This window comes from Giraffa tippelskirchi, chromosome 1 (genome assembly GCF_054371585.1).
Source record: "Giraffa tippelskirchi isolate mGirTip1 chromosome 1, T2T-mGirTip1v1.2.pri, whole genome shotgun sequence".
Taxonomy (NCBI): Eukaryota; Metazoa; Chordata; class Mammalia; order Artiodactyla; family Giraffidae; genus Giraffa; species Giraffa tippelskirchi.
In genome coordinates, this window is record NC_137275.1 from 116,692,526 (window position 1) to 116,836,704 (window position 144,179).

The 144,179-nt window shown below is 39.5% G+C and overlaps 2 protein-coding genes and 1 long non-coding RNA gene across 3 annotated transcripts; 2 read left to right on the plus strand and 1 right to left on the minus strand.

The window, feature by feature from the left end:
- Nucleotides 1-15,361: 15,361 nt before the first annotated feature.
- Nucleotides 15,362-48,173, plus strand: ANXA5 (annexin A5). The gene is made up of 13 exons (XM_081565906.1): nt 15,362-15,452; nt 15,629-15,676; nt 29,226-29,310; nt 30,598-30,692; nt 32,033-32,146; nt 33,707-33,797; nt 36,813-36,892; nt 37,333-37,389; nt 42,539-42,632; nt 43,513-43,608; nt 45,462-45,520; nt 45,730-45,852; nt 47,028-48,173. The coding sequence occupies exons 2-13, from the start codon at nt 15,668-15,670 to the stop codon at nt 47,088-47,090; spliced, it is 966 nt and encodes a 321-aa protein (XP_081422032.1). The 5' UTR covers nt 15,362-15,452; nt 15,629-15,667; the 3' UTR covers nt 47,091-48,173.
- A 25,088-nt stretch (nt 48,174-73,261) lies between these two features.
- Nucleotides 73,262-74,183, minus strand: LOC145521388 (serine/arginine-rich splicing factor 12-like). The gene is made up of 2 exons (XM_081529924.1): nt 74,119-74,183; nt 73,262-74,062 (listed from the first exon to the last, which is right to left on the minus strand). Exons 1-2 carry the CDS (start codon nt 74,181-74,183, stop codon nt 73,342-73,344), a joined length of 786 nt encoding a protein of 261 aa, XP_081386050.1. The 3' UTR covers nt 73,262-73,341.
- Nucleotides 73,417-86,061, plus strand: LOC145521394 (uncharacterized). The gene is made up of 5 exons (XR_014065368.1): nt 73,417-74,060; nt 74,655-74,761; nt 76,426-76,529; nt 77,126-77,333; nt 82,884-86,061. It is a non-coding gene; the product is annotated as an uncharacterized LOC145521394 (long non-coding RNA).
- Nucleotides 86,062-144,179: the final 58,118 nt, after the last annotated feature.

Sequence of the window (144,179 nt, forward strand, 5' to 3'; positions counted from 1 at the left end):
CCAGGTGCACAGGTTTCAGTAGCTGCAGCACGCGGGCTCAGTAGTTGCAGTTCCCGGGCTCTGGAGCACAGACGCAATTGTTGTGGTCCACAGGCTTAGTTGCGCTTCCCTAATAGCTCAGTTGGTAAAGAATCCACCTGCAATGCAAGAGATCCTGGTTCGATTCCTGGGTCAGGAAGATCTGCTTGAGAAGGGATAGGCTACCCAGTATTCTTGGGCTTCCCTTGTGGCTCAGCAAGTAAAAAATCTGCCCACAATGCGGGAGACCTGGGTTCGATCCCTGAGTTGGGAAGATCCCCTGGAGAAGAGAAAGGCTACCCACTCCAGTATTCTGGCCCGGAGAATTCCATGGACAGTATAGTCCACGGGGTCGCAAAGATTCAGATTCGACTTTCACTTTCACTGGCTTAGTTGCTCCATGACGTGTGGGGTCTTCCCAATCAGGGATCAAACCCGTGTCTCCTGCATTGACAGGTGGATTCTTTACCACTGAGCCACCAGGGAAGCCCCTAAAAAGAGTCTTAGGAGAAAAAAATTGAGAAGATGCTGAACAGAGGGCCCTAAGGAGGAATATGAACTCACCAGGAGAAGTAACAGAATGTAAGGGAGTGTGTTTTAACCAGGCAGAGGAGGTAAATACAAAAGATGGAGTTTTAAGTAGTTCATTAGCAAAAAAGTAGAGAGTATCACTAAAGTTGGAGGAAAATTTCTGGAAGGCCTTTGTACTTCTTGCTAGAGAATTTGGAATATTTCCTACAAGGAATTTGGATTTGCAAAGAAACTATTGATTTTAGGCATGGAGTAACACAATCAGATTTGCATTTAGAAGACAAATTACAGAGAAGAGAAACTAAGTTCAGTTCAGTTCAGTCGCTCAGTCGTGTCCGACTCTTTGCGACCCCATGAATCGCAGCACACCAGGCCTCCCTGTCCATCACCAACTCCCGAGTCCACCCAAACCCATGTCCATCGAGTCAGTGATGCCATCCAACCATCTCATCCTCTGTCATCCCCTTCTCCTCTTGCCCCCAATCCTTCCCAGCATCAGGGTCTTTTCCAATGAGTCAACCCTTCGCATGAGGTGGCCAAAGTATTGGAGTCTCAGCTTCAACATCAGTCCTTCCAACGAACACCCAGGATTGATCTCTTTAGGATGGATTGATTGGATCTCCTTGCAGTCCAAGGGACTCTCAAGAGTCTTCTCCAACACCACAGTTCAAAAGCATCAATTCTTCGGTGCTCAGCTTTCTTCACCATCCAACTCTCACATCCATACATGACCACTGGAAAAAACATAGCCTTGACTAGATGGACCGTTGTTGGAAAAGTATTGTCTCTGCTTTTAAATATGCTATCTAGGTTGGCCATAACCTTCCTTCCAAGGAGTAAGCGTCTTTTAATTTCATGGCTGCAGTCACCATCAGCAGTGATTCTGGAGCCCAAAAAAATAAAGTCTGATACTGTTTCCCCATTTATTTCCCATGAAGTGATGGGACCAGATGCCATGATCTTAGTTTTCTGAACGTTGAGCTTTAAGCCAACTTTTTCACTCTCCTCTTTCACTTTCATCAAGAGGCTCTTTAGTTCTTCTTCACTTTCTGCCATAAGGGTGGTGTCATCCACATATCTGAGGTTGTTGATATTTCTCCCAGCAATCTTGATTCCAGCTTGTGTTTCTTCCAGCCCAGCGTTTCTCATGATGTACTCTGCATATAAGTTAAATAAACAGGGTGACAATATACAGCCTTGACGTCCTCCTTTTCCTATTTGGAACCAGTCTGTTGTTCCGTGTCCAGTTCTAACTGTTGCTTCCTGACCTGCATACAGGTTTCTCAAGAGACAGGTCAGATGGTCTGGTATTCCCATCTCTTTCAGAATTTTCCACAGTTTATTGTGATCCACACAGTCAAAGGCTTTGGCATAGTCAATAAAGCAGAAATAGATGTTTTTCTGGAACTCTCTTGCTTTTTCGATGATCCAGCGGATATTGGCAATTTGATCTTTGGTTCCTCTGCCTTTTCTAAAACCAGCTTGAACATCTGGAAGTTCACGGTTCACGTATTGCTGGAGCCTGGCTTGGAGAATTTTGAGCATTACTTTACTAGCATGTGAAACTAAGAGGCCAGTAGAAAATGATTGCTGTAGCAAATGAGTAGAAGTGAGCCAGGACAAGACAAGGAAGGGTATTGTTAGACTCTACCACTTTAAATGTGGTGGTGGCATGGGCTGGTAAGGGAAAGTGAAAAATCCAGAAGCATTGCCTGGATTCATCATGAGTGACTGGTTAACAGTGATTCTTTAACCAGAACAGGGAATATGAAAAAATCTGGTCTTGAAGGAAAAATGATGAATTTGGTTTGGACGTGTTGGTTTTATCTGTGGCCCACCCTGGCTGAAACGTGACAAGCAAGCAGGTAGCTATGTGAGCCTAGAGCACAGGAGAGAGGTCTGAGCTGCAGATGAAGATGCGGAAGTGTACTTTGCTATGGCTAGTATTCCTGACAGAGGAGCCTAGTCGCACAGAACTGTGTGGCTGAGCAGGCTCACACGCACACACACAGCAAGTAAAGAGAACGCCGGCGATCTCTCCCAAAGCAGCGAAGCAGCGTTTCCTTGAACAGCAAGATTGGGGAAATTTTAAGCTAAGGGTACATGCATATTCATGAAGGGGCTTGAGCAGAGGAGAATGAAGCATAGAATTGGGGCATAGGTCAACAGAGGCCAAGCTTTAGTAGATTGAAGTCAGCAAAGGTCAGAAGCATCATTCCATCCTCTTGGGTGGGGCTTTATTTCTTGCAGATGCCAAAGATATGTAGCAGATTGTTGTGTGTTCCTTGAGGATGAGCTAGGGCTCTGTTTCATGCTGAACTATTATTTCTTGTAGCCATATTTTGCCACAAGAAGAAAGCTGGTCTCTGAGACAGGAAAATGAAACAGAGAGAGAGAGCTAAGAATGTGCGATCAGTCATACTTTCCCTTTATTGACATTTCTTCTTCATCTTTCTTTTTTTTTCTGTTTTAACTTCTATGAAATTGGTGTGAGAAGGAAGGAAAGATCCTGCTTCCATAAAGTTGAAACTAGCACTCACTTCCCCAAACCTTGAAGTATGACTGATGACAAATTTTTAGCTCTCTGCCTTTTTACCTAAACTAGCTTGAGTTGGATTTCTGTCAATTGCAACTAAGAGAGTCCTGATTTAAACAGCTTTGTTAATTTAGCCTGAGAAGAAGCTAATGAATGGAAAAGATTTAAATAGAGGTGGGAATAAGATCATGATCCTGGAGAATGAACCTTAAATCTTAGATCCAATAGGAAAAGGGTTTTCTCACCCTCTGAATGAGGAGGTAAGAATGGGTATGGGCCAGAATGAGTTTGTAGGTGTAGGGTCAGAATTCAGGGTAAGTAGACTTGATGAGTAGGAATTAAGATCATCTGCTGGGAGAAAGGATAAGGTGAAGATCTAAAGGAGAGCAGTGAAGATTCAATATGATACGGGATGGTAAGAGACCCAAGCAGGGACATGTTAAAGGGTTACTAAGGAATATTGAGGGCCCAGTTGAGACTGATGACTCCAAGCTGAGTTTCTGGCTGATCTGTCATGTGATTTTGTCGTGTCTAACTGTGCTCAGCAGCATGCATATAGTGATACCCTGTGGGGCTCCTGGGCGTATAGGCCTTCGTGTCTCCCATTTCTTTGATTATAGGAAACAGCCTTCCCGCAGTCTTCATGACCTTCCCTGAGTTCCAATGGGCAGATTCAAGCAGTTGTTCATTAGGGAAGGGAGAGAATGGGAGGGCAAGGAGAAACAGTCAAGAGCAACCTTGGGGCAAGGTCCTGTTTCCCCATCGATGGATACACACAATATCTATGAGCTATTTTGCAGATACAGAAACCCCCTCCAGGTAGGAGAAGTTAATGATTCATGATGCTACGCTGCCACAAGCATGTGAAACCCCAGACTAGCTGGACCTGAAGATTGACGATGTGGACTCCTACTTACCACCTCATTCTTCTGAAGAATGTTCACATGGGCTTCCCTGGTGGTCTAGTGGTTAAGATTCCGACTGCCCACTCAGGGGACATGGGTTCCATCCCTGATCCTCGAAGATCCCACATGCCACAGAGTGGCTATGCCTGTACTCCACAGCTACTGAGCCCAAGTATCCCGGAGCCTATGCCTGCAATGGGAGGGGCAGCCATAATTGGAAGACTGCCCTCTGCAACTAGATGGTAGTCCCTGCTCATGGCAACTAGAGAAAGCCCACAGGGAATAGTGAAGACTGAGCACAGCTAGATGTCAATACATTAAAAAAAAAGGTCCACAAGCTGATCATGCCCTCTTTGAACAATTACTATAAAACTTGTCACTATTTTCCCCAAACATGGTTTTGAGGACATGAGCCTGCTGTGTCCCCTTTGCCTCATGAGGCAATAGATCTATCCTTTTCTACTTCACCCAAATGTCCATCTAGTCAAAGCTATGGTTTTTCCAGTAGTCATGTATGGATGTGAGACTTGGACTATAAAGAAAGTTGAGCACCAAATAATTGATGCTTTTGAACTGTGGTGTTGGAGAAGACTCTTGAGCATCCCTTGGACTGCAAGGAGATCCAACCAGTTCATCCTAAAGAAGATCAGTCCTGGGTGTTCATTGGAAGGACTGATGCTAAAGCTGAAACTCCAATCCTTTGGCCACCTGATGTGAAGAACTGACTCATTAGGAAAGACCCTGACGCTGGGAAAGATTGAGGGCAGGAGGAGAAGGGGATTACAGAGGATGAGATGGCTGCATGGCATCATCGACTCGATGGATGTGAGTTTGAGTAAACTCCGGGAGTTGGTGATGGACAGGGAAGCCTGTCGCGCTAGTCTTTGGGGTTGCAAAGAGTTGGACACGACTGAGCAACTGAACTGAACTTCACCCAAAACTCTGTCTCTGAGATTTGATTTGGCACTGGTGTGCAGAGAAGCTGAGCTTTCAGCATCGATAGGGGCATATGACGGTGGGGTAGTGGTCAGCAGGATGTGTGAAAAGAGCAGGCAGACTGAAGGAAAGTGACAAGATGGTGGGGGAACTCTACAGGCCATAGGTAGGAGGGGGAAGAAACAAAGCAGGAGAAAGCATGGATGGTAGGCTAGGTGGGGAGAGAGGCTAGAGGTAGGTGAAGTCTGAGAATACTAGCAGATTTATGATTGGAATGGGAAGAAAACATGGAGGACAGGAGAGAGCCACTGGGGGTGAGAAATAGTTAGTAAGATACTAGAGGAGGAACCGTGTGGAGAACAGCAGTGTTCGGGGTATGACACATGAGCCCTCATGCCCATCTCATCCACATAGTCAGACTGCATAAAGGGGAATGAAGGAACACTGCTTCCATCCATCACGTGCCTTGACATCTCTGTTAGGCTGACTTCTGGGAAGGACAACACCCCTAGCCCCCCCAATCACATAAACATACCCACCATACAAAGCTTGCCTTGTTTAAGCCTACTTCCTGCTCTTGCCTCCTACCCTAAAGTTAACAAGATTCTGCTGTGTCATCTCATTTAATCTGTTAGACTGAGCACTATAATTAGATTCTTTTTTTTTAAATTGCTATATCCTTAGTGCCAATGACAGGATGTAACACACAATAAAGTCGCTGAATGAATGAAGATAAAGTTTAAATAAAGAAACCAGTGCTGAGAGGACTTAACACTGGCCCTAGAAGTGGGAGTGGGCTGGGTATAGGGGGCCAGTGCTGAGAAGCTGTCTGTTGATGGGTAAAGCCTGCCTCAATGGAGCAGTGGATTCACAGGGATTTAATTTGCGATTTTGAGGGAGACTGGTAGGGACTGAATCATCCGCATGGAATAGATGGGTGGGGTTTAGTGGTGAGAGGTTTTGGAAGGAGGAAGAGTAATGAGAAATTGAAGCCAGCCCTCCCGCTATCTTTAAACATTAAACACATGAGCTCATCTAATCCTAACCACCACTCCAAATTAGGAAAAATCAAATCATTGTCAGAGGTCACACATGAATAAGATCATGAAACAAAACTTCACCCACCCGGAGATGAGTCCTCTCCAGAATTCAGAATCCCAGTCTGACAATACATCTATTCCACTGGCAAAATTCTCACTTACAAGGTTTCCTTTTAGCTTTTTTCCATATCTCCCTCATCTTTCTGAATATCACCAGTTTGCAGTGATAACACCACAGTGGATCCATTCAGCTATTCACTCATCTATTCGAAACATTCACCAAACAGTCAGTACTAAGTGCGACTAAGAGCACTGTGCTAGGTGCTGGGGATTTAGCAACGAGCAAGAGGGACAGGATGCTTGTCCATTTATAAATATGCGGAGTACTTCTGTGATTCTGTTTACTAATTTCTCTGAAGATTTAACTAGGCTTAAACATTCTGCCTGAAAGATTCTTTTAAGAACCTTTTTTTACATAATTATTTACCTAAGACCTACATTCCAGTCTCCTGCTAGGTAAACAGACTTAGCTTTTACTGGATAAACACAAATATTATTTTGAATAAAAACAGTGGAGGGACTTCTAAAGCTAAAAATCTCCCGAGGAGTCTCTGCTTTTAGTTACTGGTGAGCATGTGGATCTCATAAAGTGGAAATGAAGGAGTCTCCTAAAAATTTCACACTGCTGGCTCAGGACGAGTTTCTCTAACCTGTTTCCCCAGGGGTCATTACAACCACTTCAAATACAAAGGGCAAGGTTGGGGAGCCACTAGAATGCTTGCTATGGTCCAGTATCACATCTGGGAGACAGAAATGATGGTGAAAATGGATGGGGCAGAATCTGCAGAACAATGTGGACTCACCTTCCCTCTCACTCAGAAGGTTCAGGAACAGACAAGATGAGGCCAGGTAGGGGGCTTGAATTCAGTTTGAGATGTTGCTTCTGATGCCTTTGGCCCCATCAGATGGGGATCGTGGGGGCCTGCATATTGAGAGGAGTGTGGAGAGTGGGAGTCTCGTTTACCTGTACTTGATGGAGGCCACTGATGGGAGACTCTAGTGAGGAAGGATAGGAGGGAACCAGGAAGCATCAGATTAGCCCTGGAGAGTTGGGGCCTGTCAGGTCTGAGCGATTGTCTGTGGATATAATGGGTCAGGCACAGTGGAGCAGTGGGACCATCAGAAATTCATTTGTTATAAATGTGAAGATGGGGTCTGAATCATCAGGTTAGGGGCTGAGAATTATCCAGCTTTTCAACGGAGAAACACCAATTCACTTATCATTGTTAGACATTTTTACAGATTCAGTTCAGTTCAGTTCACTTCAGTCACTCAGTCGTGTCCGACTCTTCGTGACCCCATGAATCGCAGCACGCCAGACCTCCCTGTCCATCACCAACTCCCGGAGTTTACCCAAACTCATGTCCATTGAGTCGGTGATGCCATCCAACCATCTCATCCTCTGTTGTCCCCTTCTCCTCCTGCCTTCAATCTTTCCCAGCATCAGGGTCTTTTCTAATGACTCAGCTCTTCGCATCAGGTGGCCAAAGGATTGGAGTTTCATCTTCAACATCAGTCCTTCCTATGAACACCCAGAACTGATCTCCTTTAGGATGCACTGGTTGGATCTCCTTGCAGTCCAAGGGACTCTCAAGAGTCTTCTCCAAAACCACAGTTCAAAAGCATCAATTCTTCGGTGCTCAGCTTTCTTTATAGTCCAGCTCTCACATTCATACGTGACCACTGGAAAACCATAGCCTTGACTAGACGGACCTTTGTTGGCAAAGTAATGTCTTTGCTTTTTAATATGCTATCTAGATTGGTCATAACTTTTCTTCCAAGGAGTAAGCATCTTTTAATTTCATGGCTGCAGTCACCATCTGCAGTGGTTTTGGGGCCCAGAAAAATAACATCAGCCACTGTTTCCCCATCTATTTGCCATGAAGTGATGGGACAAGATGCCATGATCTTAGTTTTCTGAATGTTGAGCTTTAAGCTAACTTTTTGACTCTCCTCTTTCACTTTCATCAAGAGGCTTTTTAGTTCCTCTTCACTTTCTGCCATAAGGATGGTGTCATCTGCGTAGCTGTGGTTGTTGATATTTCTCCCCGCAATCTTGATTCCAGTTTGTGCTTCATCCAGCCCAGAGTTTCTCATGATATACTCTGCATATACGTTAAATAAGCAGGGTGACAATTTACAGCCTTGATGTACTCCTCTTCCTATTTGGAACCAGTCTGTTGTTCCATGTCCACTTCTACTGCTGCTTCCTGACCTGCATACAGATTTCTTAAGAGGCAGGTCAGGTGGTCTGGTACTCCCATATCTTTAGGAATTTTCCACAGTTTATTGTGATCCACACAACCAAAGGCTTTGGCATAGTCAATAAAGCAGAAATGGATGTTTTTCTGGAACTTTCTTGCTTTTTTGATGATCCAGCGGATGTTGGCAATTTGATCTCTGGTTCCTCTGCCTTTTCTAAAACCAGCTTGAACATCTGGTAGTTCACAGTTCACGTATTGCTGAAGCCTGGCTTGGAGAATTTTGATTATTACTTTGCTAGCATGTGAGATGAGTGCAATTGTGCAGTAGATTGAGCATTCTTTGGCATTGCCTTTCTTTGTGATTGGAATGAAAACACCTTTTCCAGTCCCTTGGCCACTGCTGCGTTTTCCACATTTGCTGACATATTGAGTGCAGCACTTTCACAGCATCATCTTTTAGGATTTGAAATAGCTCAACTGGAATTCCATCACCTCCACTAGCTTTGTTCATAGTGATGCTTCCTAAGGCCCACTTGACTTCGCATTCCAGGATGTCTGGCTCTAGTTGAGCGATCACACCATCATGTGTGATTATCTGGGTCCTGAAGATCTTTTTTGTACACTTCTTCCGTGTATTCTTGCTACCTCTTCTTAATACTTCTGCTTCTGTTAGGTCCATACCATTTCTGTCCTGTATTGAGCCCATTTTTGCATGAAATGTTTGCTTGGTATCTCTAATTTTCCTGAAGAGACCTCTAGTCTTTCCCATTCTGTTGTTTTCCTCTATTTCTTTGCATTGATCACTGAGGAAGTCTTTCTTATCTCTCCTTGCTATTCTTTGTAACCCCGTATTCAAATGGGAACGTCTTTCCTTTTCCCCTTTGCCTTTTATTTCTCTTCTTTTTCACAGCTATTTGTAAGACCTCCTCAGACAGCCATTTTGCTTTTTTGCATTTCTTTTTCTTGGGGATGGTCTTGATCCCTGTCTCCTGTACAATGTCACAAACCTCCATCCATAGTTCATCAAACACTCTATCAGATCTAGTCCCTTAAATCTATTTCTCACTTCCACTGTATAATCAGAAGAAATTTGATTTAGGTCATACCTGAATGGGCCTAGTGGTTTTCCCTACTTTCTTCAATTTAAATCTGAATTTGGCAATAAGGAGTTCATGATCTGAGCCACAGTCAGCTCCCAGTCTTGTTTTGCTTCTCCATCTTTGGCTGCAAAGAATATAATCAATCTGATTTCGGTGTTGGCCATCTGGTGATGTCCATGTGTTGAGTCTTCTCTTGTGTTGTTGGAAGAGGGTGTTTGCTATGACTAGTGCATTCTCTATTAGATTAGCTTATTTAATTCTTAGCTTAATTAGCTTCTTTAATTCTTCTTACAATTCACTTTAATATTGCAAGTCTTCTTTTTTTCATAATTAGTATATACAAATAAAATTATTAAATGAAATCAATTTAAAAAGACTGGTTGAAAATTTTATATTCTGCAAAACAGGACTAACTCTTTTAGAATCAGGTTAATTTGTCTTGAACTTACTTATACAAAGCCTATTACTCATTTTTTTCCTCTTTATTGATCAGTATAGTTAAGGGAAACAGTAAGTTAATGAATATATGATGAAAATATTATTTTTGAAACATGTAGAAATTGCAACACAAAGAAGTTAGTGACCTATTTAGAATAAACAGGCTAGTTCCTGACTGATTGGGGTAAAGAGGGAAATCAGGAAAATCTCGAGTTTACAGGTAAACTTGAGGTTCAAAACTGTGTTTGTAAATCAATTATCTGACATTGGTATATTTCCCCAATGAAAAGAAAATTTTAGGTATGGCTGCCACCTGGTTATCTTATCAGAAAATAGATAAAGTCTATTATTTGTACCCAAGAAATACAGCAAACAAACCAAAATTGTTGCAAAATACTTAAAACTAACACAACATAAAGACAACACATGAGTAACTTTAATTTTAAATTCAAGAAAGAAAGTATAATTAGGAGAATGAAAGAATTAACTGAAAACATCTAGTGGAGAGTCTGAAGATGACTTCTGGACACTGATCAGGGCCTTTGGGATACATGGCAGACACTGTTTTTGAGTGTTAATAAGGATTTCCTGAGTGCACATCATTAACAACACTTAATAGTTATAAAAAATACCACTTACTCAAAATGCATTCATTGAATATACCATTCAAAGCAGAGTCTCTGCATACGTGTGTCCTCAGTCGCTTCAGCTGTGTCCCAACTCTTTGGGCCCCGTGGATTGTAGCCTGCCAGTCTGCTCTGTCCATGGAATTCTCCAGGCAAGAATACTGGAGTGGGTCGCCATGCACTTCTTCACAAAGCAGAATCTTTAAGTGGCAGTTTTTATGCCCTTTTCACTGCAGCCATTTTAGAAATTCAATTCATACACACACAAAGGAAATTTGCTGATTTTGGTTTTGCTATTCACTTAACCAGATCACCCTTTCTTCTCTTCATTGTCTGGCAAAATATCCTCCCACAAAGCCCAATTCAGATGACACATCAATTAATTTTTTAAATCCTTTGACAAAATATTAGCTCTCCCTCTTCTGACCTAACACAAGTAGAAGATATTAAGAAGAGGTGGCAAGAATACACAGAAGACCTATACAAAAGAGATTTTCACTATCCAGATAATCACGATGGTATGATCACTCACCAAGCCAGACATCCTGGAATGTGAAGTCAAGTGGGCCTTAGGAAGCATCACTACAAACAAAGCTACTGGAGGTAATGGAATTCCAGCTGAGCTATTTCAAATCCTAAAAGATGATGCTGTGAAAGTGTTGCACTCAATATGCCAGCAAATGTGGAAAACTCAGCAGTGGCCAAGAGACTGGAAAAGGTCAGTTTTCATTTCAATCCCAAAGAAAGGCAATGCCAAAGAATGCTCAAACTACCGCACAACTGCACGCATCTCACACGCTAGTAAGGTAATGCTCAAAATTCTCCAAACCAGGCTTCAACAGTACATGAACCGTGAACTTCCAGCTGTTCGAGCTGGTTTTAGAAAAGGCAGAGGAACCAGAGATCAAATTGCCAACATCTGCTGGATCATTGAAAAAGCAAGAGAGCTTCAGAAAAACATACACTTCTGCTTTATTAACTATGCCAAAGCCTTTGGTTGTGTGGATCACCAATTTCCTAAAGAGATGAGAATATCTGACCTGCCTCTTGAGAAATCTGTATCTAGGTCAGGAAGCAACAGTTAGAACTGGACATAGAACAACAGACTGGTTCCAAACAGGGAAAGGAGTACATCAAGGCTGTATATTGTCACCCTGCTTATTTAACTTATATGCAGAGTGTCGGGAGCCACGTTAGGCATTACTGACAAAATGGAGGCACGGCCCCAACCCCCTCTCCTCATCCCACAGGCACGGTCCTGGGATGAAGAAGTTAGGTCTTGTGATTCTGACTTGTTCTTTCCTTTCTTCGGTTGAGTTGCCTGGAAAAAATGTTAAGGTGCTTATTGTCCTTGAGAGGAGCATGAGAAAGCACAAAGCCTTCTGCAGTTGTGCCCAGAAAATAATCCATAAAGTTAACCATTGGCATTTGTTCAAGGATCTTTACAAAGAATGTTCCAGGATGAGCACTTAGGCCGCAGCTTGAGGCTATGGGAAGGATTGTTATCTGAGACCTGCTTGTGAGGGAAATGTTTAATGGCAAAAGAAGTTTGCTGAGTTTAGGGTTTAGGAATAATTAAGAATAGTTAGAAGTTAAAGTTTAAGGAATGTTGTAGTGTTAGCATATTTTACTATAGCTGATAGGGATTAGGAATTTTAGAGATACTAATAGCTAGAAGCCTTTTTAGGAGATAGTGAGCTTAGGATACTAGGGGCTAGCAGGATTTAGAAAGATAAGAAATAAACTGAGGAGTCTGGTATGCAGCCCAGATATAAGCAGGAGTTACAGTGTAATCACAAGTTAAATATAGGATACTTAAGAGAAAGTAGATAATAGATAGTAAACCTGATTCTGAGAGAATCGCTAAAGCAGGAACTCTGGTTGAAGGGAAACAATGATTTCTGGAGACAATAAATCTGGGTGAGGGGGAACTGAAGATGTCAAACCTCTGACCTAATGCCTTTGTCAAAGTATAAAAGAAAACCTGATGCTTGAAATAAACATGCACTCCCGCACCTTGAGTCAGAGGCTGCATCATTCTCCTCCAACACCGCTAATCCCTTCAGGTCAATTCCCTGGTTGCTGGAGCTGGACTCCAGCAGCAGAGTACATCATGAGAAATCCTGGGCTGGAGGAAGCACAAGCTGGAATCAAGATTGCCAGGAGAAATATCAATAACCTCAGATATGCAGATGACACCACCCTTATGGCAGAAAGCAAAGAAGACCTAAAGAGCCTCTTGATGAAAGTGAAAGAGGAGAGTGAAAAAGTGGCTTAAAGCTCAACATTCAGAAAACTAAGATCATGGCATCCAGTCCCATCATTTCATGGCAAATAGATGGGGAAACAGTAAAAACAGTGGCTGACTTTATTTTCTGGGGCTCCAAAATCACTGCAGATGGCGATTGCAGCCATGAAATTAAAAAATGCTTACTCCTTGGAAGAAAAGTTATGACCAACCTAGACAGCATATTAAAAAGCAAAGACATTACTTTGCCAACAAAGGTCCGTCTAGTCAAGCCTATGGTTTTTCCAGTGGTCATGTATGGATGTGAGAGTTGGACTATAAAGCTGAGCGCTGAAGAATCGATGCTTTTGAACTGTGGTGTTGGAGAAGACTCTTGAGAGTCCCTTGGATTGCAAGGAGATCCAACCAGTGCATCTTAAAAGAAATCAGTCCTGGGTGTTCATTGGAAGGACTGATGTTGAAGATGAAACTCCAGTCCTTTGGCCACCTGATGTGAAGAGCTGACTCATTAGAAAAGATGCGGATGCTGGGAAGTATTCAGGGCAGGAGGAGAAGGAGACGACAGCGGATGAGATGGTTGGATGGCATCAGCGACTCAGTGGACAAGAGTTTGAGCAAACTCCGGAAGTTGGTGATGGACAGGGAGGCCTGGCATGCTGCAGTCCATGCGGTCACAAAGAGGCGGACACGACAGAGTGACTGAACTGAACTTCTGACACCAACTGCATTTTGATTGTGTTTCATTTATCTCTTAAGATTTAGTTTGTTCTCCCATTGTAGTATCCGTATTCCTGCTCTGTCTATAATACTAAGGGCTAGACTCTTGTGTAGACCTTTTCCACAGGTGCCTAGTAAATTGTTGTCAAATATAATTAAATGATATCAATTCGGGTTTCTTGTCAAGTCTCTCAGAAACTCCTCAGACCACCTTTGCAAAACAATGCTCCCTTCAGCCTCATTCCCCAGCCCCACTTTATTTTCTTTACAGAAAACTTCATAATGGACATAAATATTATTTTATTGTCTGTCTCCTCCACAGAATGTATGACTTATGATGGCAAGCACTTTGTTTCATTTATTGCATTATCCTCCTACCCCCAGTGCCTAGGACTATCCCTGATCCAGAGTAGGAGTTGAATAGATCCACATGACCGAACGTGAAAGAAATACCAATTGAGTATGTATATCAAAATACTGTTTAATAATTCATTGACTTTATCTTTATTTAGCTGCAGGACACAGAGCAAGTTGTTAACCTACAACAGGCATCATTCTCCTATAAAATCAACAACATTGTTAAAAACAGAACCGCTGAGGTCTGGTGTCATTCCATTATTGTCAGAGTAGAAAATGAGAAAGACCATAAAGAAAAGAACTTTAAGTAAGTGGATGTGTGAGGAGAAAGAAATGCTCCAGGCCACGCTGAAGGAGCTCCTCTTGGTGAAGTTCAGTAAAATGAAAAGCCTTACTGAGTAGAAAAAGATGCAAAGGGCAGGGCTGCCTTCACACTCTTGTGCCTGTCTACAGTGCTCGGGGAGCGGTTTGAATTAGGTAGCATGAGGCCACTGGAGAGATGCTGGGCTGCCTGAGAAGAGGCTTCCAGGGAAGAGGAAAGGCAAGCTGAAAGAGGAGAGAGAGTGTATGTGTGTGTGTCTTCGTGTGTGGCAAGCTCCACATACTTCTTAATTTTGCCTCCATTTCCAGCAAGCAATCACTCTGTTGTGAATTTGTCAGGGACTGATTAAGCATGTGGCTCTTACGTGAGTGAAAGGAGAAGTTTTATCCCTACAAAGAACCACACTAGTTCTACATTTATTGATAATTTACGGGAAAAACCTCCTTATTCTGCAAAGCAGCCTAGCTTCTTATCTATCTTGTATCGCAACAGGACTTTGCTCTTCTGATCCTAGAATACATTACCGTGTCTAGAGTTGCAAGCTCTGTCCTCTTGCCTCCTGGAGCCCACTCCAGTGTCTCCCCTCCCCGAGGCCTGTGAGTCTGAGAAGGGCACTGTCTTTCCGTCTGCCTTCTCTGCATCAGCCTACTACAGTAGCCTTCCGTGTCTGTGTCTTTGTTTCTGTTCCCCCCACCCCCCCGCATACACACATATTCATATATTTTATGTTTAATTAATAATAGGAAATGGCCTCTAGTTGGTTCTGAATATAGCAACCGACCCCAGGCGGAGGTTTTGAAATTTCCTAAGTAAGTCACCAAAGAAAAAACATGGCTATCTAACAAGCAAGCAGTAACACTTTTTTTTTTAAACAAAAATAAACTTGGGAATTTTGGAGCGTGGTCAAAGACGCGCTGCCCTAGACGGCAGTGACTGTCTTGGTCTTCCAAAAAGATGCGCATGCACCGTGAAGTCCGAGCACTGGGTGAGGCCCACGTTCCTGCGGCCACGGAGCGGAGGAAGGTCCCCCACGCCAAACTGCTCCCCATGGCCTCCTCGCTGCGCGAAGGGCAGACTTTCCCCGGTGCCCTGGGGACCAGAGCACCCTCCGGGTTCCAAAGCAGCGGCGGCCAGGCTCCTCCCAGGCGCGAGTACCGGGAGCAGCCGCGCCCCACGCAGGCGCACTGAGGCCTGAGGCCGTCGGGGGCGCGCAGGCAGGACAGGGCGCGCAGGCAGGGTGGGCCAGGGTGAGCCGGGGCGGGCCGGGGCGGGGCCGGGGCGGGGCCGGGGCCGGGCCTGGGCGGACCGAGCCGCTGTGTTTCCGTTGCCTGGAGCCGTCCGCAAGCAGCGCCGTCCTCCGCTCACCGACGCCCGTTCTGTGCGCCCCGCCGCGCTCCCCGCAGTTCGGGTCTGGGTGAGTGAGCGCTCGCCGCGCCCGCAGAGGGAGCGGGGGCTCCGGGCGGGCGCGGCCGCTGGGCGGACAGCGGTCTCCGGTTGCGGGGAGGGCGGGTCTGCGGCGGGGCGCCGGGGAGTCGGGGGGCGGGGGGATGTCTGGCCCGCTGAAGCCGCGGTCTTTTTCTTGTCTTGCAGTCCTGCGTCGCTCACCTTCTCCTGACCTGGGCAGGCGCCATGGCACAGGTAAGGCCGTGCGCGTCCACGCAGCGCTCGGATTTACCAACTTTATAAACTGCTCAGTAGTTCCAGAATTTGTTGGAAAGTCAGAAAATTTAGGAGTAAACTGAATCTGCTTGCGGGAAATCTCATATTCCTGTTTCGTGTCCCCTTTGCTCTCCTGCCTGGGGAAAGGCCACCGGAACCTGCTCCCACCCGGCGCTGCAGCCCCGCGAGCGCGGCCGCCGGTGACGTGGCCGGATTTTTGTGCGCTTTTTTTTCGTGAGTAAATGTGTGAAAGGGAGCCTTCCAGAAAGCCCAGAGTTGCTGAAGTTAGAACCAAAGTAAATGCAGCTCACTGGTCATGTGAAGCAAATGCATTTCTTTTTTCTTTTGACTTTGTTTTATTTTCTGTAACTTTCTTGTACTTCAATACTAGGGGTGGGCGTTGGCTTTTTCTAGTAGAGTTGTAGTGGAGCTTTTTCCAGTTGCTCAACCCAGCCTCACCCAGAGGAACTGATTCCACCCGGCCCCATGCCAAAAGATGAAACCAAAGAGCTGCTTTTCCTAAGTAACGAACTCATGGAATGAGTTCTGAATTGAATCTGCCTTGGGACTGCTTCAGAACTTGATTACCTAATAATATTGCTTTCTTTGCTGTGCATACATTTATCAAAATTGTAGGGAAGAGAAAGTCTTCTAAATTATGTCGAACTCTGTAACAGTTGACCGTGTCATACAGTCTTCAACAGTGAATGAAAAATCGATACTTAAGACAGCTCCACCCCGAAACTAATTTTACAGATCTCATCGATCTAACTGGCTTGTTAGAGTCCAGAAACTTTTATTTAAACAGTGTTTAAACTGCTCAAACAATGCCCTCTTTCATGTATAGTTCACTTTAAAAAAAAATCAGATCTACTTACCAAAATTGAAAAAGGTTTCATAGTCTTCTCCCAAGAAAAAATGGGAGGATTAAGAGAAGTTGGTAATTTTATTAAATTTATACAGTACTTCCATTCTTACTTCCTCTTTTGCGCTTAAGAATTACAACAAACGAATTCTCATATTACTTCAAGTGGAAACTTTGGTTTAGATCCTTAACCGTGTAAAGGATACTTTTATATGGGATTAACTTCCCTGAGAATTATTTTTCCTATCTTGATAATGCTGGTGTGGGTGTAAATGATGATTTCGCAAGCATCAGAGAATAATTCTCTTTATTCTAGCTCATTGGGCTGTTTCTCTTATCTCTTTTGTAAGTTTACCCAGTGATTCCTGAAGTTTTCCGATCAGTTCCTTTAGTTATGTAGACTCTTTACTCCAAATAGCATAAATGAACACATTTTTCCAAATGTGGATACTAATAATTTCAAAAAATATTAATGTAATTACATTAATTAAAAATAATGTAAAAGCCTTTGTATATGCAAAACCTGGGAGATTGGTGACTTGTATTGTAGAATTTTGTATGTGATCTCTATTACAATATAACCAGGACTGTTTTCTAGCCAAGTCAGTTTTTAGTTATCATAAAAGTTACAAGTAATATTAAGAAAGATACAGTGTTGAATTTTACAGTAACTTTATTATCCTTGGAAACCATGGACGTGAAATAGTTTGTTAAAATATTTAATATTAAGATGGGAGTTTTGTTGGCTTTGTACTTAACATTTGATGGTGTACAGAATGCACACATTATGGAATTGCACTTTAACTGTATAAAATTTCCTTTGGGCTCTGATGTAATTGTAGGAAAGCTGAAGCACTTCAGTGTTAGGTTTCAAACAGTTTCCATGGTAGTTCCATTTGTTGACGTGTGGTTTGGGAACCAAAGGCCTCCACTCTGTGGCCATCTGTAGAGCAATGGAATCATGCCTGACTTGAAGAGGTGTACATTCTGGCAATTTAAAATGTATTGTTAAATGTGAGTGTCTCTTATTTACCCAAATGAAAATGCATTGTCCTGCAGTAGTAATGCTTCACGTTTATGAACTAAATCTTCCATACCGATGGTTTTCTCTTTTTACTTAATATTGAGACCACCCTGCAGATAACAGCAGATACCGAGGAATTAGTTATCACATATATAGATGTCATGACTGTTTTATTAAGAAAAACAGTATTGATGGATCTTTGACAGATAGTATTAATGAATCTTTGACAGATACCCTGGAGTTTCTTTTTTATGGAAACAAATACTAAGGATATTTTATACTCTTGTGCATATTTATATTAATAAAATTAATATAATCCATATCAATGCCACCTTTTTAGTTAAATTTTACCCTAATGATGTCAGTGTAGGGGGACAGAGCTGTAGCAAATGTTGGAAACTACATAAAAAATGACATGATGTATACACAGTGGAATACTACTCAGCCATGGAAAGAAACACATTTGAGTCAATTCTAATGAGGTGGATGAACCTAGAGCTTATTATACAGAGTGAAGTAAGTCAGCAAGAGAAAGATAAATATTGTATACTAATGCATATATATATGGAATCTAGAAAGATGGTACTGATGAATTTATTTACAGGGCAGCAGTGGATAAATAGACATAGAGAACAGACCTACAGACATGACAGGAGGGGAGGAGAGGGTGAGATGTATGGAGAGAGGAACATGGAAACTTACATTACCGTATGTAAGATAGATAGCCAACGGGAATTGCTATATGGCTCAGGAAACTCAAACAGGGGCTCTGTATCAACCTAGAGGGGTGGGATGGGGAGGGAGATTCAAGAGGGAGGGACATATGTATACCTATGGCTGATTCATGTTGATGTTTGACAGAAAACAACAAAATTCTGTAAAGCAATTATCTTTCAATAAAAAAACAAATAAATTTTTAAAAAGTGACATGATGTTAGATAAATACATGTGGAGTTAGAGGCATTTGTGGGGTGACCACTACTTGAGCTCTGACCTTCTCTTTCTGGTCCCAATCCTCGTCCATTAGTATTGAAATATGTGAGATTCAGCCATTTAACTGTTAGGGGAGAGAAGTGGCCTAACCTGGGGCTTCCCAGTTTTTCTCAGAGAGCACACTGGTTAATGTAAACTTCTCATGACAGACAAGAAGAATATAAATTACAAATGTGCCTGTGTGTAAACAGTTCCTGGGTAATATTTACTTTTTCTATGTTTGAAACTATTCATTTGGATGGTTTTATATGCATATGGTTTGAAACCACAGCATTCATGTTATTTTCACATAAAGTGCCAGATGAGGAGTAGATTATTATGATTATTGGATCAGTCACATACTCGACTATGGTAACTTGGGGTACAAGCTGGTTGAAGATATTTACTAAGGAAAAACCAAAGAGCTGTTAAAATTGCCTGAATTACTATAGATAGTAAATATTTTTTAATCTTTTCTCATCTTTTTTTCTCTTCTGATTATAAAAGTGAATTTTTCATTATGTTTTAGGGTCATCTCTTTAATCTGATATACCATATTTTGGGTTGAATTTCTTAAATAGAGTCCTGACCTATTTCTCTCCTATGGCTTTACTTGCTTACACAGGTTTTTTTTAAATCTCAGTATTTAGCTAGAACCAAATTACTTGATAGATAAATATAACTTATATAAGTACTTAAAAGTACATTATGTACTTCTGTGTTCTTTGGTTTGGAAAATCAAGAGTTGGCTCTATTTCATAGACAGATGATCCATATAATACATTTTAATTCAACTTAAGGTTTTTATGTCCTTTAGTTATCTTTTAAGATAATGAAACTTTAAAAAGTTAGATTTTCGACTGTCTAAACTTTGTTTTATTTATAGTATTGTTTACAAAGAGTTAATGTCTTCAGGGCATTAGGAATGTCATGAAGCAAAAGGAGGCTGCATAATTTTTGGCTAGAAGCTTCATGAAGATCATAGTTATCAGCCTGATTCATGTTTAAACTGTCTAAGATTTGAATAAGAAGTTGTTTTGGTTGGTTTGACATCTTTGCTCAATGTTAGTTGACAAAGGCCCTGTGCAGAGCAAGCAGTATCCATGGAAATGGAGAAATTTGAAATGACCTTCATTCCAGAGGAACTGGCTGGATTTTGAGTGCCTTTTTTCATGCCCTTCACTTTAAAGTCAAATCTCTCTGTAGTTACTCCCTTGGTGGTTCTGAGGTTAGGTTACCTGTGTACCCATAGCCTCTGCTGCTTTGGGTTAGTCTCTCTCTGTTCCTAATTCCTTTGACTCTGGTCTTCATTTTGGATGCTGAGAAAGAACTCGATCCCAAGCTGTTTGACAGCTTTGTAAGACACTAAGCAATTCATTGTTGTTCAGTTGCCATGTTACGTCTGACAGACTTTGTGACCCTATGGACTGCAGCATTCCAGGCCTCCCTGTCCTTCACTGTTTACTGGAGTTTAGTCAAACTCATGTCCATTAAGTTGGTGATGCCATCCAACCATCTCATTCTCTGTCACCCCTTCTCCTCCTGCCCTCAATCTTTCTCAGCATCAAGGTCTTTTCCAATGAGTCAGCTCTTTGCATCAGGTGGCCCAAGTATTGGAGCTTCAACTTCCATATCAGTCCTTCCAATGAATATTCAGAGTTTATTTCCTTTAGGATGGACTGGTTTGATCTCCTTGCTCTCCAAGGGACTCTCAAGAGTCTTCTCCAGCACCGCAGTTCAGAAGCATCACTTCTTCAGCGCTCAGCCTTCTTTCTGGTCCAACTCTCACATCCATATATGACTACTGGAAAAACCATAGCTTGACTATACCGACCTTTGTTGGCAAAGCGATTTGTTGTTGTTCAGTAAATCTAATTCTCTTATCTTGAGCTAGTGTCCCTTTGACACAGGTGGCAAGTTAGAGGTCTAGTTCTGACATAAAATTTGTTCGTATAACCTGTATACTACTCTAAAACTTCACAAATATATCAGTTGATTTTTTTAAGCAAAAATTAGTGCTCCTAACACCTTTGCTTTGTGTTTTATGGTTTGTAGAGTATGTTAATCTATAAGCAGTTGATTATTTGAAAGGAGTTCATATTCCAGTCAGTGTCGTTTCCTTTGGACTCCAGTTCCTAACTGTTCTCTTTACTTTGCCATTCATGCATATATTTGTGAATGTTTGAAGCTTTTGAGTTCCTCCACTTTGCCAGTATTCTTAGACTCGGGATATAAAAAGGAAGATGGAACTAAGATTTATTGATACAAAGTTGCCATTGTCCTTTGTTGCCAAGTCCTTTGTATGCATTATTTGGTGCTCAGGATACAGTTTTGGAAATAAGTATTACTATTTCGGTTTCACAGAAGAGGAAATGGAGGTTCCTTAGCTGGTGTTAGTCATACGGGACAAAAGAGGGAAGGCATGATAGCTTGAGGCGGTGAGAGCAAAAGCACACGCTCAGGGGTGTAGAGGAGTTTGAGAGGCAGGGACAAGCGATGTAGACAGTCTGGTACTGCTGGATTGAAGGGGCAGGCAGGTGGGGTGATGGAGCCTGCCTTGGGAAAGGGTGCTGGAGAGGCTGTCCAGGAGCCAGAGTTAACACAAACCATTCTGTAGGGAATGGGGAGCTACTGTAGAGTCAGAGGCTGGGCTGTGCCCCGGTCAGGTTGGAGGCCCGGTGGTGATGCGGGAGTTGAGGAGGGGCGGGGAGACTGGAAGGCTGCTTGGGAATCTGTTGCTGTAACCCCTGTGACATTTTAAGAGCTTAACCTACGCAGTAGCTGGGACTTTGTGTAGGAGGGGACTGTAGGAGAGAGCGGGCAAATGGGATACATGAGTGAATGCAAGTTAGTGAAGGGCCACCACCCTTCAGGATGAGTGGCTTGCTTGATGAAGTGGTAGATAATGTTTTTCTTTTGAGAAAGGAATGCAGGTTTGAGGTGAGAGAAAAACAGTTAGTAGATTTGTTGACCTTGTGTTCTTTATAAAACATTTAGGTTGTGTAGTGGGGTGTGTATAATTTTACCCCCTTTCATCTCTATATATCATCCTTTTGTTTATGTGTAAGGGCTTCCCTGATAGCTCAGCTGGTAAAGAATCCGCCTGCAGTGCAGGAGACCCTGGTTCGATTCCTGAGTCAGGAAGATCCCCCGGAGAAGGGATAGGCTACCCACTCCAGTATTCTTGGGCTTCCCTTGTACCTCAGCTGGTAGAGAATCCCGCCTGCAATGTGGGAGACCTGGGTACAATCCCTGGGTTGGAAAGATCCCCTGGAGAAGAGAAAAGCTACCCACTCAGTATTCTGGCCTGGAGAATTCCATGGACTATAATCTTCCATCTCTATAGGTCATCCCTTTGTTTATGTGTTATTTATCTCTTCTTGCAACTAAAGATTTGAAGCTTATTTTCTCCCTCTGTTTAGGACCAGCCATGTTCATTAGATTTCTGTCTCTTGTTTCGATGCAAAAGGAAGTTTTGAATCCATGTACACTCTTCTCTAATATGAGAAATCTATAAACTTGATTATTTTCTGAAGCTTTGGTGAGAATGAATTGGTTAGTAAAATAACTATTTATGTGCTGTGTGCAAAATGGCCAGTTGAACAACTAGATAAAATAGTCCCTTCATCAGAGGTCAGTGCATTTGCCCACTTAACTGATTCATAAGTATCACCATTATTCATAGACAGTTAAACTTTCCATTTTATTATTTGCCAAGGGAAGGCATTCTTATAATTAGCAGGGTGGTAGCCATAGGTGCATTAAAGAAATACAGCAAAAGTCTAACATATTGACAAAATCTTTATTAAGTTACTAAACCTTTTCTTCTACTGTATGTGCATGCGTGCCCAGTTCCTTCAGTCGTGTCTGACTCCTGGCAGTCCCATGGACTGTAGCCCGCCAGGCTCTTCTGTCCATGGGATTCTGCAGGCAAGAATACTGGAGTGGGTTGTCATGCCCGCCTCAGGGATCTTCCCTACCGAGGTATCGAACCCGCATCTCCTCCATTGCAGGCGGATTCTTTACCATTGAGTGTAAGCTGCTTTATAGAGATGCTTTTTTTACTTACACCTAACATTCAAAGCTCAAAGGTAGTTGAATAACTGAAGGAACCAAAAAGGAGCATGAAAGGGAAAGGAAGCTACGAGAAACTTAACAATAGTGATAGACAGTTTGAATTTAAGACTTTGAACTGTACTTTTTTACCTGTTTTGATGGCATTGCACAATGGCGAAGATAAGGGCTTGAGATCTTATTTCTGAGCCCTTGTGATAGATGTCTGTACTGTACCTCTCAGTACTCTTGAAAATTCTTTTTTCTGATATTAATTTACTTTGTGTCTCAAATCATAAGCATGTTGCCATAGCTTTTCCCTCTTTTCTTGCTTACCTCATTTCTTTCCTAGTACAGTAATTTTCAGGGTTTTTTCCCTCTGCTGATCTCTGAGTCCCATTATCGCAGGAAATATTAGTGGGCCTGTTCTGTACTTTGTCCGTTAGATGAGACCTAAGCTGCTCTGACTCGAGAGGAAGGGCAGGACTCTGCCCTTGGCCTTCCCACCTTGCCCCTTTCTTGGTGGCCTCCAGAAGGCTTTTTGCAAAACCTGAGCCTTGGACTGCAAGGAGATCCAATCAGTCCATCCTAAAGGAGATCAGTCCTGGGTGTTCATTGGAAGGACTGATGTTGAAGCTGAAACTCCAATACTTTGGCCACCTTATGTGAAGAGTTGACTCATTGGAAAAGACCCTAATGCTGGGAAGGATTGGGGACAGGAGGAGAAGGGGACAACAGAGGATGAGATGGTTGGATGGCATCACCGACTCGATGGACATGGGTTTGGGTAAACTCCGGGAGTTGGTGATGGACGGGGAGGCCTGGTGTGCTGCGGTTCATGGGGTCTCAAAGAGTCGGACACGACTGAGTGACTGAACTGAACTGAAATGAGCCTCAGAAGAACCATACTTAAAACCCGCTGTACAGCTGCTCAGCTACAGGGCTTTCTTTGCTTAGTGATTTCTGGCTCAATTAATACTACGTGGAATGGTTGGTAGGTGTTTAGGTATTGATTTCATAGAACTAGATGACAGACTTACACAGAGTTTAGTTCTCCTTTGTGCCTTCAGTTTAAAATGTTCCAGACCCAGGTGAATGTTTTCTCATCTTTAAATTTGAAGGGCTATTTTTGTACTATTTTCTTGTGTCTTAAATTCTAGAAAAGCAACCCTCCACTTGTGTTTTGGTTTAATTTTATTCATTTTATTTTGCGTACTTAGTCTTTGAAGGTAATGAACTTTTTCATTTAGAGCAAACAAACAAAAAAAGCCCACAAAATTATAGACCTAGAAGAATGGATAATTTTGAAGTTGAGAGTTAGCAGAGTGAATTACATGTTTTGGCCACCTGTTGTCTAAGCATATATGATAATTCCCTTGGTTATGGCATTGGTGGCAGAGAATCAAGGTGAATGAGGTGAACTGAGGACAGGTACAGGGAACAGTAGCTGCTTACCCTTGGAGTTCATCTGGGGAAGGTTTGCGTGTGGTACTTGAGGCTAGCAGCAATGCTAGGAAGCAGGGTAAGCCCTCTCTGAGTCACTCAGAGTCCCGTTGGCCCAACATAGATGGTTTGGTGTGGGTGTGGGTGGAGATGGAGCTGGACACGGCTGTCCAAAAAGGGTTCTGTCTGTGTGACTCACATCCTGTGATTCACATCTGGTCCCTTACTACCGCTGCGTGGCTTTGCAAGCTTTCACGATGACTGATCAATGGAAAGTAGCAAGAATGTTCCCCAGTTTCTAGAAAACTTTCAGAAATACAACCAGCAGTTATTTCTTCTTCACAGTAGCTAAGATGTGAGGAGACACCACTGTCTCTTTTTTCCATTCTTCACCTCATTTTCTTCAGGATCAAGGGTCAAATGTCTCTCTTTTTTAAGGCAAACCCCTCCTGTCTCCTGTTCTTAATCTCTTCCCTATTTTTAACTTCTCTTTCTACTGGCAGCTTCTTCAGAGCCTGTAAGCTGGATAAAATATTTTTTAAGGATGGGAGTCCACAGAGATGCTCCGCCTGTCAATTCAGTCGTTGGTGTCCTTCAAGCAGACTTTCACCACCACCAGAGACCTCCTGGTTGCCAGATCAAGTGGACCCTTTCCCCCCTTCTCTCTCACGTGACTCATGCCCTGTGGTTTGCTCACTGCCTTTTCTTCCTTTCCTTGGAATGTTTTTCTCCTTTGGCTTCTGTTCCGTCACCTTCTTTGGATTTTATCTTTTTGCCTTTGGGAGGCTGAGTAGCATCCTAGTCAAGAGCCCACAGTCCCGTGGCCTGTGTTCAGCCCCAGCTCTGCTGCTTGGTTGCTTGCTGGCCACTTGAGTGATCTGCCAAACCCTTCTAGGCCAGCGTGTTTCTTCACATGTGAAATGGGATTTCACTGAGAGGATCCCCGTGAAGCTCTGAGCTCATTGCCGCCCTAGCTGATACTATCTGCTCTTTTGATTGTAGATGACTTTCCCCTCTCCTCTGGCTCTTCTTTCCCTTCCATTAGTATTGTCTTTCGTGACAGGCTCCACGCACAGCTCCAGTTACCGCTGATGTGCCCCAGCAACTGACAAGCCTGCTGCCTGCTGTTCATTCATTTTGTGGAGAAAGGCAAAACCAGCCATCCTGTTCGCTTTCCAAAAAACAAATCATCCTAAATGGTTTCCTTTTGCCTTGGCCCTGTTCCAGGCTCCCTTTTCCTTTCCATTTCCCCTGTTCCTGACTTAGATCAGGTCTTTTTTAACCTTCTTATGTTTAGTAGTTTTTAAACCAGTCCTTCTGTCTCCACTCATGCACAGTTCTGTCCTGTTGTCCCCACTGCTGCCCTGCAGAGTCAACTTTGTTCTTCTGTGGTTGCTGAAATGCCCTCCAGCGGCTTCCCTCGCAGACCAGGGAAGTCTGGCTCAGTGGCTTCCAGCCTTCCTTTCCCCATGTGGTGACCTTTCCCCTCTTTGTTTTTTTCTCCAGTCTTCCTGCTTGTTCCAGTCTGTTGAAATGCTTAACCCATTGTCCAAAGTGCCACATTGGTTCCTTCTCTCCTGTTTGTATACCCCTTGAAATACCTGCCTGCCCTCTGCTTTCCTGAACCTTCCTGACAAAATCACAGGCATCTTTTCAGACACTGGGGGAAAGTTTTTTTTTCTTTCTTTCTTCTTTTTTTTTTTGACACATTTTAAACTCTTTATTTTATATTGGGATATAGCCATTTAACAATGTTGTCATAATTTCAGGTGAACAGTGAAAGGGCTAAGCCATACATATACATGTATCTGTTCTCTCCCAAATTCCCCTCCCATCCAGGCTGCCACATAAAATTGAGCCGAGTTCCCTGCGCTATATAGTAGGTTGATCCATTTTAAATATAGCAATGTGTACACATCTATCCCAAACTCCTTAGCTATCCCTTGCTATGGGGAAGTTTTTCTGATTTCTTTTCTTCCCAGTTTTTCCATCTTAGTCCCTCCTTTATGTGCTCATGTCACCCTGATGAAAGTTCTGTGTGAATATACTCTATTGCATTTGATTATTTACATGTCTGTCATTTTCTTTTAAGGGATCATGACTTTTTCCTAGTGATGAGTACAGTACTTGGCATGAGGAAGCCATTCAAAAAATGGCTTAAATAAAATAAATAAGCAGACAGGTGAACTAAGTCATTCAAGTTCTCACATTGAGAAAATCCATGGTATTTATTCGTTTTTGTGATGATATTGATGGCATCTTTCTCACCGATTTGAAGTGGTCTTACTAAACAGAAATTGCCACTGGACTTGAGACAAGTAATTTCCTAACCCATACTAATTTTGAAGGGTTGTTTCCTCAAATCTTACTAGTTTTTCTCCCAACCTAATGTTCTTTTTTTAATTACATTGAACCATTTGAAGCCTCCAGTATCCAGCCATTTCAGATGCTAGTTGCAAGTCCAGACTGTCACCTGTGCTTCTAACTGACTGCCTCTAGATTGGAGTTTCCAGTGACCACATCATTGGCTTATAGAACTCAGAGAAACATTTTACTTACTAGATGACTGGTTTATTATAAAAGGATACAACTTAGCAACAGCCAGATGAAGAGATACATAGGGCAAGGTATCTGGCAAAGAAAGCATCCTGTGTCATTTATGGGGTCTGAAGAGCTCGGGTACCATAGTCCTTTATGTCTCAGTGCAGAAAAGAATTCAGTGAGAGGTAAAGTGATAGATAAGAAGTGATTTATTAGAATAGGATGCTTGTGAGGCTTACAGGTGGATGGGGGAGAAATGCCATACCAAGAATTTACTGGGCTACAGTTTTATAACCAAAGGAAAAGTGGGGAGAGGGAGAAGACTTCTTTGGCTTTCTTGAGTGGGCATCATGTTTCAATCATCATCTCCTCCCGGTGGGCAGGGGAGTTTTCTCGTGCCTACATGGTCAACCTAGGTCCACAAATTATTGTTTTCCATGTGTGAGGAGAGGGTAGGGGTGGGGATGAAAGTTGCTACCAGTCAATACTCTGGGTTGGGAGATCAAACTGGGAAATATCTCTTCCATGGGATTATATACTTTTGGCCACATCATTATAGCACTAAGGTCTTCCTGTAGGTTCTCTCAAGGCTAACTCGGTTTAGAGGAAAGAAGAATCTTTCTTCTCTCCTTGAATGAGAGAAAACTACTGTTAAAAAATTATTCTCACACTTCTACTGAGATGGATGAAACTGGAGCCCATTATACAGAGTGAAGTAAGCCAGAAAGAAAAACAACAATACAGTATACTAATGCATATATATGGAATTTGAAAGATGGTAACGATAACCCTATATGCGAGACAGAATAAGAGACACAGATGCATGGAACAATTTTATGGACTCTGAGGGAGAAGGTGAGGGTGGGACGTTCTGGGAGAATAGCATTGAAACATGTATATTATCATATGTGAAACAGAACACCATTCCATGTTCGATGCATGAGACAAGGGCTCAGGGCCGGGGCAATGGGATGATCCAGAAGGATGGGATGGGGAGGGAGGTGGGTGGGGGGTCCAGGAGGGGGAACACATGTAAACCCATGGCTGATTCATGTCAATGTATGGCAAAAACTATTGCAATGTTGTGAAGTGATTGGCCCCCAACTAAAATAAATAAATTTATAAAAAAAAAAAAAAATCAAAAAAAAAAATTATTCTCACACTTGTTAAAATGTAAGGAAGACTTTCAAGACTATTGCAGTAAGGGTTATGACTATTTCAGTAGAAGAGAGAGATTGGGTTCAAGTCCAAATATAGCAACGGCAGCTGGGGATGTATAACCAATGAGCAGACTGAGGGTGCCAGTGGGTGGAAAGTTACTAAGAGGAGACGTCAAGGGTAGAGGGATTCTTTTTGAACTGGCCTAATAGGATTCTTGCTAAAGGCAGCTCACAGATCCATATATCAAAGATGGAAGATGAGGAACTTGAACAGTTACTAAGTATCAGGGGGGATTCTCTGTAAACTGACTCAGCAAGATTCTTGTGCAACTGGGCTTGGCAGGCTGATGCCAGCACCTGTCAAAAAGAAGGGTAACTCTCTAAAGTTTGGTCAAGGAGAGAATCTGTCTCCTGAATCTCAAGTGCTACTTCAGGACGTGTAATTCGCTCCACTGAAAAGAGGTCACTGAGCTGACCTCTGCTGCTGTGTCCCATGGGAGTTCTTCCCCAAGGATAGCTCTCTTTTTTGGTTTGTTTGGTTGGTTGGTGTTATCATATTGTTGGCAAATACAGCAATTGGATGTTAAGGTGGAAGAGAAATTTTTTTCCTTGTAGGAGATTGTGCTTCCATGCCTTCATAATAAAACACAAGTGATTGTAAACCAGACAAGTATTCTCAACCTCCACTCCTTGTAGCTGTTTATTTGTCAGTTTTAGATGGAACCTTGCCAGGAGTTGTAAGGTACTTCAGGAACATTTGTTGGTAAAAATAAATCCTGAGAGCCTCCTTTTCTCACAAGATAAAAATTTATGGCTCAGGATTAGTAAAGCGTTTGGATTCTAAAAATCTAATGATACTGTAATCATTTTTTTAAATATTAAAATACTTGGATGATTAAAAGTACTGTATATAATAAAATAGGAAATCTTATAAATAGAATATTCTAATAATTCTAATATATCTTTGTAAAACTCTAAATTCAGAAATTTGTATTCTTCGGGCACATGAGCAACTGAGTATCTTTTCAGGTTTTGCCGAATCTTCAAATCCCTAAGAGATAGGACTAGATGTATTAAGAGCATCATTTAGAGTTGAGTGCTTAGGGTAAGGCATCAAATCCTAATACAAGCTGAGCATGCATGCAGATCAAAGTGATGAGAGACTGAATGGGAAAGAGCCTGTAAGGAAGCGCCCTCCGTGAACCAGGAGGTGCTGGTGGGGCTTGATCACTGGGGCAGCGCCTGGAGGCGGGACACCAGCCTTCCCACTTCTGGTGTACAGGTGGGCCAGGAGAGCCTGTGCGCTGAATCAGTGCACTGCTCATCCACGTTGTAACAATATATTTCCCACTTCAAATGAAGCTATGTATCTTACCAAATTCATGTAAAGTCTGAACATGATACAGAGAAAGTTTATGCTGTTTGTGGTCTTAGTCACGCCATTAATAATAAAAAATGTTCCCGTGCCAGGTTCTCAGAGGCACTGTGACTGACTTCCCTGGATTCGACGAGCGGGCTGATGCAGAAACTCTCCGGAAGGCCATGAAAGGCCTGGGTAAGTTCAGCCTTCTTTTTGTTCTAACAAAAATGTGACACTTGTTTTTCTGAACAAAAAGTCTTGTTTTATAGTAAGACTAATTTTAGAATATTTTGAGCTGAATGTACATAGAAGGAATAGGTAATTAAGATAACAAAATAATGACTAACCATCCCTAGTATTCAGTCTCTAGAACTGGACAGGAGTTAAATTCAGACTCTTTATTTTTTTAGCTTTTCAGCTTTACCTGCACAGTAGCTGATTGAGTAGACAAGCAGACATTTCTGAGGGTGATGAGATGTGTAGCCTTTTGCTCTCAGTGTCCGGTCAGATATTTGGTTCTATAAGTGTCTTACGTCCCACTGTCTTGCTGTTTTTTGTTTTTCTTTTTTTGCCTTTTTGGAAACCTCTCACTGTGATATTTTCACAGGTAACTGCTCCCCTGGTCCTCAGGCTCCGTCCATACTAATGCCCTGAGAAGGGCTCCATCTTTCTCAGACTTGATGCTCTGACCCCAGCACTCTGCGTTCTGAACATCTTGTGAGGTTTCCTGCTGTAGCAGGATCAGATGCAGGCCTTCTGGCCTTGCAGGGCCTTCCCTGGTACTCCAGCCCACTTTCTCCGTCAGCTCACATTATCGCCTGATGTGTCCCCTCACCCACCTGCTCTCGTGATCAGTAAAGACCTGTATCTTCCTACTGCTGAGCTTTCCCCGAATTCTAAAAGCCAGTTTCCCTTCTTTATATCACTGCCTGTCAAAATATTTTCATCCTTTAAGACCCTTTTGGGTGGGATTTACCTTTTCTAAGAAGCTTTTCCCAAAACTGTCTTCCACTACTTGTCAGCTTAGAGAACCTCCTCTGAACCCCTGTGTAACACCTGGACCTCTCCTAAGGTCCTTGTCACATTCTACCTCAGCTCACGATTATTTGTATTTTGTTTTTCCTACATTGTAACTTGAAACCAGGATCTGTATCTTTTCTCCTTTCTCAATATCCTGTAACTCCCAACACATTGTGCCTTGTGAAGAAGTGTTACTTGAATAATTTTTGTTGCAAGAAAAACTAGGTGCATTAGTTTTTAAAAAGTAAGGAGAATTTTTGCATCTACTTTATCATGTTTAGGGGTAGTATGCGTTGTTGGAAATAATAACATTTTCACGTTGTAAATTTTGCAGTTTAATAAATGGTTTAATAAAATATATTTTATGAGGCAAGAAACTGAAGTGACTGGGGATCTGGTTACAAAGGTTTTTGAGAGAGAGGGCACGGGAGCCAAGGTGTAATGGTTCAAATGTAATTGCAGGCACGGATGAGGAGAGCATCCTGACTCTGTTGACATCCCGCAGTAATGCTCAGCGCCAGGAGATCGCTGTGGCTTTTAAAACTCTGTTTGGCAGGGTAAGACCATACTTCATCCCAAGGTAGAACTGTGAGAGCAGTTTTATCTTTTAAGACTGGTTTGAAAATCTACTGACATTCTTTTGTAAATATTATTTATTTTATGAACCTGACATCCTATTCCTCCTTTTTTCTTTTCTAGTTTCTTAGTTATGAGCTGTTGGTTAAGATGCTCACCCAGCTTACCTTCATATCATTGATTTTCCTTGCTTGACACCATATAGTTGCTAAAAAATATCTCATGGTGCTGCTGCTGCTGCTGCTGCTGCTAAGTCGCTTCAGTCGTGTCCGACTCTGTGCGACCCCATAGACGGCAGCCTACCAGGCTCCGCCGTCCCCGGGATTCTCCAGGCAAGAATACTGGAGTGGGTTGCCATCAGTCCTCTTCCCTTCTGTGTTTCACACTCAGGATTGTTGTATTATCTCCCAGGTGTAAACCTGTATTGCAGCATGTTTTGTTATGATGCAGTCACAGTCTGGTTCCGTTGGAGTTATGTTTTAGTAAATGAATTTTAATTCATTGGTTTAAATGTTCTTATTTGATTAACAACTCAAAAACTAAATTTGTTACTAAGTGAATTAGTACAGATATGAAAAAGTGAATGTACTTTTGTTATTCTGACAATTTTTGTTCATTATTTCAAGAAACAAATTAAAAGGGAAAAAAAAAGAAAGTATTTTAAACACAATTTCTGATTGCCTGTGTCCTGAAACTGAAATGGATGCGAAGTACTGCTTTTATCTTCGAAATTACATTGACAAGTTACCCATAATAGCAACTGTCCTGCAGTAGTCAGGGGCATAGTAATGAACATAATCTGTTATGTCCTCGAATACATAATCTGTTATGCATTAGAACATATTCTGTATTAGAACATAGTATGTTTTGTATTAGAATATTATTAGATATGGAGAGAAGAGAAAACATTGTTTTGTTTAGATTTGATAGGCCGAATTTTGTTCCTTGTAAAAATGCACTTATGATTTTTTGGGGGGGGGGAGTATTTTTTTGCAATAGACATTGGTTCTCAGAACAGTATTTTAAAAATATTTTTAGCTTACTTTAAAAACAGTCTTTTTAAAAAATCTCTGAAAGTAAGAAAAACATGTTAAAAACAAATAACTTGACATATGAGTGTCTTTACTTTGCTCAAGTGGTAGGTCAGATGTCAAAAGTACATCATGCAAAGCTATAGGGTATTGTTTAGCTCATGTATCTTACTTCTACTTGGAGATAGCAACGTAAAGAATTCATTAGCGCAAAGGGCTGTCGTCATATTTAAGAAGAATCTCCTTAAAGTTTCTACCTAGTTCACAACTTGATATTTTCTGTGTACTAGGACCTTCTGGATGACCTGAAATCAGAACTGACTGGAAAATTTGAAAAATTAATCGTGGCTCTGATGAAACCCTCTCGGCTTTATGATGCCTATGAACTGAAGCATGCTCTTAAGGTAAAAAGATGAGTGCAAGGAACATTCTCGTCATGTATAATATTATTTTGTGTTAGTAATTACTTGATCGTGTTTTTTTTATTAAAACAAATTGATTTCACTGAGGGTTTCTTGAAGGACAGAATTGTAGGAGGCAATAAGAAAAGAAGGGAAAAAAAATGACAAGTGTGTTATTTAACTCTTTTGTATAGTTAACTCGATAATAGTGGTTTTTTTTATTTTTAATATATTTTACAGGCTTTTATGTTTTACTTCATGCTTGTTTCCTAATTTTAAGATATGTTTTCAAAATGTTACAGATTAGTTATTCAGTCCTTTAGTTTGGAAAGTTACCATTAGGAAACAGTATTGTCAATTGTTTTAGCTTAAAAGATGAAGTTTTGAAGAGAACTTTGAGACTTTGAGATAAGAAGGATTTTCTAATACCCTTTTGTGCTTTCCTGTACTTCTGAATACTAAAATGAGGCAGCCTGTAAGCATGATATAACTTCATTGTAGCAAGTAACTTAAATGTATATTCCCTTGCCTGGTGTTTGGAATGTTGTATAAAATATGACTACATTGAATCATTTGGTTAGGTTTATGGGACTGGAAGTAACTCAGTCCTTAGTATTTAGGTTTTGAATGGGCAAACTGAAATTAATAACTAGATCATCATGTAGCTCAGGTGGAGGGAAGAGAGGGCTTGTCAAGTTAGAACATTTCTTTGCTTCTTCATTTTCTTACAGTGATTCTCTGGAATAAAGAAAATCTTTTTTCAGCCTTCTGAAATGTTAGTAGTAGCTAAAATTTTGCCAGAGCATAAACCTAGTTTTTTTTCAGTGTTTCATTTTTGGTAAAGAAACAGAAATATAAAGAAATCAGTCTTCAGTATGTTATCTTTTAAAATTAAGTTCAGCTGTGTCATTGCTTGTATCTTCTAGTTTAGCAGTGTAGATAAGACTTTTTATCAGAAAGGAAAAGAAACTACAATTATTCTTCAAAACTACAGAAAGCAAGTGCCAATTCCTTTATACTGATCTAATAACTGATTCCTAATAACTAATCCATGATACATTTATTGTTACCTTCATTATAGAGCTTCCCTGTGATCTATAGAGAACTTAATTTGAGGGCAGAGTTGTTTATGCTTTGAGGTACATATGATTTAAGTATTGGTGTTCATCTGTGTAAATTTATGTAAATTTTTCATTTTAATATTTTACCATTTTATTATTTCCTGTTTCATTAAAATATTTCATTTTTAAACTATTTAGAATTAAACTGATAAAATTACAAATTTATGTGATCTGTTAATATTATGTATACACATAACATACAATAAACATTTTTTATTAGACAAAAAATGATAAAATTGTCTTTAGAAAGAAAATTAAATTAATACAAAATATGATATTTTGTATTTCTATAATTAATAGAACCCATATACAAGAAGTGAATGTTACGTTGTATAATATTTCCATATTTTTGCAATTTGAATAACAGCTATTCTGGGAAAATCACTTTCTTTTTAATCTTATTAGCATGTTTTTTTTCTATAAAAAATAAATCTCCAAACAGGGAGCTGGGACAGATGAAAAAGTCCTGACAGAAATCATTGCTTCAAGGACACCTGAAGAACTGAGAGCCATAAAACAAGTTTATGAAGAAGGTAAATGTTTCAAATTATATTTCCCTCATTTCTACTGTCACTGTGTCATTTCTCTAAAGTGAATGCAGTTCTTTAGAGTTCCGGGAGGTAGGCCATACACAAATGGATGAGTGAATGAATGAGTAACTAAATAAGCAACAATTCAAAGTAGTTTCTTTTTCAGTAGGAAAAGACTGCCTTTTTTCTGTACCTGTAACTATTTTAGTATTTGTAAGAACCTTCTGATGAGGATGGAGCTTATTTTCACACAGGATTTACAGTCAGTGTAGTAATATACAGGTTGTCTCTTTTACACTAAATTTAAGATGTAAGTGGTCTTTCTTCCTTAAAGAAAATTGTTTTATGTTAGTAGAAGTTAAAAGTTACTGAAAAGGAAAAGGAAACCTTGCCCAAATCAGAGGTGATAATGTCTGAGTACATGTATGTTGTTTTAGCTAAGGACAGTACTTGAGTACTCTGCATTTTGACTTTTCTTTCTGGTGTATTTTGGTTTTTTTTTTTAAATAAATTTTTGTGTGTGTGTGGAAAAAAAATCTTTGATTTGATCTGAAGCATATCCTGTTAATGGAACCAAAAGAATGTAATGAGAAGTAGAAGTAGAGAGTTCTTTTCTCATCGGATTTTCTGTAGAAGATTTTGCCCTCTGCCTGACTGAGGAGGATCAGACCATCCAGGTTGTCGGCTCAGTCAGCAGGCCTCCAAGCCTAGTGCCCGCAGCTTGGAAAACAGGTCCCTGTCTTGGCGTTAGTTTGTTCATCTTAGAAATGACACTGGAACCCAGCTGATTAGAACTGTGAAATCTGTGGCAACTAAATAATGAGCTTTTGAAGTGCTGGATCTTCCTTTCCTGCTCCTATTTTTATAGTTGGACAGGTCCAAACCACTAAAGCAAAGGGGATATATGTACCTCAGCTGCAGCTGATCACTGTTGATTCTTACCTGATATAATATGCAGATCTCTCTTTGCGGGGCTGTTGACACTGATGAATGAGCCTTTGTACTGCTGGATGGCAGATGCGGTGCCCTGAGAGCATTAGTAACTCTGTGTAGTCCGTCCACTCCCTGTGTTCGTGTGCACTAGCTCTGTGTCCAGCAGTGTACTGGCTGTCATGAAGGATACAAAAGATGCTCCTGTCCTCAAGCAGTTTGCAGTCTTTTTAGGGGTGACGTGACTTAGAAAAACTTCAAGAGTTAAAGGCTGCTGCTGCTGCTAAGTCGCTTCAGTCGTGTCCGACTCTGTGCCACCCCATAGATGGCAGCCCACCAGGCTCTGCCATCCCCGGGATTCTCCAGGCAAGAACACTGGAGTGGGTTGCCATTTCCTTCTCCAGTGCATGAAAGTGAAAAGTGAAAGTGAAGTTGCTCAGTCGTGCCTGACTCTTAGCGACCCCATGGACTGTAGCCTACCAGGCTCCTCTATCCATGGGATTTTCCAGGCAAGAGTACTGGAGTGGGGTGCCATTGCCTTCTCCAGAGTTAAAGGCTAGTAAAATTCAAACATGTTTAATGTAAGAATTCATTCAGAGAAGAGAAGTCATTGTGGCTTTGGATGGTAAGAGAGGCTTCACAGTGCAGTCAGACACTGAGCCAGGGTTTTCAGACGGGATAGGCTTTGAGTGGGTGAACTGGGCATTTTTGGTCATGGTGGTGTGGAGACAGGGTTGAGGGACAGAGAGAGCCTGACTGTGGTGGGTATATATGCACGTTCATTGTGGAGATAGGCTAAACTGAACAACTGCAGTCAGGCTCTGTTACAAGTGGTTTTGTATGACTAGAGTAGAAGCTTGGGCATGCTTCAAAGGCACTGTAAGCTCCTGAATGGATAGTGGGGGACAAAAGGGACAACTGAGGGAGGAGAGAGACTTGAGTTAAAAGACTGGTTAGGTAGCTGTATTAGGGGAGGTAAGCAGGCCAGTTATGGCTCAACCTAGGTTGGTGGGAGGTATGAGGCAAATAAATCAGAGAGAGGAGAAATATTTAAAAGCATTTGATGGTTGATTATATGTATATAGGTGTTGGAGTAAAGGAAGAAATAAAAAATTCCATCAAAGTTTTGTATTTGAGCAACTGATTGAAATAGATATATATCTTTTTTGTACCTCTAGAAGTAGAAGTTTCAAGCTTTTAAATTTCGTCTCCTTTCAAATAACGAAGTATTTAAATGCCTTGGAGTAACACCTTCAGTGGGCTTCTGCAGTGGCTTAGTGGTAAAGCATCTGCCTGCCAATGCAGGAGATGCAGGTTTGGTCCCTGGGTTGGGAAGATCCCCCGGAGAAGGAAATGGCAACCCACTCATATTCTTGCGTGGAGAATTCTGTGGGCAGAGGAGCCTGGTGCGGTATCGTCCATGGGATCGCGAAAGACTCTGTTAGCGACAGACTTTCACTTTCAGTACCTTCAGTAGCTGTTCCTTTAATAGCAGCTGGTTGAGAGACAGTGAAAGATGCCTTTAGACTTGTACAAATCCTGGTTTTCCCCTTGGCTGTGGTTTTATGTTGAACAGCTGGAAATAGAGGAGGGGAAGACATATTTAAAAATATCCCTGCTGTCTCTCAGAAATAACTCTGTTGCAGAGAAGAAGTATCTTGTTAGGGAAAGGCCATTCCCCAAAGGAAAAAAACTCAGAATATTAGAGAATGGGAGACCTTAGGAGGTGAATCATGTAAAACATTTGAAAGGAAGGCAAAGCAAAAATTTGAAATTAAGATTGATTATACTTTAGAGGCTTTCCAGCACCATCCGGTATCTACAGATTAATAACTGCATTAGTTGAGAGCATTTCTAAATGACTAAGTCATGATTTAGGTTTGAATCAAATGCTTTTGGGAGACTATTTGTTTTCATCAGCCTCTCACTCAAAGCATTTACCCTTCAGTCTGTAGAGCACTCAGAGAAGGATAAACTATTGTGCTAATCAAATATTTCTTCCTTCATGTCTCTTCCATTTGATTCATGAGGCAAGATATCCTTTTCTAGTTGACAGAGCTGTAAATAAGTGAAATTATTCTGTTGCAGAGTATGGCTCGAGCCTGGAAGATGATGTGGTGGGCGATACTTCAGGCTACTACCAGAGGATGTTGGTGGTCCTCCTTCAGGTATTGGCTAGAGACTATTTGTGGTTTGACTAAAATTCTGAAGCTGGACTAGTCTGAAATTGGTTAAGTAAGGTCACTTAAAATTCTTTTAATTATTTCTGGTACTTGCTTGATTCAGGCTGTGTGGTGCCAGTGTTTGTTTGTGTTTCAGCATATCTGACCTGAATTCTTAGTAGCTAGCTCATTGTTGCTTTTTTTTTAATACCACTATCCTCTTTTATTCATAGATTTTAAAACCAAAAGGGTTAGTTAGGTTGGTTTTGAACAGTGCTTGTCTGATAATCTAAAATATTGCAGAATTGGTTAAGATCTTAATAAAAGCATATTATTCCTAAGAGAAAAAGCTTTATGTGCATAACCATCTGCTGGAACTGTTGTTGCTTTTTTTTTTTTGAATGAAAATGCTCATGTCATCCAATAATGTGACATATCTCTTCTAGGCTAATAGAGACCCTGATGCTGGAATTGATGAAGCACAGGTTGAACAAGATGCTCAGGTAAGTGAGACTTAGGTGATGACTTTATTATGACATAAATGAAGAGAAAACCATGCTAATGGAAAACCATAACATCTTATAATAGCATCTAAAAGTAACCTAATGGGTTATTTACAAATCACAAGACACATGTAAGTCAATGTCACTCATTTTGATCTGGGCAACAAGATATTTTATCCCAAAGCTGAAACGAAAAAAAATAAATTGCATATAAATATTGAATTCCACCTGGATGTGTTACTTTTCTTTAGATAATGGAACACTCCCAAAATGGAGAATTTTACAGGAAAACCAGGTGTTATGAATGCTACCGGCAATGTGGTAGTCAGTTTCTTGGTAGGAAAGGACAAAGAAGAAAAAATAAAGTATTTTAGTGATAAATGGTGTTTTTGAAGTATTTGAAGACTCCGCCTCCTTTTCTTTGATAGAATTGTAAATAGAATTGTCCTTTCTTCAGTTGCTCTTCAGCAACCCCCTAATGAAATTTTTGTACTTAAGTTGCTTTTAAATCCCGTTGCAGTCTGAATGTGGTTTGTAAAGTAGTCAAATGTAGGAAATAAGTGTTGGGAAATTTGAAACATGAGACCTGAAAACTGGAAAATGTTAATAAAGGAATTACTTGGGTTCCTAGAAGCACATACCCTAGCCCTTTCTCTCTGGTCACATGTTTCCCATATAGGCATACCTCGGAGACAGTGTGGGTTTGATTCTAGACCACCACCCTAAAGTGACTATCAGGATAAAGCAAGTTACAGAAATTGTCTTGGTTTCTCAGTGCATATAAAAGTTATGTTTACACGGTACTTCAGTAAGTGTGCAGCAGTATTATATCTAAAAACAGTGTATCTCCCTTAAATGAACAGTGCTTGTGCTCAGTTGCAAAGTCGTACCCAACTCGTTTCAAACCAATGGACTGTAACCCACCAGGCTCCTCTGTCCATGGGATTTTCCAGACAAGAATACTGGAGTAGGTTGCCATTTCCTTCTCCAGAGGATCTTCTCAACCCAGATATTGAACCTGTGTCTCCTGCATTGGTAGGCAGATTCTTTACCACTGTGCCACCTGTGAAGCCCTAAATAAAAATACTTCATTGCTAAAAAAATGCAAAAACAACTACATAGTAACATCAAAGATCACTGATCACATGTCACCATGACAAACATAATAATAATGACGTTTTGAAATGTTGTGAGAATTACCAAAATGTGACCCAGAGAGACAAAAGTGAGCAAACATTGTTGGAAAAATGGTTCTGGTAAACTTGCCTGACTCAGGGTTGTTTCCAAACCTTCAGTTTGTGAAAAATGAAATATCTGTAAAGCATGCAGTAAAGAAGTATGCCTGTAATAAAATATAAAATTTTGATTGTTAGTTATTCACCATTGAAAGAGAAAAAGCTGTATTCATTCCTCCAGTTGACTGTTCCCTGTGAAGCAGCTTTTGGATGTGTGATCTGACTTTGTTAATAGAAACGAGGAGAACATTGTTCTAATCTTCATTGGGTTGATTTCGTTATGGTGTTAGGATGCTATCATCTCTTGTGCGTGGCTGGAGAAGGAAAAGGAAAGGAATGTGTGCTGAGGGCTGTCTGTGAAGTATTTGACGTTTTCCTCATTATCCCTTATGAAATGCAAACCTGTTGTGTCCCATCTCTGTTTAAAACCTTAAAAACCTTCAGAGGAGCTGACTGTCTGCAGGATAAAGTTCAGGCCCCTAAATGTGGTTTTATTATCTGTCTCTTGCTTTCTTAACGCCTCCAGCTTTCTCTTCCCACCCCTTCTCCACTCAGTCACCTCATTCCTCTTCAGGGCTCAGTCCTCATATTAGCTCTTTCCAGGTCGCCCTGCCTGACGCCCAGATGTGTGTCGGGTGCTCCTTTCAGGGAAGACTGTAGCATCTCAAGCTTCCTGTCATGGTCCTTGCCACCTGACGTGGAAGCTGCCTGTTTACTTGAGTGCCCACCCAGGGCATATAATTAGCACTCAGTAAAGAACTAATGAGTGAACCGATGCATAACTGTAACATAGAGGGCATCATTTCCATTTTATAAATGAGGAAGCTGAAGCTCAGGGGTTTGAGAAACAAGCCCATGGCCCCCGCTGAGTCGTAGTGGAGCTGGAATTTCCACCTAGGCTTATCTGACTCTGAAGCCCTTCCTCTCTCACTAGACTACAGTCTTGCTGTTCTTACCTGTTAGTTCCTCTCTCTTATTTCTCCCTCCCTAAAACATGCTCATTAAATACAGATTGGAAGGAAAGATCTAGCTTCACCTTGGCCTTGAAGAAGCAAAGCTGAAGCAGCGCACAGACTCGTACTCCCTGACGTTAGGGGTTTGCGTGTTGTGGAGGTGAGCCCCGTGCCTTCCAGGCGGGCATTGTGTGTGCTTCTGTGTGCTGGTCCTCACACTCTGAGTCTCAGGAGTGGGATTCTGGCTGCTTCTCAGGGGCTGTGGGTGCCGTGAGAGGGGCAGCTTCAGTCCTCTCTGGCACCCGCAGCGAAGCCTGCATTAGCGGGCGGGGGCTGCTGCTGTGATGGGAGCGCTGCTGCAGGGTGAAGCCGCAGAGTGCGAACAGGACATTCTCACCTCCGTTTTTGATTCCTCTGCTCGGAGCACTCACTGTAAAGAGGTGCTTCTCAGACTTGCAGTGTGCCTGTAAATCCCTTGAGAGTGAAAGTGTTAGTCACTCAGTCATGTCCGACTCTTTGTGACCCCGTGGACTGTAGCCCACCAGGTTCCTCTGTCCATGGGATTTCCCAGGCAAGAATACTGGAGTGAGTTGCCATTTCCTTCTCCAAAGGGTCTTGCCAGCCCAGGGGTTGAACCCTGGTCACCTGCATCGCAGGCAGATTCTTTACTGTCTCAGCCAACGGGAAGCCCCAATGAGAATTTCAGATTTCATAATTCAGAGTGATCCAAGACAACTAAAGGGCCCTTTCATAAGCTTTTGAATTTTTTTCTCTGCTGATACCTGGCATCAAAAAGATTCCTATTGTTTCAGGGATTTGGTAAGCCTCAGTGAGTCATTCACCTGGGAATTGAACATTCTGTAGATAATTCACTTTTTTAAAAAACATTTTTAGTATGTTGAACTGATTTTACTTCTTCCGCCACCAAAATCTTTGTTTTATAAAACTTTCTGTGGAGAGAAAGTTGAGCTCTTAAAGGAAGGAGGGAGAAGGGAATCAGTATTTATTGAACTCCTTCTGTTGATTGCCTAACACTGTTCCATGAATTCATTATGTGAGCTGTATAATCCCCATCAGTAACTATAGAAATATTATTCCTGTGTAGATGAAGACACTGAGGCTTAAGAAGCGATTAAGTAATTCATCTAAGATAAATAAATACAAACACAGATAAATACAAGGACCAGGTCTCTTTTTTGATTCCTAAACCTCTGTATTCTTCATGGGAATCTGAGGTTATCACACTGCTTGGGGGAAACTGAAAAGCCCCTTCTTAGAGAAGAGGGAGAGTGAGGAGATGTGAGGCTCCCTCACCTAAAACCGCTCGATGGATATTGGGCATCCTCATTTTAACTCTTACCTTAAAAATACTTTGGATGTGCTGGGTGGCTTGTGGGTTCTTAGTTTCCTGACCAGGTATGGATCCCATACCCCCTGCTATGGAAGTGCCGAGTCAACCCTTGGGCCACCAGGTTCCCCTAGTAGTAGTTTTAGACTAGATAATGATCGCAAACATAATTCTTACAAGAAGATTAAGGGACTATAGTTAAAAATAGCCATCTCACCAGTTAGTCCCATGCAAGCTGTAGCTACTAGAGAATAACCCTAGAAATATAAAACAGTTGATAAGAAAGAAGAGCTTCAGCAGTGCATGGATTATTGTACAGGGTGAGCAGTTCCCCACTTTTAAGTGTTAAATGTATGTCTTTCCTATATGTGAAAACATTCTAGAGGTAGTAGCCAGTATCTTCAGGAAGTTGATAATTCTTGGTAATATAAATTTTCTTATTTATGTTTTTTCTCTGTTTTATAAAAGTTATCAATGAATGTGTTATTTTATAATTAGATTAAAAAAGTTACCTTAAGAGGTCTATAGCATCCTGATATGGTTCTAAAATTTAGATACTTACAAGACTCTTGCAATAACTTTTTAGTTTTGAAGAACATGCTCACATGACCAGGATTGATATGCTTTATTTTAATCATTAAAATAAATTAATATCAATATTGGATGTGAATATGTTTCTCTGGAAGTGTAAAAGAAAATAGATCTAGCAGTAGTATCACCTGTATTCTTAAACATACTGTGATCAAAAATTCTACATCCAAACACGTGCTTTGATCACCTCCTGTCATTATTTTGCCACCTGTGGGCATAAGGACAGCTCAGTAGTAGTCTCAGCAAGTTGCATTTGGCTTGTTGTAATAGGTAAACTTACCTTGAAATGATTAAAAGCATAATATAGACATTGTAAAGATTGGTTCTTTGACTTTTAATGAATTATCAACATGTCAATATGTGGACTCAGATTTAATGATGATGTTTGTAAATAATTCTTTCAGCAATGGTATGAATATTGGAAAGTATATTCTTTTGCATGTAAAAAAGTAAATATAGACACTCAAACTATTCAACAAATGCATGTTAAGTGCCTGCTGTATGCAGGCACTGTGCTATATTCACAGCCTTTAAAAAAATTCATGGGATCTCTGACAAATGGGAAAACTGTAGATAGCATTGGCTAAATTTCAGTTGTAAAGGGACATGGAGTTTTATCATATATTATTGAACAACTACAGAGCAAGCATAACACATGGACCAGACCCCTTCCTGGTCCATAAATGGGTGTATAATCAGTGAGGTAATCAGAACTTCCCACCACACATGTCATTGCTCTTGAATGATTGCAAGTCATGGTAGACACTTTGGAAACATTTAACCTGGCGCTGTTGTCCTGCTTTATTGTTCTGACCCATTAATTTTCTGCAGGAGAGTTCAGTGGTGAGCTTTGAAGTGGCTCCAAACTTAGTGAACTGAGTTTCAGAGTAGGAAACATTAGAATTGAAATATAAATAGGAATCAGGCAAGTTAATATTCAGGGAATACAACACAAGTGTGATTAAGAACCTGGAAATGAGATGGGAGAACAATTTATTAATTGAAGTTGAATTTTTTTATAGGCTTTGTTCCAGGCTGGAGAGCTTAAATGGGGAACAGATGAAGAAAAGTTTATCACCATCTTTGGAACACGAAGTGTATCTCATTTGAGAAGAGGTGAGTGATAAAAATGTGTATGATACAGGTACTTTGATTAATTTTGAAAGTAAAGAGCCAGTATGCCAAAATACCTAATATATAACAGGCTTTTACTGAATGAATCTAGTTTGTTTTTTTCTTCCTTTGGTGACCTTGGGAAATCTCATAATTCTCTTTGCTGCCATTGTAGGTTTTACAAAACTCAAGATCCTTATTCTGCTCTTTGCTCTCAGGGTAATGAGGGAGATAGGCCACTAGATTGTTACTCATAGTCACAAATCACTGAGCTGTAGGTGGTACCTAAGAGCTCAGCTCTGAATATTCATCAGTACTTCTGCTATCAGGTGGTAGAAAGTTCAGTTGCAAGTTACAGAAAACCCTACTGGTAGTGGCTTTAGGATTGGGCTTTATGTAGGTGGCATTGCTTGGCTGGTTTGGCAGGACCTGGGCTCTTTCTGTTTTTCTTCTCTGCTGTTGGCTCAGTGCTTTGGTTTTCTGTCTCATGCTTGGTACCTCATTGTCACAAGATGGCTGATGTTGCTCCAAACGTACAAGCCATTTTCACAGCAAGAAGAAAAGGGTAAACTAATCCTATCTGTCCATTACTTTTAATTAATAAGGAAAGAGAAAGATTTTTCAGAATCCTTCCCAGCAAATTTACCTTTGGGTCTTACTGGTTATAACTAGTAAGGAGGGGCTGGGAAATGAGTGAACAAAGAACATTTATAATCTATTGTTTTGAGCTTGGCACATTGAGACTCTGAGCAAAATCAAGGTTCATCAGCAAGGATAAAGGGGAAATTTGTGATTGGTCAGACAGTACCTGGTTAGAGTAAATATCTTCTTTCTGGAAAGAGTGAATCCTATGTGATTAAGAAATTGTTTTCATGTTTTCTAGTGTTTGACAAATACATGACTATATCAGGGTTTCAAATTGAAGAAACCATTGACCGAGAGACTTCTGGCAATTTGGAACAACTTCTCCTTGCTGTTGGTAAGTAATTTTATAATGTATATAATATTCATGGTATTAAGAGCTAAAGTATTTTATTCAGTTGAAGCTATATGTAAAAAATAACCATCAATTTTTTTATATAAAAAGAGAGCTTAATCATGACATGGGTGAAGCAAACTCCTAGGTTTCCAATTCAGAATCTGTTTTGATGTTGCAAAAAAGTGAAACATCTGGTTATTTCATTTTATCTTATGGAAACACTAAGAGAATTTTTTTAGAAATCATTTTGAAGTGGCATTAAAAATATTACTATTTCATTGTGAACTTGAAGTATGGGCATTATTATCTCAAAAGGTAAACATTTTTCTTGTAAATGTTATTTCTGATACCCATGGAGTTTTTTCTTTAGAATACCATTCTCACAGTTTTGAAGCACACTGAGAAGGTGGGATCTGATTTAGAAAAAGTATCTTTGCTATAATGGAAAATATGATAGTGGTTATTAACCTGAGTAAATAGTTTAGAATTTTATTTTCGCTAAATATTCACAATAACGTGGAAAATTGGAGGACCGAGTTTGTGCAGTTTATTGTAGTATTATTACATACTCTCCAGATCCAGGGAAAACCTAGTTTGTGAATTTGCTGTAGTCCCAGTTTTCATATGGGTTTGGAGTGAACCTCTGTCTGCTGTTTGTTCCAAGTATGTGGTGTTGAGCTGAAGTTTTTGTGCTGTCTTCTGGAAAATAAGCTAAATGTATGCACAAACCAGCACTAACAGTAGCCTTTCATTTCAATCTGTAATTAATGAATTTTAATAGAAATCTTTTAGATGGCCCGTTCAAAATATGCACATAAATGTTATGACAGTTTTAGTTACCAGTGGCTGTTTTTCTTAAGCATTGGAAAAGAGAAAATACTGCCTCCAATCAGCAATTTGTTACTTTTGTGTATTAAGTGTTCTGTTCTTTTTTGGCCATACCATGCAGCTTGTGGGATCTTAGTTCCCCAACCAGGGACTGAACCCAAGCCTTTGGCAGTGAAAGCACGGGGTCTTAACCACTGGACCACTGGGGAATTTCCTGTTTTTGAATATTAAGGAATTGTTTTGTGATAGTTTCTGAAACTAGTAGACTTGCGTTCTGAGGAGTCCTAACATACAGTAGACATGTACATGTTCAGGGAAGATACTCTTCTGTTCCCAATTTGTTTGGGTGTTTCTACCAAAATGGGCAAGTCTGATACTGCTCCGTGTGAATCACGGATGGTATAGAATACAGAGGGAATACCTAGGTTAAGATTACAGGCAGATAGTCTGAGGTTGGTCAGATTACATAGGGTAACAGTGTACATTTGCTTGAATATGTTGAAATGAAAACTGCTAGGAGATCTGTATAATTCATGGGGATGAAGAAGGTTGTGGCTTAACAGCCCAGACTGCCAAAACTTCAGCACAAAGGTGGTCATAGCAGAAAGGGCTGTTGAAAATCGAGCCACAACCCTGTGCTGCATGCCTTTCTGTGCAGAATTTAGAACTCTGAGAACTCAAGTTGCTGTCTGTGGAGATACTCTGTAGCAAGGAAACCAGAGCAGCTTGTGAATAAGCAGCTCATTAACCTGTGTTACTTTCATACTTGTGTTTAAGTAGAGCTACAGGCATGAGATGGTTGGATGGCATCACTGACTCGATGGACATGGGTTTGGGTAGACTCCGGGAGTTGATGATGGACAGAGAGGCCTGGTGTGCTGCAATCCATGGGGTCGCAAAGAGTTGGACACGACTGAGCGACTGAACTGAACTGAACTGATAGGCATGAGGCCCTTTTGATTTTAATTACTTAATCCTTTTCACATTAGAATAGCATGTGACCATTATATTATTTATTTTCTTAGTGAAATCCATTCGCAGTATACCTGCCTACCTTGCAGAAACCCTCTACTATGCTATGAAGGTAAGTGCATGCCTTGAATCTTCTATCTAATTAATTTATCTCTCTAATACATTTTAGAGGATAGACCTTGAGGTTTTTTTCCCCTCCTTGAAACAGGTGGTTGAATTCTACTAAATTGTTTTACTTTATTGACTCACCCAACTCAGGAGAGTTTGATGCTATAATTGACATTTTTAAACAATGTGTGTCTCTCTTTTTCTTTTTTAAAGGGAGCTGGAACAGATGATCATACCCTCATCAGAATTGTGGTTTCCAGAAGTGAGATTGATCTGTATAACATTAGGAAGGAGTTTAGGAAGAATTTTGCCACCTCTCTTTATTCTATGATTAAGGTAGTAAAACCTTTCTTTAAATTATGTTTGGAAACCCTCAGCAGGACAATAAATAGCGTGGAAGACATGAATGGGAGAACCTGATTCTTCTGTCAACTTTAAAATTCTAGTGCTGTGATTAGAGCTCAGAGATACAGAATTTGGCATAATGTCTCCTGAAGTGCAGATGCTGGCTCCCGAATGAAGGGTTGGCTCTTGGTGAGGCTGAGGCTCCGGTTGAGCTTAGAAGCGTTATTTAGTAGTGGTGACAGATGACTCACTAAATCCAGTCTTGTCCACATAATGTTTGTTCTTTCTGCCTTTCATCAGTTCCAACTGTTTTTATGAGTTTGTCCTTTCTTTTATTAATGTATTGGTCTTTTCTTTCTTGTCTGTTATCACCTGGTTTCTAGTGTCATAGTTCAGCAAAGAACCAAACAGGTCATATTAGGAATAAGTAAAGAGCTTAAGTATTGCTATCATTTTTGTTCTTTTAAAAGCAAGGGACACTGTGGTTTGTGATTAAATTTGGCTTAAAGCCTTCTGAGTTTTTCTTTCTTTTCCATTCCTCCCTCCATTCATTCCTTCCCTCCTTCCTTCCTCTCTGCCTTTGTCTTTATGTTTGATAAAGGGGAATGTGGGTTGTGTGTAAAGCAGCGTTTCAGTTGAGTAGGCTTTTTCCTTTGTGTGTGTGTGTGTGTATGTGTGTGTGTGTGATATGGCTTGGCTGATGGGTACTACAGAGTTCTCCCAGTGACTCATAGCTTGAAACATGACTTATCACACATATCTGTGCATGAGACAAGCAGAGGCAAAAATGTGTCTTGCCCTCCTGTCTGAGGCAAAGCCATACAGCTGGGCAGTCACCCCCCATAGCCAGACATATCCTGTATGATAGAGACTTAGACTGTGCTCAGAAAGCTTGAGTTGAACATGGTTATAAAAGCTTCCCTGTTCTCTGTGTTACTGGAGGGGAGAACATAATTCACTGTCTTTGATAGGACTTAGCTTTTAAGGGGTAAAATTATGAAGTTAAACATCAGTTGCATCAATAGGATACTCTCTATAACATCCCTGATGTGAAAGTCACTCGGAGAAAAGTCGCATGAATGAAACATGATACCAGATATGTCTTAATTTTTTCTTTTCTGTGGCTTCTGTGAGTCATGAAGTTTAACAGTGCATTTGGGTTTCAGGGGGACACGTCTGGGGACTATAAGAAAGCCCTCCTGCTGCTCTGTGGAGGTGACGATGACTGATGGGAGCCTGGGGAGCCGCCCCGCGCCGTGTCCGCCCAGCACCACTGCCTTCCTGCAGCGCAGCTCACTGCACTCTGCACGCCAGTGCTGAGCACATTGCCTTACTCACGCTAGCACGCTATGGCCAAAACATACACGTTGTAGAAGAACATAGCGGTGCTCCTTTCTACTCTTTAGTTAAGATCTTTCTCTTTAACTGTTGTAACACTAAAGTGTACTTATGTTACTAAGACTAAAGTCTGGATCATTTATATTTTCCTGTAAGAGGCAGACTGCTTTCACGCTTTTTAAAAAGCTTCATTTATATTAAATTGATAACCATATTACCTTAATTGGAACCTTAGCCTTGAAATTGTGAACTCCTGGAAGTGTTATTAATCAAGTTTGCTACCAAGTTAAACCTAAAAAATCATGATGGTTGCAATCAAAAGATTAATGAATAATAAACATTTCCGTCTTCCTGAATTTCACGTGGGTGTATGTCTGGAAAACTTACTCGATTTACATATTGAACAAGAATATATTTTTTTCAGGCTGGTCAGTTGACAGTGTTATCAGTTGACAACTGAATTGTCAAAAGTTATTAAAAGTTGGCTTTTGGTTGAAAAGCATGAAATACAACACTGCAGAATGAATTTCCTGTGCAGTAGGGGATGAGGGAGGAGTTGAAGGGGGAGGGCTTCCCTGGTAACTCAGACGGTAAAGCACCCGCCTGCCAATTCAGGAGACGTAAGAGATGCTGGGGTGGGGAAGATCCCCTGGAAAAGGGAGTGTCTACCCACTCCAGTATTCTTGCCTGGAGAATCCCCTGGACTCTCAGAGGACCCTAGTGGACTATAGTTCATGGAGTTGCAAAGAGTCGGACACAAATTACCAACTAAGCACATACATAGTGTGTAATAAGCCATTAAGCATTCTCATTTATTGGTAGCATGTTTATGTGGGCATCAGTTAAAGCAGTGCTAACACTAGTTGCTTATCGGAAAAGCTAATTTAAAAACTTAAACTAAAAAATAAAACCCAAACATTCCTGATGTGAAAGTCACTCGGAGAAAAGTCGTATGAATAAAACATGTTACCAGATATGTCTTAATGTTTTGTTTTCTGTGGCTTCTATGAGTCATGAAGGTTAACAGTGCATTTGGGTTTCAGGGGACACGTCCAGGGACTATCAGAAAGCCCTCCTGCTGCTCTGTGGAGGCGAAGATGACTCATGTGAGCCTGGGGAGACGCCCCGTGCCGTGTATATCTTGTACATCTGTATATCTTCAATAGAAAAATGTCTATTCAGATCCTCTGCCCATTTTTAATCAGATTATTTTTTGTTGTTACTATTATTTGAGCTCTTCATATATTTTGGATATTACCCTCCAATATTTTGGGTATTTGCTCCTTATCAGACATAGGATTTGCAAATATTTTCTCCCATTTGTAGGTTGCCCCTTAATTTTGTTGACGGTTTCCTTTGCTGTGCAGAAGCTTTTCAATTAATGTAACCCCACATGTTTATATTTGCTTTTGGTGTCCAGAAAATCATCACCAAGATTGATGTCAAGGAGGTGACCATCCATGTTTTTCTTCTAGGAGGCTTGTGGTTTCAGGTCTTGCATTCATAACTTTAATCTGTTCTGAGTTAAGTCTTATGTATGGTGTAGGCCCAGTTCTACTCTTTTACATGTGGTGTCCAATTTTCCCAGCACTGTTTACTGGAGAGACTATTCTTTTCCTATTATATCTTGGCTCCTTTGTCGAACATTAGTTGACCATATATCCCTGGGTTTATCTCCAGGCTTTCTAGTCTGCTGTGTTGATCTATATAAACTGTATGTCTATTTTTATGCCGATAGTTAGTCACTCAGTCGTGTCCAACTCTTTGTGACTCCGTGGACTATATATCAGGCCCTCTGTCCGTGGAATTCTTCAGTCAAGAATACTGTAGTGGGTTGCTATTCCCTTCTCCAGGAGATCTTCCCAACCCAGGGATTGAACCCGGGTCTCCTGCATTGCAGGCAGATTCTTTACCAGCTGAGCCACTAGGGAAGCCCTTTTAAGCCAGTGCCTTACTGTTTTGGTACCATAGCTGTATAATATAGTTGAAAATAAGGAAGCATGTTGTCTCCAACTTTTTCTTTCTCAAGATTGCTCTGGCCATTTGGAGTCTTGTGGTTACCTAAAAATTTTAGGATTGTTTGTTCTATTTCTGTGAAAATGCTGTTGAGATTTTGATAGGGATTGCATTGAATCTGTAGATCACTTTGGGTAACATGGACATTTTAACAGTATTATTCAATCTACAAGTATGGAATATATATCTTTCCATTTTAACAGTATTAATTATTCAATCTATAAATGGAATATATATCTTTCCATTTATTTGTGTCTTCTTGAACTTCTTTCATCAGTTTCTTAGAATTTTCACCTCCTTGGTTAAATTTATTCCTAAATATTATTTTTTTTTGATGCAATAATAAATGGGATTGTTTTCTTAATTTCTCTTTCTGATAGTTTGTTACAGGGTATAGAAGTGCAAGGGGTTTTTGTATATATTTTTTTATCCTGTAGCTTTGCTGAATTCATTTATTCTAGCAGTTTTTGGTAGTGTCTTTAGGGTTTTCTTTTTAGTATCATGTCATCTGTAAATAATGACAGTTTTACTTCTTCTTTTCAAACTGCTGTCTCTGAGCAGGGGGAACCAGTCAAGGATTGATTGATTGTAACATTCCTGTGAGACATTTGCATGCAAGCCCCAGTGGCCACCAGAGCCAGGCAACCAGGAGGTGTCTCGTGAGCAGCAGCTTCTGTGACTGCTCACCAGACCAAGTGTGCAAGCAATCCTGGGAGATCCTGGCAGTCTGGGGCAAGGCGGAGTGAGTGTGCTTGGGGAGGTTTATGGTGAGACTGTGTCTCAGTCTCCTGCCAGCTTTATTGTAGGTGTTTCTTCATTTGTCTGATGGCATAGGAGTCACTTAGCTAGGCGTTTTTTTTCGTATCTCCCACAGAGGAAAATTTTCCCTTCTTAGCTGTAGATTTAGTGTCCATTAGAGAAGATAAATTCAAGATCCTTCTATGTTGCCATTTTGAACCAGACGCTTGGGTTTTCTTCTTTTTCTGTTGATAAGGTGAATTACATCAACTGATTTTGTTGACTTAAAAAAGATACACATGAGAGGTGTGAGTTAAGTTTTATTTGGAGCAGAATGAGGACTGCCACCCCGGAGATAGCACCTCAGATGGTTCTGAGAGACTGCTCCAGAGCTGGGGTGCGGGGGAAGGTCAGTTTCTGTGACTGGGGGGAAGGGAGAGTTCATGTAGCCAAGCACTTACCATACAGAAGGTTTTCTGCTGGTGATGAGGAGCTGATGTCACCATGAAGGGAGTTAGTGGTAGTCTGAATGTCAAAAGATTATTGTTAAAACCAGATACCTCAAGGAATTTAGTGCTTTTCTCTGTACAGGAAGATGCAAGAGTCTGGGCTCACTGAAATCATTCCTTTGATATGCACCTCGGCTCTCTGGGACCAGTACCCTGTGTTCTCACACCCTGAGCTTCCTCAGGGCTCACGGCCGAGAGTGGCTGTGGTCTACTGGCTGCTGGATGGCAGGTCTTCTCCTTCCTGAGGCTTCCTGGGGTCTCAAAGGCTCCCATTGAAGGGCCACGGTCACTGATGACCATGACATCCTTTGTCTTATATGGCACGAAATATTCCATTTCTCATCTATCTGACTTTTAATACATAGACATCAGATATCATGAAGTTCAGTTCAGTTCAGTCGCTCAGTCGTGTCCGACTCTTTGTGACCCCATGAACCGCAGCACGCCAGGCCTCCCTGTCCATCACCAACTCCTGGAGTCCACCCAAAACCATGTCCATCGAGTCAGTGATGCCATCCAACCATCTCATCCTCTGTCGTCCCCTTCTCCTGCCCTCAATCTTTCCCAGCATCAGGGTCTTTTCAAATGAGTCAGTTCTTCGCATCAGGTGTACCAAGTAATGGAGTTTCAGCTTCAGCATCAGTCCTTCCAATGAACACCCAGGACTGATCTTTAGGATGGACTGGCTGGATCTTCTTGCAGTCCAAGGGACTCTCAAGAGTCTTCTCCAACACCACAGTTCAAAAGCATCAATTCGGCGCTCGGCTTTCTTTATAATCATGAAGTTGGCAGCTTAAAATAACACAAATTACTATCTTAAGAGTTTGAGAGGTTGGAAGTCCAAAATCATTCTCACTGGGCTAAAATCAAGGTGTCGGCAGGACTGTGTCCCCTTCTGGAGGCTCTGGGGAGAATCCATCCCGTCTGTCCCAGCTTCTAGAGGATACCTGGAGGCCTCCACGTTGCAGCCTTCTTCCATCTTCAAAACAGCGATCAGTTCACTCCAGTTTCTGCTTCCTGACCTCTCATCTCCTCTGTCTCTGACTCCCTCCCCTGCCCCTTTTTAAGGACCTTTGTTGTTTACACTGGGCTTGAGTGGGTAGTCTAGGCCCTCTTCCCATTTGAAAATCACATCCGCCAATACCTATGAGGTCATGTATTCACAGATTCCAGACATTAAGACATTCACTTTTCTTTTTGCTGGGAGTGGGGACATTTTTCTGCCAACCACAAATGGTTTCAAAAAAAATACTTTGTGGTACACACAGTATTTTCTCTTCATTAGGGTAGGAATGATGTTCTATATCCCAAGTATAAGTAAAGCTTCCAAATCATACATACCCTTGGCTAATTTAGCTGACATAGATGGGGAAAATATTTTATTACTGGATTTTGAATATATACTTAAGATCAAAAATCTCTGTGGATATTTTTGCCCCCTCAAATGTGTGTGTGTGTGTGTGTACGTACACTTGCACACTTTGAAGAATCTCATACCAGGTCTGTGACAGTCTATCTTGTGCCCAGTAGGTGTTGCTGTTGGCATAAACTTACATACTGCACTTCTACATAAACTGAGCTTGTTCATTTTTCAGCAACAGAAGGTATTCCTACACATCTTCCTCACCTCAACCCTCAGACAAAAAGTGAATTTAAAATTTAATTCCCTACTAGGTTACTCATCTGTAGCTTGGTGGCTTAGAATCATCTTGTTTTCCCTGGTTTAGGCTAGTCAGTGTTGGTTTCTGAAGCACGGATTTGTTTTTCTCCCAGGATGTTTGGTAGTTAATTAAGTCTCACCTTCTCTCCTGCTCCCAACCCTACAATGGAGCATGGAGGATTGTCAACTTTTCCTACAGTCTTTGGATATTTTCTATGGATGTTACATATTTCTTTTCATTTTTCAACCTGGCAACATTTGAAGATACAGCCAGAGGTGCACATAGAGAAAACGGGCACCTTCTACAGAATGAATTTGTCTTCTGGGTTTTGATATTTGAAATGAAGAAATATTTTAAAAATTTAAATTCACTTTTTTAAAACATTGGCTTTAATACACAAATGTCTGAATCTATATTCATCACATATCCCACAGACAAGTTTGCCCTCCCAAATTCCCTATTTGTGATAGTGGCTCTAAAATTCTTTTAATTATTCAGTCTCAAAATTTTGGGAATATTTTTATATCCTCCCTTTCCTTGTCTTTCATGTTAAACTAATTATCAAGTCCAAATAATTCTTCCTTCAATATGTTTATCATATCTGCCCCCTCCTTTCCATTCCTGCTACTCCCCTATTTCTGGAACTAACTAGCTTATTACTGCACAAAGTAACTTCTTTTATTAAAGAAAATTTTCTTTGTCTTTTAACAAAGCAATAAATGGAACAATTAAAAAAGTCAAAAAAGAGTGGAACTAACTATAAGGAAGACATCCTTATGCTTTCACTTTCCAGCCCATTCCATTCCCCATGGGGGTGGGTGTCAAAAGCCTTAAACATTTTTATCATTTTCCATGAAACTTTATCCATATTTCTGATATATATATGCACATATATGTATACATATACATATATGGATATATATCTATATATATATATATATCTGAGACATGTATCAGTTCAGTTCAGTCGCTCAGTCATGTCTGGCTCTTTGTGACCCCATGGACTGCAGCACGCCAGGCCTCCCTGTCCATCACCAACTCCCAGAGTCCACCCAAACTCATGTTCATTGAGTCGGTGATGCCATCCAACCATCTCATCCTCTGTTGTCCCCTTCTCCTCCTGCCTTCAATCTTTCCCAGCATCAGGGTTTTTCCAATGAATCAGTTCTTCGCATCAGCTGGCTGAAGTACTGGAGTTTCAGCTTCAACATCAGTCCTTCCAATGAACACCCAGGACTGATCTCCTTTAGGATGGACTGGTTAGATCTCCTTGCAGTCCAAAGGACTCTCAAGAGTATTCTCCAACACTACAGTTCAAAAGCATCATTTGGCACTCGGCTTTCTTTATAGTCCAACTCTCACATCCCTACATGACTACTGGAAAAACCATAGCCTTGAGTACACGGACCTTTGTTAGCAAAGTAGTGTCTCTGCTTTTTAATATGCTGTCTAGGTTGGTCATAACTTTCCTTCCAAGGAGGGAGCGTCTTTTAATTTCATGGCTGCAGTCACCATCTGCAGTGATTTTGGAGCCCAAAAAGAGAAAGTGTCACTGTTTCCCCATCTATTTGCCATGAAGCAATGGGACTGGATGCCATGATCTTAGTCTTCTGAATGTTGCGCTTTAAGCCAACTTTTTCACTCTCCTCTTTCACTTTCATCAAGAGGCTCTTTAGTTCTTCTTCACTTTCTGAGGGTGTCATCTACATATCTGAGGTTATTGATATTTCTCCCAGCAATCTTGATTCCAGCTTGTGCTTCATCCAGCCCAGTGTTTCTCATGATGTACTCTGCATATAAGTTAAATAAGCAGGGTGACAATATACAGCCTTGACGTACTCTTTTTCCTATTTGAAACCAGTCTGTTGTTCCATGTCCAGTTCTAACTGTTGCTTCCTGACCTGCATACAGATTTCTCAAGAGGCAGGTCAGGTGGTCTAGTATTCCCACTTCTTGAAGAATTTTCCACAGTTTGTTGTGATCCACACAGTCCAAGGCTTTGGCATAGTCAATAAAGCAGAAATAGGTGTTTTTATGGAACTCTCTTGCTTTTTCAATAATCCAGCAGATGCTGGCAATTTAATATCTGTTTCCGCTGCCTTTTCTAAAACCAGCTTGAACATCTGGAAGAGATATGAATGTGTATATATATATATATATATATATATATATATACATGCATTCTACTTCTGCTTCATTGACTACGCTAAAGCCTTTGACTGTGTGGATCACAACAAATGGAAATTCTTAAAGAGATGGGAATACCACACTACTTTACCTGCCTCCTGAGATACCTGTACGTACGCAGGTCAAGAAGCAAGAGTTAGAACCAGATATGGAACAACAGACTGGTTCCACATTGGAAAAGGAGTATGTCAAGGCTGTATATTGTCACCCTGCTTATTTAATTTATGTGAAGAGTACATCATGCAAATTGCTGGGCTGGATTAAGCACAAGCTGGAATCAAGATTACCAGGAGAAATATCAATAACCTCAGATATGCAGATGACACCACCCTTATGGCAGAAAGTGAAGCACTAAAGAGCCTCTTGATGAAAGTGAAAGAGGAGAGTGAAAAAGTTGGCTTAAAGCTCAACGTTCAGAAAACTAAGATCATGGCATCTGGTCCCATCACTTCATGGCAAGTAGATGGGGAAATAATGGAAACAGTGACACATTTTATTTTCTTGGGCTCCAAAATTGCTGCAGATGGCAACTGCAGCCGTGAAATTAAAAGACACTTGTCCTTGGAAGAAAAGCTATGACAAACCTAGACAACATATTAAAAACCAGAGACATCACTTTGTTGACCAAGATCTATCTTCAAAGCTATGGTTTTTCCAGTAGTCATGTATGGATGTGAGAGTTAGACCATAAAGAAGGCTGAATGCCAAAGAATTGATGCTTTTGGACTGTCGTGTTGGAGAAGACTCTGGAGAGTCTCTTGGACTGCCAGGAGATGAAACCAGTCAATCCTAGAGGAAATCAATCCAGAATGTCCATTGGAAGGACTGATGCTGAAGCTGAAACTCCAATACTTTGGCCACCTGATTGGAAGAGCTGACTCATTAGAAAAGACCCTGATGCTGGGAAAGATTGAAGAGAGGAGGAAAAGCAGATGACAGAGAATGAGATGTTTGGATGGCATCACTGAAGTGATGGACATGAGTTTGAGCAAGCACCAGGAGATGGTGAAGGACAGGGAGGCCTGGAGCGCTGCATACATGCGGTCGTAAAAGTTGGACACGACTGAGCAACTGAACAACTACAAAACCTACATATCTATCTATATCTGAGATATAAACATGTATATTTGTAATACTTATACTACTGCGCTGTGTATGTACACTCTTTTCTCATTTATTCATATCAAGATTTTCTCTTGGTTCTGTGCTGTAATAGATGGTAATACTTACCCCACTTTCCTCGTATCTTCTCCCTCCTCTCAGTGTAGTTATGTTGCTCTTAGTTCTTCTCAGGTTACCTATGTATCGTTAAAAGATATATTTCTTGTTCCTACAACTATGGGAAGAATCTCTAGACCCCTTTCTTGGAAGGTAAGGGTACATGCGACTCTTCACTAGTTCTCTCCCGTGTCCATCTGCCACCTCTTGTCAACTGTCCTTTTACTTTTTAAATGGTCAGGGTTCATCCTATATATACTCTGGTCAATGATCCCAATTAAGTCTTTTGTCAGTTTATTGATTCTACAATTTGAAATAGAAAAATTAAGATTATTGACTAATCTCTAAGCTGGCTGTGGTCTGTGATTTTATTTCCGCCGTCATGGTGTACTTTTACCTTCCATCCTTATGCTTATGCCTTTGTTGTTTCTTAAGTGTTGGTAATATTGTTGGAAGTCTGTGGCACCTTGCCCATGTTTTTCCTCCTGGGATTTCTATCCTGAAGCTGATTTCTCTCTAGACGTGCTACATACTGGGCACCTCTAAATACCAGCATGTGTGTGGCTTAACCCCAAGGGTGGCCGTACTCACTCACTGACTTGGTTCTCCGTAGACATGCCCTACAATCTTTTAGGACTCTCCTCTCCCTCCTGTGCTCTACTCCTTTCCCCTCTCTTCCCATTCCTCCTTCCCTCATTCCCTTCATTCCTTCTTTTCTTTTTTTTGTGGCTGGGGATAGGGGTAGGGGTAGGCAATTGGTGAGAGTTTTCTTGAGCTCCAGTGTTTTGTGTGTGTATGTGCTTTGTTTCAAATACAGATTTTCAATTAATTCTTCTGTTTTAGGTCTTACATGCCATTCTCATGTCCATGGTACTTGATGCCTGTGAGTCAAAAGCTTTTTCTGGGATACAGTGGGGAAGACTGTCTCTCATCATCTACAGCCTCTTTTCTGTGTATTTTTGGTTCATGAGACACCACCTCTCTGTCCCTTCTTCCAGTTCCCAGACATTTGATGACATTTCTCTCATGATGATGACTTCCCTCCCAGTCTCACTTTTGTGAGATTTTTAGCACCTCAATTTTTGTTTTTAGAGTCCGGGTTTCATAACTGCTCAGACTTTCACCTAATGAATCTAATGAAATGTAGTTTAAAAAAAAACTGTACTTCCTGGGGAAATTAGATGTGAAGAATATATATTCACTTTTAAGTTATTGAAAATCCATGCAATGTTCTTAATAATAGCAAATATTAGTTGAGGTAATTTTCATGGTTTTGTTACTGTTAGTCACCTCAGTCGTGTCCGACTCTGTGCGACCCCATAGACGGCAGCCCACCAGGCTCTGCCGTCCCTGGGATTCTCCAGGCAAGAACACTGGAGTGGGTTGCCATTTCCTTCTCCAATGCAGGAAAGTGAAAAGTGAAAGTGAAGTCGCTCAGTCGTGTCCAACGCCCAGTGACCCCATGGACTGCAGCCTACCAGGCTCCTCCATTCATGGGATTTTCCAGGCAAAAGTACTGGAGTGGGCTGCCATTATTCAGCTTAAATTTGAACTGTGGCTTATTTTACACATGTGTTGATGTAAATTAGTTCTAGTTTTCTATGGTTTAAAAATGCTGCCTTTAAAATAAATTCAGAAAATTCACCTGATATATATACTTTGACTTCATAAGGAATTTATATTTGTTTTAGTATTGAATTTTAGCCAGTGCTCCAATATAAGGAAGTTACTGTTTTGAAATAAAACAAACTTTTATTTCCCTCGGGGAAAAAGCTGTCCTGAAATGCTGTCGTAAGCGCCCCTGCTGTGAGAGCCTCTGGCCCGTGCTGCTGAGTTCCCGTGCCCTCACTCTCTCTACTTCCCTTGGCACCACCAGCGTTGTTCCTTCCCTTAACTCCATTTCTGTTCCCAGGCTGATCAACGTGACATAAAGAAGGCAGTACCTAAACTGCCTCCCTGCCTGCCTCACAGAGAGTGGTCACAAGGTGCCCTGCTGGGCTGTCCTGCTGCTGACCTCTGGGCTCCAGATCTGTCCTCCAGACGCAGCTTCTGCCCCGGGCCCCCAGCACTTCACCGCTGCCTCCTTGCTACTCCCAGCATCCTTGTCTGGTGTCAGTTTCTCTCCTGCCTGCTGGTGGCCTTGTGAGTCGGCCGCCACACAGCACACGCGCAGGGCTGTCACGGCTGGCAGGCCCATCACGGCTGGCAGGCCCCGTCACCTTCTCGGACACCCTGGTACCATGCTCCTCTGCCTCACTGGGGCTCCCCCTGCTCCTGGTATCCAGCTGCAAGCTGCTGCCGCATCGCCCCTAAAGTGGCCACCTTCCGAACAGCTCCTTGGCCTCCTGGCTCCACATCCTGCTTTGGCTCAGTCTGCTGCCAGACTGTGCTTGGATCTAACGCGTGTTCTTTCGGTCAGCCCCAGCCTCTTCCCCTGCGTGCTTGCTTGGCTTGCTGCAAGGAATACAGAAATCCTTTGTATTCCCAGGTGTTGATAAATCACCCTCTAGTTCTACACATCTTACAATCTGTTTATTCTCAATGGGGGAAATATCACCCCTAAGAGGGTGAAAGTTGATTCTTGGGGGCTGAAAAGAATTTACTCTTTTTGTGTATAAAGCATAGATACATATACATACATACGTAAGCAAATAAGCAGAATACCTGTGGTATTAAAAATTCATGTGGAGTGGTGATTAGCAAAAAAAAAAAATGTCTATGATAGCTGCTTGTGTGTATGTGTTAGAGGATATTGATAAAAAAAAAAAAAGAAAACACTGGTTTACTTTTGAGGTCTCATATTCATCCTGTTTCTACTTGCCCAGAAGCCTTCAGTAGCTTCCTGCAGTCAACTCTGTAAAGCCCGAATCATGTTCTGTAGTTCAAATCTCTTCCTCCTTAACCCCCAAGCATCTTTGCAGTCCTGGGCCCCACTGTCTGCCTACATAGACAGACTGCTGTCCCCAGCCCCATAACCACAGCCTCTGCTCTCCTGCTTTGCTCTTAACCAGCGTGTCTGCTTGGCCTTCGGCTGGCATCTGGGAGCTTAGGTTTCGAGAAGATTCCCATCGTGGCTACAACTGTTAAGAGCAGCTCACTGGGCCCGTGCTGTACAAACAGTATGGTTGACGCTGAACTGGTGCTTTCCTTCTGGGAGTCTGGAATTCGAGTAGATGCTAGGCAGAGAGCGCCTATGTGACCAGCCCCCGAAGGGAAAACTTCGGGCAGGGAATGTCTAATGAGCATCTCCGGCACACAACTTTTCACATGTGTTGCTACAACTCACTGCTAGGATGACTAAGAGCATCCTGTGGGACCCCACGGGGAGAGGACTCTTGGGACCTTGTGCCTGGTGCTGTTCAGACTTCTCTGCATACAGCTTTTCCATTGCTGATTTTGCTTTGAATCCTTTCACCGTAATAACTCTTAGCTGTGAATATGGTAATAACTCTTAGTTGTGAATATGATTATATGCTGAGACCCGTAGTCCTCCTAGAGAATGATTGAGCCTGCGGTGGTCTTGGGAACTCCTGAAATAACATGAGTAGTGGTTTCTATTGTCCCTTTGGCCCTCAGCCATTCCTTCAGGAAACAAGAATGATAGGAATCTCTTTGCCGGGAGATGGACAGCGAGGCTTAACAGCTTTGGAAGGAAGGTGATATGAAGACCATATGTCCACGGCCTGTGGTGGATTATATTAGGTTAATTTAGCTAAGATGAATTTTTGTTTTCCAGTATTTCCATTGCTCTATAATTCCAGGTTAGCGTGGGTCACGAGAGAGATTTTGCACAGGACTTGGAAGGCAGAAGTGGAACACCAGTGATCTTGCTTTTTATGCTCTAAAGCTTAGTGAGGGACTGTTACAGATCATGTTATGCTGTCACTTATCCACAGGCTCATCTGGTTGGCATGGGACAGCAGCTGGACTCATGTCAACTGCAGCTCCTGTCTTGTCCTCCTTCAGCCCTCTACTCCCCAACTTAGATGTGTGTTTAGCTTTATGGTGAAGGGCAACTGTGTCTCCTGCAAAGTTGGAGACTCGGAGACGGTGAGGGACTGAGGCAGGGTCCAGTCCATCCATGTGGCTTCAAGCCCAGCCTCCCAGGGGCTGAGGGAGGCAATCCACCACGAGCTATGAGTGTCCATGGACGTTCCTGCTCAGAGTGCCAGGAATACAAGTCTGCCCCTCAGGGCTGTGTTTACAGCAAGCCACCTTGAGGATGAGATAATATCTCCATCTGGGACAGAGAACAGTTTGCTTACTGCTTATTATACTTATTTATTTTGGTGAATTTTCTAAACTCAGTGTTTCTCAGCTGGGATGTAAATTCACTGTGTGTGCAGCATCTGTCTGGGACTCTCTGCATCGCCCCGCATGGGACTGGGGAACAAGGGGGACCAAACCAAACTTCACATTCATGCTGCTCGCTGTGCTGTGAGTAACAAGAAGACTTCATCCCATGTCTACTGCCGGAATCCTTGAACAGTAAAAAGCTAACTTAGGAGCTTGTAAGTAGGTTACAATCTTAGACTCTGATCGCACCTTGTTTCCACCTGCCCTTCCTGTTGGCTCTGTAGTCTTTAAGCACCAGACACACATAGATTGTTTAATCAGATCCCACAAGTGTGTAGGGATAAATCCACCCCCCCAAAATATGAATTATATATATTCTGTAGTGGATCTGCTTCTCTGATCAAATGTGATGGTTATAGTTCCCCTCACAACCAGGCTAATGAGTCTCCTGATGTTCTATATTGTTTCTTTCTGTATAAATATAATATTTAATATAAATATCAGTATTTAATCAAATATTATTTAATGGGAGCAGAATATTTCACATTGGGTATGTTAGACATAATTTATAGACCTGAATTTTGGGCACAAAAAATATTTGGGCAGTCAGTCTAATTGTTCTAAAAGGAAGAGGGATTTGTGAAATTGAATTAGATTTTGAAAATAACCTTTATTTTTCTGAGTTATTAATTTTGTGTAAGCATTGGAACACTCTATTCTGTACTATTTTGGTATTTCTTTTCCATTTGTTTAGATCTGTGCCACCTCCAGTGCAAGCTTGGGAGAGAGATAGATCACTGAATCAAAATATTCCAGGTCTTAGGACCAAGTTCTTGTTTGATAAGTGAAATAGTTGCTAAAGGAGAGGATAATGAAGTCAAGATCAGTTAAGGCCCCCTGTGAACTCTGAACATTTTCGTGTACTTACTTGTTCTTAAGAGTTAATTTTAAGATATAGTCAACACAGAAACAGCCCTGACTCTTGGATATAAGGCTATATGAAAATGTGTTTGGTGACAAACAATATCTGCATTTTTTCCAGTTAAAAAGTTCAAATGATTGTGTTCATTAATATGATGTTTAAAGAGGGAGAAAGTCATTATCTGATTTTCTTAGCAATGAAAATGACTTATTTTGTCCTGTGCATTTCTACTTCTGTTAAGGGGAAGCAAAAAGTCTTTCATAGAATAATTCTGGCAGCACAGAAGAATTTAACTAAAGTTGCTGGAGCATAATAACATTATTATTTTAAGTGGACAGTAGATATGAGGAGAGATTCTTGCCTAATGTAGTATGAAGAATGTGACCCAAGAACAATCTTTTCTGAGAAAGGAACAGAAGTGAAACACTAGACTGAAGTTTTTTAAGGGAAGTAACTACAATTATCTGATTTTCTGCTATAGTCTTAGGGCCCAGTGTAGTGCCTGACACAAAGGAGGTGCTTACAAATTATTTTTTTAATAAATCAACAAAGAGAAACTCAGAGACTCATTAAAACCTACCCCTAGAAGGTTCATAGCAATACAGGCGTACCTCAAGAAACAAGAAAAAAATCAAATAAATCAACTAACCCTACACCTAAAGCAACTAGAGAAGGAAGAAATGAAAAACCCCAGGGTCAGTAGAAGGAAAGAAATCTTAAAAATTAGGGCAGAAATAAATGCAAAAGAAACAAAAGAGACCATAGCAAAAATCAACAAAACTAAAAGCTGGTTTTTCGAGAAGATAAACAAAATTGACAAGCCATTAGCCAGACTCATCAAGAAACAAAGGGAGAAGAATCAGATCAACAAAATTAGAAATGAAAATGGAGAGATCACAACAGACTCCACAGAAATACAAAGGATCATAAGAGACTACTACCAACAGCTATATGCCAATGAAATGGACAACTTGGAAGAAATGGACAAATTCTTAGAAAAGTATAACTTTCCAAAACTGAACCAGGAAGAAATAGAAGATCTTAACAGACCCATCACAAGCACGGAAATCGAAACTGTAATCAGAAATCTTCCAGCAAACAAAAGCCCAGGACCAGACGGCTTCACAGTGGAATTCTACCAAAAATTTAGAGAAGAGCTAACACCTATCCTACTCAAACTCTTCCAGAAAATTGCAGAAGATGGTAAACTTCCAAACTCATTCTATGAGGCCACCATCACCCTAATTCCAAAACCAGACAAAGATGTCACAAAAAAGGAAAACTACAGGCCAATATCACTGATGAACATAGATGCAAAAATCCTTAATAAAATTCTAGCAAACAGAATCCAACATCATATTAAAAAGATCATACATCATGACCAAGTGGGCTTTATCCCAGGAATGCAAGGTTTTTTTAACATCCGCAAATCAATCAATGTAATACACCACATTAACAAATTGAAAGAAAAAAACCATATGGTTATCTCAATAGATGCAGAAAAAGCCTTTGACAAAATTCAGCATCCATTTATGATTAAAACCCTCCAGAAAGCAGGAATAGAAGGAACATATCTCAACATAATAAAAGCTATATATGACAAACCCACAGCAAACATTATCCTCAATGGTGAAAAATTGAAAGCATTTCCCCTAAAGTCAGGAACAAGGCAAGGATGCCCACTTTCACCACTACTATTCAACATAGTTTTGGAAGTTTTGGCCACAGCAATCAGAGCTGAAAAAGAAATAAAAGGAATACAGATAGGAAAAGAAGAAGTAAAACTCTCACTGTTTGCAGATGACATGATCCTCTACATAGAAAACCCTAAAGACTCTACTAGAAAATTACTAGAGTTGATCAATGAATACAGTAAAGTTGCAGGATATAAAATTAACACACAGAAATCCCTTGCATTCTTATACTCCAATAATGAGAAAACAGAAAGAGAAATTAAGGAAACAATACCATTCACCATTGCAACAAAAAGAATAAAATACTTAGGAATATATCTACCTAAAGAAACAAAAGACTTATATATAGAAAACTATAAAACACTGATGAAAGAAATCAAAGAGGACACAAACAGATGGAGAAATATACCGTGTTCATGGATTGGAAGAATTAATATAGTGAAAATGAGTATACTACTCAAAGCAATCTATAGATTCAATGCAATCCCGATCAAGCTACCAATGGTATTTTTCACAGAACCAGAACAAATCATCTCACAATTTGTATGGAAATATAAGAAACCTCGAATAGCCAAAGCAATCTTGAGGAAGAAGAATGGAACTGGAGGAATCAACCTGCCTGACTTCAGGCTCTACTACAAAGCCACAGTCATCAAGACAGTATGGTACTGGCACAAAGACAGAAATATAGATCAATGGAACAAAATAGAAAGCCCAGAGATAAACCCACGCACATATGGACACCTTATCTTCGACAAAGGAGGCAAGAATATACAATGGAGAAAAGACAATCTCTTTAACAAGTGGTGCTGGGAAAACTGGTCAACCACTTGTAAAAGAATGAAACTAGAACACTTCCTAACACCGTACACAAAAATAAACTCAAAATGGATTAAAGATCTAAACGTAAGACCAGAAACTATAAAACTCCTAGAGGAAAACACAGGCAAAACACTCTCCGACATAAATCACAGCAGGATCCTCCATGACCCACCTCCCAGAATATTGGAAATAAAAGCAAAAATAAACAAATGGGACCTAATTAAAATTAAAAGCTTTTGCACAACAAAGGAAACTATAAGCAAGGTGAAAAGACAGCCTTCAGAATGGGAGAAAATAATAGCAAATGAAGCAACAGACAAACAATTAATCTCAAAAATATACAAGCAACTTCTGCAGCTGAATTCCCGAAAAATAAACGACCCAATCAAAAAATGGGCCAAAGAACTAAACAGACATTTCTCCAAAGAAGACATACAGATGGCTAACAAACACATGAAAAGATGCTCAACATCACTCATTATTAGAGAAATGCAAATCAAATCCACAATGAGGTATCATTTCACACCAGTCAGAATGGCTGCTATCCAAAAGTCTACAAGCAATAAATGCTGGAGAGGGTGTGGAGAAAAGGGAACCCTCTTACACTGTTGGTGGGAATGCAAACTAGTACAGCCACTATGGAGAACAGTGTGGAGATTCCTTAAAAAACTGGGAATAGAACTGCCATATGACCCAGCAATCCCACTGCTGGGCATATACACCGAAGAAACCAGAATTGAAAGAGACGCGTGTACCCCAATGTTCATCGCAGCACTGTTTACAATAGCCAGGACATGGAAGCAACCGAGATGTCCATCAGCAGACGAATGGATAAGGAAGCTGTGATACATATACACAATGGAATATTCCTCAGCCATTAAAAAGAATACATTTGAATGGGTTCTACTGAGATGGATGAAACTGGAGCCCATTATACAGAGTGAAGTAAGCCAGAAAGAAAAACAACAATACAGTATACTAATGCATATATATGGAATTTGAAAGATGGTAACGATAACCCTATATGCGAGACAGAATAAGAGACACAGATGCATAGAACAATTTTATGGCCTCTGAGGGAGAAGGTGAGGGTGGGACGTTCTGGGAGAATAGCATTGAAACATGTATATTATCATATGTGAAACAGAACACCATTCCATGTTCGATGCATGAGACAAGGGCTCAGGGCCCGGGCAATGGGATGACCCAGAGGGATGGGATGGGGAGGGAGGTGGGTGGGGGGTCCAGGAAGGGGAACACATGTAAACCCATGGCTGATTCATGTCAATGTATGGCAAAAACTATTACAATATTGTAAAGTAATTAGCCCCCAACTAAAATAAATAAATTTATAAAAAAAAAAAAAACCTACCCCTAGAGGGCAGAGTCTTCTTGAGTACAGATAATTCAACCAAATTTCTGAATTTGGGATTTGATTCCAGCAAGGATTTATTAATCTTATTATATATGATTTCCTGACATTAGTGTTAATTTTTTTGACATGTCTTATTCTTGGCCAGCATATATTCTATGAGTTTTTTGAGCAACAATATTTGTGAAGTATTTTTCAAGTCTGTGCATTTGTGAATGTCATTTTATTATCTTCCCCATGAAAAAAACTTGATTTGTTATAAAATTTGTTATTGTTCAAAAGCTGTAGATGTTTCTTTTTTTCCCTTGAGCACAGTAGAAGAAATTAAAAAAATTAGACCAATCTGTGTTACTTTCCCTTCTCCCTTTACTTCCATCAGACTGAAAGTTTTTTTTTTTGTTTTAAAATGAGAAAGCCGGGGCTTTCCCCCTCCTTTATTTTTTTTTCTTTTTTTTTTTTTTTATAAATTTATTTATTTTAGTTGGGGGCTAATTACTTTACAATATTGTAGTAGTTTTTGCCATACATTGACATGAATCAGCCATGGGTTTACATGTGTTCCCCTTCCTGGACCCCCTACCCACCTCCCTCCCCATCCCATCCCTCTGGGTCATCCCATTGCCCGGGCCCTGAGCCCTTGTCTCATGCATCGAACATGGAATGGTGTTCTGTTTCACATATGATAATATACATGTTTCAATGCTATTCTCCCAGAACGTCCCACCCTCACCTTCTCCCTCAGAGTCCATAAAATTGTTCTATGCATCTGTGTCTCTTAGACTGAAAGTTTTTAAGATTTTCTTTTCTTTATTGTTTTGATTTAAAAAATTTGCCAGGCTGTGTCGAATGATCTCCCTGGAAGGAGGTCAACTGTTTTAATCTGAGATAGCAAAACTCCTTTTAAAATTAAGAAGATTGTTTAATTATAGGTTTTATTGTTTTTCCAATTGTTTTAGTCTCTTTCTGAGGGAAAAATAGAATATATAATCCCTGTTAGGTTGGATCTCTCTTCTGTATTTACTTTGGTTTTCATTTCTTTATCATTTTTCTCTGTGCTTTGAAACTATATCTCAAATTTGTCCTTTCCCTCATGATCTTAAGTTTTTGTGGTATTAATTCTGATCTTTTCTTCTCCCAATGTGAATTATAGGTGTTACTGAATGTTTGCTTTCTCTGCAGTCCTCTTGCCTGGCTTCTTTCCTGTCTAGCCATTTTATTTCAGGATGTTATTTCTTTATGCCAGCTGCACCTTTTTCATGGAGGTCATGAAGGCTAACTTGTTACAGAGGATGCCAAAAAGGTTCATCACCTTTTTTAAAACATGGGTATTATTTTTAGAAGACTGCTATATCTCATTCCCATTGACATATGCAGTTCTCTAAAGAAGAAATTAAGAAAACAAATAACAGCTTCACAAAAATTATTCATTGCAGGCACTAGTCCTGCTACTATTAAAACATGTTGAACATGTATTTGTGAAATATAGTTTTGTAGGCGTGCCATATTATTCGTATGTCTAGAAGATGCATGTTTTATAATAGCCTGATCCTAAAGATATTAGTGGTAGGAGGAAGAACAGGACATCATGGTACTTACATAATTATTTATATCAATAGGTTGTTGAGGTCATGGCCTGGAACTTGAGGAGAGGTTTATCCTTTGCAATAGCTTGAGGAGCCCCCCTGAGTGAGACAGGCCCTAATTGTATATTGGAGATAGAAGTCTGAGCCTTCTCTGATAGTCTTGGGTGGAATAGAGCAACTCTGGATATACAGGAGACATTGGCAGAGTGGAGGTAAGGGTAGGAACTGGGCCACTTACAGGGGACTGGGTGCCTATTCTGGTTAATTGAGACGAGTTGAAGACTAGAGAGAAAGAATGAATACATAAGTGATTTTTGATAAGGGTGGATTCAGGTGACTTTCAGTCTCCTGAAACTTCTGAGTACGATCTTGAGAGCTTCCTTATTTCTTTCAACAAAAATACTGTGCCCTCCTTAGAGAACAGACTTATGGTTCCCTGTACACACAGCTATATTTAAAATGGATGACCAGAAAGGACCTATCATATAGCACAGGGAACTCTGCCCAGTGTTATGTGGCAGCCTGGATGGGAGGGGAGTTTGGGGGAGAATGGATACATGTGTATGTATGGCAGAGTCCCTTTGGTGTTCACCTGAAACTATCACAGCACTGTTAATGGTCTATATCCCGGTACAAAATAAAAAGTTAAAAAAAAAATACTGTGTATGTGGAGCACTCAGTGGGCACAAGTTGTCTGAGATGTGGTCTCTGCAATCAAGTGGTTTATAATCGAGTTGCCTTAAGTCTTTTACTCTGACTCAGTTAATGGTGTGTAGTCAAGTACCCCACAGGGAAAGGGCATGCTGGGAGGCTCCTTGTCCCAGGCTATTCTGTTTATTCGAGCATCTTCAGAATTCCATGGAATAAAGACATATTACACAATACTAACAACTTTTCATTTGACTTCTGTTTTTAAAAACCTTTTAAGGGTAGCATATTTTGAAAAATAAGAAAACAAAGGGAAGCAAAGAAAAGCTCACTCAATAACAACCAGAACAACCCACTCTTAACATTTTAGGGTATAACACTCTCCTTCTGAAACAGCCATTTACAGTATTTTCCAATATGAATAGTTTTACAAAATAAGTTATATATTTCACCTGTCTCTTTTTCCCCTACATATGTGAGTCCTTAATTTTGAGATCACTACAACTAAATTATAACTAAGGATGGAACTAGAATTAAAAATACAACCTCTTACAGCCCACAGATGACATGAAAACAATATGACTTGATGGTTTCCAGCTCAGAGAAGAGTTAAAACTATTGTTATATGATTATACATGTTCATAGTAGAAATACTAGAAAATATGGATATGACAGAAGACATAAAAGTCATTAATCATCTCAGTGATTACTGTGATTAATATTTTGTGTTGTGTTCAAAAACTATATCTTTTCAAAATTTTTTATGAGTGCACATGTAGTTTTTACCAAAATGGGAATCATAGTTTACAAAATGTTTCATAACTATTTTTTTCACTTTTCGACTTGCTTCCAGTCAATCCATATACTTTGACTATATGTTTTCTTTGACAACAGCATGGTATTACATCATATGACTATATCATAATTTATATAGGACAATTAAATTGTTTCCAATATTCATTAAGAATGCTGAAAAATATATTCTCCATATACATTTGCATCTCATTTTTATTCCCTTAATAGGCTTTTAAAGTATGGAATATATTTGTCAGTATACAGAAGATGCCATACTTGCTATGTACAACTTTGAAAGTACAAGATTGAAAGTGATTTATCAAGTGGTGTAAGAAAAAGTGACAGAATAATCTATACACAAGGCTAAGCTCTGTAACTTGGGGTGAGACAGTGTGGAAGGACTTCTCCCAGACAGCTATTTAATCTGTTTTTATATAACATCAGTTAACTGACTCTCTGACCTTGGTTCTGAATCTGATTACTCCTTAGTTGTTAGAGTGTGATTGGTCAAAACCAGCTACCAGATTTCAGTGTATGAGTCGTATAAGAAAGAAAGAAAAAGAAGCACAGAAGTTGAATAGAGGGCTGAGCTGACTGAACTGAGTGTAGAATATAAATCTTGTTCAAGATAGGAAGAAATAGCTAGAGTTGGGGATAAGTATCTGATGAATATAATAGAACATTATGTGAAGACTCCAGAAACAGTGGTGAACAGTATTAAATCTTAGAATTTTACCAGACAAGATCCAGTAAATCATGCAGAAATGACCCGACTCAAGGACCCAGAACCTGGATCCAGACATCCAATGCTAGAAGTGGGCTGCAGTGTGTAGCTGTGTAGTACATGGACCCTAACACAGGAGCTGGGACTAAATTCACCTCAGGAGGATGAGCATGTCTACAAAGCATTTGGTAAGAGACAAAGACATAGTACAGCAAAGAGACTGTTTTATTTTTTCCCAAGTGTTATTGAGGTATAACTGACATATAAAACTGTATAAGTTTAAGGTGTATAGTATTATGATTAGACTTATATACGTTATGCAATGACTACCACAATAAGTTTAGTTAACATCCACTATCTTGTATGGATACAAGAAAAGAGAAGAAGAAAAGAAAATGTTTTTTTCCTTGTGATGAGAACTCTTAGGATTTACTCTCTTAACAGCTTTCATATATACATAAAGCAGTGTTAGCTATGGTCGTCATGTTCTAGTGAATATATATATCCCTAGTAGTTATTTTCCTTTAAATATTTGTACCTTTTGGCCACCTTCATCCAATTCTCCGCCCCCCCCCCACGCTTTGGTAATCACAAATCTGAGTTTTTCTATGAGTTTTCCTATGTTTTTAAGATTCCACATATATCACATTATGTCTTTGTTTGTCTGACATTTCACTTAGCATTATGCCTTCAAAGTCCACTCATGTTGTTGCAGATAGCAGGAGATATATATATATAGAGAGAGATATTTATCTCAATTTCTACATACCACAATTTCTATATTCATCTATTCACTGATGGACAGTTAGGTTGTTTCCATGTCTTGGCTGTTGTAAATAATATTTCTATGTACATAATTTGATGATATCCTTTTGAGTTAGTGCTTTTGTTTCCTTTACAGATATTGCCAGAAGTAGAATTTCTGGATCTTATAGTAGCTCTATTTTTAATTTTTTGAGGAACTTCCATACTGAAAGTTTTCCAGCTTGCCTGGAGAATTCCACAGAGGCTACAGTCCATGGGGTCACAAACAGTCGGACACGACTGAATTACTAACACTTTTTAATAGTAGCTCTATTTTCAATTTTTTGGGGAACTTCTATACTGGAAGTTTTCCATAGTGCCTATACCAATTTACATTCCTACCAACACTGTACAATGGTTCCCTTCTCTTCACATCTTTGCCAGCATTTATTGTCTCTTGTCTTTTTGATCATGGCCATTCTAATAGGCATTAAGTAATATCTCATTGTGGTTTTCATTTGCATTACTCTAATGATTCGTGCTATTGAACACCTTTCCATGTACCAGTTGGCCTTTTATATTTCATCTTTGGAAAAATGTCTGTTTGTGTCCTTTGCCGGATTTTAATTGGATGAGGATGGTGATTTTGTTTTGCTATGGAGTTGTATGAGTTCCTTTTATATTTTGGATGTTGACCCCTTATCAGTTATATGATTTGCAAACATTTTTTCTCATTCTGCAGGTTGTCTTTTCATTTTGTTGATTGTTTCCTTATGCAGGAGACTTTTAGTTTGATATAGTCCCTTGTTTATTTTTTATTTTGTGGCTTTTGCTTTAAATGTTGTATCAAAAAATCCTTGCCAAAATCTATGTCAAGGAGATTTTTTCTGTTTTTTTTCTAGGAATTTTATGTGATGAAAATGGCATTTTACTTCTATGGTCTTGCTCCTTAAAATCTATAACTTCAGTTATGAGAAAAAAATATCAGATAGGTTCCAGTGGGGACTGGTTCTTCATTCTTTTATAAACTTTAAATACCTAAAGTTATTACTTTAGGAGTAGATAAATGTATGAGAAAAATACAAAAAAATTCATCTGTATTCACACACACACACACACACACACAAACACACACACAAACTTGGTCTACAGCAGTGTTTATTTTTCTGTCTACCAAAAACCCTACAAAATATCCCAGATTGAGTAATGGGTTAAGAACTGTGTGTAGAGGAAGGAAGGACAGTATATGATAGATCATCAGATCAGTTCAGTTCAGTTCAGTCGCTCAGTCGTGTCCGACTCTTTGCGACCCCATGAATTGTAGCACGCCAGGCCTCTCTGTCCATCATCAACTCCTGGACTCTACGCAAACCCATGTCCATCGAGTCGGTGATGCCATCCAACCATCTCATCCTCTGTCGTCCCCTTCTCCTCCCGCCCCCAATCCTACCCAGCATTAGGGTCTTTTCCAATGAGTCAACTCTTCGCATGAGGTGGCCAAAGTATTGGAGTTTCAGCTTCAACATCAGACCTTCCAATGAACACCCAGGATTGATCTCTTTTAGGATGGATTGATTGGATCTCCTTGCAGTCCAAGGGACTCTCAAGAGTCTTCTCCAACACCACACTTCAAAAGCATCAATTCTTCGGCGCTCAGCTTTCTTCACCGTCCAACTCTCACATCCATACATGACCACTGGAAAAACCATAGCCTTGACTAGACGGACTTTTGTTGGCAAAGTAATGTCTCTGCTTTTAAACAGGCTATCTAGGTTGGCCATAACCTTCCTTCCAAGGAGTAAGCGTCTTTTAATTTCATGGCTGCAGTCACCATCTGCAGTGATTCTGGAGCCCCCAAAAATAGTCTGACACTGTTTCCAGATGATCCTTATCAAATACAGCTTACCCTTGAATAGCACCAGTGATAGGGGTGCCGACCCTCAGCAAAGTCAAAGATCTGAAGATAATTTATAACTGGCTCCTCAGGAGCCTGGTAGGCATATTCAACCAACCAGATCATGTAGTAGTGCAGTATTTATTGTTGCAAAATATAAGTGGACATGCACAGTTTAAGCTTGTGTTGTTCAAGGGCCAGCTTTGATGCGGTCACGCCCTCGCTGCAGCTTCGTTTCCTGAGTGCGCTGTGGGTCAGAGACCTGTATGGTAGTGTCTCCTCCCCTCTCCTTCTCTCCCCTTCCCTCTAACGGTCTCTCTTCCCCTTCCCTCCCTCCATCTCTCTTTTCTTTCTTTTTTCTTTTGGTCCTGGTGCTGTGACCTTATGCAGAAACCTCAAACAACCCATCGGAACAACAAAAGTGAGCTGCATAGCATCTCTAATTCATCCTTGCAGTGAGGAGAAAGGCCCCGGGCCCCCACCTTCCTAGCTTATCTCCTGTAGTGTCATTACATAAATATTCTCCAGATGCTGGTTGTATCTGACCTTCCCTCTGAGACTGAAAGCAAAGATCCATCTGCTGACTTGTCATTCCCACTAGACCACTTCCCTCCAAGCTGCCCTTCTCTCAGTCTTTCCCAAACCAGGAATCAGCATTTCTACCTATCTGTGCCTATTTCCCACAGACCTGCCAGGGTGAACTTTTATTTATTTATTTATTTATTTTTACATAAACCAAAACATTTATTTAGAAAATACAAAAAATTACTGTTTGTCTTGCTCTTTCTTCAGACTATCCTTTCAATTTTCAATAGTGCCACATAATTTGATAATTAAATTTTATTACATCTGAACACTTGAAAGAGCTGTAGTTTTGAAATAAATTTTGCTATGATTAAATAGAGAAAATCTATTCAGAAAGTACAGAATACACAAATTTACGGTACTTATCCAATTACCACCAGCATATAAATTATTTTGTAAAGTTATTTCTTACACACAGGATGTAAAATGCAAAAAAAAAAAAAAATGGAATTTGTATTCAAAACAAACAGAAGCAACACTGGCTCCTATATGCTAAAAATATAAGACAGATTTTTTTCTTAGGCATTCTAGATACAAATATTAACTGTATGGGCTGACAACTTTTAATTTCAATATAATTCAACAAGGTACACAAGTAGAGCTCTATAAATATATCCCCTATAATAACCATATGCAAAACCATTTTATCACAAATACTACCAAACCCTCTGAAAAACAGGTAAACTACAAACACATTTTTAAAGAAATTCTGTTTTAACAACTACAAAAGAATATCAATAAAGCTATTTGGCTTAAAAAAATGAAGGGCAGTGTAATGTAAATCCCACTACTGCAAAGCTGTTTTCTGAGAATGCAGTCTTGAGTTTAATACAAGGTACTAAACATTTTCAAAAATAAACAAGACTTATTCTATATAATTTAAAATCTTGAACAAAAGCTCTAAAAAGAAATCACTAAGTAACAGATGAAAAGTAGGTATGTAGAATTAATGGTATAAAATGTGATTTTATACAAAATGTACCAATCTTCATATATATAAGACTTGATATGAATATTTCTGGACTATGAGTGTTGCACATCATTTTTATAGTAGTCTCAAACCATTCAAAATTCAGTATTTTTAAAATATTTTGATATTTCTGATATGAATGAGCATGATACAGGATGCAACTTAATATCAATTTATCTATACTGTTCCACTCAGGAACATTTTTTGAGCTTAGGAAAGAATATCTTTTGAATGCTTGATCTCTACATAAACTCTACTTTTAGAAATGTCAGTATTTTGTGATACAGAACTAATACCATCAGGAACTGGCCCAAGTTTAACGAGAAAACACAAAGAGACGTACAGTGTCAAACAGTCTTAAGTTTGCCTTATGCAATTATACAGTCATCATTACTTTTACATGAAAGTAAAGTGCTTTAAAGTAAAAAATATTTTTTTACATTATTATTAATACTTAATATCCAAATCAAATTTTCTAAGTTAGTTCCACTTTATACATTTCCTCTAAAAAGTACTCTTCTGCCACGATGTAAGCAAAAAATGGTCCATAAAATGGGACATCACTCACATCATATTTATGGTGTGGGCCCTTATACTGAGACCAAATCTTCATTAACCCAAGTGAGAGAGCCTTTATTTCTTATACATGCCCAAAGTAACTAATATCAACTTACATTTTCTGTAAGCCTTCAAGAATTTTTATTCAACATAATGAGAAGTTTAATAACCTGTATTAACACTACGGAGCATTCTTCTGTTACTGTTCACCAGCTGTTTTTATGACGACAACTGCGCGATCTGGAATGTGATCGAAAATGAGAGTGTTTCGCTGTTTGTGCTTTCGTTTCAGAATCGGTATACACTTTGGGAGATTTACATGGGGATCTTGCTATGGAGTCAGAATGTCTTCCATGTGATCTTGATTTTGTTCCTGAGCTAGTCTGCTTCTGAGGTGATCTTGACTGTGATTTTCCTATTGACTTGGACCTTTTCTGCAAGGACTTGGACCTTGACCGTTCTCTAGAACCAGAATTCCTTCCTGGAGTTCTTGACTGCCTTGCTGAGGTAGACCGCCTGGGTAGTGATTTGGAGAGAGATTTAGATTGGCTGTAAGAAAATTGCCTGTGTCGAGACTCTTTAAGGCTATCTGACCGCCGCCTATTTCTTCCCCATGAGGAACTTCTACTTCGAGTTCTCCTTTGGCTAGGGCTTCTTGATCTCCTACGATCACTTGGAGAACAAGGGTGACGTTCTTTTGATTTCATCTGGCCTGGTGTTTTGCGATCACCTTGTGCAAACTGTATTTCAATCTGACAGCCACATACCCACTTTCTATTGAGGTTATAAAGCGCGTCTTCAGCATCACGAACATCTTCAAATTGAACATAAGCAAATCCTCTTGGGCGGCGGGTGTAGAAGTCAAGTGGAATGTAAATGTCTACTATAGGGCCATATCGACCAAACTCACGGCTCAAGTCCTCAGGTCTTTATAATTTTTATGTGTTTATTTTTATTGCCTTGTTGCATTCATGGGTTAGGACCTGGTGGCGTCCGCGACGTTCCTGACGAGCAGGGAGGTGATGGGGGGCCTCGTGTAGCGAGACATGACCGCTTCCTCCGTTCCCTCGGTGTCTACCCGGCCGCCGGACTCGCTCTGTCTCCCGCAGCCGCCGACCTCGCCACAGCAGCTCCGCCGGCCCGCGGCGCGACCCCCTCTCCTGGGCCTCTGCCCCGCCAGCGCGCAGCCGCAGAGGCGGGAGCGGGGGGCCAGGGTGAACTTTTAAAACACAATCCCATCAGGCTATTTTGCTACTTAAAAACCTGCCCATAGCTTCCCCAACAATTAAAATAAAATACAGTCAGTTCTGCTATCACGCTTTTAGCATGATAAAAGCTAACTAGCTAGCTAAAGGAACAATTTTGAGCATAATGTACGTTTCACATTTGCTTCTGTATCAAAAATACAGGTAGAATGCAGGAACCGTCCCCGCTGAACGGGACGCACCTGCCCGCACCTCTGACACCCAGCAGCCCCCTCGGTTCACGGAAGTATATAAGCCTTACCTGCGTCCCTTAGGTGCTGGCGGCTTCTCCTGGGTTTTATGTAACCCCCCTCGGCCATTCCAGAAGAACGCAGCCCTTCAGATGCCTCCTTCGACCCGCGAACTTCAGGGCTTTTTAAAGGTAAAGCTTCACAGGTTTTTTTTTTTTTTTTTTTAGTATCTATGTAGTCCATTGTTTAAAGTATGCAAAATACGCTATTTTGATTTGGTTTCTATCCTTTTTTAAAGCGTCACAGATATCTTGAATATTTTACCTTTACTCCCGTGTTTTCCCATATGCCCTGTGGTTTTTACTGTAGGATTTTGCATAGCACTGTGGTTTTTTTAAAATGTGTACATTGTGGTATAGTAGAACTCACTGTTTCAATAATTCTTTACTTAAAAAAAGACTTGCCCCTTGCCTCCAGTTTGTCTTTCCAAGCTCTGCTCATACAACCCTTCCTTTGGCTCTTCAGCCGTTTCCTCCCATCTCAAGCTCTCCTCCAGACTCGTTCTTTCCGCCTGAAAGTTATCCTCCCGGCTTGTCATGGCTGGTCCCATTGCTTTCCTCAGGTTTTAACTTCAATTTCACATTTTTAGGTTGGTCTTTGTCAACCACTCCCCCCACTTCAATCTCCTTCCAATATCTGTATCATGTTGTTTATTCCTTTTGTTCAATTTATCACAGTGTGAAATTATATGAAGTAAAAGATTATTTCCTTTTTCTGTTTACTAAATTGTAAGATCCTTAAAGATACTTCTTTATGTCAGCTTTAATCATGTCTGGTAAACTTAATCTTTTCTGAATGAATGGATGACAATGAATATTTCATCATCTCTGATTTACCATAAATGCTTTCACAAAAAACCCTTATGTTTTTGAACTATGAAGTCATGTCAGAAAAAAATGTTTCATGTACTGAAAAGCTTTCTCCAAAGGGAGCTGTAGCGTTTTAATAGAGTGAATGAACACTGGGAAAAAGGAGATACCCAGACTTTTGAAGGATTATTACACATTGGTTCTGAGTTGATGCTAAATCCAGGGGAAGGAAAATGCTATTGTGGTTCATTAGTAAAAGTAGAGTGTATGGGTGGTTTGGGCCTAAATTTAAATCACTGTGGGCTCAATAGACCTGCAGACTCCTGTTGTTATCTCCTAAGTTGCTGACTGCTTAATTTGAATAGACATGCTTCTCAATTGGAAGCGTCATCACATAGCTTCTCTGACTTACGAAGTAAAGACATTAGGTAGGAAGGCCCCTAGGACTTCCCATTCTTGCCAGGATGGTAAACTCAATACTGCATCTCTGGAGAAATTTCAGGGATTGTTGCCACTATCAAGGACTTGGAAATGCCGCTGTATTGATATTAGCTGCATCTCTATTTAATTTGTTTGTTTGGACTCTGTAGAAATGGGATGCATCTTGGAGAATGACCATGGAATAGCATACATTTAATCAGGTATTGACTGTACTTGCAGCTACTTCTCAAGATGTGGCATATTTACTGAAGCCGATCAGTAAAGCAAATCACAGCCTGGCATCTGGTGTGCAGCAGATGCTCCCCTCCCCCCATGGTAATTTGTAAGAACCACAACAGTAGTTTGTTTTTGCATAGTAGGACTTATAATACTCTTTTGTGGTCCTACCTTAGGGCAAATGAAAGCTGCTTCTTTACTGAGGCTCTATGATCTGATGGTACTTGAAATGCTTATGGCGTCTAGGTATGCACTGTGAAGATTTTGGCAAGCTCTAATAGGAGAATTATCAGGTAGATAATACAGCAAACCCATGATTTCTTTTACAGGTAACTATCCTTTTGAGAAATAACTCCAGGTTTGCTGCGTGGACCCAGTAGAGACTGAATGTTTGATCATTGGGCATCACGTGACTAGGTGACCATCATAACAGGTATTCTCTGAGCCAGCGAGCCATCCATTTAGATATGGGCAATAGCAACCAATTATCAAATGGAAATGGTAAATAAGAAATTGAGCCTCACTTTGGTTAAAAGACACAACAAGGCAGTTGCAGGAACAGGTGCCTCAGGCTCCTTTAGCACTACCTGCTGCTGTACTGTTTTTCTCTTCCATACCTGTGGCTTCATGGAGAACGCCTTATGAACTTATGACTCAGTCTGGTTTATAAATGGTTTGGTGGCCTTGGTTCCCAAGGGGGACATCACAATGTTTCTGTTTTCTAAATGTATTTTAATACATTTATTTGCTTTGTTTAACTTAAAAATAAATTATTTGACTATGTGGTCCCTAAATTATTTTGGTACTCCATGTAAATAAATCCCAAAGTAACATTTTATCCCAAGTTCTTTATTAATAATAATACCATTAACTTTACAATATGAACTATATGTGTAAGAATCTTAAGGTGTCCTACGTATCACAGTGGTTCGATTGAACTAGGTGTCCTACGTATCACAGTGGTTCGATTGAACTAAGTGTTGAGACGGCCACTTGGCCACTGGAGTCCTCCTGTCGTTGAACTCACAGGTCATGAAGGAGGTTACTCTACTGCTTGATCCTGATTTCCAGTGGGAAACCGCATTCCTCCGATACAGTAGTGGCAGTGAGGATGTCTCAGTCTGTTTGGGCTGCTGTGACAAAATACATGTAACTGGATGGTTTATGAAGAACAGAAGCTTCTCACAGTTCTGGATGCTGAAAGTTTGAGATCAGGAAGTGTCTCAGACACGATCAGGTGAGTGCCCTCTTCAGGGTTGCAGATTTCTTGTTATGTGTAGTCTCACATGGTGGAAGGGTAGAAGATCTCTCTGGGGTCTCTCATAAAAAGACTATCCCATTTGTGAGGGCTCCACCCTCATGACATAATCACCTTTCAAAGGCTCTACTTCCTAATATCATTATCTCGAGCATTAGGTTTTCAACATGAATTTTGGAGGGACATGAACACTCAAGCTATATCAGTTTGGAATGCAGGAAATGCTTTGGAGTTTTCTTGGTACTTCCTGTTCAGGGACAAAAGTTAATAGGAAACTAGAGCAACAAGAACAACAAAAAAATGTAGGACAACTAACTAGAGACTCAGAGCCTCAGAAATGAAGTTTGGTTCCCTGTGTGAGGCAGAGTCCCAAGCAGCTGGGCCCCTGAGGACAAAGAAAATATGAACAGGATATAGAAGAGAGGGCTTATAAATATCAACTGAGGCTAAAATGAGGTTTGTAGCAGCCATGGGCTTCTCTCATAGCTCAGTTGGTAAAAAATCCATCTGCAATACGGAAGACCCCGGTTCAATTCCTGGGTTGGGAAGATCCGCTGGGGAAGGGATAGGCTATCCACCCTGGTATTCTTGGGCTTCCCTTGTGGTTCAGCTGGTAAGGAATCCACCTGCAATGTGAGAGACCTGGGTTTGATCCCTGGGTTGGGAAGATCTCCTGGAGAAGGGAAAGGCTACCCACTCCAGTATTTTGGTCTGGAGAATTCCATGGACTATAGTCCATGGGGTTGCAAAAAGTCAGACACGACTGAGTGACTTTCACTTCACTTCATTGACTTCTTTCTTGTGGGTGTATGTGTATACATACACATGTAAATTTCCTTTTCTTTAGAACCTTATGCAAATTTTGTTGGAGACAAGCTTTCATCACAGTCTTTAGTTAACAGAATGTTTCACATATGGCTGTGGCTGAATTTTGAAGTGTAATTAACATAGCTCAGAGAGGGATATAATGACAGTTGGGACTTAGCATCTCCAAATTTCGGGGGAGAGGATGAGAATGCTTTCAACTTGTCTAAAGGATGGTTCCATCATGTTAGGTGCATACGTGGAGTTCTTTTTGTTGCTGTATGAAAGTTCAAATATATGTAGAACAAGTGTGAATGGATGTTGAATACCAAAGGGTAGATTGGGCCAGTTATCCAACTTATGTGTCTCAGGTCCAAATCCATTCTATATACTCTGCTTTGTAATGTTAGGGCTGGATTCTGCAAACAGGATTTCCTTGCCACTGGCTTTCTGTTACTCAAGACAAAGGGGGTGCTACAGAGAGCTGCAGAGCTGGAGGAGAAGAAAGGAGTTTCTTCCCTTTTTTTTCTTGTCAGTTTGGGCTCTGGTCAATATCATAAGAGCCTCCTTTCTTCAGTCTGACAGAGGCATTTCATTCTTACAGAAGCAATTGAATTAGTTTGCAGATTTTCCAGCCTTTGCAGAATTAGGTTTCATTGTGTCCCTCTCAGACACCAGCAGCTGTCATTAAGCATCCCCTCTGAGAAGTCTGAATCCCTGCTCTACGGGGGATCCCCCCTCCAAATTCAGACACCTGGTCCAGTAAGGAGCATCCTTTCTTCAAAGATCTGAATATCAGCTCCATGGGGATCCTTGTTCCAAGTTCTAATTTTAATGGTTCCGACTTCTTCCCTTTGTTGTCTTTACCCTAGAGGTAGTAGCTGGTAGCTGCTTCCTTTGGTTGTTAGTTTCATGACACTTTATTGTTCTTTAATTTCTTTTGAATTTTTAGTTTTTCAGTTAAAAATTCTTTTACTTAGTTTAATTCTTTATACTAAATTTTCTCCATTAAAATAATGTATGTGATTTTTGTTTCCTAACAAGGATCCATCAGTATATAGAAACCACTATTGTATTAATTGATTTTAACACTGAGGAGACTTCTTAAAACATTCAGAAACTTTAATCAAACAGTCTTTCTGAATTTATATTACTCATAAACCATTTGTTATTTTTTGTAAATGTATCTTCCCATTATCGGTCTCTTGGAGACACATGCTATTCATTATCACCTGGTTTCCAAGCAAAAGAGAATTTTAATTGATATGGTTGGTCTGAGGTTTTTCTTTTCAACTTTTTAGATTCTCTAAAGGTAATCATTCAAAATGAACTGAATTAGCATTGGGCACATGCTGACCTACGTCAAGCAAGAAAAACATTAATCTAATGTATTTTTGAACTTTGTGTTTGATCTTTTGGAACTAATAGAATAAAATAGCATATAACTTGTTTCTGGGAAGTCAGGCTAATGGAATACTGTTGTTTGAAACCTAAGAACAAAGTTTTCCTGTATTTATTCATAGTTATCAGCATTCTTAAAAGAGAGACCAAAGCATGCACGATGTTTAGTACACCATGATAGCGAGTAAGGGAGTCTGGATTTGAGGCTTCCTCCCAGTTTACCATGTAACACAGGATATGCCAACAGGACTATTCCAGTCATGGATGGGTTGAGGGTTTAGACATTCTCATCTTGTGTTTTTGAGCAGAAACATTCAGAGTCTTCATTTGTAAGGGTCTAGGAAAGGCAGGAGCTGACACTCTTCAAGGAATTAACTAACAGACAACTATGCTACTGGAGGAAATTTCTTTGCTAGTCTCCACACTGCTCAAACTGTCTTATCAACTTGTGTGTCTCTATTTGATGGCTCCTGTATGTCAGGCCTTCTAGATGTGATGGCTTCTGGAACACAAAGACAAGACATAATTGCTACATCCACGGAAACTGCACTAAAAGGTACCCAAATACATAGTAGCAGTTAACATCAATTTTGGTCTATCAATTTCTGACTAACTGAGAGTCGAATACATGATAGGGAGATTTATTAATTTGTGTGCTTCTAGACTGCCTTCTTCCTTGCTTTTTCCTGCCTGCTCTCCTGAAAAGTTTTGTCTGTACTAGCCAGGCTCTGGACTTGTGAAGCAGACTCAGGAAAATGGGGTGAAAAAAGGATTGGATTATCTGAAAGGACTCAGGAAAGTTGCAGAGATTTTTAAAGAGATACAGGCAGAGATTAGAGAATGTGTTAGGGTTTGGCTCTGAGATGTTGCAAAACGTGTGGGACGACAGAGACTTGGAGATGGGAGGAAATAAGTATTTGAGAAGCGTTCTTTTGAGTTATAAATTCAGTGTCACTTTATGTTCCTAGAGAGATGCCTGTAAAAATGTGAGTTCCATTCAGTATGCTGGTCTAAACTGTGCTTCTCTGAATGTGACTTCTTGCAAGGACTGAACTATATGTGTGCTAAGTCACTTCAGTCATGTCCGGCTCTTTGCGATGCTATGGACTGTGGCCTGCCGGGCTCCTCTGTCCATGGGATTCTCCAGGCAAGGATACTGGATCCTTGGGGTTCTGATTTATCTCTGGACTTCATATAGGCTGCTTTCAGCGTAACTCAGCCTGTCCTCACACATCCCTGTGCTGAACCAGTGAACACCAGCATGCACCGTCTCTGTCTTTCGGGTCATGTCACTCAGTTGTTTAAGTTTCAGTTGTGGCTCAGTGTCGCTTTCTCTTCCTGCTCTCGAGCCACTGTGATGCAAATAGATTCTCTCTATGGATGTGGAAGGCAGACAGAAAAATTATATGTGGATTTTCAACTGCTTGAAAGGTGGCAGGAAGGGTGTGTGTTGGTATCCCTACCTTCTTTCCCCTGTGTTCAAGGGTCAACTGTACTTTGAGTTTAGCCTGGTGAGACCCAAAGAAGAGAATCCTACCGTGCCGTGTCAGGCTTCTTATCTACAGAAATTGTGAAATAATAAACCAGTGCTTTTGTAAGCCACTAAACCCTGGTGGCTCGGAGGGTAAAGCATCTACCTGCAATGCAGGAGACCCGGGATCAATCCCTGGGGGAAGATCCCCTGGAGGAGGAGAAGGCAACCCACTCCAGTATTCTTGCCTGGAGAATCCCATGGATGGAGGAACCTGGTAGGCTACAGTCCATAGGGTTGCAAAGTGTCAGACATGACTGAGCAACTTCACTTTCACTTTCAAACCTCCCTGTGCTCCAACAACAATAACAACAACAAAAAAAACCAAACAAACCACCAATGAAAGCCAACAAAAAACAAACAGGTTCTTGGAGACCATTTGGTCAAGTTAGGAGTAGAGTTCTTATACAGTCAGTAAGCAGGGGTTTTTGGGTGTGCTCAGGCAATCTGTTTGACTTCACAACCCCATGGACTGTAGCCCATCAGGCTCCTCTGTCCATGGAATTTCCCAGGCGAGAATATTGCAGTGGGTTGCCATTTCCTACTCCATGGAATCTTCCCAACCCAGGGATTGAACCTGCATCTCTTGAGTCTCCTGCATTGGCAGGTAGATTCTTTACCACTGAGCCCCACCTCCTGACCCAGGGATCAAACCCAGGTTTCCTGCATTGCATGTATATTCTTTACTGTCTGAACCACCAGAGTCCAGTAAGCAGGGATTTTTAGGCTTTTTGAAGTCTACAAACCAACGTAAGTGGCTTGTGAACCACTGTTCAGGACAGTCCATAGATTCAGTCCTAGAACTTCATGTGGTAGCAAAGGTTAATACCTCTGATATTCCTATTGATTTTGTCATTAACTGGCAAATGGCTTCTTTAAAGCTAATCCCCCACGTTATTGAATATCTGGATTCTGCCCTATCCCTCATTTGAATGATCTGGCACCTTTATTGCTGTAGCTGCTATTGCCGCTGCTGCTGATCCTGTTACCTACCATGGTTGGCTAACTTTTATAATCGCTTACAATGTTTCAGCTACTGAGCTAAGTGCTCTACACATTATATCATTTAAGTTTATAACTGGGTAACTTCCATGCATCAGACCCTATATTTCGTTTAATTCTTAATTGTCCTGGCAGGGTAGTATTTTCAACTTTAACTCTTGTAAGTTTAACTTACTTCATTCATTTCACAGTTAATCCATGTTAGAACCAGTTTTTTAAAATGTTTAATAAAAAAGTTACCACTTAAATGATTCTTAAGTGTATAATTCAGTGACATTAAGTATATTCATGATGTTGTACAACCATCACCATTATCTGTTTTCAGAACTTTATTATCATCCCAAACAGCATTTCTATATGTATTAATATCTTCTTATTTTCCCCTCTGCCTTCTCATTTCCCCTCTACCCAACCTCTGGCAATTTCTAATCTACTCTCTGTCTCTGTGAATTTGATTAGTGCGTAATCAGAGTTGTCCAGAGAAACAGAACCAATGGGATATATATAGACACATAAAGTGAGATTTATTATAAGAATTGACTCATGCAGTTATTAAGGCTAAGAAACTCTATGATCTGTTGTCTACAAGATAAAGAGCCAGGAAAGCTGGTGGTGTGATTCAGTTCAAGGCCAAAGGCCTGAGACGTGGGGTGCCAGAGGTATAAGTTCTGGTCTGAGGCCTAAAGCCTGAGAACCAGGAGTATCCATGTCCAAGGGCAGGAGAAGGTAGACATCTCATCTCAAGCTGAGATAGTAAACTCATATTTCCTCTATCTTTTGTTCTATTACAGGCTTCCCTGATGGCTCAGATGGTAAAGAATCTGCCTGCAATGCAGGGGATCCAGGTTCAATCCCTGGATTGGGAAGATTCCCTGGAGAAGCAAATGGCAACCCACTGCAGTATTCTTGCCTGGAGAATCCCATGGATAGAGGAGCCTGGTGGGCCATAGTCCATGGGGTCGGAAGGAGTCAGACATGACTGAGTGACTAACACTTTCACTTGTTCTATTAGGCCTTCAAGGGATTGGATAATCTTACCCAAATTGGGGAGGGCTATTTTCCAAAGAATAGCAAGGAGAGATAAGAAAACCTTCCTCAGCAATCAATGCAAAGAAATAGAGGAAAACAACAAATTGGGAAAGACTAGAGATCTCTTCAAGAAAATTAGAGATACCAAGCGAACATTTGATGCAAAGATGAGCACAATAAAGGACAGAAATGGTATGGACCTAACAGAAGCAGAAGATATTGAGAAGAGGTGGCAAGAATACACAAGAAGAACTATGCAAAAAAGACTTTGAGGACCCAGATAACCACAATGGTGTGATTACTCACCTAGAGCCAGGCATCCTGGAATCCGAAGTCAAGTGGGCCTTAGGAAGCATCACAATGAACAAAGCTAGTGAAGGTGATGGAATTCCAGTTGAGCTATTTCAAATCCTAAATGATAATGCTGTGAAAGTGCTGCACTCAATATGGAAGCAAATTTGGAAAAGTCAGCAGTGGCCACAGGCCTGGAAAATGTCAGTTTTCATTCCAATGCCAAAGAAAGGCAATGCCAAAGAATGTTCAAACTACCACACAATTGCACTCATCTCACATGCTAGCAAAGTAATGCTCAAAATTCTCCAAGCGAGACTTCAACAGTATGTGAACCATGAACAACCAGATGTTCAAGCTGGATTTAGAAAAGGCAGGGGAACCAGAGATCAAATTGCCAACATCCGCTGGATCATTGAAAATGCAAGAGAGTTCCAGAAAATCATCTACTTCTGTTTTATTGACTATGCCAAAGCCTTTGACTGTGTGGATCACAATAAACTGTAGAAAATTCTGAAGGAGATGGGAATACCAGACCACCTGACCTGCCTCTTGAGAAATCTGTATGGTCAAAAAACAACAGAATTGGACATGGAATAACAGACTGGTTCCAAATCAGGGAAGGAATGCATCAAGGATGTATATTGTCACCCTGCTTATTTAACTTATATGCTTATTTAACATCATTTGAAATGCCAGGCTGGATGAAGCAAAAGCTAGAATCAAGACTGCCAGGAAAAATATCAATAACCTCAGATATGCAGATGATACCACCCTTATGGCAGAAAGTGAAGAAGAGCTAAAGAACGTTTTGATGAAAGTGAAAGAGGAGAGTGAAAAAGTTGGCTTAAAACTCAACATTCAGAAAACTAAGATCATGGCATCTGGTCCCATCACTTCAGTGACAGACTTTATTTTGGGGGGCTCCACAATCACTGCAGATGGTGATTACAGCCATGAAATTAAAAGACTCTTGCTCCTTGGAAGTTATGACCAACCTAGACAGCATATTAAAAAGCAGAAACATTACTTTACCAACAAAGGTCCATCTAGTCAAAGTGATGGTTTTTCCGGTAGTCATGTATGGATGTGAGAGTTGGACTATAAAGACAGCTGAGTGCCAAAGAATTGATGCTTTTGAACTGTGGTGTTGGAGAAGACTCTTGAGAGTCCCTTGGACTGCAAGGATATCAAACCAGTCTATCCTAAAGGAAATCAGTCCTGAATATTCATTGGAAGGACTGATGTTGAAGCTGAAACTCCAATACTTTGGCCACCTGATGTGAAGAACCAACTCATTGGAAAAGACCCTGATGCTGGGAACGATTGAAAGTGGGAGGAAAAGGGGATGACAGAGGATGAGATGGTTGAATGACATCACCAACGTGATGGACGTGAGTTTGAGTAGGCTCCGGGAGTTGATGATGGACAGGGAAGCCTGGCATGCTACAGTCCATGGGGTCGCAAAGAGTCAGACACAACTGAGTGACTGAACTGAACTGAACTGATGTTCCTTACACAGTCTACCTATTAAAATGCTAATTTTTCCACAGACATACCCAGCAATAATGTATCACCAGATCTCTGGGCAGCCCTTAGCTCAGTCCATTTGACACATAAAAATTAACCATCACATCTGGTTCACTCAGCATAATGCTTGCAAAGTTTATCCATCTTGCAGCATATTTTGATTCATATTTTCATAATTTCATTTTTTAAAGGTAAAATACCATTCCATTTGTGTACAGCGTTTTGTTCATCTTTGGGTTAATGAGTTGTTTCCACCTTGTTTCTGTAGTGAATAATGCTGCTGTGAATACTGGTATATAAATATCTGAGTCACTACTTTCAACTCTTTTGGATATATACCAGGAAGTGGTATTACTGGATCTTACAACAGTTATATGTTTAATTTTTTGAAGAACCTCTATATTGTTTTCTGCAGTGGCTATGCCATTTTACATTAACACTAGCAATGCACAAATTTTCCAGTTTCTCCATATCCTCATCAACCTTGTTATTTGTTGTTTTGAATAATAGGTATTATAATGGGTGTGAAGTAGTATCTTACTGTGGTTTTATGTTCTCCTAATGACTAGTGATCCTGAACATCTTTTCATGTGCTTGTTGGCCATTTGTATATCTTGGTGGATATACCAATGTTTTCTTCACACACTTTTAAACTGAGTTGTTTGGTTTTCAATTGTTGAGTTTTAGTTCTTTATATTCTGAAATTAATCACTTATAAGTGATATGATTTGCAATTATTTTTCCCCTTATGTGGGTCATCTTTTCACTCTCTTGATCGTATTCTTGGTACACAAAACTTAGTTTTGATGAAATCTAATTTATCTAGATTTTCTTTTGTTTCCTGTCCTTCTGGGGTCTATAATCAGGTTTTAAAGCTTGGGGGAGTTTGGGATGCACATGTACACACTGCTATACTTAATATGGATAACTAACAAGGACCTACTGTAGAGCACGTGGAACTCTGGTCAATGCAGCCTGGGTGGGAGGGGAGGTTGGGGAAGAATGGATACATGTACATGAATGGCTGAGTTTCTTCACTGTTCACCTGAAACTATCACAACAGTGTTAATCAGTTATATGCCAATACAAAATAAAGTTTAAAAAAATTTAGAAAATAAAGCTTGTTTAGTTTATTCTAAACTCAGACCATCACTCACATTTCATCTCCAAGTGTAAAAGTAATTTGGAAATATGAATTTTTTTGATCAAAAAAATTGGGTACACTTTATTAACTTGGAGAAAAAAGCTCCATATGTTAAAGGCGAGTTCTTTCAACTCCCTTTTCATTATAAATGGTATTTGCTTTAGACCTTGCCTGTCATAATTTATTCAAGAGCCTATGAGAATCTAGCAGAACACTCTTACCTAGCTCCATAAGCCCTCTCAGCCAGTTGGGAATTGCAAGCATCTGGAGCATAAGAAATGTCAAAACAGTGGTTTAAATAAGATAGGGAGATTGCTTTCCCTTCACTGACGTGAAAGCTAGAATCAGCCAGTCTTGGATGGGATGAGTGACTCCAGACTGCTTTCTTTTTGTTTCTCCATCATTAACTTCTCGTTTGTTTCTTCTTCTTCAAGATCATTCCATGATCACAAAGGGGCTCTAGTGATTGCTTCTGTATTCTACAAGGATGCAAGGGGAAAAGAAGAATGATAAGCCTTTTAAATGAGTCAGCCCTGTTTAAAGAGCTTCCCCAGAAGCTCTATGCAGTGGCTTCTGTTTATGTTCCACAGGTCATATTAGCAAAGGAGGCTGAAAGATACAGAAGAATAATTCCAGTAAGGTTATTGCCACCTTTCTGACCTTTTCTAGTGCTTTGTGTAAAGCTTGGACTTCCCAAATTATTATTGTTGGGTTGTTGATATCCTTTTATACATTAAAAATTGCTATGTATTGAACAGATTTCTGAAATCCTCTCACCAAAGAAAGTTATTTCTCTCAGTCATTCTTGCTAAGCCTTAAATAACGTACCTGCAAATAACAGTGCAGTCTATGCTATCCCAACAATGTGGTGGTTTATTGCAAGAAAAGGAGAATAGATTTTGGGTAGGCAGTTGGCAGCCTTTTCCATACCCTCAGACAAAGAGTAATGTCATCTCAAGACCCCTGGGTGTTAGGATTCTGTTTTCTCTGGTCACATAGCAAAAATATTGCTTTCCTTTTTTCTTATCATCAAATTCTCTCTCCTTCTAATCAGTTTCTATGTATTGTGATACAGTGCTCGATGTACAGATTGTCCCTAAGTCAATTTTCTGTCTTCTTTTTCCAAGTTAAAATATGTAAGCCACTCATTTATTTTTCTTTCTGTTTAATCATTCCTGAATCAATCGTTAATTTTCCAGGTAGATCAACTGAATGTATGTTGGTAGGGTTCTCATATACTTAAAAGATAGGTCTGTAAGAACTCTAACTCATTTAAAGGGAAGAATAATGGATTTGAAGAATGGAAGTACCTCTTGATTTTTAAATATCCATGAAGGTTCAGAAAGCAGGAAACTTGTTTTTTCAAATTTGTTGGAAGTCTAAGTAATGGTTTAAAAAAGTTTTAGTTTCCCACTTCCGTTATCTCTCTCCAGTTTACTATACCTTCTTTTTTGCACTAAAAGGCTCAAATCGGTTCTAATTTGAAAGGTTCTGGTCCTGGGCAGGAAGTATACAAGTACTCCACTCAGAAGGTCTGAGTATCAAACTCCATTCTTTATATGGTACTCTGTGACTGTTGCTTTGTATCCTATGAGAGTACTTTGTTTCCCAGAACCCTAGGAAGGGTTCTTAGGAAATTATTTCTCTCACTTATACCCTGAGTTACTGTTTTTTGTCGTCTCACCTGGATTTCTGCCTTTTCTTCTGTTAACTACCTCTACCCAATTCTTACTCTGAGTTCTCTAATTTCCTTGAGTTTTGTTGTTGTTCAGTCGCTAAGTCAAGTCTAAGTCACAAGTCTTTGTGACCCCATGGATTGCAGCATGCCAGGCTTCCCTGTCCTTCACTATCTTCCAGAGTTTGCTCAAACTCAAATCCATTGAGTCGGTGATGCCATCCAATCAGCTCATCCTCTGTCGCCCCCTTCTTCCCTTGCCTTCAATCTTTCCCAGCATCAGGGTCTCTTCCAATGAGTCGGCTCTTCGCATCAGGTGGCCAAAGTATTGGAGCTTCAGCTTCAGCACCAGTCCTTCCAATGAATATTCAGGGTTGATTTCCTTTAGGGTTGACTGGTTTGATCTCCTTGCTGCCTATGGGGCTCTCAAAAGTCTTTTGCAGCACCACAGTTCAAAAGCATCAATTCTTATCTGTGAGCAAATGACCCTTTTCTTGGTTTTCACGTGAATTGGGTATACTTGGTTTTGTTGTATGTTTAAAATGCTGTATATTTATTTACAATGAAGTTTTCTTTTTTCTCAACTACATTTTCAGATCAGAGTCCTAAGTGAACTTGCACAATGATTTCATGATTGTTTATGGTTTAGTTATTTTTAATTTTTTTGTTTTGTTTTCAACTTTAACTTCATGTGGAACTGAAAAGGTGGATTGAAACAAAAATGTACTAAATTTTGTAGAATTCCTAATTTTTTGACTCTTTAAAGATTTTTTTTTAATTCTTTCTATTTACATCTCTTTTCTGGTATATTTTAATTATCCCAGTAAACCGGTCATAACATGGCAAGATCTTATGTAGGGATTCCTTTATTCTAGTCTCTGTTTTTCTTTTGATTTTTGTCTTCTTAATTCCTGAAGAAATTCTGCCAAGGTTTCTACATGTTGAGTTTGACTCTGTAAGAACTCAAACATTTTATGTATGTATGTATGTATGTCTTTAGTAGTTTAATTGTTAATTTTTTATTGTGGTAAGAACATTTAACATGAGATCTACCTTCTTAACAATTTTTTTCCTTTTTAATGATATTGTTTTCTTTTGAACTTTACAAGCAATACATGTTTTTTCTTTTTTTTTCCACAGAAAATAAAAAAATGTGTAAAAGTGTACAGTAAAGAAATAATGGTCAGTGATAATCTTCAATCCCAGAGATAACCACCGTTAGCATTTTGATGCATTTTCTCCCAATGTCTACATATTCTTTATAAGATTTTTTGATGTGTACCACTTTTAAAGTCTTTATTGAATTTGTTACAATGTTACTTCTGTTTTATGTTTTGTTTTTTTTTGCCCCAAGGCATGTGAGATATTAACTCCCTGACCAGGGATCAAACTTGCACCTCCTCTGTTAGAAGACAAATTCTTAACCACTAGAGCACCAGAAAAGTCCCTACACATTCTTTAAATTGATGTATAACTGACAATAAGACTATGTTAATTCCAATGCACAATACTGATTTGATACTTTTATGCAATACAAAATGATCATGATGATATGTCTAGTTATGATCTGTCACCATACGAAGGTATACAGTATTACTGACTGTATTCACCATGCTGTACATTTCATCCCTGTGACTCATTTATTTTGTAACTGGAAGTTTATCTCTTTAATCTCCTTCATGTGTTTCTCTCAACCCCCTGCCCTCAGCAAAGTTCTGTATTGTGTATCTGTTCTATTTTGTTATGTTCATTTGTTTTGATTTTTAGATTCCACAAATTTGTCTTTCTTTGACTTATTTCACTTAGCATAATACTGTCTAGGTCCATTCATGTTGTTGAAAATGGCATAATTTCCTTCTAAAAAAATTTTTTAAGCTTATTTTTGGTTGTGCTGGGTCTTTGTTGCTGCCTGAGGGCTTTCTAGTTGTGGCGAGTGGGGCTACTCTCTAGTTGCAGTGTGCAGGCTTCTTGTTGTGGTGCTTCTCTTGTTGCAGAGCATTGGCTCTAGGCATGTGGGCTTCAGTAGTTGTGGTTCGCAGGCTTAGTCGTCCCAAGGCACATGGGGCCTTCCTGGACCAGGGATTGAACCCATGTCTCTTGCATTGGCAGGCGAATTCTTAACCATTAGACCACCAGGGGTGTGGTTTACATTTATATATATATATAAATATCCCACATCTTCTTTATCCATTCGTTTATCTATGAGAGCTTAGGTTGCTTCCATATCTTGGCTATTGTAAATAATTCTGCAATGAGTACCATATGGTACTATATGGTACAACATGTATCTTTTGAAATTACTGTTTTTATTTTCTTTGGAAAAATACCCAGAAGTAGGATTACTGGATCATGTGGTAGTTGTGTTGTTGTTGTTGTTGTTTTTTAAGGAACCTTCATACTGTTTTCCATAGTAGCTGCACCAATTTACATTCCTATGAATTGTGCATGTGGGTTTCCCTTTCTCTACATCTTTAGCAATATTTGTTACTTGTTGTCTTTTTGGTAATAGCCATTCTGACAGGTGTAAGGTGATATCTCATTGTGGTGTGATTTGCATTTTCCTCAAGTTTAGTGGTGTTGAGTGTTTCTTCCTGTACCTTTTGGCTATCTGTATGTCTTCTTGGGACAAATGTCTGTTCAGGTCTTCTGTCCTTTTAACTTGAGTTGTTTGTCTTTTTGATGTTGAGTGTATAAGTTCGTTATATATTTTGGATATTAACCTCATTATAAATGTAATTTGCAAATATTTTCTTCCATTTAGTATATGGATTTTTTTCCTTTATTGATAGTTTCCTTTGTTGTACAAAAGTTTTATAGTTTGATGTAGTCCCATTGATTTTTGTTTGTTTCCCTTGACTGAGGAGACATATAAGAAAAAAGTTTGCCAAAGTCAAGGTCAGAATACGTATTGCCATGTTTTCTTCTAGGTGTTTTATGGTTTCAGGTCTTCCATTTAAGTCTTTAATCCAGTTTGAATTTATATTTGCTCTTGGTGTGAGGAAAGTGTCTCACACTATGGATAGTTACATTCTTTTGCATGTAACTGTCCACTTTTCTCAACACCATTTATTGAAAAGACTATTTACCATATATATTCTTGCCTCCACTGTTGTAAATTAATTGCCCATATACACATGGATTTATTTCTGTGCTCTCTACTCTGTTTGATTGATCTATGTGTCTGTTTTTGTGCCAGTACCATACTCTTTTGATTACTGTGGCTTTGCAGCATAGTTTGAAATTAGGGGGCATGATACCTTCAGCTTTGCTCTTCTTTCTCAAGATCATTTTGGCTACTTGAGATCTTTTGTGTTTCCATACACATTTATTGCCTAGAGAATCCCATGGACAGAGGAGCCCTTTGGGCTCCAATCCATAGGGTTGCAAAGAGTTGGACACACCTGAAGCAACTTGACACACACACACACATTTTTAGAATTATTTGTTCTAATTCTGTCATTAGAAAAATTAGAAAAATGTCACTGGTGATTTGAGATAAACTCAGATTGAATCTGTAGATTGCCTTGGGTAGTATGGTCATTTTAATGATATTGATTATTCCAATTCATGAGCCCAGTATATATTTCCATTTGTTTGTCATCTTCAGTTTCTTTTATCAGTGTCTTAGAGTTTTTTGAATACAAGCCTTTTACCTCGGTTAGGTTTATTCCTAAATATTTTATTCTTATTGATGCAACTTGTAAGTAAGACTGTTTTCTTAATTTTTATTTATGATAGTTCACTGTTAGTATACAGAAATATGTTGCGTTTTTATACATTGATTTTGTATCCTGCAAGTTTACTGAATTTGTTGAGTTCTAATCATTTTTTGATGCTGTCTTTAGGATTTTCTATCTTCAGTATCATGTCATCTGTAAAAAGTGACTGTTTATATTCTTTCCAATTTGGATTCATTTCTTTTTATTGTGTGATTGCTGTGGCTAGTATTGATACTTTGAATATTATGTTGAATGTTGGGCTTCCCAGGTGGAGCTGTGCATGCATACATGCGAAGTGTTAAGAATGGACATCCTTGACTTGTCCCTGATTTTAGAGGAAATGTTTCATTGTTGATTATAGTTTTAACTGTGGGCTTCCCATATGTTTAGGTACGTTCCCTCTATATCCACTTTATTGAGAGTTTTTTAAAAATCATAAATGGATATTAAATTTTGTCAAGTTTTCTGCATATATTGGGATGATCAGGCAATTTTTATTCTTCAGTTTGTCAGTGTGGCATACCACATTGATTTGCAAATATTGGTTTGCATCCATAGAATAAATCCCACTTGATCATTGTGTATGATTCTTTTATTGTTGGACTCAGGTTGCTAATATTTTGTTGAGGATGTTTGCTTCTATATCCATCTGTAATATTGGTCTGTAATTTTTTTCCTTGTGATTATCTATCTTGTTTTCATATGAGAGTGATGCCTACCTCCTAGAATGAGTTTGAAAGCATTCTTTTCATGCAATTTCTTGGAATCGTTTGATAAGGATAGGTGTTCTCTAAATGCTAGAGTTCATTTGTGAAGTTATTTGATTCAGGAATTTTATTTTGGGGGAGTTTTAAAAATTGTGATTCAATTTCATTACTGGTAATTGGTCTGTTTATATTTGCTGTTTCTTCCTGGTTCATTCTTGGGAGATTGTGTATTTCTAGGAATTTGTCCATTTTATTGGTACATAACTATTCATAGTATTCTCTTATGATCCTTTGTACATCTGTGGGTTTGGTTATAACTTCTCATTTTTCATTTCTGTTTTTATTTGGGCCCTCTTTTTCTAAATGAATACAGATAAAGGTTTACCAATTTTGTGTTTCTTTTAAAGAGCCAGCTTTTAGTTTCATTGATCTTTTCTGTTGTTTTTAGTCTCTTTTTCATTTATTTCTGCTCTGAACCTTATTATGATTTCTTTCCTTTTACTAATGATAAATCTGGCTAAAGGTTTATAAATTTTGCCTATCTTTTTAAAGAACTAGCTCTTAGTTTCCTTGATCCTTTCTGTTTTCTTAATCTCTATTTCATTTTATTTCCATTCTCATCTTTATGATTACTTTCCTTTCACTAATTTTTGATATTGTTTATTCTTTTTTAGTTGCTTTTACCATTATAAACTTCCTTCTTAGACCTGCTTTTGCTGCATCCCAGGAACTATTTTATTCTTTCTTTCAGCTTTATTGAGATATAATTGACATCCAGCACTGTCTATGTTTAAGATGTAGAGTACAATGATTTGACTTATATACATTATGAAATGATTACCACTAAAAGTTTAGTGAACATCCACCATCTCATATAGATACACAATTGAAGAAATAGAAACAATTTTTTTTTACTTGTGCTGAAAGCTCTTAGGATTTGCTCATTTAGCAGGTTTCAGATAGAAAATACAGCAGCATACCCATAGATTTTAGATTGCTTTGTTTTTGTCTTCATTTGTCTCCAACTGTTTCTTATTTTCTCCTTAATTTCCTCAATGCTCTATTGGTTGTTTAGTTGTATATTGTTTAGCCTCCATGTGTTTGTGTTTTTTGCAGCATTTTCTTATAGTTCATTTCTAGTCTCATAATATTGTGGTTGGAAAACATACTTGATATTTCAGTTTCTTAAATTTACTGAGACTTTTTTTGTGGCATAGCGTATATTCTATGCTGGAGAATGTTCTATGTGCACTTGGAAAGAATGTCTATTCTGCTACTTTGGAATGAAATATTCCAGGTGTATATGATAAGTCCATCACATGTAAGTGTTTTTTAAGACCACTGTTTCCTTATTAATTTTCTACCTGAGTGGTCTGTCTGTTGATGTCATTGGAGTATTAAGGTCTTCTATTATTGTTACTGTTTATTTCTCCACTTATATCCCTTAATATTTGCTTTATGTATTTAGGTGCTCCTATTTGCTTTATGTATTTAGGTGCTCCTATTTGCTTTATGTATTTATGTGCTCCTATGTTGGGTGCATGCTTATTTATAATTGTCATATCTTCTTGGATTTATCCCTTGATCATTATGTAATGAATTCTTTGTCTCTCATCACATTTTTTGTTTTAAAGTCTATTTTGTCTCATATAAACATTGCTACTCCATCTTTTTTTGCATTTCTATTTGCATGTAATGCTTTTATCCATGCCATCACTTTTGGTTTGTGTGTCTTGAGATCAGAAGTGAGGCTCTTATAGTGAGCATATATATATAGATGTTTCCTTTTTAAAATCCATTCAGTCACTTTTTGTCATTTGAGCATTTAGGCCATTTGTATTTAAAGTACTTATTGATAGGAATGTACTTATTGTCACTCTATTTATGGTTTGGGGTTGTTTTTCTAGTTCAATTTGTTCCTTCCTTTTTTTTCCCCCTGACATCTTCCTTTATGATTTGGTGACTACCTTAGAATTATGTTTGTATTCCTTTTTCTATATGTATATATTATAGGTTTTTGGTTGTGGTTACCATGAGGTTTATATTTAGCAATATATATAATTATTTAAAGTTCATGATCTTGAGTTCAAATGTATCTCAGCATTTTTACCCTTACACCCATGTTTAATGTTTTTGACATCATATTTTATATCATTTTATGTATCCTTAACTAGTTTTTATGGATATAGATAATTTTACTACTTTTGTGTTTTAACCTTCTACTAGCTGTATACATGGTTGATCTATTAACTTTACTGAATATTTGCCCATACAAGTAAGATTTTTCCTTTCATAATTTCATATTTCTAGTGTGGTCTTTTCTTTTTCACTTTGAAATGTTCCTTTAATGTTTATTGTAAAGGTGATTTGATGGTGCTGAACTCTTTTAGCTTTTGCTTGTCTGTAAAACTTTTTATTTCTTCTTAAAATATGAATGATAGACTTGCCAGGTTGAGTATTCTTGTTTTTATGTTTTTTTCTTTTCATCACTTTAAATGTATTATACCACTCCCTGCTGGTCTTCAGATTTTTTGCTGAAAAATTAACTGAAAGTCTTATGGGAATTCCCTTGTACTAACTAGTTGTTTTTTCTCATGTTACCTTTAGTATTCTCTCTTTATTCTTAATTTTTACTATTTTAATTACAATGTGTCTTGGTATGGACCTCTGAGCTCACCTTGTTTGAAATTCTCTGTGCTTCCTAGGTCTGTTTGTCTGTCTCTTCCCCCAAGTGAGGTAAGTTTTCAGCCATTGCATCGTCATTTATGTTCTCTGCCCCCTTTTCTCTTTCTTCTCTTTCTGGGACTCATATAGTTCAGTTTCTCAGTTGTTTCCAACTCTTTGTGGACCCATATAATGTCAATGTTCTTATGCTTGATGTCATCCTAGTAGTCTCTTAAACTATCCTCACTTAAAAAATCATTTTAGGAACTTCCCTGGTGGTCGAGTGACTAAGGCTTTGTATCCCCAGCACAGGAGTCTCAGGTTCAATCTCTGGTCAGGGAACTAGATCCCACATGTTGCAACTAAGGCCCAGTGTGGGCAAATAAATAAAATAAAAGTAAATGTTAAAAATTGCTTTAAAAATAAAATAATATAATAATTTAATATTTTCTTTTCAGCTTGGGTGATTTCCACTACTCTCTCTTCTAGTTTACTAATCCATTCCTCTGTGTCATCTAATCTGCTACTTCCAGTGTATTTTAATATTTCAGTTATATTATTCAGCTCTGTTTGGTCCCTGTTTATGTTTTCTAATTCTTTATTAAACTTTTTTTTTTCCTGTTAAGAGTTGGTTTATTTTTATTCAGGAATAACTGTGGTCAACTTTCATTCACTGTGTTCATTTCTTCTTCGGAGTTTGTTAAGTTTCTTTATTACCCTGAACTCTTTATTGCATAGATTGCTTACCTCCACTTTCCTTAGGTTTTTTTTTTTTCCCCCCATGGGTTTATCTTATTCCTTTGTTTGGAAAATATTCCTTTGTTGCCTCATTTGACCTGATTCTCTGTTTTTTGTTTTGTCCTGTGTTAGGTTGGTATATGGAGAAGGCAATGGCACCCCTCTCCAGTACTCTTGCCTGGAAAATCCCATGGATGGAGGAGCCTGGTAGGCCACAGTCCGTGGGGTCGCTAAGAGTCGGACACGACTGAGCGACTTCACTTTCACTTTTCCCTTTCATGCACTGGAGAAGGAAATGGCAACCCACTCCAGTATTCTTGCCTGGAGAATCCCAGGGACGGCGGAGCCCGGTGGGCTGCCATCTATGGGGTCGCACAGAGTCGGACACGACTGAAGCGACTTAGCAGCAGCAGCAGGTTGGTATATTTCCCAGTTTTGGAAAAGCAGTGTTAACATGGAAGATGTCTTAGATCCAGCAGCACTCCCCCCTCTTGTCACCAGAGCTGTGTGCTGTCGAAATGCCTCTGTGCAGGCTGCATGACCCTTCTGCTGTGGTGGGCCAGACTACTATGGGTATGCTGGTAAGCAGGCCTGGACCCTGGCTCTGTGGCTACCAGGCCCTGCCCACTGCGGAGGCTGCCAGGGTGTGTACAGGGTTGGGTTCTGGCACAGCTGGCAGCTCAGTCTGGAGAGTACTGGTCTTGTGCTGGTGAGGATGATGGGTCCTGGTGTGACCAGCTGCTGGGTCCAGGGAATCCTAGTGCTGGTGCTTTTTCCCTGGGGGCATGTCTGATTCTCAGGCAAGTGGCAGGGAGTCCTGGGGCTGGTGTTTCCTTCTGGTGGGTGGTGTCAGGACTCAGGGAGGTCCTTTGCCTTGCACTGGTCTGCAAGTGGGTGAGTCTGGGTCCTCAACCTGCTGGTGTCCCCACGCATCTGGCTGCTTGACCTGTGTTTCCATTAAGGTAGCCGTTTGACCTTGCTCTCTGCATGCTTGGCCTGTTGGGTCCTGGAACTGATGCTGACTGACTGGGTATGCCAAAGCCTTTGACTGTGTGGATCACAATAAACTGTGGAAAATTCTGAAAGAGATGGGAATACCAGACCATCTGACCTGTCTCTTGAGAAACCTGTATGCAGGTCAGGAAGCAACAGCTAGAACTGGACATGGAACAACAGACTGGTTCCAAATAGGAAAAGGAGTACGTCAAGGCTGTATATTGTCACCCTGCTTATTTAACTTATATGCAGAGTACATCACGAGAAACGCTGGGCTGGAAGAAACACAAGCTGGAATCAAGATTGCCGGGAGAAATATCAATAACCTCAGATATGTGGATGATACAACCCTTATGGCAGAAAGTGAAGAAGAACTAAAGAGCCTCTTAATGAAAGTGAAAGAGGAGAGTGAAAAAGTTGGCTTAAAGCTCAACGTTCAGAAAACTAAGATCATGGCATCTGGTCCCATCACTTCATGGGAAATAGATGGGGAAACAGTGTAAACAGTGTCAGACTTTATTTTGGGGGGCTCCAGAATCACTGCTGATGGTGACTGCAGCCATGAAGTTAAAAGACACTTACTCCTTGGAAGGAATGTTATGGCCAACCTAGATAGCATATTTAAAAGCAGAGACATTACTTTGCCAGCAAAAGTCCATCTAGTCAGGGCTATGGTTTTTCCAGTAGTCATGTATGGATGTGAGAGTTGGACAGTGAAGAAAGCTGAGCACCGAAGAATTGATGCTTTTGAAGTGTGGTGTTGGAGAAGACTCTTGAGAGTCCCTTGGACTGCAAGGAGATCCAATCAATCCATCCTAAAAGAGATCAATCCTGGATGTTCATTGGAAGGTCTGATGTTGAAGCTGAAACTCCAATACTTTGGCCACCTCATGCGAAGGGTTGACTCATTGGAAAAGACCCTAATGCTGGGTAGGATTGGGGGCGGGAGGAGAAGGGGACGACAGAGGATGAGATGGTTGGATGGCATCACCGACTCGATGGACATGGGTTTGGGTAGACTCCGGGAGTTGGTGATGGACAGAGGGACCTGGCGTGCTGCAATTCACGGGGTCGCAAAGAGTCGGACATGACTAAGCGACTGAACTGAACTGACTGGGTATGAGTCTTGACTATATCACATTTCTGCCCCTCCTACCCATCCTGTTGTGGTTTCTTCTTTATATCTTTGGTTGCAGAAAATGTTTTCTGTGGCCTTCAGGTCATTCTGATTGATAGTTGCTCTGTGTGTGTGCTAAGTTGCTTTATTTGTATCCAACTCTTTGTGATCCTGTGGACTGTAGCCTGCCAGGCTCATCTGTCCAAGGAATTCTCTAGGTGAGAATACTGGAGTGGGTTGCCATGCCCTCCTCCAGGGGATCTTCCTGACCCAGGGGTCAAACCCCTTTCTCTTACATCTCCTGCATTGCCAAGCTAGTTCTTTAACACTAATGCCACCTGATAATTGTAATTTTGCTGTGTCCATGGGAGGAGGTGAGTTCAGGATCTTCCTACCCTGCCATCTTGACTGCTCTCCCCTTGCCAAATTCTTAAGTATACAGTACAGTATTGTTAACTATAGGCATACCATTACCTAGAAATTAACCATCCTGCATAACTGAAACTTTATACCCCTTGAATAGCAACTTCTCTTTTACCTCTCTCAGCCTCTGGCAGCCAACATTCTGCTCTCTGCATCGTGTATTTGATTATTTTATACCTCATATAAGTGGGATCATGTGGCATTTGTTGCTCTGTCATGGCTTATTTCACATGGCATGATTTCCTCCAGGTTCACTCATATTATCTTAGATGGAAGAATTTCTTCTTTTTATTGAAGTGTAGTTGATTTATGATATTAGTTTCAGGTGTACAGCAAAGTGATTCATATATATATACACACTTTTTTCAGATTCTTTTCTCATATAGTTATTATAAAATATTGAGTAGAGTTCCCTATGCTATATAGTAGGCCACTGTTATTTACCTATTTTATATGTAGTAATATGTATATGTTAGTCTCACATTCCTATTTATACCCCTTACTTTCCCCTTTGATAACCATAAGAGAATCAGAAGACATTTCTCTGACAGTCAGTGAACAGTTGTGCATATTTTTTATCTTAATTTTTGTTGGATTAAGCTTTACAATGTTTTATAAGTTTCTACTGTATAGCAAAGTGAATCAGCCATAAATATGTGTGTGTGTATATGTATGTATATATGCTCTCTTTTTTGGATTTCCTTCTCACTTAGGTCACCATATGTGAGCTATACTGTAGGTTCTCGTTAGTTATTTTATACATAGCATCAAGAGTGTATGTATGTCAACTCCAGTCTCCCAGTTCATCCCCTGCCTTTCCCTCCTTGCTGTCCATACATTTGTTCTCTGCATCTATGTCTCTATTTTTGCTTTGCAGATAGGATCATCTATGCCAGCATCTATGCCATTTTCTATATTCCACATATATGCATTAATATACAGTATTTGTTCTCTTTCTGCTTCACTCTGTGTGAAAGCCTCTAGGTCCATCCACATCTCTACAAATGACCCAATTTCGTTCCTTTTTATGGCTGAGTAATATTCCATTGTATATACGTACCGCATCTCCTTTATCCATTTCTCTGTTGATGAAAATTAGGTTACTTTCATATCCTGGCTATTGTAAATAGTGCTGCAGTACATGCATCTTCTCTGGGTATATGCCCAGCTGTGGGACTGCTGGGTCATATGGTAGTTCTGTTTTTAATTTTGTAAGGAATCTTATACTGTTCTCAATAGTGACCGTATCAGTTTACATTCTCACCAATGGAGCAAGAGCATTCTCTTTTCTCCATACATTCTCCAGAATTTATTGTTGGTAGATTTGTTAATGATGGCCATTCTGAGTGGTGTGAAGTGATACTTCATTGTAGTTTTGATTTGCATTTTTCTAATAATTAGTGATGTTGAGCATCTTTTCATGTGTTTGGCCATCTGCATGTCTCTTTTTGAGAAATGTCTATTTAGGTCTTCTATTTTTCAATTTTTTTTATATTGAGCTTCATGAACTGTTTGTGTATTTTAGAGATTAATGCTTTGTCTTCTTCATTTGCAAATATTTTCCCTCACTGAGGGTTGCTTTTTCATCTTGTTTTGGTTTCTTTTGCTGTGAAAAAGCTTTTAAGTTTAATTAGGCCTCATTTATTTATTTTTGGTTTTTATTTTTATTACTTTAGGAGTGGGTAAACAAAGATCTTACTGAATGTTCTGCCTATGTTTTCCTGTGAGAGTTATATAGTTTCTGGCCTTACATTCAGGTCTTTAAATTTCATTCTTGTATGTATAGCTGTCCAGTTTTCCCAGCATTACTTATTGAAGAGGCTATCTATTATTGATTGTGTATTTTTGCCTCTTTTGTCATAGGTCAGGTGACCACAGGTGTGTGGGTTTGTCTCTGGGCTTTCTCTCCTGTTTCGTTGGTCTGTATTTCTGTTTTTGTGCCGGTGCCATCAGTTCAGTGCAGCTCAGTCACTCAGTCATGTCTGACTCTTTGCAACCCCATGAATCACAGCATGCCAGGCCTCCCTGTCCATCACCAACTCCCGGAGCTTGCGCAAACTCATGTCCATCAAGTTAGTGATACCATCCAACCATCTTGTCCTCTGTCGTTCCCTTCTCCTCCTGCCCTCAATCTTTCCCAGCCTCAGGGTCTTTTCCAATGAGTCAGCTCTTTGCATCAGGTGGCCAAAGGATTGGAGTTTCAGCTTCAGCATCAGCCCTTCCAATGAACACCCAGGACTGATCTCCTTTAGGATGGACTGGTTGGATCTCCTTGCAGTCCAAGGGACTCTCAAGAGTCTTCTCCAAAACCACAGTTCAAAAGCATCAATTCTTCAGCACTCAGCTTTCTTTATAGTCCAACTCTCACATCCATACGTGACCAATGGAAAAACCATAGCCTTGACTAGACGGAGCTTTGTTGACAAAGTAGTGTCTCTGCTTTTCAATATGCTGTCTAGGTTGGTCATAACCTTCCTTCCAAGGAATAAGTGTCTTTTAATTTCATGGCTGCAGTCAGCATCTGAAGTGATCTTGGAACCCAAGAAAATAAAGTGTGTCACTGTTTCCATTGTTTCCCTATCTATTTGCCATGAAGTGATGAGGCCGATACTATACTGTCTTGATTTTGGTAGTTTCTTAGTATAGTGTGACGTCAGGGAGCCTGATTCCTCCAGCTCCATTTTTCCTTCTCAAGACTACTTTGGCTTCTGGATCTCATGTGTTTTCATGCAAATTGTAAAATTTTCTGTTCTATTTCTGTGAAAAATGCCATTGATAATTTTATTGGGATTGCATTCGATTTGTAGATTCCTTTGGGTAGTATAGTCTTTTTCACAGCATTGATTCTTCCAATCCAAGAACATGGTATATCTTTCCATCTGTTCGTGTCAGCTTTTATTTCTTTCATCAGTATAGCTTGTTAGTGTTCTGAGTACAAATCTTTTGACTCCTTGTTTGTTGTGTTCAGTCAATAAGTTGTGTGTGACTCTTTGTGACCCCACAGATTGTAGCATACCAGGCTCCTCCACTATGTCCTGCAGTTTTCTCAAATTCATGTCCATTGAGTCAGTGATGCTATCTAACCATCTCATCCTCTGCCACCCCATCTCCTTTTGCCTTCAACCTTTCCCAGCATCAGGGATTTTTCCAATGAGTTGGCTCTTCATATCAGGTGATCAAAGTGTTGGAGCTTCAGCTTCAGCTATAGTCCTTCCAATGAATATTCAAAGTTGATTTCCTTTAGGACTAACTGATTTGATCTCCTTGCTCTCCAGGGGACTCAAGAGTTTTCTCCAGCACCACAGTTTGAAAGCATTAATTATTCTTAGGTAGGTTGATTTCTAGGTATTTTATTCTTTCTGTTGCAGTGGTAAATGAGATTTTTCCCTTTAATTTCTCTTTCTGATCTTTTGTTGTTAGTGTATAGGAATTTAAGAGATTTCTATGTATTAATTTTGTATCCTGTGACTTTAATAAATTCATTGATTAACTTTAGTAGTTTTTTGGTGGCATCTTTAGGTTTTCTATGTGTAGTATCATGTCATCTGCAAAAAGTGACAGTTTTACTTCTTTTTCAAGTTGGATTTCCTTTATTTCTTTTTCTTTTCTCATTGCTGTAGCTAGGACCTCCAAGACTATGTTGAATAATACTGGTGATAGTGAACACCCTTGTCTTGTTCTTGATCTTCGAGGACACATTTTCAATTTTTCACCATTAAGAATAATGTTTACTGTTGGTTTGTCTTATATGGCCTTTATTATGTTGAGGTATTTTCCCTCTCTGCTCACTATTTGGAGAGTTTTTATTATAAATGGGTGTTGAATTTTGTCAAAAGCTTTTACTGCATCTACTGAGAGTATCATGTAGTTTGTATTCTTCAATTTATTAATATAGTACATCACATTGATTGATGTATATATTGTACACTAGACTTAGAGAAAACTTGCTGGAAATTTATGTATCATTTGTGTCATAACTCATTTGTGCTCATAAAAATTGTGTGGGTATTATTCCTAGTTCATAGATGAAAAATTTAGGTAAGGAAAATGGATATTTGTTTCTAAGGTAACAGAGTCAGTGAGGGCAAGCCAGGGTACAGGTTTAGTGTTTGGCTTGATCTTTATTATTTCTTTCTGCTACAGAAGATCATAGTGAAAGCCCATGTGTTTATTTTTATTTTTACTTGCCTGTGGAGGGCACCGACTCTGCAGGTTGCAATAGAATTGTATCTACAAATGAGATTGAAGTGCTTGAGTCAAGAGTGAGGAGTGCTTGAGTCAACAGCAAAATCTTAAGCCGTTCTACCCCTCATCCCCTATAGCACTGAGGGTCCTTTGGATGGAATGTATTGGGTAAGAACTTGAGAACATTTACTTTTATGGTAGTTTGTGCTTGTCTTCCTCTGTTTCTAAAGGTCCTCTCTCTGTAAGACAATCACCTGGCCTGGCCCTAGGCCTAGGTATTGCTTACCAGTTGATTTTACAAGGGTTCCTCTTTGTTTCTTTGAAGATTAGAGTGCTTCCCTGAGACCCTGAAAATTTGCCTATAGTGCCCAGTTGTTTCATTCAATCCAGTTGCCCTTAGTTTGTCATAACTCTTTGAAAAGTACCAGTGCCAGTAAATTTTTCTTAATGTTTCTCTCTCTGTATGGGAAATACACTACGTCAAATAGTGAGATCAGAAAGTATAAGACCTCATTGTCACTGTTTAAAAGTCTTGAGATGTGTCCCCTTGTGTTACAAAATTTAATGGCGCATTTGTTTCTCGGTAGTCTGACCAAACTGCCACTATATCAGTCTTCTTTCCATGTGATTGATTTATTGAGAGCCATTCGCCTTCCTGCTTCACGAATCTTTTCATTACTCCTCGTTGTGCATGGGTTCCTTGAATGGTTGCACATTATTGGTGGTTGGACTGTTCAGATCTGTGGTATAGAGGGAGATGGAATTCATTTCATTTGAGTTGCCTCCATGGAACCAGTCTCTGGATAAAAGGCACAGAAAGTGTTGGGTCTGCAGGGCTGTTTTTTAAAATTTTACTACTTTCCTGCTGTTCATTGTTCAGTCGCTCAGTTGTGTCTGACTCTCTGCTTCCCTGTCCTTCAGTATCTTCCAAAGTTTGCCCAAGTTCCTGTCAGCAAAGTGATGTCTTTGCTTTTTAATATGCTGTCTAGGGACCCCTGAAAGAGAATGATTTATTCATTAAGAAGCAGGACAGTAGGATTTCAGGCATTCCTATTGGATCAAGGCTGTCAGGAGCTTCTTTTTAAAAGGTATTGGTGTCTGTTTATCTGACTGCCTTGGGCCTTGGTTGCAGCGTGTGGGATCTTTGCTGCGTCTTGCAGGAGCTCTTGTTGTGGCACATGGGACTTTCTAGTTGTGGCCACAGGCTTAGTTGCTTCACATCATGTAGGTTCTTAGTTCCCCAACCAGGGTTTGAACCCTTGTCCACTGCATTGAAGGCAGTTTCTTAACCTTTGGGCCATCAGAGAAGACCCTGCTCCGCAGGTAAGTTTTTGCTGGCACTGACCGCTGCCCTAGGTATGTCTTTGGAGAAGCAGTGCCTTATGGTGATTTTTGCTGAATCAACTTTGCTTCCTGGCTGGATTGCTCTAGCCTGTATGAATATGAATTAGAACTCTCTGAAGTAGTTCAGAATGACAATATCCTTTCATGTTGGGTGAGGATTTACTGGGGCTTCCCCCAAAGACAGACATTAGAGCTTCTAGTCACATGCCTAAGTCCTCACTGACCAGCCATGGTAGTAAGGCTGATCACCTGGACTTGGGACTGCAGGCTCTGTTCTTTTACAATCAGCTCATGATCTGCCATTGTTTAGCTTTTGCCATGTATTTCCTTCTTAGAGGAAAACAGAGGCAGAATACTCTGACATAAATTGCTGTAATATCTTTTTTGATCCATCTCCTAGAGTAATGGAAATAAGAGCAAAAATAAACAAATAGGACCTAATCAAACTCATCAGCTTTTGCACAGCAAAAGAAACCATAAATAAAATGAAAAGACAACCCACAGAATGGGGGAAAATATTTGCAAATGATGCAACTGACAAGGGATTAATCTCCAAAATACACAAACAGCTCATGCAGCTTTATGTCAAAAAACCCAAACAACCCAGTCCAAAAATGGGCAGAAAACCTAAACAGACATTTCTCCAAAGAAGACATATACAGATGGCAGAGAGGCACATGAAAAATGCTTGGCATCAATAATTATTAGAGAAATGCAAATCAAATCAAAACTACAATAAAGTATCACTTCACATTGCTTAGAATGGCCATCATCAGAAAGTCTAAATGGTAAATGCTGGAGAGGGTGTGAAGAAAAGGGAACCCTCTTGTACTTTTGGTGGTAAAGTAAATTTTTATAGCTACTATGAAAAATAATATGGAAGTTCCTTAGGAAAATAAAAATAGAGCTACCACATGATCTAGCAATCTCCCTCCTGGTCATACACCCAGACAAAACCACTGTTCAAAAGGATAATGCATCCCAATGTTCATTGAAGTGCTGTTTACAGTAGGCAAGATGTGGAAACAACCTAAATGTCCACTGATGGATGAATGGGTAAAGATGTGGTCCATATACACGTTGGACTACTATTCAGCCATAAAAAAGAATGAAATAATGCCATTTGCAGCAACATGGATGGACCTGGAGATTATCACACTAAATCAAGTAAGTCAGCAGACAAAGACAGATATACTATCATTTAAAGTGAAAGTGAAGGTCACTCAGTGTGTCTGACTCTTTGTGACCCCATGGACTATATACAGTCCATGGAATTCTCCAGGCCAGAATACTGGAGTGGGTAACCTTTTCCTTCTCCAGGGGATCTTCCCAACCCAGAGATCGAACCGAGGTCTCCCACATTGCAGGTGGTTCTTTACCAGCTGAGCCACAGGGGAAAGTGAAGTATCAAAAAAGTGGTAAAAATGAACTTATTTGAAACAGACTCAGACTCAGAAAAGAAACTTGAAGGGTCTATTCTTTTAAAATTAGCTCATGATCTGCCATATCTTTTCTTCTATATGAAGTCTTTCCATTAAACGGAACCTAACTTATTGGTAATTCAGCAATATTTCTTGCACAAAGAAATGAAGTACATTTTAGAATGTTTGTAAGCTAGCAGATTAAATAGCTAAAGATCACTCACATGACTTTAAAGTTATTCTGCAAGCATCATTATTTGTTGGATAAGGATATAATATTTAGGGGAATTCCCTGACAGTCCAGTGGTTAGGATTCCATGCTTCCACTGTTGGGGGGCCAGGTTCCTCCTCGGTCAGAGAACTAAGATCCCACAATCTGTGTGGTGCCGCCTAAAACAATACACAATACTTAGAGCAGTGTGCAAAGAGAACAACAAATCTTGCTGACTGGTACTTCATCCTGTTGACAAGAACCTGGTCATTATTATATTCATTCTATATTTCTGATAGTCTGAGGATTCTCTAATCTTGTTTAGAAATATTACCCAGTCTGACAAGTCTCCAGAATACTGCTCTTTACAGAAATTGTGGCACTTAAGAATGATTGCTATGGTATTTCAAAGTGTTAATAGAATTTCCAGAGAATGCAGAACTGTTTCATTGATTTTTGCAACCTCTTTTATTGTCTCTCTTTCTGTTTTACCATCTAATTTCTTTTATTTGGAAATATTTCTCAATTTATCTGCTTCTATACCTTATTTATTCCCTTCAAGTTCTACCTTATTTATTCTCTTCAAGTTCTTATAATACTCATTTCCTCCTTGAATGTAAATGGACTTCCTCCCCCCACCTCCGATTAAAAATATGTCCTAAGTAAAAGGCATTCAATCAAAAAAGCCAGAACAGTCAAATAAATGCTATTCATATAAGTGGAAATTTACTGTAAATCCAATACTTATGTGTATGTCAAAACTTCTTTAATCTCACATTAGAGGACAGCCTAAAACTCTACACTTTAATGACAGTTTAAGCAATTAAAATTTTTATTATTTTGTAGTTTAATTTTGTTTAGACAGTTTAAAAATACTCTTTTCTGTTATGGTTTATCACAGGATATTGAATAGAATTCCCTGTGCAATGCAGTAGGACCTTGTTTTTTGTTTGTCCTATGTATAGTATTTTACATGTTAACCTCCCCTCCCCTACCTCCTCCCCCTTGGCAGCCAGAAGTCTGTTCTCTGTGTCTGTGACTCTGTTTCTGTTTTGTAGACAGGTTCATTTGTGCCATGTTTTAGATTCCACATATAGGTGATATCATATTATATTTATCTTTCCATTTTTGACTTAATATGATAATCTCCAGTTGCATCTATGGTGCTGCAGATGGCATTATTTTTTATGGCTGATTAGTATTCCACTGTATGTATGTACCACATATTCTGGATCCATCCATCTGTCGATGGACATCTAAGTTGTTTCCATGTCTTGGCTGTTGTGAATAGGGCTGCCATAAACAAAGGGGTGCGTATAGCTTTTTGAATTACGGTTCTGTCCAGGTATATGCCCAGGAGTGGGATTGCTGGATCATATGGTAATTTTATTTTTAGTTTTCTGAGGAACTTTCATACTATTTTTCATAGTGGCTGCACCAACTTACATTCCCACCAACAGTGTAGAAGGGTTCTCTTTTGTCCACATCCTCTCCAGCATTCACTAGTTGTAGACATTTTAATGATGGCCATTCTGATTGGTGTGAAGTGGTACCTCATTTTAGATTTGATTTGCATTTCTCTAATAATGGTAATGATAAGCATCTTTCAAGTGCCTACTGGCCATCTATGTGTCTTCTTTGGAGAAATGTCTATCTAGATCTTCTGTCCATTTGGATTGTTTGTTTTTTGTTGTTGAGTTGTATAAGCTGTTTGCATATTTTGGAGATTAAGCCCTTGTTGGTAGCATCATTTGCAAATATTTTCTCCCATTCCATAGGTTGTCTTTTCACTTTTTTTAATGGTTTCGTTTGCTGTACAAAAGCTTGTAAGTTTGATTAGGTTCCAATTGTTTATTTTTTTTTTATTTCTATGACCTAAGAAAACATTGGTATGATTTATATCAGATAATGTTTTGCCTATACTCTCTTCTAAAAGTTTTATGATGTCCTGTCTTATGTTTAAGTCTTCAAGTCATTTGGAGTTTATTTTTGTGCATGGTGTGAGGATGTGTTCTAACTTCATTGCTTTAGAGGCAGCTATTCAACTTCCCAGCACCACTTGCTGAAGACACTGCCTTCTCATTTTATATTCATGCCTCCTTTGTCAAAGAATAATTGGCTTTAGGGCATGGGTTTATTTCTGCAAGCAATGAACCATTCTAAAAGAAAAAAACCTAAATGTTACCTCGTAAGACAGGGTGGGTATTCCAATTAATTAGCACCTGTTAGCAACAGTTAACAAAATGATGTGAAGTATGAATGAATACCAGCTAAATATCAGATCTGCATTTAAAGAAAAACAAAATTTTCCCCTTAAAAAGGAGATACATTTGCAGAACTTATAAAATACTGTAAAGCTATTCTGTACCTTAGGGATCTATGTAGCCAGGGCCTCCAAATACAAAATATATGAACCAGATGTATGAGCTACCATGATGATCAATTGTATGTGTCAACTTGGCTAGGCTATGGTGTCCAGTTGTTGGTCAAATGCCAGTTTAGATATTACTGTGAAGATGTTTTTTAGATATAATTAACATTTGAATTAGTAGACTTGAGTAAGCCAGATTATCCTCCATAATGTGGGTGAAACTTATCCAATCAGTTGAAGGCCTAAACAGACCAAATGGGCTTTCCTGGAAGCTCAGCTGGTAAAGAATCTGCCTGCAATGCAGGAGACCTGGCTTCAACCCCTGGGTTGGTAAGATCCCCTAGAGGAAGCCATGGCAACCCACTCCAGTATTCTTGCCTGGAGAATCCCAAGGACAGAGGAGCCTGGTAGGCTACCGTCCCTGGGGTCGTAAAGAGTCGGACACGACTGAGTGACTAAGCACAGCACAGCACAACAGAACAAAGACTGAGGTTTCCCAAAGTAGAAGAAATTCTCCTCAAGGTTACAATACAGAAACACTATCTGAAAGGCAGAAAGTCTGCTTTTCTGTGGAATTCAGATTCAAGACTCCAGCATCAATTCTTACCTGAATTTCCAGCCTGCTGGCTTGCCCTGTGAATTTGGAACTTGTCTTCTCCCACAATTTCATGGGATAATTCCTTAAATCCTTCTGTCATATATGAATATGTGTCCTATTGATCTGTTTTTCTGGAAAACTCTGACTAACAGAGTTAGTGACTAAGGTTAGTGGTAATCCTCTCTCAGGGTGCCCCAGAAAGGCCAAGCTTGGACCAGGGGACAGTGGTGAGCCTCAGGCCTCAGCAGACAGGCTCTCCCACAGCCCAGTGACCTCGTCTTCCTTCCATATTTCTGGATACCAATTCGTATTTCCTTATTACTGTGTATAGGAAATGCTATTATTTTTCACATGCATCATCACCTTGGCAATTTACCTGAACACCTGTGATTTTGATGCAGTTTTCAGAGGCTTTCAGAAGGCTTTATTGCAGTTTTTCTGTTTTCTTGCTGAGTTCTAGTAACCCCAAGAAGCAGGGCTCCTAACTAGATAGGCAGTGATAAATATCTGTGGATTTAAGGCTCCTCAATAGCTGCTTTGTATATGGACCATACTCATGTTTTTAAAAAAGTTTAGATAGAATTGACATATTAGTTTCAGATTAGTTATTTGACTACACTATGAAATGATCACAATGATAAGTCTAGTTACCATCTATCACATAAAAGTTACAAAAAATTCCCACACTGTTCTCCATAGTGGCTGTACTAGTTTGCATTCCCACCAACAGTGTAAGAGGGTTCCCTTTTCTCCACACCCTCTCCAGCATTTATTGCTTGTAGACTTTTGGATATCAGCCATTCTGACTGGTGTGAAATGATACCTCATTGTGGTTTTGATTTGCATTTCTCTAATAATGAGCGATGTTGAGCATCTTTTCATGTGTTTGTTAGCCATCTGTATGTCTTCTTTGGAGAAATGTCTGTTTAGTTCTTTGGCCCATTTTTTGATTGGGTCGTTTATTTTTCTGGAATTTAGCTGCAGAAGTTGCTTGTATATTTTTGAGATTAATTGTTTGTCTGTTGCTTCGTTTGCTATTATTTTCTCCCATTCTGAAGGCTGTCTTTTCACCTTGCTTATAGTTTCCTTTGTTGTACAAAAGCTTTTAATTTTAATTAGGTCCCATTTGTTTATTTTTGCTTTTATTTCCAATATTCTGGGAGGTGGGTCATGGAGGATCCTGCTGTGATTTACCATTCCATGTTCGATGCATGAGACAAAGGCTCAGGGCCGGGGCAATGGGATGACCCAGAGGGATGGGATGGGGAGGGAGGAGGGTGGGGGGTCCAGGAAGGGGAACACATGTAAACCCATGGCTGATTCATGTCAATGTATGGCAAAAACTATTACAATATTGTAAAGTAATTAGCCCCCAACTATAATAAATAAATTTATTTTAAAAAAAAAGTTACAAAAAATTGTTTTTCTTGTGATCAGAACTTTTAAGATGTATTCTCTTGGCACCTTTCAAAGAATACTGCCATATTTTTTGCTATAGTCACCATGGTGTAGATTACATCCCCCCAACTTACTGCAGTTTGTACCTGTTGACCTTCACCCATTTAAACTTCCACCAAACACCCTCCCCAGAGCAACCACCATTTTTTTCTCTGTATCTGTGAGTCTGTTTTCATTTCATTTTTTCTGTTCTGATTTTTAGAGTTTATGTGAAAACAAAATCATGTGGTATATGTAGTTCTCTGTCTGGTTTATTTCACTTAAGATAAACCTTTTAGGTCCATTCATATTGTTTCAAATGGTAAGATTTCCTTTATTATAGCTGAGTAATATTCCATTGTGTATGTGTGTGTATGTGTGTGTGCATGCGTGCATATATGTGTGTGTGTAGGCATTACAACTTCTTTGTCCATTCATCTATTAATATATACTTAAGTTGTTCCCATATCATTGTAAATAATGCTGCAATGAACATAAGAGTTCATATATCTTTTTAAATTGATGTTTTTGTTTTCTTCAGAAAAATACCTAAAAGTGAAATTAGTTGGTCATACTATAGTTTTGTTTTTCCTTTTTTGAGAGCTCTATGTACTAGCTCCCATAGTGGTTGCACCAATTTATATTTCCCCAATGGTGCACAGAACTTCCCTTCCTCCACATCCTCACCAACACTTGTTATTTCTTGTCTTTCTGATAATAACTATTTTGAAAAATATGAGATGATAACTTATTTGCACTTTGCATTTGATTTGCACTTTGCATTAGTGATTTTTTTATTGGAGTATAATTGCTTGACAATATTATGTTCATTTCTGCTGTACAATTAAGTTAATCAGATGCATGTATAAATATATTCCCTCTCTCTTGAACTTCTCTTTCAACCCCTCATCCCAGCCTTGTAGGTCATTACAGAACACTGAGCTTAGTTCCCTGTGCTATATAGCAGCTTCCCACTAGCTCTTTGTTTTACTCATGGTAGTGAATAGATGTCCTACTCTCCCAATTTGTCTCACCTACTCTCCCAATTTGCCTCACCCTCCCCTTCCCACAATGATTAGTGATGTTGAGCATCTTCTCATGTGTCTTTTGGCCATCCATATGTCCTTGGAAACTATATCTGTTCAAATCCTCTGCTTATTTTTTAAAAATATTGATTTTCAGCTCTAGAGTTGTATGACTTTTAAAAAATATATCTTGTATATTAATTGCTAGATATGTGATTTGCAAATGTTATCTCCCATTGAATGGATTGCTGTTTCATTTGGTTGATTGTTTTCGTTGCATAGCAAAAGCTTTTTAGTTTGATGTAGTCCCACTTGTTCATTTTCACTTTTGTTTCTTTTCCTTTTGGAGTCAGATCCAGAAAATTATCATTAAGATCAATGTCAAGGAGTTTACTTACCATTTACGTTTTCCTCTAGAAAGTTTATGTTTAAGGTCTTACGTTCAAGTCTTTAATTCAGTTAATTTTTGTGTATGGTGTAGGATGGTAATCTGGCTTCATTCTTTTACATATGATTGTCCAGTTTCCCAGCGCTATTTACTGAAAAGGCTCAGTTCAGTTCAGTCACTCAGTCATGTCCGACTATTTGCAACCCCATGAACCGCAGCACGCCAGGCCTCCCTGTCCATCACCCGTTCCCAGAGTCCACCCAAACCCATGTCCATTGAGTTGATGATTCCATCCAGCCATCTCATCCTCTGTTGTCTGCTGGAGTCCTGCTCCAGCTGGTCCAGGGGTTCCCTCAGGATGGATGGTGTCGGCGAATGAGAAGACACAGCGAGTCTTAGCGTCTCCAAGTGTCTCCTGACTTTATTGTTTTCAAGGAAGTTTTTATATTTTTAGTTGTACATAGAGGAAAATGTACAATGTAGAGTCATGCCAAATTAGCTCAACGGGCCAGCAGTTTCTTGACCCTTATCGAGACCAGGATACCGTTTGTATATTTTAGTTACAAGAGTTCTATTTTGTTTACATCATCTTTTGGCCTGGAGGCCTGCTAACATCTGGTGACTCTTTTATTGATAAGGGTTGATCAGCCAGGACACTTTTGCATCAGGCACAGAAAGTACCAGGGCTACATTTTTTTTAAAGAATACAGGCACAGCAGATTATGACAAAGAAAGAATTCACAAACTCAGAGTTTCAAGGTAAAACCTGTTTTCTGTACTCTATCTTATGCCTTGAGCCTAACAGAGAAGAATGTGGTCCCATAAAGTCATGGCATAGCAAGCTGAAAACAATGTAGCGCCAAGGTCAGTGCTTAGCAAAATCACCAGCTGAATTAACAACTGTCTTATTATTTGTATTAAAGCTAAACTTCTATTTATATAAATCTCTAACTATTATGCTTTTATTATATAGGCTAAATATATTAAGAGCAAAAACATAGTGAGTAAATATAGACTAAGTAACAGTTTCATAAAGCAATATCTCTTATATTTCCTAATAAGCCTTTTTTCCTACGACGGGCTCTGTGCCCATTGGGGCTTTCTGTGTGGAGGCTCTCAATGTTGTTTATTGTTAAGGAGCAGTCATGCACATTAGCTCCAAAGGCACAGGTACATTTATTAAACAAACTAATATGCTAGCAAGAGGAATTTGGATTAGCATACTCTATATCCTAGATAATTTTATTAGGGTGCTACCATTATCAGAGGTCTTGTCGAATGAGGTTTCAGATTGATCTATTTTAGAAGAGAATCAGGAAAAGCCTTTTGCCTAAGTCACAGAAAATAAGAAGAGGTTTATTATAGCAAACATCAGAAAGACAGATATCATCTTTAAGGTGAGCACTGAGGCAGCCTTCCAAGAATCCCTGAGGCCTGAGTAGCTCTGCTCGATCAGTCCTTCTCCTCATGACTCTGTCATTGGTGGGATCTCGTGAGTTGGCTACCGGCAGTTGCCCCCTACTCCTCCTGCCCTCAATCTTTCCCAGCATCAGGGTCTTTTCCAATGAGTCAGATCTTTGCATCAGGTGGCCAAAGGATTGGAGTTTCAGCTTCAACATCATTCTTTCCTATGAACACCCACAACCGATCTCCTTTAGGATGGACTGGTTGGATCTCCTTGCAGTCCAAGGGACTCTCAAGAGTCTTCTCCAAAACCACAGTTCAAAAGCATCAATTCTTTTGCACTCAGCTTTCTTTATAGTCCAACTCTCACATCCATACATGACCACTGGAAAAACCATAGCCCTGACTATATGGACTTTTGTTGGCAAAGTAATGTCTCTGCTTTTTAATATGCTGTCCAGGTTGGTCATAACTTTCCTTCCAAGGAGTCAGCATCTTTTAATTTCATGGCTGCAGTCCCCATCTGCAGTGATTTGGGAGCCCAAAAATAAAGTCAGCCACTGTTTCCACTGTTTCCACATCTATCTACCATGAAGTGATGGGACCAGATGCCATGATCTTAGTTTTCTGAATGTTGAGTTTTAAGCCAAAGTTTTCACTCTCCTCTTTCACTTTCATCAAGAGGCTCTTTAGTTCTTCTTCACTCTCTGCCATAAGAGTGGTGTCACCTGCATATCTGAGGTTATTGATGTTTCTCCCGGCAATCTTGATTCCAGCTTGTGCTTCCTCCAGCCCAGCATTTCTCATGATGTACTCTACATATAAGTTAAATAAACAGGGTGACAATATACAGCCTTGACATACTCCTTTTCCTATTTGGAAACAGTCTGTTGTTCCATGTCCAGTTCTAATTGTTGTTTCTTGACCTGCATACAGATTTCTCAAGAGACAGGTCAGGTGGTCTGGTATTACCATCACTTGAATTTTCCACAGTTTGTTGTGATGCACAAAGTCAAAGGCTTTGGCATAGTCAATAAAGCAGAAATAGATGTTTTTCTGAAGCTCTCTTGCTTTTTCGATGATCCAGCGGATATTGGCAAGTTGATCTCTGGTTTCTCTGCCTTTTCTAAAACCAGCTTGAACATCTGGAAGTTCACGGTTCATGTATTGCTGAAACCTGGATTGGAGAATTTTAAGCATTACTTTACTAGCGTGTTTGATGAGTGCAACTGTGCGGTAGTTTGAGCATTCTTTGGAATTGCCTTCTTTGGGATTGGAATGAAACCTGACATTTTTTAGTCCTGTGGCCACTGCTGAGTTTTCCATATTTGCTGGCATATTGAGTGCAATAATTTTACAGCATCATCTTTCAGGATTTGAAATAGTTCAACTGGAATTCCATCACCTCCACTAGCTTTGTTCGTAGTGATGTTTCTTAAGGCCCACTTGACTTCACATTCTAGGATGTCTGGCTCTAGGTGAGTGATCACACCATCGTGATTATCTGGGTCATGAAGAGCTTTTTTGTACAATTCTTCTGTGTATTCTTGCCACCTCTTCTTAATATCTACTGCTTCTGTTAGGTCCCTACCATTTCTGTCCTTTGTTGAGCCCATCTTTGCATGAAATGTTCCCTTGGTATCTCTACTTTTCTTTTCTTTTTTTATTAAATTAGTTTATTTATCTATTTTTTAACTTTACAATATTGTATTTGTTTTGCCATACATTGACATGAATCCACCATGGGTGTACATGTGTTCCCCTTCCACAACCCCCCTCCCACCTTCCCTCCCCATCCCATCCCTCTGGGCCATCCTGGTGCACCAGCCCCAAGCACCCTGTATCATGCATCGAACTTGGACTGGCGATTCATTTCACATAGGATAATTTGCAAGCTCCGATGCCATTCTCCCATATCATCCTGCTCTCGCCCTCTGCCATAGAGTCCATAATATTGTTCTATATATCTGTGTCTCTTTTGTTGTCTCACATACAGGTTATCTTTGCCGATTTACTAAATTCCATATATATGTGTTAGTATACTGTATTGGTGTTTTTCTTTCTGGCTTACTTCACTCTGTATAATAGGTTCCAGTTTCATCCACCTCATTAGAACTGATTCAAATGTATTCTTTTTAATGGCTGAGGAATATTCCATTGTGTATATGTATCACAGCTTCCTTATCCATTCATCTGCTGATGGGCATCTAGGCTGCTTCCATGTCCTGGCTATTATAAACAGTGCTGTGATGAACATTGGGGTACACGTGTCTCTTTCAATTCTGGTTTCCTCATTGTTTATGCCCAGCAGTGGGACTGCTGGGTCATATGGAAGTTCTATTTCCAGTTTTTTGAGGAATCTCCACATTGTTCTCCATAGTGGCTGTACTAGTTTGCATTCCCACCAACAGTGTAAGAGGGTTCCCTTTTCTCTACACCGTCTCCAGCATTTATTGCTTGTAGACTTTTGGATAGCAGCCATTCTGATGGGTGTGAAATGGTACCTCATTGTGGTTTTGATTTGCATTTCTCTGATAATGAGTGATGTTGAGCATCTTTTCATGTGTTTGTTAGCCATCTGTATGACTTCTTTGGAGAAATGTCTGTTTAGTTCTTTGGCCCACTTTTTGATTGGGTCGTTTATTTTTCTGGAATTGAGCAGGAGCTGCTTGTATATTTTTGAGATTAATTCTTTGTCTTGCTTCATTTGCTATTATTTTCTCCCATTCTGAAGGCTGTCTTTTCACCTTGCTTATAATTTCCTTTGTTGTGCAAAAGCTATTAATTTTAATTAGGTCCCACTTGTTTATTTTTGCTTTTATTTCCAATATTCTGGGAGGTGGGTCATAGAGGATCCTGCTGTGGTTTATGTCGGAGAGTGTTTTGCCTATGTTTTCCTATAGGAATTTTATAGTTTTTGGTCTTACGTTTAGATCTTTAACCCATTTTGAGTTTATTTTTGTGTATGGTGTTAGAAAGTGTTCTAGTTTCATTCTTTTACAGATGCTTGACCAGTTTTCCCAACACCACTTGTTAAAGAGATTGTCTTTTCTCCATAGTATATTCTTGCTTCCTTTGTCGAAGATAAGGTGTCCATAGGTCTGTGGATTTATCTCTGGGCTTTCAATTTGTTCCATTGATCTATGTTTCTGTCCTTGTGCCAGTACCATATTATCTTGATGACTGTGGCTTTGTAGTAGAGCTTGAAGTCAGGCAGGTTGATTCCTCCAGTTCCATTCTTCTTTCTCAAGATTGCTTTGGCTATTTGAGGTTTTTGTATTTCCATACAAATTGTGAAATTATTTGTTCTAGTTCTGTGAAAAATACCGTTGGTAACTTGATAGGGATTGCATTGAATCTATATATTGCTTTGGGTAGTATACTCATTTTCACTATATTGATTCTTCCGATCCAAGAACATGGTATATTTCTCCATCTATTTGTGTCCTCTTTGATTTCTTTCACCAGTGTTTTATAGTTTTCTATATATAGGTCTTTTGTTTCTTTAGGTAGATATATTCCTAAGTATTTTATTCTTTTCATTGCAATGGTGAATGGAATTGTTTCCTTATTTTCTCTTTCTGTTTTCTCGTTGTTAGTGTATAGGAATGCAAGGGATTTCTGTGTGTTAATTTTATATCCTGCAACTTTACTATATTCATTGATTAGCTCTAGTAATTTTCTTGTGGAGTCTTTAGGGTTTTCTATGTAGAGGATCATGTCATCTGCAAACAGTGAGAGTTTTACTTCTTCTTTTCCAATCTGGATTCCTTTTATTTCTTTTTCTGCTCTGATTGCTGTGGCCAAAACTTCCAAAACTATTTGAAAGGTAGTGGTGAGAGTGGGTACCCTTGTCTTGTTCCTGACTTTAGGGGAAATGCTTTCAGTTTTTCACCATTTAGGATAATGTTTTCTGTGGGTTTGTCATATATAGCTTTTATTATGTTGAGTTATGTTCCTTCTATTCCTTCTTTCTGGAGGGTTTTTATCGTAAATGGATGTTGAATTTTGTCAAAGGCTTTCTCTGCATCTATTGAAATAATCATATGGTTTTTATTTTTCAATTTGTTTATGTGGTGTATTACATTGATTGATTTGCGGATATTGAAGAAGCCTTGCATCCCTGGGATAAAGCGCACTTGGTCTTGATGTATGATCTTTTTAATATGTTGTTGGATTCTGTTTGCTAGGATTTTGTTAAGGATTTTTGCATCTATGTTCATCAGTGATATTGGCCTGTAGTTTTCTTTTTTTGTGGCATCTTTGTCAAGTTTTGGTATTAGGGTGATGTTGGTCTCATAGAATGAGTTTGGATGTTTACCTTCCTCTGCAATTCTTTGGAAGAATTTGAGTAAGATCGGTGTTAGCTCTTCTCTAAATTTTTGGTAGAATTCAGCTGTGAATCCACCTGGTCCTGGGCTTTTGTTTGCTGGAAGATTTCTGATTACAGTTTCGAATTCTGTGCTTGTGATGGGTCTGTTGAGATTTTCTATCTCTTCCTGGTTCAGTTTTGGGAATTCGTACTTTTCTAAGAATTTATCCATTTCTTCCAAGTTGTCGATTTTATTTGCATATAGTTGCTGATAACAGTCTCTTATGATCCTTTGTATTTTTGTGTTGTCTGTTGTGATCTCTCCGTTTTCATTTCTAATTTTGTTGATTTGATTCTTCTCCCTTTGTTTCTTGATGAGTCTGGCTATTGGCTTGTCAATTTTATTTATCTTCTCAAAGAACCAGCTTTTGGCTTTGTTGATTTTTGCTATGGTCTTTTTTGTTTCTTTTGCATTTATTTCTGCCCTAATTTTTAAGATTTCTTTCCTTCTACTAACTCTGGGGTCCTTCATTTCTTCCGTTTCTAGTTGCTTTAGTATAGAGTTAGATTATTTATTTGACTTTTTTCTTGTTTCTTGAGGTGAGCCTGTATTGCTATGAATCTTCTCCTTAGCACTGCTTTTACAGTGTCCCATAGGTTTTGTGTTGTTTTGTTTTCATTTTCATTTGTTTCTATGCATATTTTCATTTGTTTTTGGTTTTTTTCTGTGATTTGTTGGTTATTCAGCAGTGTATTGTTCAGCCTCCATATGTTGGAATTTTTAACAGTTTTTCTCCTGTAATTGACATCTAATCTTACTGCATTGTGGTCAGAAAAGATGCTTGGAAAGATTTCAAATTTTTTTTTAATTTACCGAGACTAGATTTATGGCCCAGGATGTGCTCTATTCTGGAGAAGGTTCTGTGTGCACTTGAGAAAAAGGTGAAATTGATTGTTTCGGGGTGAAATGTCCTATAGATATCAATTAGGTCTAATTGGTATGTTGTATCATTTAGTTTGTGTTTCCTTGTTAATTTTCTCTTTAGTTGATCTGTCCATAGGTGTGAGTGGAGTATTAAAGTCTCCCACTATTATTGTGTTATTGTTAATTTCTCCTTTCATACTTGTTAGCAATTGCCTTACATATTGCGGTGCTCCTATGTTGGTTGCATATATATCTATAATTGTTATATCTTCTTCTTGGATTCATCCTTTGATCATTAGTTAGTGTCCATCTTTGTCTCTTTTCACAGCCTTTGTTGTAAAGTCTATTTTATCTGATATGAGTATTGCTACTCTTGCTTTCTTTTGGTCTCTATTTGCATGAAATATCTTTTTCCAGCCCTTCACTTTCAGTCTGTATGTCTCCTTTGTTTCAAGGTGGGTTTCTTGTAGACAACATATATAGGGGTCTTGTTTTTTTATCCATTCAGCCAGTCTCTGTCTTTTGGTTGGGGCATTCAACCCATTTACATTTAAGCTAATTATTGATAAGTATGATCCCATTGCCATTTACTTTATTGTTTTGGGTTTGAGTTTATACATCCTTTCTGTGTTTCCTGCCTAGAGAAGATCCTTTAGCATTTGTTGGAGAGCTGTTTTGGTGATGCTGAATTCTCTTAGCTTTTGCTTGCCTGTAAAGCTTTTGATTTCTCCTTCATATTTGAATGAGATCCTTGCTGGATACAGTAATCTGGGTTGTAGATTATTTTCTTTCATCACTTTAATTATGTCCTGCCATTCCCTTCTGGCCTGAGGAGTTTCTATTGAAAGATCAGCTGTTATCCTTATGGGAATCCCCTTGTGTGTTATTTGTTGTTTTTCTCTTGCTGCTTTTAATATTTGTTCTTTGTGTTTGATCTTTGTTAATTTGACTACTGTGTGTCTTGGGGTGTTTCACCTTGGGTTTATCCTGTTTGAGACTCTCTGGGTTTCTTGGACTTGGGTGATTATTTCCTTCCTTACTTTAGGGAAGTTTACAACTCTTATCTCCTCGAGTATTTTCTCATGGTCTTTCTTTTTGTCTTCTTCTTCTGGGACTCCTATGATTCGTATGTTGGTGCATTTATCATTGCCCCAGAGGTCTCTGAGGTTGTCCTCGTTTCTTTTAATTATTTTTTCTTTTTTCCTCTCTGTTTCATTTATTTCTATCATTCTATCTTCTACCTCACTTATCCTATCTTCTGCCTCTGTTATTCTACAGTTGGTTCCCTCCAGAGTGTTTTTGATCTCATTTATTGCATTATTCATTATATATTGACTCTTTTTTTATTTCTTCTAAGTCCTTGTTAAACCTTTCTTGCATCTTCTCGATCCTTGTCTCCAGGTTATTGATCTGTAACTCCAATTTTTTTCCAGAATTTGGATCATTTTCACTATCATTACTTGGAATTCTTTATCAGATAGATTCCCTATCTCTTCCTCTTTTGTTTGATTTGGAGGGCATTTATCCTGCTCCTTTACCTGCTGGGTATTTCTCTGCCTTTTCATCTTGTTTATATTGCTGTGTTTGGGGTGGTCTTTCTGTTTTCTGGCAGTCTGTGGTTCCTCTTTATTGTGGAGGTTCCTCGCTGTGGGTGGGGTTTGACGGGTGGCTTGTCAAGGTTTCCTGGTTGGGGAAGCTTGTGTCGGTGTTCTGGTGGGTGGAGCTGGATTTCTTCTCTCTGGAGTGCAATGAAGTGTCCAGTAATGAGTTTTGAGATGTCAGTGGGTTTGGTGTGACTTTGGCTGCCTCTATATTGAGGCTCAGGGCTATGTTCCTGTGTTGCTGGAGAATTTGCATGGTATATCTTACTCTGGAACTTGTTGGCCCTTGGGTGGTGTTGGTTTCAGTGTAGGTATGGAGGCATTTGATGAGCTCCTATTGTTTAATGCTTCCTGGATTCAGGAGTTCTCTGGTGTTCTCAAGATTTGGACTTAAGTCTCCTGTCTCTGGTTTTCAGTCTTATTCTTACAGTAGCCTCAAGACTTCTTCATCTATACAGCACCCATGATAAAACATCTAGGTTAATGATGAAAAGTTTCTCCACATTGAGGAACACCTGGAGGGGTTCTCACAGTTACATGGAGAAGAGAAGAGGGAGGAGGGAGATAGAGGTGACCAGGAGGAGAAGAGGGGAATCAAAAGGAGAGAGAGCAACCTAGCCAGTAATCACTTCCCTATGTGCTCTCCACAGTCTGGATCTCTCAGAGATGTTCACAGAGTTACACAAGGAAGAGAAGAGGGAGGAAGGAGACAGAGGTGGCCAGGAGGAGAAAAGGGGAAATCAAAAGGGGAGAGACAGATCCAGCCAGTAATCAGTTCTCTAAGTGTTCTCCACAGCCCAGATCACACAAAAAGATTCACAGAGTTGGGTTAAGAAAGGGGGGAGTGCGGAGATGGAGGCAACCTCGTGGAGAAAAAGAGTTAAAAGAGGGAAAGAGCGATTAAGCCAGTGATCTTACTCCCAAGCAAAAATGGGTATGGAAGATTGGGTTCTTGAAGATACAAAGTTGATAATAAATACTAAAAAGCAAAGATTAAAAATATAGAGTAGAGGTAGGTTCTCAAAAATACAATATTAAAAAAACAGAGAAAAAAAAGGAAAGAAAAAAAAGAAACAAAGAAAGAAAAAAAAAACCCAGCACAGTCACAAAAATTATAAAATATATATATATGAAGTTTGCTTTAAAAATAGTCTTTTTTTTTTTGCATGGTAATAGTAGGTTGTAAAAATGAAAATTGAAAGAGTAGTAGGTAACTTAGAAACAGAAAATAAAAATAAAATAAGAAAATTAAAAAAAATTTTAAAAATAATAAATTTTTTTTTAATTAAAAAAATGATAATAGTAAAAATATATCTAGGACTTTCTCTGGAGCTGTTATGGACAGTGTGGGGTCAGTTCATTTTCAGATAGTTCCTTGGTCCAGCTTGTACTTCTCAAGGTCTATAGGCCCCTTTCTATGTAGTCAGTGCTAACTACAGGGTTTTAATCTGTTACACCTGTCACTTCCAAAGCGGTTCCCTCTGTTTCTTTTAGCTTCTTCTGTTTGCTGGTCTCTTCAGTGTCTAATTTCCACCCTGACACAAGAGAGGCGGTGGTGGTCACTTTTTTTTAGTCTCACTTGTTCAGTCGTGCTGTGTGGAGGGAGGAACACTGCAAACAAATCTCACTGGTGTGTGCTCACAATGATTCAGCCACACTGGGTTTGCCCTGCTCACGGCGTGTGTGCTTTCCCAGTCTATACTGCTCAGGCTCTAGGTTGCACTACCGGGAACCGTCTGAAGCGGGCCCCTGGGGTTGCCTCTACTTCCCAGGTTTAAGCCTCTCAAGTTCAGGTTCCTGGATACTTCACAAAGGTGCAGACTGATTGATCCTGGGTTTTGTGCCCTTCCCAGGTCCGAGCAGCTCAGGTGACCAGGTTTTTGGCTAGCACGGTCGGGGGCTGCGCCTTTTTCCCTTCCTCTGTCCCAGCCACTTGGTTTCCTGGGTATACAACAGGCACGGCTTCCCAGGTGTGCCGTGTGTCTCCTCTGGGGAGCTGATCTCTGGCTGCGACCCTCTCAGTGGGTTTAGACCCTCGAGAGTCCCAATAAGTCCTGGTTAGTGACGAGGTCCACTTGCAGTTTGGTATAGGATGCCTCTCTGGGGCCACAGTTGCGCCCTTCTGGCTCTGGCTGCCCTCGCCTGTCTGCCTCCGGCAGGGGATGGGCTGGTCTGCAGCTGGCTTGCTCTGCTCAGTCCTTTGCCCTATGAGTGGGCCTGGCGGTGTCTTAGGTTAAGACTTTTCATGGGAAAGCTATCCCACGGTCTAGGTTGCTCTCTCAATCTAGTTCCCTCAGATTGCCCTCGGGGCATTCAGGCCCAGTCCTTACCCAACGCAATGCAGCCTGCCCCTCCCTGCCCAGCCTCTGCTTGCTAGATGGGGATGAGCGTGTCTGGGCTGCGGCTCCGCTGAGAGTTGCTGTTAGGTACATAAACCGCGGGGTTTAATTATTTATTTATTTTTTCTCCTGGTTATTTTGCCCTCTGAGATTCCAAGGCTTGCCACAGACTCACCAGAGAGAGTGTTTCCTGGTGTTTGGAAACTTCTTTTTTAAGACTCCCTTCCCGGGATGGATCTCCATCCCTACCTCTTTTGTCTCTCTTTTTATGTTTTATATTTTGTCCTACCTCCTTTCGAAGACTATGGGCTGCGTTTCTGGGTGCCTGATGTCCTCTGCCAGCATTCAGAAGTTGTTTTGTGGAATTTGCTCGGTGTCTAAATGTTCTTTTGGTGAATCTGTGGGGGAGAAAGTCGTCTCCCCGTCCTAATCCTCCACCATCTTAGTTGAAACCCCTATCTCTAATTTTCTTGAAGAGCTCTCTAGTCTTTCCCATTCTGTTGTTTTCCTCTATTTCTTTGCATTGATCGCTGAGGAAGGCTTTCTTATCTCTCCTTGCCATTTTTTGGAACTCTGCATTCAAATGGGTATATCTTTTACCAATTGCATATTCTTATCTCCTTAGTTGTAAATCAATTAACCATTTGTCAGGGAGTGTTTAACAGGAGGCTTCCTGTGTGTGTTTTTGATCTGTCATGAATCCTCTGTTCCTTATCGATTCCTGAATATTCAGGAATTAAGAGGAGTGGCAAGCCGCTCCCAGGACTGAGGAATGCATGCATTTCCTTCATTCGTTTTTCCATTTGGTGAAAAGTAACTATTTACGACCCTCTTCTTTTATGATATGGACCATATGGTAAAAGTGATTATTTACAACCCTCTGTCTTTGGTATGGATTGTCTTCTGGCTTTATGATTTGTTTCCTTGGTAATTTGTAAGTCTGGTCTTTTGATCTTTATCTTTGCAGAAAAGCTAGTTTGCAAAACAGTTATATACTCACACTATGTTGAATAAATCACCCTTGTTCCATCAGAGCTTGGTTCCTGTGTCTTTCTTTTTCTTCCTTCCTTCCTCCCTTCTTCTCTCTCTCTTTCTCTCTCTCTCTCTCAGGCTAATTCTCTGGAATGTGGAAACCCGCTGAGCTCACCTTTTTGCCCGGGCTTTCAAGACCTCCTCGAGAGGGTGCCCTGTGCCTTCGTGAAGCAGTGCAAGCCTTGTGGCAAAGGTTTTATTGGTTCTCTGCATAAACCAGGGAATATCAGCCTCTTTCTCTTTTTTACTTTCTTATTGTCAACTCCGGACCACCAGGTTCTGGTCCACTAAAGACCCCAACACCATTTATGTGTGGTTTTATTTCTGGGCTTTCTATTCTGTCCCACTGATCTATGTGTCTGTTTTTATGTGAAAATCATACTTTTTGATTGCTATAACTCTGTTAAATAGTTTGAAATCAAGGAACATGATTACTCTAGACTTGTTCTTCTTTCCCAAGGTTGCTTTGGCTATTGGTACATTCCCTCTATGCCCACTTGAGAGTTTTTTTTTTTTATCAGACGGATTCTTTACCACTGAGCCACCAGGGAGGCCCACTTTATATATTTCGCTGTTGTTGTTCAGTGGTCCAGTCCTGTCTGACTCTTTGTGACCCCATGTATTGCAGCATGCCAATTTATATATTTCAGTTCAGTTCAGTCGCTCAGTCGTGTCCGACTCTCTGCAACCCCATGAATCGCAGCACGCCAGGCGTCCCTGTCCATCACCAACTCCTGGAGTTTACCCAAACTCATGTCCATCGAGTTGGTGATGCCATCCAGCCATCTCATCCTCTGTCGTCCCTTTCTCCTCTTGCCCCCAATCCTTCCCAGCATCAGGGTCTTTTCCAACGAGTCAACTCTTCTCATGAGGTGGCCAAAGTATTGGAGTTTCAGCTTCAACATCAGTCCTTCCAATTTCTTAAAGAGATGGGAATACCAGACCACCTGACCCGCCTCTTGAGAAACCTGTATGCAGGTCAGGAAGCTACAGTTAGAACTGGACATGGAACACCAGACTGGTTCCAAATAGGAAAAGGACTACGTCAAGACTGTATATTGTCACCTTGCTTATTTAACTTAAATGCAGAGTACATCATGAGAAACGCTGGGCTGGATGAAGCACAAACTGGAAACAAGATTGTTGGGAGAAATATCAATAACCTCAGATATGCAGATGACACCACCCTTATGGCAGAAAGTGAAGAAGAACTAAAAAGCCTCTTGATGAAAATGAAAGAGGAGAGTGAAAAAGTTGGCTTAAAGCTCAACAGTCATAAAACTAAGATTATGGCATTTGGTCCCATCACTTCATGGGAAATAGATGGGGAAACAGTGGAAAAAGTGTCAGACTTTTTTTTTTTCTGGGCTCCCAAATCACTGCAGATGGTGACTGCAGCCATGAAATTAAAAGACACTTACTTCTTGGAAGGAACGTTATGACCAACCTAGTAGCATATTAAAAAGTAGAGACATTACTTTGCCAACAAAGGTCTGTCTTGTCAAGGCTATGGTTTATATATTTAGGTATTCCTATATTGGATGCATAAATATTGACAATTATTAAGTTCTCTTTTTGGATTGACTACTTTATTATAATGTAAAGACTTTCTTAAAAAATATTTTTTGTTAAAGTCTATTTTCCTGATATGAGTATAGTATATCACTTTTCTTTTGGTTTCCATTTGCATGGAGCGTTATTTTCCATCCTTTCCTTTTCAGTCAGTCTGTATCCTTACATCTGAAGTAAGTCTCTTACAGGAAGCATATAGATATATAGATGGGTCATTTTTTTTTCATTCATCCAATAATATATCTTTTGTTTGGAGAATCTAGTGTATTTTTATTTAACATAATTAAAGTTATTATTGAGGATTCCCTGGTGGCTCAGACGGTAAAGTGTCTGCCCGCAATGTGGGAGACATGGATTTGATCCTTGGGTCATGACGATCCTCTGGAGAAGGAAATGGCAACCCACTCCAATACTGTTGCCTGGAAAATCCCATGAATGGAGGAGCCTGGTAGGCTACAGTCCACGGGGTCGCAAAGAGTTGGACACGACTTCACTTTCTTTCTTAAAGTAATTATTGATAGATATTTACTTATTGCCATTTTGTTAATTTTCTGGCTGTTTCATAGTTCCTCTCCTTTTATTATTTTGCCCTCTTCCCTTATAATTTGGTGAATTTCCTTATTAGTATTAGTATTTCCTTATTAGTATTTCTTATTATCTTTGGTGTAGCTATTGTATTTGCTTTGTGGTTACCATGACGCTCATATATAAGAGTCCATAAAGCATTCTATATTAACTTGATAGCAACTTAAGTTTAAAAACGTTATAAAACTCTACATTTTTACTCTCCCTACTCAGTTTTCATATTTTTGATATCACATTTTACGTCTTTTTATTTTGTGTATTCTTTACGTCATTATTATAATTATAGTTATTTTACTACTTTTTTCCTCTTAACCTTCACACTGGCTTTATACATGATTTATCCACTTCTTTTTCTATATATTTATCATTACTAGTAAATTTTATATTCATGTTTTTAATTAATTAAAATAATAAATTAATTACTAATTAATGCCCTTTATTTTCTGCTTAAAAAAGTTCCTTTAACATTTCTTGCTTGGCTGATTTAGTGGTGATGAACTCTTAACTTTTGCTTATCTGGGAAACTCTATTTTTCCTTCAGTTCTGAATTATAATCTGGCTAGGTAAAGTATCCTTCATTGGAATTTTTTCCTTTCAACACTTTGAATACATCATGCCACTCCTTTCTGGCCTTCAAATTATCTCTGAAAAATCTGTTGATAGTGTTATGGAGATTTCTTTGGAAAGAACACATTTTTTGTTTGTTTGTTTTCTCTTCTTGCTTTTAAGATTCTCTCCATGTCTTTCACTTTTGACATTTTAATTATAGTATATCTTGGGGTCAAATTTTTTGGGTTCATCTTGTTTGGAATTCTCCAGGCCTCCTGGATCTGGATGTTTGTTTTCTTCCCCATGTTAGGAAAGTTTGTGCCATTATTTCTTCAAAAAAATTTCTGCCCCCTTCTCTCTCTCTTCTTCTTCTGGAATTCTTATAATACACATGTTAGTCTGATTGATTAACAATTAACACAGGTCACTCAAGCTATCTTTGCTTTCTTTTCTTTTCTTTTTTTCTGTTCTGTTTAGGTGCCTTCCGCTGTAGATCACTGATCCTACTGTAGATCCTACTGTAGGTGCCTTCCGCTGTTGATCACCATTGAAACCCTCTAGCGTACTTTTCAGTTCACTTATTGTATTCTTCACCTCTGTGATGTCTGTTTGATAATTTCTCATATTTTCTCTTTGTTGAAGTTCTCACTGTCTTCATGTATTCTTCTTGCAAAGTCAGTGAGCATCTTTGTGATCACAATTTTGAGCCCTTATCTTAAAGAAGATAAGTTGTTGTTGTTGTTGTTTAGTCCCTAAGTCATTTCTGACTCTTTGCAATCTCATGGGATACAGCGCATCAGGCTTCCTTGTCCTTCACTATCTCCCAGAGTTTTCTCAAATTCATGTCCATTGAGTCGGTGATGCCATCCAGCCATCTCATCCTCTGTCATCCCCTTCTCCTCCTGCCCTCAGTCTTTCCCAGCATCAGGATCTTTTCCAATGAGTCAGCTTTTCGCATCAGGTGGCCAAAGTATTAGAGCTCCAGCACTAGTCCTTCCAATGAATATTCAGGGTTGATTTCCTTTAGGATTGACTGGTTTGATCTCCTTGCAGTCCAAGGGACGCTCAAGAGTCTTCTCCAACATCACAACTCGAAAGCATCAATTCTTCAGTGCTCAGCCTTCTTTATGGTCCAACTCTCAAATCCATATATGACTATTGGAAATATCATAGTTTTGACCATGTGCATCTTCGTCAGCAAAGTAATGTCTCTGCTTTTTAATAATGCTGCCTAGATTCGTCATAGCTCTTTTCCCCAAGGAGCATCTTTTAATTTTGTGGCTGCAATCACTGTCTGTAGTGATTTAGGAGCTGAAGGAAAGAACATCTGTCACTGTTTCCACTTTTTCCCCTTCTGTTTGTCATGAAGTGATGGGACCAGATGCCACGAGCTTCATTTTTTGAATATTGAGTTTTAAACCAGCTTTTTCTCTCTCCTCTTTCACCCTCTTCAAGAGGCTCTTTCATTCCTCTTCACTTTTTGCTGTTAGAGTGACATTATCTTCATATCTGAGGTTGTTGATATTTCTTCCAGTAATCTTAATTCAAGCTTGTGATTCATCCAGCCCAGCATTTCACATAAGGTGCTTTAGTAGTAGTAGTAGTAGTTAGTAGTAGTAGTTTAATTGCTAAGTCGTATCCAACTCTTGCAACCCCATGGACTGTAGCCTGCCAGGCTCCTCTGCCCATGGGATTCTCCAGGCAAGAATACTGGAGTGGATTGCCATTTCCTTCTCCAAGGGATCTTCCCAACCCAGGAATCGACCCCGGGTGTCCTGCATTGCAGGCAGATTCTTTGCCAACTGAGCTGTGAGGGAAGCCCAAAACTAATGAAGTAATAAAGTCGCTTAGAAGAGTTCTAGTAGTACCTAGACATTAAATAAATACTGTGACAGTATACAAGCTTGTCATACTCCTTTCCCAGTTTTGAACCAGTCCATTGAATCATGTCTGATTCTACTGTTGCTTCTTGTCCTGCATACAGTTTTATCAGGAGACAGGTAAAATGAGCTGATATTCCCATCTCTTTTGAAGAATTTTCCACAGTTTGTTATGATCCACACAGTAAAGGGCTTTAGCATAATCAATGAAGCAGAAGTGGATGTTTTTTCTGGAATTCTTTTGCTTTTTCTATGATCCGATGGATCTTGGCAATTTGATCTCTGATTCCTCTGACTTTTCTAAATTCAGCTTGTACATTTGTAAGTTCTCAGTTCACATACTGATGAAGACTCAGTTCAGTTCAGTCACTCAGTCGTGTCCAACTCTTTGTGACCCCATGAATCGCAGCACAGCAGGCCACCCTGTCCATCACCAACTCTCGGAGTTTAACCAAACCCATGTCCATCGTGTCGGTGATGCCATCCAACCATCTCATCCTCTGTCGTCCCCTTCTGCTCCTGCCCCCAATCCTTCCCAGCATTAGGATCTTTTCCAATTAGTCAACTCTTCACATAAGGTGGCTAAATTATTGGAGTTTCAGCTTCAACATCAGTCCTTCCAATGAACAACCAGGACTGATCTCCTTTAGGATGGACTGGTTGGATTTCCTTGCAGTCCAAGGGGCTCTCAAGAGTCTTCTCCAACAACATAGTTCAAAAGCATCAGTTCTTTGGTGCTCAGCTTTCTTCACTGTCCAATTCTCACATCCATACATGACCACTGGAAAAACCATAGCCTTGACTAGACGGACCTTTGTTGGCAGAGTAATGTCTCTGTTTTTAAATATGCTATCTAGGTTGGTCATAACCTTCCTTCCAAGGAGTAAGCGTCTTTTAATTTCATGGCTGCAGTCACCATCTGCAGTGATTTGGGAGCCCCCAAAAATAAAGGCTGACACTGTTTACACTGTTTCCCCATCTATTTCCCATGAAGTGATGGGACCAGATGCCATGATCTTAGTTTTCTGAACGTTGAGCTTTAAGCCAACTTTTTCACTCTCCTCTTTCACTTTCATTAAGAGGCTCTTTAGTTCTTTTTCACTTTCTGCCATAAGGGTGGTGTCATCTGCGTATCTGAAGTTATTGATATTTCTCCCGGCAATCTTGATTCCAGCTTGTGTTTCTTCCAGCCCAGCGTTTCTCGTGATGTACTCGGCATATAAGTTAAATAAGCAGGGTGACAATATACAGCCTTGATGTGTCCTTTTCCTATTTGGAACCAGTCTGTTTTTTCATGTCCAGTTCTAACTGTAGCTTCCTGACCTGCATACAGGTTTCTCAAGAGACAGGTCAGATGGTCTGGTGTTCCCATCTCTTTCAGAATTTTCCACAGTTTATTGTGATCCACACAGTCAAAGGCTTTGGCATAGTCAATAAAGCAGAAATAGTTGTTTTTCTGGAACTCTCTTGCTTTTTCCATGATCCAACAGATGTTGGCAATTTGATTTCTGGTTCCTCTGCCTTTTCTAAAACCAGCTTGAACATTTGGAAGTTCATGGTTCATGTAGTGTGGATTTTGAGCAGGTTTGAAGTTTTTTTTTTTAATGAAGTTTTATCTTGTTTTTTCATTTGAAATGTGTTTCTCTGTTTCCTAATTTCTTTTGATACTCTGTGTTTGTTTCTATGTATTAGGTAAAATGTTTCCCTTTCTCTGTCTTGAAGGAGTGGGCTATGTAGAAGATGAAACTTATCTTTCAGCCTTGAACTAGCTGTTGCTTATCACTTGAATCTTTATGATTGTTTAAGTGGCATGGCTTATTCTTTTTTTTTAAATTTATTTATTTATCTATTTTTTTACTTTACAGTATTGTATTGGTTTTGCCATACATTGGTGCCAGTTGTAAGAGTGTGCCAAGCTCTGTCAGTGTTTCAAAGGGAGAAATATCAGTCAGCACATAGGTTTAGGCTAACTGGAAGCCAAACTCTCAGACAGCAGCTTTTAGAGTAAGTAAATTATGTATGGTCCTGTGGAACTGTAATCATTCACCCTGCTGACCTCCAGACCAGGCAATCTGGACACGTACCCTGGACGAGAATACAGAAATTGGGGCTTCAGATGAGAGTACAATATAAAGCTCCTTTCTGGTCAGTGTCAGTGAACTGTGGGGAGGCTGAGGGAGTTTGCAAAGATGGTGTCCCCCTGCCTCTGTTCCCTGAGAGCAGCTCAGTACCCTCTAGATGTGTGGCCAACCTGAATTCTGCCCGAGGCTGATGTTCTAGGATAAGTACAGAGGCCTTCTATCACAGAAAGATGGGGGAATGTTTCAGTCTGCTGTCTTTGTAGTTCCTGTGGTGGTGGTCTGCCAAAAACTGTCTTCTCTGGTTGTTACAGTCCTGTGGGACCCAGGACACAAGCCCCTCTAGCCCCCAGAAGCAGGATATTAAGGGGCAGTCCCTGTCTGCATTGAACCTGCTGACTTTAGTGAGGCGGTGGAAGAGTGCAGATCTAGGTGTGCCTGTCAGTTTTCTCAGGGCAGAGGAGGGGTGCAGGGCCAGGTGCCATTCCTGGCTTTTGTGGGGCCACGGTGAAAGGAGGCATACCCTCCTGTGTTTCTGTAGCCACGTGGAGCACGAGGCTGAGGGCATGCCCACTTACATGATCAAAGTGGAGGCAGAGTGCAAAAGTGGCACCTGCTAGCGCCTCAGTCTCCAGAGTCCAACAGATCCCTGCCCTCTGACAGATGCATTTAAGATTAGCAAATGTACCTTTTTCTTGTATAATTTAGATACTTTTCACATTGCTGTTTCTGCACTGGTTCCTGGGGCAAATGAAAGTCCTTAAAGGAAAGTAACACAATTTCCTACCACCCTTCAGGTCTCCTGGATATGAGCCATGTGGTTTTCAAAGCCAGATGTTTTGAGGACTTGTTTCTCAGTTGCCTGTCCCAAGGGCTGGGGTTCCTGCTGTGGGGCATGGACCCATCACTGCTCGGGGAGAAAGCTTGGAATAGTGAGAGTCCTCTCAACTAGGGGTTGCTAGACTTGGGGGGCAGGCAGCGATTTGCAAGATTATATCTCTGCCTCATCTACTCATATTGATGTGGCTCTTTTAGTGTTTGTTGTAAAGGAGCTGTTCAACTAGTTCACCTAGGAGCTGAAAACTACATTGTTTGACACATAACTGTAGATTTAGTGTGTCTGTAGGATGAGGTGACTTCAGGAAAATCCTGTACCACCATCTTGAACTGCCACTCTTTGCTCTTGTTATTTGCATCGGTGATAGAAAAAGTTTCTGGACAGTTTTTGACAAGTTTTTAAGATTCCTAATGGCTTCCTTGGTAGCTCAGGTGGTAAAGAATCTGCCTGCAATGTGGGAGGCCCAGATTTGATCCCTGGGTTGTGAAGATCCCCTGGAGAAGGACATGGCAACCCACTCAAGTATTCTTGCCTGGAGAATCCCACGGACAGAGGAGCCTGGTGGGCTACTATAATCCATGGAGTCACAAAGAATTGGACATGACTGAGCAACTAATACTACTTTAAGATACATAGCTGTCCAGTTCTGATTATCTTAAATTTGTGGTTTCCATAAGGATGTAAACTTATAGATGCTTTGTCACTCCATTCTATTTCAGACACATAGCACACTATCAAAAACATTTATTGCTTAGCCTCTTTTCTTAATCAACATTTAATATCACTGAAGGCAGGAACAATGATGTGCTTATCTTTGAATTTCTAAAATTGAGAGCAGTACCTACCAATAGTAGATATTTAATAAAATTATGAATGATTATCAGTAACACTGAACATTTTATAATATATTTTATTGATTGAGGATAAGCAATATTTTAAAATTTTGAATTGATGGATGATGTTATCTATTCCAAGTCAATTTCTTTCTTAATGTCTATTCAAGTAAACTTTATTTAGGCAGTCACAGAACAGTAAACAAAAGATCACAAGAATCTCAGTTTATTTCTTTCTGTATTCAGCTGCAGATTCCTTTTATTTCAGTTACCATTTCTTTATTTTCTGAGTAAACCAGTGTATTAAGTGTCAGTCAGGAGAATTTTACCATGTTGCTAAGAGTTTGATGCAGTTTGATAATGCTTACTTAATGCACTGAAATTGACTTAGCTAAGGTGCTATTTAAATAATGTTATTTATTTGTTTTATTTTTAGAAATATATATTGAAATTATTTTATTGAACACATACATATATTTCATGTAAAATGAGATAGCATAAATCACTGAGGATATATATAAATACAAATACAAATTTGGGTCTGTCATTACTCAGATGATAAAGAATCTGCTTGCAATGTGGGAGACCTGTGTTTGATCCCTGGGTTGAGAAGATCCCCTGGAGAAGGAAATGGCAACCCACTCCAGTATTCTTGGCCTGGAGAATTCATGGACAGAGGAGCATGGTGGGCTACAGTCCATGAGGTCACAAAGAGTTGGACACAACTGAGCAACTAACACTTTCATTTTCATTTCATTCAGTGATAGAAAAAATTTTACACTCAAATTCTTGATATAATTTCTAGAAGTTATAGAGAATTGCTTTTTTTAAAAAAAAAAGCTATAAGAAAGCCAGATAAAATGCATTTAATCTCACAGCTAAAACTAATGAAAATTTTACTGTAACGAAGCACAAGCTGGAATCAAGTTTGTTGGGAGAAATATCAACAACTTCAGATATGCAGATGACACCACCCTTATGGCAGAAAGTGAAGAGAAACTGAAGAGCCTCTTGATGAAAGTGAAAGAGGAGAGTGAAAAAGTTGGCTTAAAGCTCAACGTTCAGAAAACTAAGATCATGGCATCTGGTCCCATCACTTCATGGCAAATAGATGGGGGAACAATGGAAACAGTGGCAGACTATTTTCTTGTGCTCCAAAAAGCACTGCAGATGGTGACTACAGGCATGAAATTAAAAGATGTTTGCTTCTTGGAAGAAAAGCTATGACCAACATAGACAGCATATTTAAAACCAGAGATTTTGTTTGCCAACAAAGTTCCATCTAGTCAAAGCTATGATTTTTCCAGTAGTCATGTATGGATGTGAGAGTTGGACCATAAAGAAAGCTAAATGTCAAAGAATTGATGCTTTTGAATTGTGTTGGAGAAGACTCTTGAGAGTCCCTTGGACTGCAAGGAGATCCAACCAGTCCATCCTAAAGGAAATCAGTTCTGAATATTTATTGGAAGGATTGATACTGAAGCTGAAACTCCAATACTTTGGTTACCTGATGTGAAGAACTGACTCATTGGAAAAGAACCAAGACCCTAATGCTGGGAAAGATTGAAGGCAGGAGAAGGGGACGACAGGATGAGATGGTTGGAAGGCATCACCGACTCGATGAACATGAGGTTGCTCAAGCTCTGAGAGTTGCTGAAGGACAGGGAAGCCTGACATGCTACAGTCCATGGGTATAAAGAGTTGAACACAACTGAGTAACTGAACTGATAGATTAATTATAACTTACAGCAATATCAAAAGTAACAAGTAACTATTGTTACTATGCTAAATAGTGATTAATATCTACTAGGATTTATTTTGAGTAATTTAAAGGATTCTTCTTACTTGATTTCTCAATATCTCATGAAAATATTATTTTTACTGTGAACATAGAAGAAATGGTTCAATAGTTTTTGATATTTCCATATTATAGAATATTGTACATCATGAGATGGTAGTGGTGACATTGTCTTAAACATATTAACTAATATCAGAAATGAATATGTTAAATTATTAATTAAAAAAAGCAGTATCCAAAATTTTGCAGATACTTTGTGTCAAATTTTATTGACCTTCATAGAATTAAATATTTCAGAGAAATATTAAAATGTTAACAATAATTATTTCCAAATCTTCTGTTTCTCAATATATATCATGCTTCAGTTATTGTTACAATTACAGTGTTAGAGTTTTCATCAATACTCAAGGTAAGTCATAAAGTGCTATTAATGATCTGTATTTGGTTTGATCATTTAACATTTTTAAACAATAGTATTTAAATAGTGTTTCTTTTACTGTGAAACACACCAAGTAGATGTTTATATCCCTAAATGAATTTTGTACTACACATACATTTTTATCTGAGAGAATCCCAAGGAGACACACAGTGCTGTTAACCTGATTTCAGGTAATAAATAATAAGTTACAGACAAGCCACTGTGTGGACACTCAAATTGCTGTACTAGTCAATTATTCTACCAAAAAAAAGAATGAGAATTTGAAGAGAAGTAATTTCTTTTGAAGAATACTATTCCTTTAATTTTTTTTTTTTTTGTAGATAAATGACTAGAGTTGGAGGAAAGGCAATGATCAGGGCAGACATAAGAATTGAAGGTAATCACACCTAAATTCTATACATTTTCCAATTGGGAACATTTTGAAGCTTGTTAAATAGATATTCTCCAGATAAAATTAGGAACAGAAGATATTTTAAGAGTGTAGAAAAAATTGTTGATTGTTAGCAATAAATAATCTTAGTTTACTTTTAAGTAAACTAAGAAAAGGTCAATATTAAGTCAGCCAAGACAAGCAAGTTGTGGAGTATAGGCAAGAGATTTAGAAACTAAATGAAGTAGGTAAATTAAACATTGAACATTCTACATTAGAACAGTTGTATAAAATCAGATGTCCTGTTTGTAGCCAATTAACTATATGTTTTAACAGCTAAAGACCAGCAAGACCCTGAAGGTCTTTAGGGGCATTCCTGTCCATTCAGAACCCCTGGGATTCTCTGATGATGCTCCTAGAGTCTTGGCAGAGTAAATGGGGACAAATTTTCCTTATACTTTCTGTAGTCTACTTGGAGACCTAGAAGGATTGACTTTCATATGGATCTACCATATTGAATACCAGATTGAATCCAAGGAAGTTTCTTGCAGAAAACAGTGTCACCAAAATCGGCCAAAAAGAAAAAAAAGTCTTGGGTTGATCAGTAAGAGTTAAGTAGAATTAAAATCAAAATACCTCAAACCCAATGTTTAAATATTTTATTCGAGTATACAATGTTGTGTTAGTTTCTCCTGTATAGCAAAGGGAATCAGTATATACATGTACGTATATCTACTCTTTTTAATATTCTTTTCCTTAAAGATCATTACAGAATATTGAGTAGAGTTCCCTGTGCTATACAGCAGGTTCTTATTAGCTATATGTTTTATATACAGTAGTGTGTAAATGTCAATCATAATCTCCCAGTTTATCCCCCCTTTTCCCACTGGTAACCATAAGGTTTTCTTTAGCTGTGATCTATTTTTGTTTTGTAAATAAGCCCATTCATACCATGTTTTTTCAGATTCCACATATGTGCGATTTCATATTATATTTTACAGATGAATGCTAATGATTTTTCAACTAAGAGCAATTTTTTTCTTAAGCTATTATAGGAAATAGAAAAGAAGCTAAGTTGCTCACCTTATTGTTTATAAGGCAAATGAAATCATGGTTCCCAAACCAGGCAAAAGTATGCTTCTTGCATAGTTAGCTAATATTTTATTTAAGAACTTTTGCTTCCATAATACCATTATTACAGTATTAGAAGGGCCTACCTTTTGCTTATGGGATTAGAGGCAAAAAATTTTAAATAAAATATTAGCTAACTGAATCCAACTGTTTGAGCCAGAATACATGATAAAGCAGGCTCTATTTGAGTTATGCATGGATGATTTTATATCAGAATATTTATCAGTATAATTCACCACATTAAAATATCAATAGAGAAAAATATCTGAGATGATACAGAAAATGTGTTTGATATAGTGCAACCATTATTTAAAATGAATTTTTAAACATAAGTTTAAACATAAGTTAAAACATAAGTTAGGAATAAAATGGAGCTTCCATTCTGTGGTAAAAGTCATTTATCACAATCTTAGAGCAAATGTTACATTTAATGGAGAAACTCAGATGTTATCTCTCTAAGTCAGAGATAAGAAAAAGCTGTTAAGTTTCATTGTAGCAGTTTAATCTAGAGTGAGAAGTCCTGGTTAACACTACAAGAAAAAAAAACTTACTTATGTAATATTGCCAGAGGTAAAACTTCTTGAGACTCTAATGTTGCATAGAGAAAGCACTAAAAGTAACAAGCTATTATTATTATTAAAGTTCAGTAAGTTTGCTAGATAAAAGATCAAGTTAAAAAGCCAGTAGATAATTGAACAACTATCAAAAAGTCAATCTTGATTTAAACTGAACATCATGCATGAAAGGTGTAAAAATCATGGACTTAAAATGTGAATTATAAAACTTCTAAAACAGACTATAGGAAAAATATTCAAGACCTGAAAGTAGGCAAAGAGTTTTCAGACTAGATACCAAAAATATAATTCTAAAAGAAAAATTATGCCTTATTAAAATTAAAAACTTTTCCTCTGTGAGTGACCCGGTTAAAAGGATGAAAAGACAGATTAAATGGATGAAAAGACAGATTAAATGGATGAAAAGACAGATTAAATGGATGAAAAGACAGATTACAGACTGGGAGGAAATGTTTCTAAGTCACATACCTAGAAGATATCTGAAGTCTAGAATATATTAAACTCTCAAAAGCCAATATTAAGGTAAACACTCTATTTAGGAAATGGCAAAAGACCATATACAGTCATTTCACCAGTGAGGATATACAAATGGCAAGTAAACAAGAGAAAAGGTATTCAACAGCATCATTAGTCAATAGAGCAATGAAAAGTAAAGCTATAATGAGATATCCCTATACATCTATCAGAAAGATGAAAATAAAAAATAGTGATAATACAAATGCTGACAAAGATATGGAGAAACAGCATCACTGACACATTGCAAGGAGATATGTAAAATGGTACTGCCATGCTGGAAAATAGTTAGGCAGTTATTTTCAAAACTAAAAATGGATTTGCCATAAGACCCAGGAGTTGTACTCTTGAGAATTTATTGTAGAGAAATAGATTTATTTTAATGCAGGACTTTGTACACAAATGTTGATAGTAGTTTTATTCATAAGAGCCCTAATCTAGAAACTATCCAAAAGATGGGAAAAAAACCCCACAATAACTATGGTACATCCATATTATGGAATACTACCCAGCAATATAAATGAGTAAACTATTAACACATGTGAAACTTGGATGGCTCTAAGAACATTGTGTGTGTGTGTGTGTGTGTGTGTGTGTGTGTAAGTCGCTTCAGTTGTGTTTGACCTTTTGTGACCCTATGTACTGCAGCCCACTAGGCTCCTGAGTCCATGGGATTCTCCAGGCAAGAATACTGGAGTGGATTGCCATGCCCTCCTCCAGGGGATCTTCCTGAGCTAGGGATGGAACCCACATCTCTTAAGTCTCCTGCATTGGCAGATGAGTTCTTTACCACTAGTGCCACCTGGGAAGTTCTAAGAACATTACGATGAGTTTTAAAAAAACAGTCATTTATACCATTTATAATTCTTCTGATAAACTACAGAGAATGAGAACTGACCTGTTGTTAGTGGTCAGTAATGGGTCAGAATAGGAAATGTTTTTTATTTCAAGAGTAAGGAGAGGTAATCTTATAATATTGAATTCAATTTATGTGAATCAGAATACATGATCGAGTAGGTCTATTTTGTTATGTGGGGTTGATTTTACATCAAAAAATCTGTCAATGTAATTCACCACATTAGAATTTCAATAGAGAAAAATAATTATCTCAGCTGATTCACAAAATACACTTGATATGGTACAACAATTGTTTAAAATGAATTTTTGAAGTTTAGAATACAAAGAAGCTTCCTAAATGTGACAAAAATTACGTGCTAAAACCTCATTTGCACTTTTTTCACTTTCATAGCAAATATAAATACTTGTACTCTTATAACTGCATTCTACCTTTTAAGAATTTTCCACAGTTTGTTGTGATCTACAGTCAAAGGCTTTGGCGTAGTCAGTAAAGCAGAAGTAGATGTTTTTCTGGAACTCTCTTGCTTTTTCTGCAATCTAACAGATACTGGAAATTTGATCTCTGATTCCTCTGCCTTTTCTAAATCCAGCTTGAACATCTGGAAGTTCTCAGTTCATGTACTGTGGAAGCCTCACTTGGAGAATTTTGAGCATTACTTTTCTAGCATGTGAGATGAATGCAATTGTGTGGTAGTTTGAGCATTCTTTGGCATTGTCTTTCTTTGGGATTGGAATGAAAACTGACCTTTTCAGGTCCTGTGGCCACTGCTGAGTTTTCCAAATTTGCTGGCATATTGAGTACAGCACTTTAACAGCACCATCTTTAGGACTTGAAATAGCACAGCTGGAATTCCATTACCTCGACTAGTTTTCTTTGTAATGATGCTTTATAAGGCCCACTTGACTTCGGACTCCTACACAAAAGCCTTTGACTGTATTCAGTTCAGTCTCTCAGTCGTGTCTGGCTCTTTGCGACCCCATGGATTGCAGCACACCAGGCCTCCCTGTCCATCACCAATGCCCAGAACCTACTCAAACTCATGTCCATTGTATAAGTGATGGCATTCAACCATCTCATCCTCTGTCATTCCCTTCTCCTCCCTCCTTCAATCTTTCCAAGCATCAGAGTCTTTTCCAATGAGTCAGTTCTTTTCATCAGGTGGCCAAAGTATTGGAGTTTCAGATTCAGCATCAGTCATTCTGATGAATATTCAGATTCATCTTTAAGATTGACTGGTTAGATCTCTTTGCAGTCCAAGAGACCCTTAAGAGTCATCTCAACGGCACAGTTCAAAAGCATCAATTCTTTGGCTCTCAGCTTTCTTTATAGTCCAACTCTCACATCCATACATGACCACTGGAAAAACCATAGCCTTGACTAGACGGACCTATGTTGGCAAAGTAATGTCTCTGCTTTTTAATATGCTGTCTAGGTTTGTCATAGCTTTTCTTCCAAGAAGCAAGCATCTTTTAATTTCATGGCTACAGTCACCATCTGCAGTGATTTTGGAGCCCCAAAATATAAAGTCTGTTGCTGTTTCCATTCTTTTCCCATCTATTTGCCATGAAGTGATGGGACTGGATGCCATGATCTTAGTTTTCTGAATATTGAGTTTTAAGCCAACGTTTTCACTCTCCTCTTTCACTTTCATCAAGAGGCTCTTTAGTTCTTCTTCACTTTCTGCCATAAGGGTGGTGTCATCTGCATATCTAAGGTTATTGATATTTCTCCTGGCAATCTTGATTCCAGCTTGTGCTTCATCTAGCCTGGCATTTCACATGATGTACTCTGCATATAAGTTAAATAAGCAGGGTGACAATATACAGACTTGACGTACTCCTTTTCCTATTTGGAACCAGTCGGTAGGTGCCCAATATGCTACTGGAGATCAGTGGAGAAATAACTCCAGAAAGAATGAAGGGATGGACCCAAAGCAAAAACAACATCCAGTTGTGAATGGGACTAGTGATAGAAGCAAGATTCGATGCTGTAAAGAGCAATATTGCATAGGAACCTGGAATGTTAGGTCCATGAATCAGGGCAAATTGGAAGTGGTCAAACAGGAGATGACAAGAGTGAGCATCACCTTTCTAGGAATTAGCAAACTAAGATGGACTGGAATGGGTGAATTTAACTTAGACGACCATTATATCTACTACTGTGAGCAGGAATCCCTTGGAAGAAATGGAGTAGCCATCATAATCAACAAAAGAGTCTGAAATGCAGTACTTGGATACAATCTCAAAAATGACAGAATGATGTCTATTTGTTTCCAAGGTAAACCATTCAATATCATGGTAATTCAAGTCTATGCCCCAACCAGTAACACCGAAGAAGCTGAAGTTGAACAGTTCTATGAAGACCTACAAGACCTTCTAGAACTAGCACCCAAAAAAGATGTGCTTTTCATTATAGGGGACTGGAATGCAAAAGTAGGAAGTCAGGAAATGCCTGCTGTAACAGGCAAATTTGGCCTTGGAGTACAGAATGAAGCAGGGCAAAGGATAATAGAGTTCTGCCAAGAGAACCCACTGGTTACAGCAAACACCCTCTTCCAACAACACAAGAGAAGACTCTACATGTGAACATCACCAGATGGTCAACACCGAAATCAGATTGATTATATTCTTTGCAGCCAAAGATGGAGAAGCTCTATACAGTCAGCAAAAACAAGACTTGGTGCTGACTGTGGATCAGATCATGAACTCCTTATTGCCAAATTCAGACTGAAATTGAAGAAAGTGGAGAAAACCACTAGACCATTCAGGTATGACCTAAATCAAATCCCTTATTACTATACAGTAGAAGTGAGAAATAGATTTAAAGGACTAGATCTAATAGACAGAGTGCCTGATGAACTATGGATGGAGGTTCGTGACATTGTACAGGAGACAGGAATCAAGACCATCCCCAAGAAAAAGAAATGTAAAAAAGCAAAATGGCTGTCTGACGAGGTCTTAAAAATAGCTGTGAAAAGATGGGAAGCAAAAAGAAAGGAAAAAAGGAAAGATATACCCATTTGAATGCAGAGTTCCAAAGAATAGCAAGGAGAGATAAGAAAGCCTTCCTCAGTGATCAATACAAAGAAATAGAGGAAACAATAGAATGGGAAAGACTAGAGATCTTTTCTAGCAAATTAGAGATACCAAGGGAACATTTCATGCAAAGATGGGCTCAATAAAGCACAGAAATGGTAGGGACCTAACAAAAGCAGAACATATCAAGAAGAGGTGGCAAGAATACACAAAAGAATTGTACAAAAAATTTCTTCATGATCCAGACAACCACGATGGTGTGATCACTCATCTAGAGCCAGACATCCTGGAATGTGAAGTCAAGTGGGCCTTAGAAAGCATCACTACGAACAAAGCTAGTGGAGGTGATGGAATTCCAGTTGAGCTATTTCAAATCCTGAAAGATGACGCTGTGAAAGTGCTCTACTCAGTATGCCAGCAAATATGGAAAACTCAGCAGTGGCCACAGGACTTGAAAAGGTCAGTTTTCATTCCAATCCCAAAGAAAGACAATGCCAAAGAATGCTCAAACTACTACACAATTGCACTCATCTCACACGCTAGTAATGTAATGCTCAAAATTCTCCAAGCCAGTCTTCAGCAATACATGAACCGTGAATTCCAGATGTTCAAGCTGGTTTTAGAAAAGAGAGAGGAACCAGAGATCAAATTGCCAACATCCTATGGATCATCGAAAAACCAAGAGAGTTCCAAAGAAATATCTATTTCTGCTTTATTGACTATGCCAAAGCCTTTGACTGTGTGGATCACAATAAACTGTGGAAAATCCTGAAAGAGATGGGAATATCAGACCACCTGACTGTCTCTTGAGAAACCTGTATTCAAGTCAGGAAGCAACAGTTAGAACTGGGCATGGAACAACAGACTGTTTCCAAATAGGAAAAGGAGTACGTCAAGGCTGTATATTGTCACCCTGCTTATTTAACTTATATTCAGAGTACATCATGAGAAACACTGGGCTGGATGACGCACAAGCTGGAATCAAGATTGCTGGGAGAAATATCAGTAACCTCAGATATGCAGATGACACCACCCTTATGGCAGAAAGTGAAGAAAACTAAAGAGCCTCTTGATGAAAGTGAAAGAGGAGAGTGAAAACGTTGGCTTAAAACTCAACATTCAGAAAACTAAGATCATGGCATCTGGTCCTATCACTTCATGGTAGATAGATGGGGAAACAGTAGAAACAGTGGCTGATGTTATTTTTCTGGGCCCCAAAACCACTGCAGATGGTGATTGCAGCCATGAAATTAAAAGACGCTTACTCCTTGGAAGAAAGTTATGACCAACCTAGATAGCATATGAAAAAGAAGAGACATTACTTTGCCAACATAGGTCCGTCTAGTCAAGGCTATGGTTTTTCCAGTGGTCATGTATGGATGTGAGAGTTGGACTATAAAGAAAACTGAGCGCCGCAGAATTGATGCTTTTGAACTGTCGTGTTGGAGAAGACTCTTGAGAGTCCCTTGGACTGCAAGGAGATCCAACAAGTCCATCCTAAAGGAGATCAGTCCTGGGTGTGCATTGGAAGGACTGATGTTGAATCTGAAACTCCAATACTTTGGCCACCTGATGTGAAGAACTGACTCACTGGAAAAGACCCTGATGCTGAGAAAGATTGAGGGTAGGAGGAGAAGGGGACGACAGAAGATTAGATGGCTCGATGGCATCATCGACTCAATGGACATGAGTTTGGGTGGACTCAGGGAGTTGGTGATGGACAGAGAGGCCTGGCGTGCTGTGGTTCATGGGGTCGCAAAGAGTCGGACATGACTGAGCGACTGAACTGAACTGAAGTGTAATGAACTGTTGTTCCATGTGCAGTTCTGACTGTTGTTTCTTGACCTGCATACAGATTTCTCAGGACGCAGGTAAAGTGGTTTGGTATTCCCATCTCTTTCAGAATTTTTACAGTTTGTTCTGATCCACACGGTCAAAGGCTTTGGCATAGTTTGTAAGGCAAAAGTAGATGTTTTCCTGGAACTCTCTTGCTTTTTTGATGATCCAGCAGATGTTGGCAATTTGATCTCTGGTTCCTCTGCCTTTTCTAAAACCAGCTTGAACTTCTGGAAGTTCACGGTTCACGTACTGTTGAAGCCTCACTTAGAGAATTTTGAACATTACTTTGCTCTCGTGTGAGACGAGTGCAATTGTGCAGTAGTTTGAGCATTCTTTGGCATTGCCTTTCTTTGGGATTGGAATGAAAACTGACCTTTTCCAGTCCTTTGGCCACTGCTGAGTTTTCTAAATTTGCTGGCATATTCAGTGCAGCACTTTTACAGCATCATCTTTCAGGATTTGAAATAGCTCAACTGGAATTCCATCACCTCCACTAGCTTTGTTCATAGTGATGCTTCCTAAGGCCCACTTGACTTCACATTCCAGCGTGTCTGTCTGTAGGTGAGTGATCACAGCATTGTGATTATCTGGGTCACGAAGATCTTTTTTGTATAGCTCTTCTGTGTATTCTTGCCACCTCCCCTTAGTCAATTTACAGAGAGGGAAATGGAAAGGACATCATACATATGAAGAGAAAATTTCATTTACAATCATAGAAATATAAATTGACATGAGATGCCATCACACTGTTATAAAACATGAAGATGGGATTTCTGCTTCCAACCACATGGCAAGGTATGGACTGGTTTACCCTCTTACATAAAACAAGTAAAAATTTAGACAAAACATATGAAGAAATGATTTTTAAGACTTTATTTCAAGATACTTTGAAACAAAAGATAATGATCCTTGAGAGACAGGGAACCAAAGAGATGACACCCAGTATTTCCCCATCTTACCAAGTTGGGAGAGTTTCTAGGCCACAGTGCAGAAGAAACCCTGAGTCTAAGAGATAGAAGACATTCAACTGTCAGCACAAGAAATATGAAGAAAACCATACCCAGACATGACAGAATTCAAATTGTTTAAAATTGATGCTGCTACTAAGTTGCGTCAGTTGTGTCCGACTCTGTGCAACCCAATAGACGGCAGCCCACCAGGCTCCTCTGTCCCTAGGATTCTCCAGGCAAGAATACTGGAGTGGGTTGCCATTTCCTTCTGCATAAAATGGATGAGAAAGAGAAAATCTTAAAAAGCAACCAGAGGAAAAAAGATTTTTTTGGGTACCACTTTGGATGATAATTTTTATATGTAAATTATATTTTCTTTTTGCTGTCCAAAAGATCCTGATCCTCATTATAACATGTATTGTTTCATAGTCACTAAAATATGTTGGAAAACAAAATCTTTGTTTATAGTTTGAGGGAAGTTTTGAAATTGCTGCATAAATGTACTTGAAACCTTTGCTTCATTTAAAAGTACTGGATGTTTTGAGAAAAATCAATAAACCATATTCCTACAGAAAAAGACTCCTTATATATAGAGAAACAAAGATAAAGGTAGCATATTTCTTATCAGAAACAATTCCAACTAGAGGAAGTGAAGCAAAATCTTTAAAAACCGTAAGAAAATATTGCCAGCATAGGTTTAGATGCTAATGAAAATATCTATTGAGAAATGAGAACTAAGACCTTTTCAGACATACAAAACTCGAGATAATTTATCAATAGTAGATCTGCAGTATGAAATGTTAGAGAAAGTCTTTGAGGCAGAAGGAAAATGAGACAAGGTGAAAATTTAGAGCCACACCAATAAATGAAGAGTACTGGAAACAGTAACCATATAGGTAAATGTAACTTTTTTTTCTTTTTCAAACCTCTTTAAGATATAATTGACTATTTAAAGCAACAGTAATAGTGTATCTTGGGGTTTATAACATGTAGAAGAAAGGTGTATGATGACAAAGCAAAAACCTAGGAAGAGAGAGATCGAAGTGTATTATTCATGAAGTAGGACAATATTACTTGGAGGCAGACTTGATGAGTTAAAGATGTATGCTGTAAACCTTCCAGCAATCACTAAAATAACAAAACATAGAGTGATGACTTACAAACCACCAGCAGTGAAAAAAGACAAAGTGAAATTGTAAAGAAATACTCAGTTTATCCAAAAGAAGGAAGAAAAAGAAACCAAAGACCAGAAAAAATGGAAAACAAGTTGCAAGATAATCGATTTAATTCAATCCTATTAATAATCACTTTAAATATAAGTGGTATAAAAGACAGATAAACCATGCTCACACTAATCCAAAGAAAGCTGGACTTGCTATATTTATATCTGACAAAGATTTCAGGTTAAACTGTCATCAGGAATAAAGAGGGTCTTTTGTGAATGATAAAGGGGTCATTTCATCAAAAGGATGTAACAGTCCTGAATACTTATGCATTCAGTTACCGAATTTCAAATTACATTAAGCAAAAACAGAAATGCAAGGAGAAATAGAGTAATAATTTATAGTTGTAAATTTCAAGGTGTCTTTCAATAAGTGATAGAACAAATAGAGAAGC

What these genes read in the sequence shown, in the direction of transcription:
- ANXA5 (XM_081565906.1), top strand. An exon ending in TGTATCTCATTTGAGAAGAG is followed by an intron (nt 42,633 to 43,512) that starts GTGAGTGATAAA and finishes CATGTTTTCTAG; the next exon opens with TGTTTGACAAATACATGACT. An exon ending in CTCTTTATTCTATGATTAAG is followed by an intron (nt 45,853 to 47,027) that starts GTAGTAAAACCT and finishes TTTGGGTTTCAG; the next exon opens with GGGGACACGTCTGGGGACTA.
- LOC145521388 (XM_081529924.1), bottom strand. Translation starts at nt 74,183, where the DNA reads ATGTCTCGCTACACGAGGCCCCCCATCACCTCCCTGCTCGTCAGGAAC. An exon ending in AACGTCGCGGACGCCACCAG is followed by an intron (nt 74,063 to 74,118) that starts GTCCTAACCCAT and finishes AAAATTATAAAG; the next exon opens with ACCTGAGGACTTGAGCCGTG.